The 122,253-nt window shown below is 41.3% G+C and overlaps 3 protein-coding genes and 1 non-coding gene across 34 annotated transcripts; 2 read left to right on the top strand and 2 right to left on the bottom strand.

The window, feature by feature from the left end:
- The first annotated feature begins 23,679 nt into the window (after positions 1 to 23,679).
- Poli (polymerase (DNA directed), iota) lies at positions 23,680 to 49,950 on the top strand. 14 transcript variants are annotated; one of them, XM_006525946.4, is made up of 10 exons: positions 23,680 to 28,879; positions 29,806 to 29,928; positions 31,909 to 32,073; positions 33,102 to 33,254; positions 35,231 to 35,467; positions 35,750 to 35,928; positions 36,689 to 36,780; positions 41,126 to 41,253; positions 41,634 to 41,836; positions 48,886 to 49,945. In XM_006525946.4, exons 2-10 carry the CDS (start codon positions 29,892 to 29,894, stop codon positions 49,714 to 49,716), a joined length of 2,025 nt encoding a protein of 674 aa, XP_006526009.1. In that variant the 5' UTR covers positions 23,680 to 28,879; positions 29,806 to 29,891; the 3' UTR covers positions 49,717 to 49,945. The 14 variants fall into 14 exon arrangements, 13 of the variants coding, with proteins under 13 accessions (XP_006526009.1, XP_011245236.1, XP_017173399.1 ...); XM_011246934.3 differs by having other exon boundaries at positions 29,803 to 29,928; positions 31,909 to 32,108; XM_017317910.2 differs by having other exon boundaries at positions 29,803 to 29,928; positions 33,102 to 33,286; positions 48,886 to 49,941.
- On the bottom strand, positions 41,741 to 41,844 carry Mir6357 (microRNA 6357). Its single transcript, NR_105775.1, has one exon. It is a non-coding gene; the product is annotated as a microRNA 6357 (primary transcript).
- Positions 49,951 to 53,375: 3,425 nt separating the features above from the next.
- Positions 53,376 to 86,176, bottom strand: Stard6 (StAR-related lipid transfer (START) domain containing 6). Of its 5 annotated transcripts, none has more exons than NM_029019.4 (9): positions 86,062 to 86,176; positions 85,276 to 85,428; positions 84,265 to 84,345; positions 82,437 to 82,530; positions 82,199 to 82,248; positions 75,092 to 75,218; positions 62,399 to 62,516; positions 59,989 to 60,082; positions 57,564 to 58,227 (listed from the first exon to the last, which is right to left on the bottom strand). In NM_029019.4, the coding sequence occupies exons 4-9, from the start codon at positions 82,524 to 82,526 to the stop codon at positions 58,005 to 58,007; spliced, it is 702 nt and encodes a 233-aa protein (NP_083295.1). In that variant the 5' UTR covers positions 82,527 to 82,530; positions 84,265 to 84,345; positions 85,276 to 85,428; positions 86,062 to 86,176; the 3' UTR covers positions 57,564 to 58,004. The 5 variants fall into 5 exon arrangements, with proteins under 5 accessions (XP_011245155.1, NP_083295.1, NP_001276577.1 ...); NM_001289648.1 differs by lacking the exon at positions 86,062 to 86,176 and adding an exon at positions 86,013 to 86,058; NM_001289649.1 differs by lacking the exon at positions 86,062 to 86,176 and adding an exon at positions 85,978 to 86,002.
- On the top strand, positions 85,796 to 106,420 carry 4930503L19Rik (RIKEN cDNA 4930503L19 gene). Of its 14 annotated transcripts, none has more exons than XR_385993.4 (9): positions 85,797 to 86,339; positions 86,651 to 86,957; positions 88,853 to 89,181; positions 90,113 to 90,871; positions 91,145 to 91,299; positions 94,566 to 94,668; positions 100,182 to 100,313; positions 102,086 to 102,156; positions 105,242 to 106,420. XR_385993.4 is itself a non-coding variant. In NM_001379430.1 (9 exons), exons 3-9 carry the CDS (start codon positions 88,890 to 88,892, stop codon positions 105,312 to 105,314), a joined length of 1,527 nt encoding a protein of 508 aa, NP_001366359.1. In that variant the 5' UTR covers positions 86,147 to 86,339; positions 86,651 to 86,957; positions 88,853 to 88,889; the 3' UTR covers positions 105,315 to 106,420. The 14 variants fall into 14 exon arrangements, 7 of the variants coding, with proteins under 7 accessions (XP_030106340.1, NP_001366359.1, NP_001366360.1 ...); NR_166658.1 differs by having other exon boundaries at positions 86,147 to 86,339; positions 90,113 to 90,576; positions 91,145 to 91,295; NM_001379430.1 differs by having other exon boundaries at positions 86,147 to 86,339; positions 88,853 to 89,127; positions 91,145 to 91,295.
- Positions 106,421 to 122,253: the final 15,833 nt, after the last annotated feature.

The raw sequence follows: 122,253 nt of genomic DNA, 5'->3' as shown, positions 1-122,253 counted from the left end.
TCTTTCTTTCTTTCTTTCTTTCTTTCTTTCTTTCTTTCTTTCCCTTCCTTCCTCCCTTCCTCCCTTCCTCCCTCCCTCCCTCCCTCCCTCCTTCCCTTCCTCCTCCCCTCTCTTTTTTTCTTTTTTTCTTCCTTCTTTATTGTTTTAGTTTTGGGGTTTTGTTTGTTTGTTTGTTTGTTTTCTAGACATGGCTTCACTGTGTACCTCTGGCTGTCCTAGAACTCACTCTGTAGACCAGGTTCCCAGGTTTGCCTTGAACTCAGAGATCTGCCTGCCTCTGCTTTCTAAGTACTAAGATTAAAGGTATGTACCATCACTGCTGGGTTAAAAAAAAATGTCTTAAGATGGACCTGGCATCACAGGTCTGTGAGCTTAACTACTCAGGAGGCTGTAAGTTCAAAGCCAGCCTGAGCCATTTAGTGAGCCCTTCTCACAAACAGAAAGAAGGCTGGATTATGAAGCAGTGGTAGAGAGCTTGCCTAGTTAACACTAAGGAGAACCTACTTTCAATCCCCAGTACAAGAAACAAAAAAACAATTCTTTAAAGCATATAAACTTAAGGAAATGCCTTTTGAACTATTTATGTTAAAGCACACTAAGAATAATCTACCTTTTGATTATACTAAAGCCAACTATTCAGCAACCTTAATTGTATCTGTGAAAACACATGTAACTATCTTAGCTTGAATAATCACAGATTTAACAGCCTATCGACTTTGCCATATTTCACTAGTTAAAAGTAGCTTAAATGGAGTGGAGGACGGGGAACATGGCCCAGTCAGTAAAAACATCAGGTGCTGTGGACTAGCCTCAGTCAGCCCCTCCGCAGGAGAGTTCAGGGTCCCATTAAAGGTGGGCAGGAGCGGGGGGGGGGGGGGGGGCGGGGAAGTGACAAACAAATACCACACAAGGGAGTGTTGTATCTGAAGGTAATTTTGTCAAAGTTAGCATCAGATTTATATATTACAGAGGAAAACAAAGAGGTTAGGTGTCACAGCAGGCAAGGTACATTGAAGTTATCTGACACAAAACAAAGAAATGCCTTCAAAAAACTGGCAGGAACCAGGCAATGTTTATAATTAAGATAAAAACAGCCCTGCCTAGAGTCAGCTAATGACAGGGGCCAGGTGAGGATTTCATACCCTAGTCACAATTTATGCTAGTTCTCTTAGCCTTGTGAAAGCTTGCACCAGGGGGTTCTGCAGACCTTTTCATGAATAATGCAATACTGTAGTTCCTACTTAAACCACAACCCTCCTTTTTCCTAGGCCATGGTAAATTCTTGCATGTGGGAGTAACTTGGCTGCTCTTTTAAGTATCTGTAGGGAATCGCCATTTGTCAGAAGAACTCACCAACTTTCCTCTAATATGCAATGTAGTCTGCCACACCTGACTGTAATGAAGAGTCTAAGTTTACTTTGCTAAGCTTGCCCTGAGATTTCTAACTCCTATCCAGCAAACTGAGGTGCCTGATTACTAACTGTCAACACTGGGGCATTTCGTCTGGATGAATGACATTCTTACAAAATGCCAAGATCAGGGTCAGCTCAAGGGCTGCCTAGGACATTGGTGGAAGCCAGAGAGTAAAGTTCGACCTGATTTAGGTATTTGTAAAATCACTTCTTGGAACAATACTAAAAGAAAGCACACAGATCCATTCACCCGACTAATGCAGGGACAGGCTTAGAGCATTCTTGCTACGGGAATGCCAAGGTTCCAGGAGACTGAGTTTCTGTGAAACTCTTTGCCTCCAGACTGTGTCCAAGGCCTTTAGGCCTGTCATGCAGTCTTCACTGGAGTGGGTGTGGCAGTCAGGCAAGCATGAAGATCTGAGTTCAGATTCTCAAAACACACATCAAATGTCAGGTGTAATGATGACATATACCTATAACCTCAATACCAAGAAGGAAGATAGAGGAGATCCCTGGGCCTCACTGGATATCCAGCTGCCTTGGTCAAAGTTCTATTGCTGTAAAGAGACACCGGGAACACAGCGACTCTTATAAAGAAAAGCATCTAATCAGGGCTTGTTTGAATTTGTAGGTTTGGTCCATTATTGGTATGGTGATGAAACACTGCAGACAGACATGGTGCTGGAGAGGTAACTGAGACTCCTATGTCAGGACCAGCAGGCAGCAGGAAGAGAGAGACTTGGCCTAGCTTTAGCTTCTAAAACCTCAAAGCCCTTCCATCCCCAGTGGCATACATCCTTCAACAAGGCCACACCTCTTAATAATATCATTTCCTAATGACCAGACATTAAAATCTTTGAGCCTATAATAGACATTCTGCTCAACCCAACACACCAGCCTATCCACATTTGTGAACTCCAAGTTCGGTAAGAACCCCCACCAAAAACGTAGATAGAAAGTAATTGAGGAATACACTTTGAATCTGCTTCTGGCCTATACACACACACAGAGAGAGAGAGACACACACACACATACACACACACTGCACTTGACATCTGAATGTAGAAACTCATCCAACATGTCTGATGTCCTAGGTTTAAGCCACATAAAGAAAACACATAGAACAGCTTTCTTTGTGTGAATTTAGGTTATCTAGAGACTTCAATCAAACAATAACGAGTTGGGCATAGTGGCACATGGCGTTGATCTGAGATCTCAGAAGTCAGAGGCAGGTGGGTCGATGTGAGTTTGATGCCAGCATGATCTACATAGTGAATTCAAGAAAGCCAGAGCTATATAGTGAGACCCTGTCTCATAAAACCAATGACAAAAAATAATGAAATTAGGAAAGGCCATTAAAGCTGATATAGCACCAACCGTCAATGACAGCTCTTATTTGACAAGTCCTGTGGTCAGGCACAGTCACTGCTTTCTCCATTACATCATGTCTTCTTGTTAACAAGGACTAAAACTAAACTGTAAACTGCTAAAATGATTCTGCTTCTATCTACAGCAAAAGTGGTTATCAAGGTGGATATTTTAGGTGAGATTTTGCCTGGCTAAATAATCTATTGCTTTAAAAGCTGTTTGAAAGGCACACACACACACACACACACACACACTAAAAAATGATAGAGTTAAGAAACCCATCTTTGTGGCATGCCACCGTGTCTAGAAAATTCAAGAGTTTCACTGACTAATACTTCAACCTGGTTATTCCTTTGCTGCAACTAAAAGAACTATTTTATAATTATTCAGTTTAACTTTTTCACAGGCTTTCCTGTCTGGTAGATTAATGCTATATCACCTTCCAAACAGACAAGATGCCTACCCAGATTTTGAAGATTATAGGTTGCGAGGCACGATGGTTCTTGTCATTAATTCAAGGAGAGCCTGTACTATACATCTAGACCCCATTTTTTAAAAGGGGAAAACAACAAGAAACAAAAACAACAATTACAGGCCATCGCTCAAGACAAAATACACAGTCAGTGTACATCAAAGGTGCTGTGCTGTCCTATCTGGAAAACGCCCCTAGTAAGGATGCCCAGAAAAGAAAAACATTGCTGTATTTAAGGGAAGATTAGGGGAGTTCTTGTTTCTTCTCTTTCTCTTCAACATACCACGTTTATCACAACCAGCCCTCAATGAGGCAAACATGTCCTTTTCTTAAGGAGATTGTAAACACATAGCAAACGGTTGGCCTTAAAAAAGATTAATGCAGAGAGACTTCAATAAATCACATTAAGCATATTTCCTTGAAATAATGAAAAGAACATTGAACTCCCATATTAACGATGTTTAAAATATTTTTAAGTTTCAAGTTCATGATATGAAACACTGGATAGCCGCTGTTGAGAATTCTAACTACACCACTGATTCAACATACAACATCGGAGTGCTCGATACAATTCAATTTGTAGTCAAGCTAAGGAGACGACACTTAGTAATTCTTCGAATTGACCTAGAAATCTGATATAAATATGTACATGTATTTATACATTATACAAAGATCTCCTTTTAGGGTGACATTAACCACAAAGTCACACCTCTACAAGAATTGGAAGGACAAAGCTGTTTCTCATCATTTTAAGTCTCAGCTAAGCATGAGGAGAAAGGGAAAAAGAAGTAGTAAACAGCTCCCTAGGAGCAGCTTAGCAGAAAAGCAAGTTCACGAGCAGTCTTCCTGCCCCGTGTCCTTCTTGACTACCTGCCTGTGGGGCACTAGCAGTGTTAGCAGCAAGTGAGCCGGGCTCCTTGAGATGCAAACACTTGTATTAACACTTCTTCAAGGAGTCCTTTCCTTTTTGTCGGCTAGAACATTTTGTAGACAGCTGAGCATTTCCAGGGGGTTATCCCTGTGTATCCCTTTTATGAAACAAACTGAGTGTGTTCCACAATGTTCCTGTCTACCACTGGAGCTGTGGGCATGGTTGGTAGGTGTGCTCACTCAAGCACGTGTGTGAGGAGGCCAGAAGCCTACACTCTCTTCCTCTATAGCACTCCTACTTACTTATTTTGACACGGATCCTGGAGCCTGCCATTTAGTATGGCCTGGCTGGCCAGTGGATCTCTGAGTCCACTCGTCTCTGTACCCACTGAAATGTGTTAACCTTGATCTTCAGCTGAGCATGTCCAAAAATGTCTCTACTGTCTTAACTTCTTGAACCTTAAACCAAGCAAGATGATCAGAATGCACTACCTATTTGAGCATGCTTAGAAGGGTCCCTAGTGCTAAACCTTTTCTATGTAAACACATATCCGCTGTCAAGGGGGAGATCCCAATGTGCCTCGTAATTTTAGAAATGACTTCCATGTTCTTTTTTCACCAGCGGCAAGCAATTCATCGTTCTCCAGCCTTTCTCTCCTTGGCCTGTTCCAGTTTTGCACTCGTAAAGATGAGAATCCATCGTGTGTGTTTGGTTACAGTCGCAGCAACCTGAGAGGCCATTTCAAAGGCATCTGCCTTACTGATATTAAAAAGTCCTTGGGGTTCCCCCCCCCCCCGCATACATCTCTTTTGCTGCATCACTGTGCCCTCTACATTAGAAACGGTCTTGGCTGAGTTTCCACAAAGATCACTCCAACTCTCTTGGAAAAGCTCCGACTTCCGTATGATTTCTCTTCTAGATTCTGAATCGCTCTGAATTCCAGGGAGCATCATGGATGGCCATGTTGGGGCTGGACGATTGGGCTTACTCGAGCCAGCGCGTCATGTGGCTGGGTGTTTCTCTCCTGAGTTATCACACAGAAGCCAAGCCCGGGTGCACTTCTGCATTATGACCTTATGATAAAAGGGAAGGCCCTTCGCCTGCCATAAATTTTATCGGGTGCTTTATCTGCCTCCTGTCTGTTATCATCTGAGCAGCACAGTCTATACCACTGTGAGGTCATGCGCCAGCTGAACCCTGAGGCTTGTAAGCTGTAGCAACAAACTGTGTCGCCAGTGATGTACTTGAAGAGCCATTGAGTGCCAGAGCACATGGTCTTCATCCTGCTAATATGTGTGCCCTGCACCCCTCATCCTGGTGTCCCTTGACCCTGAAACTACTTTTATGATTTAGACATCTGGACCAGATCTGAGAACAAGACTGTTGACATCACAGTGTTGAGCTAAGATTTACTGTACCCTCATAAAGCTACCCTGATGTTCCCTTCCGGGGCTATGTGATAACCCAGTGTCAGGCAGTTACTTCCTCTCAGTGTAAACACTCCTTCCTGGAAGGGAAGGTGGGGGAAGAGTCACTGAAACTCAGGAAGCTCATAAAACTTTGAATCAGGCTCAGGAGGCCCAGACAAATTCTAAGATGCGCAAGATCTATCCCCAAGATTATGAGAGTGGGAAGCAATTTCTGGGGCCGCGAAGTCTAGCAGGAGCTGCCTGCAGACTAGGCAGGAAGTCAGCCATGTTTAAGTTTTCCATGTTTTCTTAAGTGACCCCTCCCATGCTCCTTAAGTGACCTCAATAAACTGACTGGTTGATCAAGAGGCACTCCAAGGGAATGCTCTTTGGCCTACAGTTAGTAACCTATCTGGGTGAACAGCTATTTGTTCACAGTTCCCCAGAAGACTCACAACACTCGTCTTCTGCATGCTTGGATCATGTATCTCCCAGACCTGACTCTCTATTTTCTGAGAGTTTCAACCATCAGTCACGGATTTAGTTAACTATAGGCTAACAGATGGCCTAAGCGCCCTTTAAAGGTCGGGCTTCTGATGGACCAACTTCCTCCTGCAAGGCCCTATCTCCTCAAATTTCTATGGCACCCTGATGGCACCTCGGGGTGCTAGAAGCATAGGACCTAAGCCTTCAGCGCACGAGCCTTTTAGGGGGTGACTTCAGATCCAAATGACAGATGACCTTCACCTCTGCATTTGTGTCTTTTCTCCCAGGACATTTATTAGCTGTTAAAAAGAGTCAGCTGCAATTTGATGCCCCGTTTAGAGCTAGCTGTTTCTTTATCCGACTTCTTTATCTGAAGTGGATACTGTTAAGCAGTAGGCCTGGCCCAGCAGCTACTGAAAGCCTTCTTGCAATGGGACAATGGAATATTTCTTGTGTCTTATTTTGCTTTTATGGTTTATTCTTCTAAGGAGTCACTTTAAGGGGAATACCTCTCTCTAAACATATGAACAAGCAAAGGTATATCTGGTGGAAATATGTCTAGAATATATTCATTTTAAAAATGTAAGAGGTAATTTAAAACAATTGACACTTAGCTCAGCCATCTCCAGGACATAGTTTGGCCCCTATGATGGATAGCCACTCATTTTAATTCTTCAATAGCTATTTCTAAGCCGAGGAATAAGGATAATCGACTATCAAAGTCTGCGTCGTTTGATAAAATGAACAAGAAATTGGAGTCACGTTCGATGTACTAGATCTTATTTCTGCTTCAAGCTATGGTGAGAGAAGAGACGAGGCGTTTTTAAGACGTGCTCTTTAATGTTTTAATAATTAAAAGGAATTCTAGTATCCAAAGGCAAGGCATTCCCCTTTCTGTCTCTCCTTCTTGTTCAGGGGTATTTATTTAGAGAAAAGAGGATTTCCCGACAATCAAAGGCTAAGTGGGGTTAATGGCTCAGGGGCACTGCCTTTAGAAGGTTTGCTGAGCTGCCTGTGGGGTTAGCGTGGGCAACTGTGCTTCCAGGTTCTAATCCGTGAACCCAGGCAGGAGCACTCTGTCTCCCACAGACCCCAACAGGCCTGTGTTCTCTCAGAATCGGCTTCTTTCTTGCTCCTGGGTGCAATTGTCCGGTCTATTGATCCTCGGTTCACAGAGGGTAGGGCATGTGAGGGGCGTAGGGAAGGAGTCCTTAGGAGACAGATTCCTCTCTCCTCCATGATGACTCTGGTTGCTTGTAAAGTTGTTAATACAACCCTCTTCTAATTCTTTGGATATATTTCCAAATTAGAAGGATGGGGGAGGGGGGGCGATTTGAACTTTGAGCTTCGAAAGGGAAAATAAAATAAAATAAAACAAAATAAAATAGTAATGATTGATTCACATAACCACATAGCTTGATTCTGCTCTTTTCAAGGCAGCTCAGACCAAAAGCAGATCAGGAGGAACTCTGGCTTTGCCCCTCCCTCTGCAGACTGAATTCCTCTCCCCTCTCCCCTCCCCCTCTCCCCCCCTCTTCCCTGTCCCCTCTCCTCCCATCTCCCCTCTCCCCTATCCACTCTCCCCTCTCCTCCCTCTCTCCCTCCTCCCCTCTCCTCTCTCTCCTCTCCTCCCCTCTCCTCCCCTCTCCTCCCCTCTTCCCTCTCCCTCTGGTGCCTGAGGATTGTCACAAAGGACTGGGAGTTATACAAGCCTTTACTGAGACCTGCAAGAGGCAGGAGAACGTTAACTCAGTAGAATACTACATTTCAAGATTTAAAAAAAAGGGGGAGGGGCTGGCTGGTTCAATGACTCTGAGTAGAGTTACAGTCTGATAACATGATTCTCACTCACTGGAGGGCCTCTAGGAAATACTTTCTGAATAATTCATGAAAGTGGCTCAGGAGAAGGATGGCTTACCCGCGGCATGTATTTAAAACCAACAAATCTGCTTTGCTTGAAGAACTGACGCCTTCTACTTTTATTTATTGAGTTAAAAAAAAAAATGGAGCATCAGTCAGAGAGGTGACTTAGGGGTTAGGAGTGACTGTTGCTCTTACCGAGGACCCCAGTCTACTCGTTAGCATCCACGAGAGGTGGCTCACAACCACCAGTAACTATGGTTCCAAGGGAATCTGACTCTCTCTGGCATTGGAGTGTCTCTGTGTACATGGCATTCACACACTTAAAATCCGAAAACTTAAAGAGAAATCTTTAAAACTACAGAGTAGATCTGTGGCGTGAGTTTTTCTCTTAAGTCTGGATATTTTCTGTGGTCATAATCTTAGCCATGCAAACCACAGTGCTGTCCAAGAACGTAACAGTCAATCAGTGAAGGATCGCCAGACTATGTATGCTCCTATTTAGAGAAAATTCCATTAACCAACATGAAAATACGTAAACAGTCTCATTTAAGATCATATGCTCTTCCATCATATTTATTATTCTCCATTTTCATCAGATGTCTATAAAAAAAAGTCCACTGTGACCTAACACAGACTCTTCATAGTGTAACATCCATGATTAGTCTGAGGCAAACATTAAGAAGAGACTGTCTGGGACCCCGCGGATTTTTGTTTGTTTGGTTGGTTGGTTTTTTGAGATAGGGTTTCTCTGTGTAGCCCTGGCTGTCCTGGAACTCACTTTGTAGACCAGGCTGGCCTCGAACTCAGAAATCCGCCTGTCTCTGCCTCCCAAGGCTAGGCTCACGGCCCCGCGGATTTTGAGCTCACCTATAAATACCGCCATGAGAAATAATCTGGAAACATCCCTCCTGATGCTCACGAAGGACAGCAGAACAACTTTGAGGTACAGGGTCATGAGGGTCTTAGGACAGGAATTCGGGAGGCCTGGTCAATCTTGTGTCCCAAGATGATTGTTCTTATCTTTGTCGATCTTAGCCTTTTTTTAAATTAAAAACTCTGGAATTGAAGGTCAGACAATTCACTCCAACAGCAGCTATTAATTCAATGGGCACACAGTGAGTCAGAACAGTTCAAAAACCAACCCTTCTTTGTCAGCTGAAAGCCTTGCCAACCCTTTGGCCTTCTTACAGTCAGTTACTGAGGATGCATTCGAGTGAGTCAGTTTAACCTACTGTCCAGAGGGATGTTATTTTGATACCTCACACTACACATAGGTTACTTTGTGGCTCTTCATCGAAAGTATCACCTTTGGTAATTGCAAGTCCTCTTAAGATCAGTTTTGAATTGGATTTTAGGTTGGAGAACTCCCTTAGTAACTTGTTACACTTTTTAAAAAATCTTATAATTAAATCAGCTGGAAAAAAAAAAAACCAATACTATCGTTGGCCTTTTATTGACTTTAAAATAGGGGCTTATCTTTAGACTCTCAGATCCTGGATAAGGAGGCATTTGAAAACTTAGCATCCCTGTAGACAAGTGGGATTTCTTGGCATCTTTCAAATAACATCAAGTGTGCCTCACAGCTATCTTTCCTTCCTGTGCATTGTCTCCTCTTTCTCAAGTTTTCTTTTCTTTCTTTCTAAACATTCTAAAGGGAAGCTTACTTACGCTCTGCACGGTTGACTCTTGTGGTTGTGTTTTCATAACACTGAACCATGATACGGGAAGGAAAGCTTAGGCAACCCAAACTATGCACTCTGTCTAGGAAGACAGTTTGCTAAGGTGAAGAAAGCTTTGGTCTAAGAACCAGGAAACCTTGTTCTGCCAAACAGTTCAGTGGGCCTCAACAAGTCACTTCATCTTCCTGGTTTTTAGTTACCCTGTCAGTAAAATTACCCAGTTTGACTGGATAATCCCCATGATCCCTTCCTTGGAATGGATACTTGGTTATCTACTGTTTCAAAACACTTTGACATTTCTTACAAAGCCCTTTCACAAATAGTCTATAATTTTAGCCTCCCGAGAATCCCCGATGGAGACAGGGCAGAACTTCAGTAGACCAAGAGATATATCACTTTAGATGCTTACCAAGGGGCGGTTAGGGGATTAGCAAAAGTGGAACATGACCTCTTCTGCTGAGTTCTATGTCCCCACAGGGAGACACAGAAGAGGAGGCTTGTTTGGAACAGCTACTTACATTCAGGGATCACTTCTGTGAGAAATATTTCCTTTAGTGACTCAAAGCAGACAGAACTCAAAACTCAAAGTGAGTAGCAGAAGCATGAGGGCCCTAGGCACTCCAGTGTAACGTAAGAGAGTAGCTTTGCAGGATTGAAACTAAGAGCCAAGCCCTCCCGCGTAAGTTTGAAGATATGCTGTGCTGCAAGGGTGTCCTGTGCAAGGGGCCCTTGTCTGTGATTTATTTCATTTAGAATTTATTTTATTGCTGTGAAGAGACACCATGACCAAGGCAACTTATAGAAAAAAAAAAAAAAAGAGTTTATTGCACTTAAAGTTTCAGAGGGTGAGTCCATGACGGTCCAGCCAGGGAGTGTGGCTGCTGGCAGGCAGGCCAGGCACTGCAACAGTATCTGAGACCTTACATGTTGAGACAACCACCACAAGGCTGAGCGAAGGGTGGGGGGTGGGGGGTGCAGGGAGGCAGTGCTAACCGAAAACATCCGTCCTGAGCTTTTAATTGTAAATGGCATGGGCTTTTGAGCCCCCATTGACATGTGTGTTACACAAAGGCCACACCTCCTAATCCTTCCCAAACAGTTCCACCACTTGGGGACCAAGCATTGATACATATGAAACAATGGAGTAATTCTCTTTCAAACCACTAGGGGTTCTCTCACCAGAAATGTGGTGATAAGATACAGGGAACTTGGAAGAACAAAGCAATGAGGGAAAAAGGCCTTAGGGGAAAAGATTAAAAGGAAAAAAATGACTTTTAATAGACTAAACAACCTTTAAATAGACTAAAAACATTTGAGGAATCATAGTACATAGATAGAACATTACTATGAATTATACTATAAAAAATGAGACTAGGAAGTGGCAAGCCACCTTGGTATTTAGAGTACAATAAAAGAACTGCATGCTCAAAACAGTGATGTGAAATAGGAAACACTGACTAAAAGATATGATGTGTAAATTCAATTCCTAATTCTTCCATAAAAAAGTTTGTGTGTGTGTGTATGTGTGTGTGCAAAGGATATTTAATAGCTTCTTTTGCTAGTCTTACAGCTTGTCCAGAGGTCTGAATTATCTGAAAAAAAAATTGAATGTAAATTTAAAAGCTCCATCTCAGAGACGCTCACGGGCAAAGGAGAACCGACTCCTGGAGGTTCACCTCGGGTTCATAGGCTTGCCTTGCCATGGAGTGCGCTCCTTCAGAATAGACAGGCAAGCGCACTACAAACCAAATGCACTAGGACGAGGAAAATGGGCTCCAGATACTGCCAGCATGAAGCCCTGGGTTCAATAAGAGAGGGGGCGCAGGATCTTCCTACTTTCTCATAGACATATAAAAAAAATAAAGTGTGGATGTGGATTCGTTTAGCTATATAATAGAAGGTAGTGGTGTTTTGTTGTTTTGTTTGGGTTTTTGGTTTTGTGTTGTTGTTTTAATTTGGTTGTTTTTCTTATGTTTTTGTTTGTTTGGTTTGGGGTTTTGTTGGGGTGTTTTTTGGTGTTGGGATCGAACCCAGGGCCCTTTCCATCTACCACTGAGCTATATCCCAGCCCTTGTGATTTGATTTGGTACTTTTTTGAGGCCCTGTTCCTCCTGACTCTGCCTCCTGATCCTGGAATTACTGGCATGCACCACCACACCCAGCTTCCAGAGACCAGTGTAAATAGGAGCTTTCTCCGGGTGAGTGCCATCCCTCCTTAAGTAGTGTTCAAGGGAAAAATTATATATTTTTTTTTACTGTTTTGTGGATTTGTGTGTGTTCATGTGTCTGCAAGTAGACATGTGATCATGTGTACGCAGGTGCACCCGTGCATGTGCGTGTGTCTGGTACTCCTACTGAGGGAGTTGTTTTCTACCCCTGATCCTGTTAGGTACTGCTAGAAAACAGTACTTTTCTAAACTTAGTTGTTTCAGGTTTCATGTGTGGATCTTTGATCTATTTGAAGTTAGTGTTTATCCAAGGTGATAGATAGTCAGAGGTCTATTTGCCTGCTACTCTTTAGAGACTTTCTGCTTTGTTTTTGTTTGTTTTGTTTGTTTGTCTGTTTTTTGTTTTGTTTTGTTTTGTTTTTTGAGATGAGTTCTTTCATTTGTCTGAGGTTCTCTGAGTTAACACAGAAAGACCCAATGATTTGCCTGTTTCTGTGTCTCCAGACTTGGAATTACAGGCAGGCACCATCTCACACGGCTTTTTCAAATATGGGTTCTGGGGGGTCTCATTCAGGTTTCTGCAATGAGCGTTCACTCTTTACAAGCACTTTACCATCTGAGCTACTACCCCAGTCCCTACAGAATAGTCTTTGTAAGGGACTGCTGGTTCTCAATACATTCTGCTGGGAGCCCAAAGAAACATAGGCCTGGTAGAAGAAGTCACCCTTTCTAAAGCCAACATCTCCGTAGATCTAAGAATCAGCCTATTTACTTGCTTAAAAACATAAAACTAGATTTATTTGCTGTTTTACTAAAGGCACTGCAGAGACGACAAAACGACATTAACTGCAGTAGCAAGCCTTTTCCGTTGTTCTCTAAACACTCCCCAGAGTTTAGAATGCAATCTTCTTGTGTCATGTGTCAGCCTGCACTGTGTCTCTTAATGTGGGCAGGCTCAGAACACGGCTTTGATGTGGTAAGACAGGTTCTACCCAATTCCCTTCTGACACCCCAGGGCTCATGGATAAATTCTGGAGATTAAAAGAAGGAGAAAACTTAGAAGCCGTTTTTTTTAGAAGCCTTCCCTAAATTTCTATTCAAGCAGTGGCCAGTTTAATGATTAGCCTTGGGCCTACCCTCCCCGTGACAATTCGCAAATGATAATGAGAGCCTTCTCAGGGAACTGTCATCGAAGGTACAAATCGTCCTGGAAAAACTAAAACCTGCTTGCTGTGTGCTTCATGCCTGCAGCATGAAGACATGGGAGACAGATCTTCACCTTTGTAGTCACCAGCTCAGCTAGCTGTGCATTGTGAATGGCATCCCGGTGTAAGCACTCCCAGTGTGAGCGCACCCAGTGTACCCACCAGAATTAAATCTACAACTGGCAGTAACAGACACTGAGCCCAGCTAGATCTCAGGCTGAGAAGGAAAGAATCTAGCATTTCCTGCACACATGCCGCGTGAGGTCGTCAGCGCCTCTCCAGCTTCAGGGTGATTTGCCCAGGGAATGGTCTGAAGAAACAAAAGTCCGATTCATAGCCAGGGAAGCGGTCTCAGATTCGGCATTTTTAACGTGTTTTCAGAGTGCGCCGTCTGTTGACCTCCCTGTCACATGTTGTGAAGCAAGAGCCAAGAGGTTTCACGCATAATCGTCACAATGAATTCGAAAGTTACGACTATCATCTTTCGAAACAGAAAACGGTGAGGTTGAATAATTGTTCAGTGGAGAAATATGAAGCTTTTCTAACAGCAAAGTTCACACTCTTTCCGATGCACCAAAAACACCTCCAAAAGTAGCAGAGGCTTTATTCTTAAATTGAGTTTTGAACTATGAGAACAAGGCTTGGGGAGATGGCTCAGCCGGTAAAACACTTACCTTACCGTACAAGTGCAAGGTCTTGAGTTCAAGCCCCCAGAACCCACCAAAAGCGGGACACAGCAGCATCTCTCTAATCCCATAGCTCAAAGGGTAAGATGGGAGTGGGAGCCTGGAATACCAAGAAAGAAGTTCACGGGCCAGCTGGCCTACCACATGCAGTGGTGAACAAGAAATCCAGTCTCAGACACTGACACCGGAAGTTGTTCTCTGACCTCAGACACAAAGACCTGCAGGCTCATACACAAACATAAAAAAATAATTTGAGACCACAGTGTGTCTTATGTGCTTATGTGGCATCTGTCTACGTTTCTGATTCTCAGCCTGGGTGTGAAGCTCAGAGGTAGAACAGATACAACACACTGGTATTCAGTCCCAGGACTGAAATAATTACTACTAAATAAGTCATCAAAGCTCAGGAATTCTTTTTTTTTTTTTTTTTAAACTGGCAATTGTTTGAGCGTTTAAGAGAAGGACCCACCTAAGTCGTACCGTACCGTAGTTTTGCAGACTCGAGTAAGTAATGGCTGTTTTGTGGTTTTATCAAAGAGCTCTGTCCTCTCAGGCAAAGAGTATCTTAGAACCTCCTTTAATGCGCTTCAGCAGCACTAAGTAGAGTTGCTGGGGGCACATGGAACGAAACTCGCTGGTTTCACGATGCCAGGGATAGGTTTAAACCTGCATCTTATAACAGGGTGCTGATGTGCGATGTCTAATTATGGCACTTTTAATTGTAATGTGAAAGCAACAGTAGCCACCTTCCCCATCCTGCCCCTTTACCACGTAAATGATCTTTATCTACCAGTCCAATTATATGGCCCCTGTACAGAAAAAAATCGAAAGCTCAATGGCAAAATATTTCCCATATCTGAAGTCCATAAGCTTTTTAGTAAGAATGCTTCTTGAGACTGCAGTAAAGGCGATTCATCCTTTCTCCAGCCTGAGACCTATACCCATCACTTTCTCACTGTCATTCTGGCTAGTAAATAAAGGCCCATGGGAGCAAATACTCGTGTTCCAGAAAACACGAAGAGTGACTTCTTTTTGATCATCAAAATTTTTCTGACTTTTAAGACGTATACTTTGTGTTCTGTAATAGTTACTTTGCTAAAGAGGTCTCTGGGGCCGGGCAGTGGTGGCACACGCCTTTAATCCCAGCACTTGGGAGGCAGAGGCAGGCGGATTTCTGAGTTCGAGGCCAACCTGGTCTACAAAGTGAGTTCCAGGACAGCCAGGGCTACACAGAGAAACCCTGTCTCGAAAAAACAAAACAAAACAAAACCAAAAATCAAAAACCAAAAACCAAAAAAAAAGAGGTCTCTGGGACGTTGTTGGTATATTTAATATACTGGTAAAATTTGTAATTAGCTGAATATGTTATTTATTAACAGAATCTGAGAATTTACTTAATATATAAAAGACCCAATATTTTCTCCTGTGTATATTTTGAATAAAATATATTCATATATGAATTTTCCAGCAAAATATCACATTTCATACTAAAATTAAGTTGTTAAGTATTTTTATAAAGACTTTATATGCTGAGATATCACTATGATGAAATTCACAAAAGGTGGAACTTGTCATAGCCATGTCACCATCTACAAAGATCCTACCTACACAGACATTTAGAGGCCAATCTGGGTAGGAGAGACAGAGAGCACAGTGGTTAGGAGTGTGTATTGCTCTGACAAAGGCCCCGAGGACCCTTGGTGATTTACACATGCTGATCACTTACTGCCTCCCTCAGTCCCAAGGATATCTGAAGCCTTTGGCCTTCACAGGCACTTGCACTTGTATGCACATACCCACACACACACATACACACACAAGCACACACAATTAAAAAAATAATAAATCTTGAGTATAGGCGTGCATGCACCAGAACGTGCAGGCAGTGGTCAGAGGACAACCTCAGGCACTATTATTTCCCTTCTGCAGAAGGTTTAAGTGTTGTGTTAAAGGGAAATTAATGGGAAGGTAGGTAGTTAATTAAACAACATAGAATCCCTGAACTGCAAAAAGGACTTCCTTTCAAGGATCGTCAGTAGAGTCATTCAGGAAAATGAATCTTCTATTGGTTATTTTGCAAAATAGTGTTTGTTTGTCTCTCTGTTGGATAACAGTCTCACATGACATCAGAATTTACACCCAACTATATTCATTTGACAAGAAAGAAAAAGATACACAGATTTTTTTTTCAGTTTCTTAGGGATAATTATCTTTAGGTTCTTCGGTGTAATTTTCAACCAATGAGCAAATGCTCTGGCATAAATATTAAGCAGGTTTCAGGCTGGGGGAGGGGAGACTACAATTAAGGAGAAATGTGTTTCAAGGTTCTTTGAGCAAGAATATATCTATGAAGTGAGTATAATTATAGTATTTTGAGATGTGTACTTTTTTGTTTTTTGAGACAAGATATCATGTCCCTCTAGGCTAGCCTTGAACTCCTTAGGTAAGCAAGGATGGTCCCGATAGCTGAGGCGCCACATTTACACTTGAAGTTTGTATATTTGTACAATGATTCCTGCAGCCTTTGTCAACCGGTGTACATCTTCTACTGCTCCGTTGAAGAAGCCATGTTTGTTTTCAGAGTTGGGGGCAGGGGTGGGTGGTGGTGGAGGCTTGCTATCTTGGAGCTAGCTTGCAAGTAACAGCGTTCTGAGGAATTTTCCGGGACATGTGTGACTGTCCTTTTATCCCGAAACTATTTTAAACTCATGGAAGGTGCAAATATGACCAAATAGTTCATAAAGTTGTTTGCTAATGTTTGCTGCTGGGTTTTCCCCAGTGTTCCCAAGTTAGCCATAATGTGATGACCAAGACCCAGGAGAGAACTGTGAGGTCTAACTGTGAACGAGACAACATATCTTGTTCTCATCTCCTCGGTTTTTCCCTAAGATAAGTTTTCTGTCCCAAGATCTGATACAGGGTCATGTCTTTCATTAATTCATTACACCTTTAAAAATCTTCTCCAATCTGTGATAATTCTTTCTTCTGGTGCCCGATGTGACTTTGATCTGTGAGCCCGTGAAGGTAAAGAAATTAAATCAACCCAGTGTCCACTTTTTGTCTTCCATATTAATTTCTCAAATATTTCCATGTAAATAACAATCCAGAGTACTTTCTATGGCAGCATAGCTATTAATTTGACATTGCACAAATGAATGTAGCAGAAAATATTACTAGGTGAGCTTTAACTGCCTGAGTTCTCAACAGAAGAGCAAACTACCTGTATTCTTCAATAGGCAGTACCTTCTAGAAGGAACCATTTCAGGGACCCGCAGAATTTCTTGAGAGTACTCAAAATCTAACACCTCGGAGGGATAGGAGTTGTAGCATTTCTAAATTCAAGTCTGGTTACCATTTATTTCCCAAGAGTCTTTCTTTCTTTTTTTTTCTTTTTTTGCAAAAGAAAAACAAGCTAAAGCTTGTAAGTGAGAGTGATTTCATGTTGAAACTTTTACAGTGATTTCAACACCAACAGTTGTTCAGTGTTGATATACTTAAAATTCCCTCAGCTATAAAACATTAAATGCTAGCAAGTTGGAGTGTAACATCTTTGATGGATTTTAAACCATGATGACAGGAATAAGGAAGAACAGTTGAAGGCTAGGGGAAAGGCCGGTGAGGTCTGGTAAAGGGCTCTGTTGGTAAAGCACTTGCTCTGTAAGCAGTAGAGCTGAACTCCCAGCAACCACCTAAAAGCCAGGGGTGAAAGATGCATGACCATAATGGCAGCAATGGGGATGCAGACACCTGAGAATCCCTGGCCAATCAGGATAGCAGAATCCATAAGCCTTAGACTCAATGAGAGGCCTTCAGAAAATAAGGCACAGAACAAGAGAGGAAGACACCCAGTGTCAACCTTGGATCTCAGCAGGTTAATGCATGGGTGAGCACACCTGCATACTCACACACAAACATGAACACGCACACACACACACACACACACACACACACACACACGTGGGGGAGGGGAACAGTTGAAACCTAGGAAGCTTAAATAGTTTTAAATGATGGTTATAATTCTATGCATACGTTGAATAATATAAATAGGCAGAACATTTTCATGCACTTTTGGGTATTACTAGCAGCATATGTGTGGTCTTCTGAGGAGTATTTTTTTTTTAATTTGTAAAGGTAGAATTTCATGGTTTATTTAAGTTATGATTTGTGATTATCATCTCTTAACACAAACTCCTCTCCTTTTTTGGTGGTGGTGGTTGTGCTCTTTTGAGGTAAAAGGCTTCTTTGTAGCCCAGTCAGGCCTGGAGTCCATTATGTAGCCTAGGCTGCTCTCACACCTCTGATCCCTCTGCCTTGGCCTCCTAACAGCTCGATGTACAAGCATACCTAGCAAAAGTATACTTTTATTTTAGAATATGCTTAGAGAAGAGTTACAAGAAAATACAATGATCATAAAACCTAGCCACCCCCTTTCTATTTTGTTAACATCGTTTATTACTGTGATATAAGGCTCAAAACTAAGAACCCAACATAAACACATTTTTTCCTCTAAACCTGAGAGTTCCTTGGGTTTTCCATTAATGTCCTGTGTCTGCTCCAGAATCTAACCCAGAATGCATTCAGTTTCAATGCTCACCTTGGGATGACTGAACATTGGGCTAATTTCCTCTCAGTTTGACTTTATGTGACCTTTTCTTATGATTTGACTGGAACTGGGGATTCTTGTTTAGAATTCCACAGAAGCCATGCTGTGTTGCGCACCCCTGAGTGCTTCCTTTCAGGGTGTGTGATGTTTGAACGATCGATAGTTTGGTGAAGATGCTGCCTGTGGGGTTCCCATTGTACGTTCACTGTCCCTTTAGTTCCAGCCTTTGTTCTTTGATGTCCAATGACTATGCCCAGTCAGCAAAAGGGGGCAGATGGAAGTCAGTTCTGGAAGCAAGACTTAGCTGCCCGCCTTGCTTATGGAAGGAAGATTTGTCTGAGAAAGGCGTTTAAAAGCTAATTCCAGATTATTAGACTACAAAGAGAGACCCTGTCTCAAAAAAAAACCAAAACAACAACAACAACAACAATGAACAAACAAACAAAAATGATCTTCTATTGTCCAGGTATCCTATTTTTTATTGATGTTGGAACAAAACAACCCATTGCCTATGATTTTTGTGGGTTCTAATAATGTACACAGCATATGAGGCATCTGTATAAAATGATTTACTTTCTAATAGAGAAAGAGTTTAAAGAGAAGCCAACAACAAACAGTCGAGGTAATTACATATTAGTGTGAGCATGACAGTAAGAGAGCCTGCAATATGCACGAGAGAGACTATGATAACTCGGGGGTGGGGGGCATCTGAGAGATTACAATACCACAAGGTCAGCCCGAGATGCGGATTTCTTACAGAGTAGTTAGAAAAGAGAACAACCTGATTTGTGAAACTCTACGGTGGTCTAGCTGAATCAGGAAATGGTCCTGGCCATTTCAGAGGTCAACTCAACAGGGCCATGCAGATTTGGTTAAACATTGCTCTGGGCCTATTTTTAGGCTGTGTGTCTAAGTGAGATTAACGTACGAATCAGTAGAGCAAACATACATGGACTACCTACCCCCAGTGTGTCGGGTGTTTTTGGTTATTTTCTTATTGCTGAGACCAAACACCTGACAAGAAGCACCTTTACAAGCTGCTCGTTAAAGTGATTTGTTTGTCACGTGAGGAGATCCAGTCCATTAAGAAGGGGAAGAGGTAGTGACAAGTGTGTTCAGTAGCTGACTGTATCCTGGTGGACAATTCTGGAAGCTGAAGGACTCCAGCTAGAGCCAGGGCCCGACTACAACCCACAGTGTCTGCCCTTCCAGTAACTTGCTTCTGCGAGTGTGGCCCCACTGCCTAACAATTTCATAACTTTTGATACCTTGCCTCCATTTGAGAAACAAGTGAACCTGTGAGGGCATTTCACACTCTGACTGCAGCAAGGGGCATCTTCAAATCTCCTGAAGACCTTCGTGCAACCAAAGGGCCAAGGGTGGGATGTTTGCTACCTTGCTGTCCCTCTGAACTGGCACATTGGTCTTTTACCTTTGTGGATGAAGCTGCAAGTTACATGACCAGCTCTCCTGGTTCGCAGGCTTTCTGGTTCAGACTGGTATAACAATGCAGGTTCTGTTATTTCTGCAGCCTGCTGGCTGAGTGCTAACGCGTGTGCCCATAACACAACAGGAGTTCGTTGTGGTTACTCTTCTTCACCCACATTCATCTATTACTGGAGGCTTGGTCCTTGGGGTGGCAATATTTGGATCTGCTGTGGACTTTGAAGAGGTGGGACCTAGTGGGAGGTTCATTGGTCTACAGGGCGTGCCCTCGGAAGACACTGAGGTATTGGTCTTCGCAGCCCGTTTAGCCTTTGTGAATGAATGGACTCTTCATAAAGGACAAGCCTGGCCTCTCCAGTGCGTCTGACTTCCACACCATCTCTCTCTGGCATGAGGCAGTACAGCCGACGGAATGTTCATCGGATCCAGTACTATGCTGGTTGGACTTTCACCTTCAAAAACTGTGGCCTACACAGATTTCTGTTTCTTTATAAGTAGCCTATGTCGTGTATTTTTATGGTGAGGGCAAATCTACCAATGCTGGGCTGGAGTGGCAGAGAGAGAGAGAGAGAGAGAGCGAGCGAGCGAGAGAGAGAGAGAGAGAGAGAGAGAGAGAGAGAGAGGAATGGGAGAGGAAAAGGGAAAGAGAGAGGGGGAGGGAGAGGAAGAGAGGGGAGGAGAGAGGGGGAGGGAGGGGGAGGGAAACGAAGAGAGGGGAGGGGGAGGAAGAGAGGTGAAGAGGGAGAGGGAGGGAGAGGATGAGGGAGGAAGGGGGAGGGAGGAAGGGAGAGAGGGAGAGAGGGAGAGAGGGAGAGAGGGAGGGAGGGAGAGAGGGAGAGAGGGAGAGAGGGAGAGAGGGAGAGAGGGAGAGAGGGAGAGAGGGAGAGAGGGAGAGAGGGAGAGGGAGAGGGGGGTTGTAGTGAGAATTTTGGTTTCTTTACAAACCCAGCTATGTTATGCGGATATGTTTTTGGTTTAAGCCCGGGTGTGGGACAAGAGGCTGCTCCACAGCGGGTGACAATGGTTCTGCTTAGTGTCTCTGGCACTAGCAGGAGCTTGGTTTTGCCAGCTGCAGATAGTTTACCTTTGGAATTCTGGGGACTTTTGAGAGGGTATTGAGTGGCATAGCAGAGGGCAGGGCACTGTGATGTGGATGCTGCTGCCTCTGCTGCTCCTGGTCGCTGCTGACTGAAGGGAAGAAGAAAGTCGGAGATATCCTGATGACGAAAATTGGACTTGCCCCAAGGAACCCAATGCCCCTAATCAACAGGAAGTAGTCTATGTTGTTGGTTTTAAGGGTCTATGCCTGCCTTTCCTTTCTAACCTTTCTCTCCCACCTAGTGTTGGGGAGGGGGCTGGAAGGGATTAGGGTAGAATAAGGGTTGGAATGGAGGTAGAGTTACAAGAACCCAATAAAATAGTAAAAAAGTGAAAATTTTCTTTAAACTTGTGCTTCTTGGAAAAACTATCTTTGGGCACCAAGTTATAGACTATGACAAATAACTTCCATTTTCTTCTTAGCTCTTATTTATATTTTCCAAATGCTACATAATAATCCTGCCTGGCCTTGACGATCTGAAGGAGTTTCTTTTTAAAGAGAACTATTAGACTGTGTTAATAATAATAGAACTATTAGAAATGTGTTAGAGCTGGGTGGTGGTGGCGCAAGCCTTTAATCCCAGCACTTGGGAGGCAGAGGCAGGTGGATTTCTGAGTTCGAGGCCAGCCTGGTCTACAAAGTGAGTTCCAGGACAGCCAGGGCTATACAGAGAAACCCTGTCTCAAAAAACCAAAAAAAAAAAAAAAAAAAAAAAAAAGAAAAGAAATGTGTTACATATTTAATACAGAATGTCCAATATGTGGCAACTTGATAGCATATCAGACAGTCCTTCCTCAGTGACTCGAACTTGAAGACCGTGTTTAAAAATGAGTTATCAAAGGTTTCGTACAGTGATCACGTTGCTTCCTGCTCTCTTCATCCAAACGGACAACACCAGGCCCATCAAGTATATACCCAAAAGGCAAAAACCGTCCCTAGTGTCTTGTAACTTTTCTGGGCCATGGTATGCAGCAAGCACCTTCAGATCACTCACAGAGAGCCCCAGACTGCAAACCACACCAACAGTGTACAGTGGACATGGGCGGGACATTCTTTATGAGAGCTCCAGGTTGAATCAGTTGGAGAACCCTGGGCTGCAAGCTGCTCAGTAAACACTGCAGGGCGTGCACTTTGTACGACAGCCATCTTAGCAGAATTACAGTGGCTTTTGGTCATTCAGTCTTTGGGGGTTCGGGGTTTGAGCTCCTCCAAGCTTTAAGTTATTCCTGACTTGTCATCCTTTATGCTTGAAGCAGCTCACAAGCTCTGTAAGTGAGTAGCTATTTTTCTTAAATCTTTCTTAGCTGGGAAAAATTACTTTAGCTAAAGTATATTAATTCCCACAGCTTAAAAACAAATACTTGTTCTTTTTATAGTCTCTTGTCTCTAAAAATGGTCTACATATGACTATTGAGTAAATATAACAATATAGACATAATTTATAATTAAAAGCACAGAACTGATATGGCCAACTTGTCCAGGAGGACCCTAATCTGAGGTGGGTGTCAGGGAGTAATGTGGTGTGGATAGCACTAAAGCCCTTGTCTTGGCCTAATGGACACTTGGGGGACTAATTTTATGTGGTACAGCTTGCACTGTGTTTTGGATGTTCAGCACCAATATATATGACCTCCACCCACCAGTAGGGCAGAGGTCCAGCCCCCCAAATATGACCATCGAAAATGTCAAACGAGCTAGAGAAAAGAAAACGACTTCCAGCTGATTAAGTGCGGTGCTGGGCAGAAGAATTGCAAAACCAAGTCCTTTGGGCCTCTGCCAATTCAAATTGTTCATTTGGCTCTGTGGTGAACACGTTGGTTAGGTTTTGCTTTTTTGTTTTTTTTGTCAATGTGACACATACTCATTTAATTTAGATATCAACTCCATCCGATGGGCCGGTGGCCATGTCGGTGGGGCAGGTGGTCCTGGCTTGTTTTAGAGAGTGAGCTAAGAACGCCAGGGAAAGCAAGATGGTGATCATCACCCCTCCCTGGTCTCTGCTTACGTTTCTTCTTGGAGCTCCTGCCCTGGTGTCCCTAGACGATGCACTGTGATATGGAAGTGGGAACCCAATGACCCCCTTTCCTCCCCAAGTGGCTTTTGGTCAGCAATAAAAAGCAAACTAGAGCAACCAGTCTCTACTGACTCACCCGGCAACCACCGTAAAGCACGGACACACAGACGTGTTCTTACATTCCCCATGTAAGAACTTTTTAAAAACATTGTCTTATTTATTTACATTCCAAATGTTGTTCCCCTTGCAGGTATTCCCTCCAGGAGGCCCGAGTGGCCAGCTTAGCAAGCAGGAGAGAATTTGCCCATATAAGGTACCCATGCCCAACAGTTCACTAAAATGAATGCTTATTGCTTTTAATAACCATAAACTCACAATACATTACTGGTACTTAGAAATGTCCCTAACATTATTTAAAAAAACAGACAAGGTCTTATTATGTTGTCAAAACTGATCTCATACTGTTTGGACTGGAGGGATCCCCCTGACTCAAGAAAAGCTGTTTCTAGCAGCTGCAAGGCATTGTGGCTGGCTGCCCTCTTTTTCCATCTACTAGCAATGCTCTCCAATCTCATACACTCCCACAAATATTATCTGAAATATTATTTCATTGTATTTCTCATTTCATACTTAAATAAACAGTCAAATCTCAAGATATTTCCAAACATTACCCTAGATTACAATCTATTAATTAAAACCATGTGGCTTATAGAATAAATAGTTCCTAACAAAGAAACATGTCATTTTACTCGGTTACTTCTCTGTTTCTGTAAAACAAAACCAAAAACAACCCCCCAAAACAAAAAACCAAAAAACCAAAAAACCAACCAACCAACCAACCAACCAACCAACCAAACAAAAACCAGCAAAAACATGACCAAGAGCAACTTGAAAGGAAATGCATTTATTTCAGCTTCCATTCCCAAGTAAGTCCATCACTTAGGGAAGTTAGGGCAGGAGTTCATAGCAGGAACCTGGAGCCAGGAGCTGATGCAGAGGCCCTGGGGAGCATGCTGCTGGCTTATTCTTCGTGGCTTGCTCAGCTTGCTTTATTATAATACGTAGATCAGACCGTCAGTCTAGGGATAGCATTGCTGGGCTGGGCCTTCCCGTATAAATCATTAATTGAGAAAGTGCGCCTCAGGATTGCCCACGGGCCAACCTCATGGGTCCATTTTCTCATCTGAGGTTACCCAAATGACTCTAACTTGTGTCAAGTTGACACAGAACTAGCCAGCACAGCATGCTAAGACATTTCAGAATCAACTCTTCCCTCTCCAAAGGGCTTGTTGTTTGAACAACAATGGAAAATGGTCAGGGGGCATTGATTTCCTCTCTGAAGACAAATTATTTCATTTTTTTTTTCTTGTGGAGAACTCTGAAAAGTGGATCTGCCACTGCGGGATTCATATCTTCAAGCAAGGACCTTTTTATTGCCCCACCCCCTCACCTCCCTCGTTCACCAAGAGGGGATTTCATGGGAGTGCAGCCGGATACACACACATAGGCTGGCCCTCCTGATCCTCCTGCTTCACTTTCCAAATGCCAGGACTGCAAGCTTGAGTCATCCTCCACGCTCCCCCCTCACCCCTTCCATCTTTGGTAAAACGAGAGCGATGACATCTGCACTTGGGAGCTGTTAATGTTACGCTGTGAAATAACCTGGTTAGAGCTATCAGCTGTTTCTGACATTCAGGGTTTTTGTAGGTGTCATTCTGTGGGTGTCACTTTTATTCTTCCCCCTCCCCCCAGCACTGGTTAATTAATATGCAGGGTTCAGTTACAGAACGAAAATGTGCTCCTGTAAAAAAAAAATTATGAAGAGCACTAGTCAACAGCAGAACATTAAAGCAAGCGTAGGTCCCGTGTGACCCACGGAGGAGCTAGGTCTGCATGCTTGCCAGCATCTCCAGGGCTCCACTTGTCCATCTTTCTACTAAATTAAAAGCCACACTTCAAGTCCGACAATTGACAAGGGAAATAAATGCAACTCAGTAATGAGGACTGGACTGTGTGTGTGCGCGTGCGCGAGTGCTTCTTTTCCATGCTGGCTTGTTTAACTCAGGCAACATGCTGAATGTTAGTTAGCCTTCGACTCCTCGGACAGGACTGGATTCCTAGGCCAGGCTGTTTCGGTGGTTTGCATCATTCTCAATCGTGGAGAATTGGAAGAAAGAAAGAATTTAGAAAGAAAAAAAACAAACCCTAGTTGTTTACAAGTAATTGGAGGCTTGATTTATAGTCCAAGAGACACTCATGGCCAAAAAGAAATTTAATTCTAAAGTTCTGTTTCTAGTTTTGCCAAATAGAATTCGCTGAAGAGGCAGCATGTTTTTAAGAAAAATAAAGTCATGACCTGTTTCTTTCTTTATTGTTGTTATACACACATGTATGCATGTATATCTACCCCTAAGTATATAAATACAACCTGCTCTGTCTGTATGATGTTACTGAGATGTGGATGGTTTCAGGGTTGACCACTTGGCTTTGATAAGCAAAGCAGGGTGAGGGGTCTTTCCCGGGGAAGGCTGCTCCCAGCATTCCTTACTTGCCTGTAGCTCTTTGTCTAGAGAGCTGAGGCCCCAGGAGATTATCCCCTTCTGTGCTGGTGTGTCTTTTGGTGTCGTCCTTGCTCATGTCCTGTTTAGGCAGACACTCTTGACATTTCTAGACGAAATCGCCCATGCAACTTCCTGTTCCTGCTGTTCTCACACTCTTACTACTGTCATTTCCGCCATGATCTCTGGGCCTTAGGTGCAAGGACTGTGTTGTAGATAGACCAGTTGGTGCTGGGGGACCACATGGTCATGTGTTCTCAGCATCTGGACTGGTTGTGGTTTTCTGTAAAGGTTTACATCTGTTGGAAGACTTTTTTTTGGGGGGGGGTGAGACCTATGCTTATGTGTAAGGATGAGTATTTAGAATGTCGTTAGGAATTATGGTGATTTTAGTAAACTGTTCTATGTAGGCTCTCCTCCAAAATCCATAACTTCATTAGCCCTGGGTAGTTGGCTAGGTTTTTACTACCAAGCATAATCTTTAGATGAATGGTCATAACCAATTCAATTAGAGAGCTGTCGGTTATAGCTAAGGTATGTGATATAGCTAAGGTATATCCTAAGCTACTGCACCCTTAGGATATCATGAACGCTGGCCATTGATTTCAAAGGCAGCACAGCTGGGTAGGACTAGTAGCTGCTTCCTTCCCTTAGAAACTTACAGGGAACAGTATGGTCCTTAAGATTTGATTTTGATCCTATGTAGACTTTTTTTGGGGGGGGGGGGATTACTCCATATGTCTAAGAATTAAATATGCAATGGTGATTTGTAAAGAAATATATTGGACACACACACACATCATGTCACTTGCTATTACTCTGCATGGCTGCACTGGCACTTTATAACTTTTTTTTTAAGACCCTCACTTCATACTTGATAAGAAACAGAATCACAGTGCCCATGCCTATAATCACAGAAGTGCTTTGGTCAAGGGAAGAAGATGGAGAGTTAGTGCATGGCCAGTCTGAGCAAGGTAGAGGAAGTAGAGAAGATGGGGGGTGGGGGGAGAGAAGGAGGAAGTAGAATCATGTAAAAAAAATTAATGTATTATTCACATGTATGTTAATTGTTCATATTTTATTCTGAGCCAAATGAGAAGAACCATATCTTGTATGGAAATTTCCTTCTACCTTGAGGCATCTTGACAGCTCTGGACTCATCAGCCCTGTTGGGGTGGGGTTTGGATGATCGGGGTGGGGTTTAGATGATGCAGTTGCCTTTGGGCTTCCCATGCTCCTGAAGGGAACCCCTTCACCCACACTCCTGTAAGCAACCTCAGTAAACTCAGTGGTCGAGCAAGGTGATCTACGGTGGTGTCTCTGCTTTGTTCTGTCAGTTTCCTATCCAGGGTGAGCAGACTTGTGTCCCATCTCCCCAGGAAGTTTCACAGGACGCTTCGGTAGAGGGACGTGGATTTTTAAGCTACCCCAGATGACACATTGCAAAATGAAAGTGGCAGTGTGAACATTTTTAGTCAAAGGAATAGAACAGTCGGGACATCTAATAAATACATCGAATCCAGCAAATCTTTCCAGGGGTTTCCAGATGTTACCGCACTTGGTAGAGGTTCTCGATTTGCTGAATTTAACAATACATTCCAGGCAAGGCACAGAGGCTGAAAGTGAGTGGCTATTTCTCTAAAGGGCCTAAAACAGCCGATGAAGGCTGTTTTGTCTTTTGACCTGTGTGCTGATTAGTTTTCCCATAAACTTGAAACCAGGTAGAGTCATCCCGGAAGAAGGAATCGCAAATGGGGAAACGCCTCCATCAGATTGGCTGGTAGGCACTGTCTGTGTGGAGTTTCCCCTGTTAATGATTAATGTGGGAGGGCCCAACCTACTGTAGGCAGTCCTGGCCCTGAGGAGTTGCTTCTGGGCCACTTCTTCTGGAGAAGAAAGCAGGCTGAGTCTAAGCCAAATAAACCCTCTTCTCCCCGTGTTGCTTTTAGTCATGGAGGTTATCAAACCCATAGGAAGCAAAGTGTGACATTTTCTCGCTACAATCAGTATGTTCTACTTCACCAAGGTAGAGAGAAAAGTGTATCAGAAGAAGCACACAGAAACGAGTATCAACACCGCAGCACACATGCACCCCGAGAGGAGGCATGGATGCAGTGAGCTCCTAACGTGCTAGGTGCTTCATAGACATTAAAATATGAAACTGTCTTGTTCTTTCTCCATTTACGTAATCGAGTGTATGCTGTTTTGTTTGTTTTTACAGTACGGGTTCAGAGCAGTTATATAACCTACTCAAAGTCACGTCAGCAAAATCAGAGTCTGGAATGGTGATTTTATGACCCGAAGCTCGTGAGTCAAAGCCCTACTTTTTTTTTTTTTTTTTTTACATAAACCAATCTGGGGTTGAATGCATCAGTTTCTCTAAATAAAACAAATCTCAACAAACCTCCACATCCTTGCTAGTCACATCTTTTACTTGGTCACTCAGGGTTAGGGGTTAGCATTGGAAAGAAAATATATTTAAAAAGTGATTTTTTTTTCTAACATGAGCCGAACACTGAAGCTCATAAACTCAAATCAACAAAAACTGAATCAACAAAAGGAAGGAATAGGGTTGAAGAGATGTCTCAGGGGCGAGAATGCTCGCTGCTCTTCCGTGGAACCCAATAACACTTCCTAGAAACCAGAGTTCCCAGAAACCACCAGGGGCTCACAAACCCCAGTTAATTCCAGTTAACTCCAGTTCCTGGGGATCCAACGCTCTTTTCTGGCTTTTGTGGGCGCTTGCATTCACACAGCATACACTCTCACACACATGTTTAAAAAAAGAAAGAAAGAAAAAAAGATTAAAGAAGAGAGAAGAGGAGGCATCTGGCTGGGTTCTTCCTACTCCACTTACCGACCACAACCAGATCTTTCTCATTCTCCCCGCCTCTGCCACGCTCGGGCTGTTTCGCTTCAGTGCGCAGGCGCCAGGCTGGAGGCTAGGCCGTGGTTTCCTAGGAGACCGTGCAGCAGCTGCGGTGCGGTTGGCCCGAAGGGAAGATGGGGGTGGAGTCGGAGGAGGAAGGCGGCCCCGCGGAGGAAGAAGACGCTCCTCGTGCCATGGAGCCCTTGCACGCGGGGGCGGCGGGCAGCTCGCGGGGTGCGCGCCCTCCGGGTGATGGCGGGAAAGGGAGGGAAAGATGTGAAGGGCGGGAGCCCGGGGCGGTCGTTGGGTCGCGGCCTTCTGGTCCTGCTCGGGCCTGGGGAGTGCCGTGTTGGCTGCTGAAGCCTGGGGGTGACGGCTGCATTCCTGCGCACACCGTCGGGGTGCACCTGTCTCCATGGCGGGCAGGACTTTTCTGACCTCCCGTGGGGACCCCTGATGCTTCTTGCGACTCCAAATCAGAGAATAGGAGGATTTTGTCGCCCCATGTATGCTTAGAGACCTAGCCTCGGCCTAGGGAGGAAAGGCTTGCCCGAACCTAGCAAGCAGGCTGGAGTCCCTAGGTGATCCACTTCCGACCCCAGGCCGTGGTTCAGCCTTGTGGCGCCAGGATCTGCACTGGATTCCCATTCCCTGACACTTCCCACCTCCAGGTAACAGAAAAGTAGTGGCAGAACAAAAGTTGTGTTTCTTTTATATCAACATTTTACATCTCCTGGGTACATATATCAAAATTAAAGTCTGTACACAACCAGTCCTCTTTAATGGAAGACACCCATTCGGTTTTGTCAGTTTCCCCACAAATGCGCTTTTCCTAGCCTAGGGTTGGCATTGAGCCTGCCTTGTAACAAAGGAAGGCAACTGTTCCCTGTTGCTTCCTGTCACACTCATATCATAAACTGTTTACACACTGGCCTGATGGTTTCAGGTGCAGCCGTGACCCCAGTTTTTAAAATTAGATACTCAGTTTTGTTTTGTTTTGTTTTGTTTTAATTGAGTGCTTAAATTATTCGTTTTCTGTTGCACCTCACACTGTTGTAAGCACTGGGGACTTTAAAACAGGAAATCTTAACGCTTGTGGGGACTAAATTTAGTGTCTTGGAACCCACAGGTTGTGTTGGTTTGGTGTTTTTAAATGTAGGAACAGGCCACTTTGACTAGTTCTCCAGTCGGTTGAAAATAATATTGCTACAGTTTCGTTGCCTCTACTGTTTAAAAGCTTCTAAAAAACTTAACATAGTACTAGGTTTTGTGCCATCCATTATTTATCAAGAGTTCCCCCCTCTTAAATTAACTACTCAGAAAAGGAAGTAGCTGAAGAAATTCTAGTTAATTAAAGCAGGACTGAAGACCTTTTTTGTTGATGGCATTTCATGTCTTTATGTTTTGTAGATACTGTGAAGCAGATAAAAAGCTGGCATTGGATACTTCATAAATCCAAGGGGGCTGGGGACAATGTTGAATTGAAGCCACTATATATATGTTCTTTATTAGATGAAATGTTTAAAGGGTCTGTTAGTTGCTCATTGATGATAAGCAGCCTAAATATGTTGGTTTTCTTTTGTGTATTGTGCAGCAGTTTGCAGTCAAGGGCCACCTACACAAATCTCTTCGTCGAGAGTCATAGTCCACGTAGATCTGGATTGCTTTTATGCCCAGGTCGAAATGATCTCCAACCCAGAATTAAAGGACAGACCTTTAGGTAATCCACATTGATGGTGGCTTTGTTGAGTGATGATAAAATTAGCAATTAGCTTCAACCGTTTTTTTTTTTTTTTTTTTTTTTTTTTATACTAACTGTATTAAGACAGTTCCTGGAGTCCGTTTTCAGGTACTTTGGTGGTGGTCGTATTTGCTTTGCAACCGAGAGTAAATGTGCCGAGCCTTTTCCCCTTTAATAAAGCGGACATTAGCATAGGTAACACACGAACAGAAACCAGGATGTGCTCTTAATAGATGCACTAGCTTGCTTCTGTGGGCTCAAGCCTTAAGTAAGGAAAGCAGGTTTATGCTCGCAGAAAGGATCTTTTAGTATTAGCACGAAGGGCAGTCTTTGGGGTCCCTGCTTCCTTCCTTTTCTTCTAGTACCTGGCTTGATGCCATAAGTCGTACTCCAGCCTAGGACTCTGTGAATCACAAAGGGATGCCTGGGTTTCAGTTCTTCAGGGTGACACTAAACCTGTAAGCTTTCCTAAGAGGCCAAGGATTTAAGTTAGGCCATCGGGTTTCTTTTTTTTTTTTTTTTTTCCCCTCTGAAATAATTTCTAATTAGCACAAGATGCCCAGTAGTTATTTCATACTAAAAGTATTTTGTGGTGAAGAAGTAGCTATAAGTGGTTATCATGAAGAGAGAGTGTCAGGCCAGGCATACTGTGGGGAGTCCTTTTAGCTAGGGAGGAGTTTGCCAGTCTGGCCTTTTATAATATAGAGCTTTGGAGTCATGGATAGCTACCTTTGACTCAGTGACTCTCAGATATTGAAAAAAAACTGTATCTGCAACACTGATGTTATATCTGAGGATGTCAGGTTCAATAATATGCAAAAAGGATGGGTTAGGTGGTTTCTATATTGTCATTCTCTGTATTGCAGGTGAATATGACTTACAGTGTTATGAAACAATCAACTTGTGTAAGAAGAAAAAGAGCATATAGGTTTAGCAAGCTTAAATGCTTGGTACATTTTGTTTTAATGTGTTCTATAGGTGATCATAATGTAGGTGGTCATAATGTCAATTTTAAAAAGAAGCCCTAAATAATTCCTCATGGTAGCACTACAAATTATTATGAGCTATAGTTCATTGCTCAGGGTGTTTATTGGCACAAGATTTCTCACGGTTTCTGTAGCTTGGCTCTTAGAATATTGCTTCTATTCACTGGCAGTATGGTCAGAAGATAAATGAGTTTTTAATAACATCAACCAGTATTTAATTGTTTTTTTTTTGTTGTTGTTATTTTCATCGGGCTTATTGTTTGGTGAACATACCCAAGAGTATTACATGACAATATAAAATTAATTGGGCTTTGAGTTGTCTGAAAAGAATCTTAGAAGGATTTAATTTATGTTTTATCACTGAAAAGTCCAAAGAATATATTGGCTCGAGGATAATTTAAATGTGAGAAACACAGCTTCCCTTTGGGAACTGGTATCTGTCCACATTCTTATATGTAACTTCTGCTACAATTTTTCAGTGTTTTCATAGTTAATATATAATTTCTTTTTTCTCTTAATTATTTTATAATGTGTAAGTGGGAAATAGCTTGAAAACCTGATGCTTCTTAGGAATCGGGGTTCTTCTTCTCTCAGTTATCTTTTTGTTCTTGTGAAAAACCCACTCAGCTGGGCAAGGTGGTACAAAATCCTGTAATTTTAGCACGTGTAAAAGGGAGGCAGAGGTGGGAAGGTGAGAGGCCAGCTTGTGCTACATGGTGAGCTCAAGGCCACTGTGAAAGGGAGGGGGAGGGGGAGTGTGTAGCAAAGGCCCCAAGAGCTCTGAACTAGCAGTGCTGAAGCCCTTGACAAGCACGCTCAAGGCTGTGAGTTTGAACCCCATTGCTGCAAACAACCACAGCTGCAAACAGTGGGTTACCACCTACGCTGTTACAGCATGAAGCTAGGAAGCTGTATTTTAAAATGCTCAGGTCCGCAGTTTCCCCAGGTGCTTATTTATTTATTTATTTAATAGGTGTGCAACAGAAATACTTGGTGGTTACCTGCAACTATGAAGCCAGGAAACTGGGTGTGAGGAAGCTTATGAATGTGAGAGATGCGAAGGAAAAGTGTCCTCAGCTGGTCCTCGTGAACGGAGAAGACCTGAGCCGCTACAGAGAGATGTCCTATAAGGTCACAGGTGCAAGCTGGATGCCGGCGACTTAGCATGTTTATGTAGGGTGACTAGTTACTATACAAATATCCATAGAAAAGTGCCATATATGGAGTTTTTTTTTTACCTAACACTTAAAAAAAAAGGGCCTTTCCCACTTTAAAAATCCTTATGGAGTTGGCAGATGGCTCAGTGGAAGGATGCTCTTGATGTTAAACGTGACAGTCGGAGTTCTTCTCGGGGCACCCACTTGGTAGAAGGAAAGAACAGACTTGGACAAGTTGTCCTTTGATCTCCACACATGTTGTCACATGTGCCCCCTTCCTCCATCAACAAATTAAATGTAATACATTTTTCTTAGCTATATAAGATGACTTCATATACTCCCAGATAAATAAATACAAATTTTTAATTATATAAGTAGGCCGCTTTCACTATTGCAGCTGTGAGGAAAAAATGAATAGCCATTTATTCCTTGACATCCGCTTCAAGATTTTAACTACCTCTTAAGCAGGGGTTGTTTTATTTATTTGTTCTTTTAGTGGACTACAGATAAAAAAGTCATGGATGTGGAAAAAGACTGAGTTAGATTTATTCCTGTGAGTCATTGTCCTCGGAATATTATTTTTGGGCTTTTTTTCTTTGAATATAACCGTTACTCAAAAGTCTGTTAACTGAGGACCTTGTCCAAGATGCTGTGCGGAGCTTGGCTGGAGAGATGGCTCAGCTGTTAAGAGCACTGACTGCTCAGGTGATCTGCGTTCAATTTCCAGCATCCACATGGGGTTCACAACCATCTGCAGCTCTCGCTGGCCTCTCTAGGTACCAGGCACACACACACAATACTACACAGACCCACATGTCAACAAAATGCCCATACATATAAAATAAAAGTTTAAGTAAAAAATTCAAGGTGGGAAACTGGTGCATATGGTATCATACATATGATGTGCACATATTTCATATGTCATATTTGCTACCTTAATCATTAAACAGTGAGATCGCTTCTAGTTTGTAACTTAATTATATCTGTGTCCCAATGTTATTTCAATTAGAATTGTTGGAGGAATTTAGTCCAGCTGTTGAGAGACTTGGATTTGATGAAAATTTTGTGGATCTAACAGAAATGGTGGAAAAAAGACTCCAGCAGCTTCCAAGTGAGGAGGTTCCGTCAGTGACTGTGTTCGGCCATGTTTACAATAACCAGTGTGAGTGCTTCCTCCGAGCCCCCTCGGTGACTGTAAGTGCACATATCCCATAGCCAGTGAGCTCACTGACAGATGTGTCACTATGTCATTCGGTGTCTAAGGTGGCCAAAATGAAGTCTTGCCAGTCTCGTCAAGGATTCAGAAAAGTGGAGTGGTGTGTAGGGCGGTGCCCCTCGAGGTGTGGCTTAGCTCTCTGAGGCCATTAACCTCTTGTTCTTTCTGCTCCTTATTTTTAAGAGCTCTACCTCTGTAGGTTATCCTTAACTTACAGATGTTGACTTAGTACTTTTTGCTTTGTCATTTTTTTTTAAGATTTATTTTTATTGTATGTATATGAGTACACCCTCTTCAGACACACCAAAAGAGGGCATCGGATCCCATTCCAGATGGTTGTGAGCCACCATGTGGTTGCTGGGAATTGAACTCAGGACCTCTGGAAGAGCAGTCAGTTCTCTTAGCTGCTGAGCCATCTGTCCAGCCCCTCCTCTGTCATCTTTAATTCTGCATTTTGATAGGCTAAATGTGTTGTCGATTCCTTCTGACCCTCTGAGGACTGAGGTCCCCTGCTGGATCCTGGCCACATCTTGTCCAGGCCTTTTGTCACAGGCCAGTCTGCTATTTGCTGTTGACCTCCCCAGGCTTCAGGTAACCAGTTCAAATGACCATCAGTAACTCGTGGCAAAAAGCGACATGGTTTATCCCCACATATGAAGAAAGTGTGGAAGACAGATGTTTTTCCTGGGGTACTCACAGGTGTAAATAAGTTGTAGTTAATGCCTGGGAATATCTAATTAGGCTCTGACACCCATGACTGCTGGAGAATGCATGTGGAGGACCAGCTTTTCCTGTCAGAGCGGCCTGACATGGTCGGTCCTATGTCTCAGCATGCACCCCCTCTTATGCCCCTCTTTAGAGTGTCCTGTATCATCACCACAGACGACAGGGGCAGAACCTCTCTTCTAGGAGACATGCAGTCTCTCCTATGTAGTTTGTACCTGTGCCCTTTTGTCAGTCCCTAGGGTGAAAAGCCAGAAAGATAACAGATACATCTTTGTGCAGCTTTTAAAGCTAGCGCAGACCTTACTGTTTAGAAAAAAAATGAGTGTAGAGAGAGCTGGATTTCCTATTTCAAATGAAGAATGCCTAATTACTTAGTACTTTTTCTTCCTTTATGTAAGTTATTTAATTGAAACCGGTCTCACTCTGTAGCCTGGCTGGCCTGGAACTTAGGTGTTGACCAGGATAGCTTTAAATTCTGAGATCAGCTTGCCTCTGCCTCCCGAGTGCCTGGCTCCTCATAGATCTAAAGGCAGTTTCTTTCAAACCAGTATATAGACAGGCAGAATCATGGTGTGGACGCTCTGGTCCGTTATAGACAAGCCAGTTATCACTTTGGTACATTTATTTTATCTTGCCTCTATGGACTGTGTGTGCGCTCTCAGCTAGGCTGACTGATGGGCCACGGGGGAGTAAGTCCTGTGACAGACTCCTCGTCTCCATGTCCTTCCAGCATGGGTCCTAGGATGGGTCCACACCAAAGAAAACGTGTTTCTTTATAACCTCCCTATGGTATCATAAGCAGATCTCCTAACCTGTGGGCCAGTCATTATTTCCAGCAGGTTATGTGGTGTGTGACATCCAGATGCCATTCTAAAGCTCTGTCTGTCTCCCTAGTGTGTGTTTCCTTGTGCTCCTTTATTGGTAAAGGTGAATGAAGGGTTCATGCATGTCAGCTAGAATTGCCAGGAGCTGCACTTTCAGTCAGTGAGGGAGCGCTCCCTGCATGCATTCCTTAGCACAGGCCCTTGGGACCTGCTCAGTTTGTGATGACCCAGGGTAAACTAAGGAAGCAGTTAGAGAGTGGTGAGGTGTCGGGGGTTGGAGGAAGAGTGAGTATCAACAGAATCCTGGGCTCTTTTAACCCTATTTGTGAGAGAGAAAATAATGCTTTTGTGGTGATACCATTGTCGTTATAGCTGTGAACCTACACAACATCATGCATCGGAGACTTGTGGTTGGATCGCAGATTGCAGCAGAGATGCGGGAAGCCATGTATAATCAGCTCGGGCTCACAGGCTGCGCCGGAGTGGCTCCTAATAAACTCTTGGCAAAGTTAGTGTCTGGGGTTTTTAAACCAAATCAGCAGACGGTCTTACTACCTGAAAGTTGTCAACATCTCATTCACAGTTTGAACCACATAAAGGAAATTCCTGGTAAGACCAATACATTTGAAGAGTGTATATTGGCTTTGCTGTGATTTCTTTAAATATGCATTTAATTCCTAAGGACATACACTTGGCTTTTGGAGAAAACCAAAAACCTGAAATGTTTTGTGGAATAAATCTGTGTTAAGATATATGTGCAAGTACTTTTTCCATACAAGACTTTGAGTGGTGCCCTGGAGCCATATGGTGGAAACATCTTTAATATTGAGAGTAGCTTGGTTTTGAAAAGCAAAGCTGTCATAACACTGTGTGTGAATTTCTGCTGTTTAGGTATCGGCTATAAAACTGCCAAGCGTCTCGAAGTTCTGGGAATCAATAGTGTTCATGATCTCCAAACCTTTCCAATCAAAACATTAGAAAAAGAATTAGGAATTGCAATTGCTCAGCGTATCCAGCAGCTCAGTTTTGGAGAGGACAAGTCTCCCGTCACACCGTCAGGGCCACCACAGGTGTGTGAGCAGGGGCTGCTTATGATGCTACTTGGGCTGAAGATGTCTGCTTTCCTGTTCACCCCCCTGCTGTGCAGTGCTGTGCTGTGCAGCTTGTGAGTGATCCTTGCCCGGGAGACGCGTATTCTGAAATTGAAACTTGCCCGCTAGTAGTCTTAAATCTAATTATCTGTTCTTTGTTACTACTTCCTTAAGATCTTGATACACACACAAACATATGAAGAAAACCTTTTAACCTTTTAACACATCCTTGTTTCTAGACTAATTCAGTGATTTGGAAAGTGGGGAGGGGATAATTACCCAGTTAGCAAGGGTGTTTTCCTCATGTGCTAGGCCTGTCTGACATCGCTCCACCCACTCATCGCATTGAATTTCACCATAACCTCTGAGCGAGGCAGTGTAGTTTGTTCAGACCTTCCTTCCTGCCCCCGTGCTTCCTCTTTCCCTCTTTAAGATCAGGGCACTGCACTATAAAAAGGTTAAATAACTTCTCCAAGCATAAACTCAGATTAAGGTTCTAGGGCCATGGGAACCTTGCTGTAGTCCTATAGAAGAATTAGAGGTGGCCTTCGTGCGTTACATTGCATGACTCTTGGTGCACAATAACGGTGCACATAATAACTGCACACAACAGGATTTAGCGCAAAAGTGAATCTGGTGTTACTGATTCATAAAGACAGGTAGTAAAGAACATGTTGAGTGTTTGGCATGAACACTGTGTTAGCTTTTCCATTAACCCTTATTTATTCTTCTTTGGTAGTCCTTTAGTGAAGAAGATACGTTTAAAAAGTGTTCCTCAGAAGTGGAAGCTAAAGCTAAGATTGAAGAATTACTTTCCAGCCTTTTGACCAGGTGCGTTTCACCTTGCCTCATCATCTTTTATATTTAGGCTGGATGCAGAACCACCTCATGTTCTATGTTGGGTTTTACAATTAACTGTGAACGAGGCACTGTTATTCAAGATAGGTCATTTGCCATTAGGTTTCTCTTATCTGTGCTCTTAATTAAAATGACCGACTTGCATTGGTTGTCTTTCAGGTAACATGGTGGTTTACCTGATCTTAAGCCACAGTGGTTACCTGAGGGTTCTTGAGTCATCTCATCATAACCTAGACTAGGTGAGAAGGAGGCCCTCAGTCTTCCCTGTAGCTGCTGCAGCCTCTGCTGCAGACAGTAGGACTGGCTTTGCAGTTAAAGGGAGCCACAGAGAAGATTCAGTCTGCCAGAGTCCCCGGTCCTCTGGGTGATGGCTCAGAGTAGGAAGGAGCTGAGGAGCAGGGAGAGGGGCAGCAGCAGAAGCCCCTGCCTCCCTCTCTCAGACGCTTGAACTCGGAGTCAAAGGAAGGGATGGCTAAACAGTGTCTGTGCAATGCAAGTTCATACGAGGGGCTCTGAGCAGACAGCCAACAGTGATGTGCCAACTGGGATCTAAATATACAAAAAAATGTAATGCAAACTGTGCAAGAAATGCTTTCCTAGTGTTCCTTGTTATCTTTCAAATGTGCACTTCTCAATTCCCATAAGAAAGTAGTCATCTCCCATCACGTCATGTCCTTAGAAGTGTCCTAAGTTGGCTTAGAGCCTGTGTGCTTCTGAAGTGCTCCGAGGATGGCTGGCTGTACAGAGATGAGACAGCCTGATGTTTGTTGCACAGATCTGCTGTCACGTGCAGCACGTGCGTTGCTGGCTGCCTGCTCTGAGGTAGAGCGTGACTCAGCTCCAGAGAGATGGCTCACTCTCTTCTGGGGACTCTGCTGCCGAAACTGGGTCATCCACTCCGCCTCAGCTCACGCGTACCCTGAACTCAGGGGCCATGGAGAACGGCCCGGTCCTGTGCATGCAAACACCAGAGGCAATATATGTGGTTACTTTGCGTTCTCCACCTGAAGACTCGATCCGGAAGAGAGCGGGTACTCTAAGCCTCTGAGACGTCAGACGTCTAGAGTCCTCAGCCCGAGTCTCTGTTGCCAGTGCTCCCTAACACCACACTGTTGTGCTGTGACTGAGGTTAATAGAAGTCATGTGACAGGTATAAAATAATTTAATATATCTGTGTGTCTGTATATCCTGTATATCTGAAAATACAGTTTTCTTCTAGAGACTTTACTGACTAATCCTACAGGTAGGAGAGAAAGGTCAGCTGTTTTTTTAAAGAGCCAGGCTCTAGGCACTTGGTTAAACTTGGGGTTAGCCTTTCCCAGTGTCCTGTTGAACAGACCTCAAGTCCGACGAGGTGGTTGGTAGTTCCCACCTAAGTCCAAGTGCTGCTCTTCCACCATTGTTGGAACGTGGCTGGTGCAGTGACTGCTTTTGGTTCGTCGGCTTTGCCAGGTTGCATTGTCCTTTCTGATCCTATGAGCCGCTCCTCACAGATGAGCTTCTCAGTCAGTCCCAGCTCTCGCTCCTACGCCCTGGGTCCAGACTGCACGCTGTCTTCATGAGCAGGCGCTCACTCACCTTACAATTCTAGGAATCGGTCTGGGGCAAGGCAGTAGCTGTGTTGTTTTCAGAGTTGTGCACTGCCCTGCCAGCACTTGGAAGGGGCTTCCTCATGCATGCTGCCCGGGTTTCTGTTCAGCAGTCTCTGGCTCTTGGTAAGGCATTATTACTTCACGGGCTGTAACTTTTTTAAACCACATATAAATATATAAAAGTAAATATTTATATGCAGTTTATGTGTATTATATGATATATATTATAAAATTTACATTGTTTATATACATACATGTATAATTTTAGGTAAGCAGGAAATCTTTATTTTTTCTTTATTATAGCTATTCTACACCTCCCCTGCCAACTCCTCCCATGTCCTCTTCCATACGTCTTTCAGCCCTGTCTTCTACTTCTGCCTCCTCCCTCAGTGGCCGTCTACTGCCTTTAGCTCCTAGCTGGTGGGAGGCTGTGTATCCCTTGCTGGCATCCATGCTGATGTGGACTCCTATCCACCAGAACTGTTGGTGGCTCCTGAGTGCCTCATCCTGGTCAGGTCCAGAAGACAATCTCGTGGCAGTTACCCTGGCTCTTACTGTCTTTGTCTCTCACTTCATCACTGTCCACTAAGCCTTGGGTGTGGTGTTTGTTGTAGATGTCCTATTATTTGGGTTTGGCCACTCCACGGGTGCTATGATTCTCTGCACTTTTGTCCATTTGTGCTTCTCTGTAATTACCTCCATCTGCTACAGAAAGCAGCTTATTTGATGTGGAGGAGAGCTGCTGTCACCCATGGGTATTAGGATAAGTATTTAGAAGGCAAGTAGATGCTATACCTACCGGTTGAGTGAAATGGTAGAGGCAGGTGCTCCTCTAGGGTCTGTGACCTCTCCAGCTAAAGGTTTCTGCTTGTCTTCAGCACCAGGTATGAAGTCCTTCTGTTCAGCAGACTTTAAAGCCAATTCTATGTATGTATGTATGTATATATATATATTGGAGATATATCTATATTTATATCTAGTGAGAGCAAGCAGGCAAAGAGAGCAAGCTTCCTTCTTCTATGTCCTTATATAGGCTGCCAGCAGGTGTGGCCCAAATTAAAGGTGGATCTTCCCACTTTAAAAGATCTGGATTAAAATTGTCTTCCCACTTCAAATGATTGGAAAGAGAAAAGAAAAAAAAAAAAAAAGCCCTCAGCAGCTGTACCCAGCCACTTGGGTTTTAGTTAATTCCAGATGTAGTCAAGTTGGCAACCAAGAATAGCCAGCACAGCTTGTCATTATGGGAGTTCTCCGGACTTCCAGCTGGGTGGGGTTCCTGATAACTCTTTCCTGGTGTCCTGCATAGCACATTCCTGCACTATGACAGCTAGTCAGAGGAGGGGGATGTGGGGAGCTTCAGGCTTAGTACCAGCTTGATTTCTGCAAGCCCAGTGACCAGTGTGTAGTGTCTTTAGTACATCACAAGTTAGGACATTCAATTAAGAGCAGTGACAATTGCATGTATTGTCTTGTAATATTTTTTGGCCCACCCCCACCCCCACCCCGACCCCGACACTGGACTTTTGATAAGTGCATGGGACTTGTGGGGAGCATCGCCTCACTGTAGGAAGGATTCCGTATGGCCTTTTCACCATCGCTAGTGTCACTCCTCCCTCCTGGGCTTCTCTGCAGTCTACCCTCTCATCTCGCTCTCCAGTTAACTCTCCCCCTACCCTTGCCCCCGTTCCCTTCATAGACCAGCGCTCCACTGTCCTCTCTACAGGGCTTCCCGCTGCACAGTCCTTTTCTCCTTGGCTGGATTGCACACCTGCTCCAAGTTAGAAACTCCTAAGTAAGAGAGAACGTGTAGAGTTTGTCTTTCTAGGTCTAGGTGACCTCACTAGGTTTAATATTATCTAGTACCCAGGCCAAAATCTATGGCCAGATTAGAGTTAGAAAACAACTAGCTTTATGTGCTCTTTCATTGCGCATGACCATTACCTGCATTCGTCCGTCCTCGTCCCCATATAGCTAAGCTTTTCTGTCCTCTTTTCTTTATGTTATACTGTACTCCTCATACACACACACACACACACACACACGTACGTACGTACATATGTATGTACATATCTATGTGTGTGTATTGGCTAGATTCTGCATATGAGAACATGTTTCTTTCTGAGACTGTGTGATCTTGCTTAATATTGTGTCACAAGTCAATTGATGGGCCTCTGGGTATCTGCCCAGGAGTACTATAGCTGGGTCCTGTGATAGATTTGTTTTTAGCTTTCTGAGGAAACTCCACACTGGTTTCCATGGCTACCCCAGTTTGTCTTCTCAGCAGAAGTGAACGAGGAGTCTCCTTTGTACGTATTCCTCCGGGCACTTGTTCCCATTTACCTTACTGTGGCCATTGAGGTGCGGTCAGATGAAATGCCAAAGTAATTTTCATTTAATTTTTTCTCCCAACTGCTAAGGCTGTTGAAAATTATTTTTATTTTTATTTTTTGGCAGGTAGTGTTGTTTTCTTGATACATGGTCTTTTTAGTTCTTTATATATTCTGGCTATTAGTCCTTTATTAGATATATAGCTGTCATGGCTTTGCTATGTTGACTTTGAGATACTTATTTGGATATTTTTGAACATTTATTACTTTATTATTTCATTTTCTATGGTGCATTTAGTTGCTATAGTTACAGGATCTGATACTTCAATAAATAAGTATTCCATCATCTTAAAATCATGTTAATTTATCTTATTATTGTGTTTTCCATTTCTATTTTAGAGTATGCCAGGATGGAAGGAAGCCCCATACAGTAAGATTAGTCATCCGTCGGTACTCTGACAAACACTGTAATCGAGAGAGTCGTCAGTGCCCTATCCCATCCCACGTCATTCAGAAGTTAGGGACAGGTATGGGCCAGTTCTCTAAGAAGATATTGAACTCTTTAAAAAGCAAACTTTGAGTTAGAAACATGCCACATTAAAGTGTTTTCATGTATTCTTCAAAACATAGTTATATTTTACCAGGAATTAACATTAGGAAAACTTTTTAATAGATAATAAAAGTAAATTTACTCAATCAACTCAGTAAGTACGTAGTTAAAAATATTTCCTGACTTCAGAGGATACAAATCTAATATAATTATAAAGTACATTTAGTAACTAATCTCAGATGCGTGGGGATCCCAATTTAGATTTTAAGTTCTTAATCCAAGTCATATAAATAATATTGTGCTTTGAATACTAATAAAAGTGCATGTGTTTATTACATCCTTCTACATGTTACTTAGGAAATCATGACTCCATGCCTCCCCTGATTGATATCCTTATGAAACTTTTCCGAAATATGGTGAACGTGAAGATGCCCTTTCACCTGACTCTTATGAGCGTGTGCTTCTGCAACCTGAAAGCCCTGAGCAGTGCTAAGAAAGGGCCTATGGACTGCTACCTAACGTCCCTCTCAACCCCTGCCTACACCGACAAGCGCGCCTTTGTAAGTACACCCTGGCTGCACTGCTGCTAAACCCACCATCTGCATTGTACCTAGTGCAGTTTGGAGATTCCCTGAGGTGCTATTGTTTGGATGATATAGTTGTTTCTAGTTCCTATCACGGGATGCTTGCTGGCCTTAAATATACTGTAATCTAAGAGGAAAATGTAAACACAGAATCAGAGAGACAGCCATTATGGCGCTTCTGTTTTGGGAAGTGTTAACACATTTCCTGGGGGGGGGTGTCTATACAAACACTATGGATTGGCTTATAAATGTAAACATATCTAGAGATTAATTACCACTGCACTAGGATTAGGATACTAGTGGAATAATCGCGGAGCTGTAGTTGAGCGCGTGAGTGTTTATGGCATAGGAACTGGAAGGGAAATTCAGGGGAAATTTATAGAAAAATGGAGTAACTTAGCTTGAGAATGTTTCTAAGTCTTCTATAGATGTAGTAAATATTACAGATTAAACATGATATACTTTCTTTTTTTTTTTTCTTTCCATTTTTTATTAGGTATTTAGCTCATTTACATTTCCAATGCTATACCAAAAGTCCCCCATACCCACCCACCCCCACTCCCCTACCCGCCCACTACCCCTTTTTGGCCCTGGCGTTCCCCTGTTCTGGGGCATATAAAGTTTGCGTGTCCAATGGGCCTCTCTTTCCAGTGATGGCCGACTAGGCCATCTTTTGATACATATGCAGCTAGAGTCAAGAGCTCCGGGGTAATGGTTAGTCCATAATGTTGATCCACCTATAGGGTTGCAGATCCCTTTAGCTCCTTGGGTACTTTCTCTAGCTCCTCCATTGGGAGCCCTGTGATCCATCCATTAGCTGACTGTGAGCATCCACTTCTGTGTTTGCTAGGCCCCGGCATAGTCTCACAAGAGACAGCTACATCTGGGTCCTTTCGATAAAATCTTGCTAGTGTATGCAATGGTGTCAGCGTTTGGATGCTGATTATGGGGTGGATCCCTGGATATGGCAGTCTCTACATGGTCCATCCTTTCATCTCAGCTCCAAACTTTGTCTCTGTAACTCCTTCCAAGGGTGTTTTGTTCCCACTTCTAAGGAGGGGCATAGTGTCCACACTTCAGTCTTCATTTTTCTTGAGTTTCATGTGTTTAGGAAATTGTATCTTATATCTTGGGTATCCTAGGTCTTGGGCTAATATCCACTTATCAGTGAGTACATATTGTGTGAGTTCCTTTGTGAATGTGTTACCTCACTCAGGATGATGCCCTCCAGGTCCATCCATTTGCCTAGGAATTTCATCAATTCATTTTTTTTAATAGCTGAGTAGTACTCCATTGTGTAGATGTACCACATTTTCTGTATCCATTCCTCTGTTGAGGGGCATCTGGGTTCTTTCCAGCTTCTGGCTATTATAAATAAGGCTGCTATGAACATAGTGGAGCATGTGTCCTTCCTACCAGTTGGGGCATCTTCTGGATATATGCCCAGGAGAGGTATTGCTGGATCCTCCGGTAGTACTATGTCCAATTTTCTGAGGAACCGCCAGATGGATTTCCAGAGTGGTTGTACAAGCCTGCAATCCCACCAACAATGGAGGAGTGTTCCTCTTTCTCCACATCCTCGCCAGCATCTGCTGTCACCTGAATTTTTGATCTTAGCCATTCTGACTGGTGTGAGGTGGAATCTCAGGGTTGTTTTGATTTGCATTTCCCTGATGATTAAGGATGTTGAACATTTTTTCAGGTGCTTCTCTGCCATTCGGTATTCCTCAGGTGAGAATTCTTTGTTCAGTTCTGAGCCCCATTTTTTAATGGGGTTATTTGATTTTCTGAAGTCCACCTTCTTGAGTTCTTTATATATGTTGGATATTAGTCCCCTATCTGATTTAGGATAGGTAAAGATCCTTTCCCAATCTGTTGGTGGTCTCTTTGTCTTATTGACGGTGTCTTTTGCCTTGCAGAAACTTTGGAGTTTCATTAGGTCCCATTTGTCAATTCTCGATCTTACAGCACAAGCCATTGCTGTTCTATTCAGGAATTTTTCCCCTGTGCCCATATCTTCAAGGCTTTTCCCCACTTTCTCCTCTATAAGTTTCAGTGTCTCTGGTTTTATGTGAAGTTCTTTGATCCATTTAGATTTGACCTTAGTACAAGGAGATAAGTATGGATCGATTCGCATTCTTCTACATGATAACAACCAGTTGTGCCAGCACCAATTGTTGAAAATGCTGTCTTTCTTCCACTGGATGGTTTTAGCTCCCTTGTCGAAGATCAAGTGACCATAGGTGTGTGGGTTCATTTCTGGGTCTTCAATTCTATTCCATTGGTCTACTTGTCTGTCTCTATACCAGTACCATGCAGTTTTTACCACAATTGCTCTGTAGTAAAGCTTTAGGTCGGGCATGGTGATTCCACCAGAGGTTCTTTTATCCTTGAGAAGAGTTTTTGCTATCCTAGGTTTTTTGTTATTCCAGATGAATTTGCAAATTGCTCCTTCTAATTCGTTGAAGAATTGAGTTGGAATTTTGATGGGGATTGCATTGAATCTGTAGATTGCTTTTGGCAAGATAGCCATTTTTACAATGTTGATCCTGCCAATCCATGAGCATGGGAGATCTTTCCATCTTCTAAGATCTTCTTTAATTTCTTTCTTCAGAGACTTGAAGTTTTTATCATACAGATCTTTCACTTCCTTAGTTAGAGTCACGCCGAGATATTTTATATTATTTGTGACTATTGAGAAGGGTGTTGTTTCCCTAATTTCTTTCTCAGCCTGTTTATTCTTTGTGTAGAGAAAGGCCATTGACTTGTTTGAGTTAATTTTATATCCAGCTACTTCACTGAAGCTGTTTATCAGGTTTAGGAGTTCTCTGGTGGAATTTTTAGGGTCACTTATATATACTATCATATCATCTGCAAAAAGTGATATTTTGACTTCCTCCTTTCCAATTTGTATCCCCTTGATCTCCTTTTGTTGTCGAATTGCTCTGGCTAATACTTCAAGTACTATGTTGAAAAGGTAGGGAGAAAGTGGGCAGCCTTGTCTAGTCCCTGATTTTAGTGGGATTGCTTCCAGCTTCTCTCCATTTACTTTGATGTTGGCTACTGGTTTGCTGTAGATTGCTTTTATCATGTTTAGGTATGGGCCTGGAATTCCTGATCTTTCCAGAACTTTTATCATGAATGGGTGTTGGATCTTGTCAAATGCTTTTTCTGCATCTAACGAGATGATCATGTGGTTTTTGTCTTTGAGTTTGTTTATATAGTGGATTACATTGATGGATTTTCGTATATTAAACCATCCCTGCATCCCTGGAATAAAACCTACTTGGTCAGGATGGATGATTGCTTTAATGTGTTCTTGGATTCGGTTAGCGAGAATTTTATTGAGGATTTTTGCATCGATATTCATAAGAGAAATTGGTCTGAAGTTCTCTATCTTTGTTGGATCTTTCTGTGGTTTAGGTATCAGAGTAATAGTGGCTTCATAAAATGAGTTGGGTAGAGTACCTTCTACTTCTATCTTGTGAAAAAATTTGTGCAGAACTGGAATTAGATCTTCTTTGAAGGTCTGATAGAACTCTGCACTAAACCCGTCTGGTCCTGGGCTTTTTTTGGCTGGGAGACTATTTATAACTGCTTCTATTTCTTTAGGGGATATGGGACTGTTTAGAAGGTCAACTTGATCCTGATTCAACTTTGGTACCTGGTATCTGTCCAGAAATTTGTCCATTTCGTCCAGGTTTTCCAGTTTTGTTGAGTATAGCCTTTTGTAGAAGGATCTGATGGTGTTTTGGATTTCTTCAGGATCTGTTGTTATGTCTCCCTTTTCATTTCTGATTTTGTTAATTAGGATTTTGTCTCTGTGCCCTCTAGTGAGTCTAGCTAAGGGTTTATCTATCTTGTTGATTTTCTCAAAGAACCAACTCCTCCTTTGGTTAATTCTTTGAATAGTTCTTCTTGTTTCCACTTGGTTGATTTCACCCCTGAGTTTGATTATTTCCTGCCGTCTACTCCTCTTGGGTGAATTTGCTTCCTTTTTTTCTAGAGCTTTTAGATGTGTTGTCAAGCTGCTAGTATGTGCTCTCTCCCGTTTCTTCTTGGAGGCACTCAGAGCTATGAGTTTCCCTCTTAGAAATGCTTTCATTGTGTCCCAAAGGTTTGGGTACGTTGTGGCTTCATTTTCATTAAACTCTAAAAAGTCTTTAATTTCTTTCTTTATTCCTTCCTTGACCAAGGTATCATTGAGAAGAGTGTTGTTCAGTTTCCACGTGAGTGTTGGCTTTCTGTTATTTTTTTTGTTATTGAAGATCAGCCTTAGTGCATGGTGATCTGATAGGATACATGGGACAATTTCAATATTTTTGAATCTGTTGAGGCCTGTTTTGTGACCTATTATGTGGTCAATTTTGGAGAAGGTACCATGAGGTGCTGAGAAGAAGGTATATCCTTTTGTTTTAGGATAAAATGTTCTGTAGATATCTGTCAGATCCATTTGTTTCATCACTTCTGTTAGTTTCAGTGTGTCCCTGTTTAGTTTCTGTTTCCATGATCTGTCCATTGGTGAAAGTGGTGTGTTGAAGTCTCCCACTATTATTGTGTGAGGTGCAATGTGTGCTTTGAGCTTTACTAAAGTTTCTTTAATGAATGTGGCTGCCCTTGTATTTGGCGCATAGATATTCAGAATTGAGAGTTCCTCTTGGAGGATTTTACCTTTGATGAGAACAAAGTGCCCCTCCTTGTCTTTTTTGATGACTTTGGGTTGGAAGTCAATCTTATCAGATATTAGGATGGCTACTCCAGCTTGTTTCTTCATACCATTTGCTTGGAAAATTGTTTTCCAGACTTTTATTCTGAGGTAGTGTCTATCTTTTTCTCTGAGATGTGTCTCCTGTAAACAGCAAAATGTTGGGTCTTGTTTGTGTAGCCAGTTTGTTAGTCTATGTCTTTTTATTGGGGAGTTGAGACCATTGATGTTAAGAGATATTAAGGAAAAGTAATTGTTGCTTCCTGTTATTTTTGTTGTTAAAGTTGGCATTCTGTTCTTGTGGCTGTCTTCTTTTAGGTTTGTTGAGGGATTACCTTCTTGTTTTTTCTAGGGCATTGTTCCCGTTCTTGTATTGGTTTTTTTCTGTTATTAACCTTTGAAGGGCTGGATTCGTGGAGAGATAATGTGTGAATTTGGTTTTGTCGTGGAATACTTTGGTTTCTCCATCTATGGTAATTGAGAGTTTGGCTGGGTATAGTAGCCTGGGCTGGAATTTGTGTTCTCTTAGTGTCTGTATAACATCTGTCCAGGCTCTTCTGGCTTTCATAGTCTCTGGTGAAAAATCTGGTGTAATTCTGATAGGCTTGCCTTTGTATGTTACTTGACCTTTTTCCCTTACTGCTTTTAGTATTCTATCTTTATTTAGTGCATTTGTTGCTCTGATTATTATGTGTTGGGAGGAATTTCTTTTCTGGTCCAGTCTATTTGGAGTTCTGTAGGCGTCTTGTATGTTCATAGGTATCTCTTTCTTTATATTTGGAAAGTTTTCTTCAATAATTTTGTTGAAGATGTTTGCTGGTCCTTTGAGTTGAAAATCTTCATTCTCATCTACTCCTATTATCCGTAGGTTTGGTCTTCTCATTGTGTCCTGGATTTCCTGGATATTTTGAGTTAGGATCTTTTTGCATTTTCCATTTTCTTTGATTGTTGTGCCGATGTTCTCTATGGAATCTTCTGCACCTGAGATTCTCTCTTCCATCTCTTGTATTCTGTTGCTGATGCTCAAATCTATGGTTCCAGATTTCTTTCCTAGGGTTTCTATCTCCAGTGTTGCCTCACTTTGAGTTTTCTTTATTGTGTCTACTTCCCTTTTTAGGTCTAGTATGGTTTTGTTCATTTCCATCACCTGTTTGTATGTTTTTTCCTCTTTTTCTGTAAGGACTTCTACCTGTTTGATTGTGTTTTCCTGTTTTTCTTTAAGGACTTGTAACTCTTTAGCAGTGTTCTCCTGTATTTCTTTAAGTGATTTATTAAAGTCCTTCTTGATGTCCTCTACCATCATCATGAGATATGCTTTTAAATCTAGGTCTAGGTTTTCGGGTGTGTTGGGGTGCCCTGGACTGGGCGAAGTGGGAGTGCTGGGTTCTGATGATGGTGAGTGGTCTTGGTTCCTGTTAGTAGGATTCCTACGTTTACCTTTCGCCATCTGGTAATCTCTGGAGTTAGTAGTTATAGTTGACTCTGTTTAGAGATTGTTCTTCTGGTGATTCTGTTACCGTCTCTCAGCAGACCTGGGAGACAGATTCTCTTCTCTGAGTTTCAGTGCTCAGAGCACTCTCTGCTGGCAAGCTCTCTTACAGGGAAGGTGCGCAGATATCTTGTTTTTGGACCTCCTCCTGGTCAAAGAAGAAGGCCCAAAACAGGGCCTCTCTCAGAAGCTGTGTTGTTTTGGCAGTTCCCAGAAGCTGTCAGCTTCTGTGGTACAGACTCTCACCTGTGCAGACTAAGTTCCTAAGTTCCAGGGAGTCCTGGAACCAAGATGGCGATCGCTGCTCCTGAGGCTGAGGCCGCCTCCCAAGCCAGGCGGACACCTGTCCTCTGGTCCGGACGGTGGCCGGCTGTGTGGGGCCCGCCAAGGGTGCTGCCTCAGCGGCTCTGTGCTTCCGCCCGTCCCAGAAGCTGTCTGGTTCTCTCATGATATACTTTCATTGTGCTCTTTTGTTACTGTTAAATGTTACCTTTTAGACAAGCAGTTTTTGGGAAATCATCCCTTCCTGCTTTGTGCTTCTATTTTTACCAGCATTAGATCACATTATCTACTGAGTTAGATGTGCAGCCCATGGTGGCTGGGATCTTTCCTCCTGCGTGTCTTGTCCCCTAGTCTGCTAGCTAGTAGGGACTGCATGAGTATGATGATAGGCCACACAGTAGTGTGAGACACGGGATGGATTGCTCTCTGTCAAGGTCAGAGGTGCCGGGCAGGTTTGCAGGTGTGTGAGACACTAGCTCCAGGAGAACTGCAGCAGTGATGCGCAAGGCGTGCAGACTCCTGAGCTCTGCTCTTCCCCTTGTGTTGTAGAAAGTGAAGGACACCCACACGGAAGACTCTCACAAGGAGAAAGAAGCAAACTGGGATTGTCTACCAAGTAGAAGAATCGAAAGCACAGGAACGGGGGAGTCTCCGTTGGATGCCACCTGTTTTCCTAAAGAAAAAGACACAAGTGACTTGCCCCTCCAGGCACTGCCAGAGGGTGTTGATCAAGAAGTCTTTAAGCAACTTCCAGCAGATATTCAAGAAGAAATCCTTTCTGGAAAATCTAGAGAAAATCTAAAAGGGAAAGGAAGTTTAAGTTGTCCGCTGCATGCCTCTAGAGGAGTATTGTCTTTCTTTTCTACAAAGCAAATGCAAGCCAGTCGCTTAAGCCCCAGAGATACTGCGCTCCCTAGCAAGCGGGTATCAGCTGCATCTCCCTGTGAGCCGGGAACGTCAGGACTGAGCCCCGGGAGCACCTCCCATCCATCGTGCGGAAAGGACTGTTCCTATTACATAGACAGCCAGTTAAAGGATGAGCAAACGAGTCAAGGCCCTACTGAGTCTCAAGGATGCCAGTTTTCCAGCACGAACCCTGCTGTTTCTGGTTTCCATTCCTTTCCTAATCTGCAGACTGAACAGCTCTTCTCCACACATCGCACTGTAGACAGCCACAAGCAGACAGCCACCGCCTCTCACCAGGGACTAGAAAGTCACCAGGGACTAGAAAGCAGAGAGCTGGATTCTGCGGAAGAAAAGCTTCCTTTCCCACCAGACATTGATCCGCAAGTTTTCTATGAGCTTCCAGAAGAGGTCCAAAAGGAACTGATGGCGGAATGGGAGAGAGCTGGAGCTGCGCGCCCCTCGGCGCACAGATAAGTCCAGAAAGCCAGGGAGTATGAGTCCCCAGGTCGCCAGGGCATAACCAAATAGAAATAGTCAGTGGTGTGGAAATCCGATGTAAGATGTAATAGATAAGGCAAAAGTGGGCACAGGAAGGAAATTCTAGTACAAAGGGAAAATAGCCATAATGTGGTAATGTAAAAAATGCTATCTCCCTATTATTTCTGTTTTATATCATTGTCAATAAAAGGAATATCATGGTCAACACTAGGCTCTCACTGTAAGTTGTGAGACAGATGTTTTATGCCTGCATGCAAAATAGGAGCTCATCACAGCATCATTATGCATAGGAAAGAACGGGCTTTGGTTTTGGTTTTCTTTGGGTTGTTTGGTTGTTTGGTGTGTGTGTGTGTGTGTGTGTGTGTGTGTGTGTGTGTGTGTGTGTGAACTGTGCCGTATGGCAAAGTCAGTCCATGACATCCAAATAGGAAATTCTCTTCTCAGCTTCAAAAGGTAAATACTTTAGCTAAATCACTACATACAATTTAACAAGTTGACTTTCTTTTGATTTTGTTTCTGAAATAATATCCTAGTGTGTAACCCAGTCCAGCCACAGTTTTCTGATCTTTCTGCCTTAACCCCCTGAGTTTAGAGACTGCATTGGGGTGCACCAATATGTCAACCTACTAACTGGTTTACTGGTTTATGAAGATTTTGTGTGTTCAAGTGTACCTGTGTGTGTGTGTGTGTGTGTGTGTGTGTGTGTGTGTAAGTGAGAGAGATTGAGAGAGAGAGAGAGGGTCATTCCATAGAAATCAGAAAGGGGCATGTAACCCCTTGAAGATGGAGGCACATGTGTTTGTGGGCCACCAAGTGTGGGTGCTGGGATCTGAACCCCAGTCCTCTGATAGAGCCCCGGACACTCTCAACCACCGGGCCGTCCCCTCTGATAGAACTGTAAGTTCCAGCCACTGGGCCTCCATCCTCACCGCAACCACCGGGCCGTCTCCCTCTAATAGAACTGTAAGTTCCAGCCACTGGGCCTCCATCCTCACCGCTGCCTTTTCAAAGAGCAGTTCCTGATTTCTCTCACAGTTAGAACTTACCATAATGCATTAGTACATATGGAATGAACGAACATTGTGCCTTTACTAATGACTGAGATAGGTGTGTACGTTGTAGAGCAGTGGCTCTCAACCTTCCTAGTGCTGCAACCCTTTAATACAGCGCCTCATGTTGTGCTGATCCCCAACCTAAAATCATTTTTGTTGCTTCTTAACTAATTTTGCTACTGCAATGAATTATAATGCAAATATCTGATTATTTTTCTGATGGGTTTAGGGGACCCCTGTATTGAGAGCTGTTGTAGGGGATGGTGGGAGGAGGAGCATTATTTGAAATTATTATGGGAAACATGGGCACCAGGAGTGTAGAGCGATGGGCCAATAACACTATTAGCACTATTAACAAAGTCCATTTCCGCCTAGACAATCAGTCTGCGGGGTCTAGAAGCCGTGGGTGATGAACAGCTCTGCTGTTTTTTACCTCCTGCGTATTGGACAGGAGCCTAGGATATGTCAGAAACACAAATCATTACTAGGTGGTCCTGTGATTACCTTCCCTTTCCCTTTTTCTGGCTAAAGTATGATTTATGATTGAGGATGTCTCGTTTTGTAAAGAAATTTCTAGAATACCAAAGTATCCCTCAGCGCTAATTTAGAGGGGTCATCTTGTGGCTGTAATTTTTGTAAATACAGTCTAGAGAGTTAAATATAAATGTGGCTTTAGAATACTTTTTTCCAGGTCAGACATTTTGACTGGGCTATAGATTTCTTATGGTTTAACTACTAAATCTGAAATGTGTGTGTTTGTTCGCAGTGTCTCATGTAGTTTGTATTGGTCTAGAACTCACTATTGTACCTGAAGAGGACCGTTAACTAATCTGTTTTCATTTTCTAAATTCAGGCATGTACAAATTTAGTTTGCCCAGTAGTTTGAGATTAACTAAAATTATTTGTGCCCAAGATACCCAGAGTTGTGAACCAAACAACTATTTAGAGCTAATATAGTATTAACTCATAAAAGGAGTATCTTAGTTGCGGTGTTACCACTGTGAACCGACACCACGACCAAGGCAACTCTTATAAAGGAGAACATTAGGGCTGGCATACAGGTTCAGAGGTTCAGTCCATTATCAAGGCAGGAGCATGGCAGCATCCAGGCAGGCATGATGTGGGAAGAGGTGAGAGTTCTACTTCTCATTCCAAAGACAGAGAAGACGGACTTCCAGGCAGCTAGGACAAGGGTCTTAAAGCCCACACCCACAGTCATTTACTTCCATCAACAAGGCCACACCTCCTAATAGTGCCACTCCCTGAGCCAAGCATATTTAAACCACCACAAAGAGTATTTCAGTTTGGCCATTAAAAATTGTTTTGTTAATTTAAAATATTAATATGTTTTTCAGTATGTATGCGTATATATCATGTGCAAACCTAGTGCCCGTTTGGGGCTCAGCATAGGCTGCCAGATCCTCTGGAGCGGGAGTTAAAGATGACAGTATGCTCCAAAAACAAGTGCTGAGGTATCTCTCTAGTCCACCACTTTCATTCCAATTTGGTATACTGGGGTAGATACTGGAGTAACATGTAGTCTAGAGTGATGTCATCCCATATGGTTGGGAGACATGGAGGCAGAGACAGTAGAGCAGAGAATACTGTTACAGAGGGTCAGAGACTAGGGAATCAAGGAGGTTTATTAATAGTATGTGTTTGCAATTCAGATAAATATAAAACAGCAAATAAGGAAATGGAGCATTTAAAAAAATAGCACCGATTCTGTGCTGCTAGCACAGTTCATCCTCTGACCACCTGACTTCATCCATTCCCCACTATGTCCAACCTCAGGCCAGTCTTGCCCAGAACAACTTGCACCGTGGCCTAGCCTGGTGAGTGCCTGATTCCAGGTCTTTCCACGCTTCCCAGCTCCACCCTGAGGGCGTGGGTGCCCTGCCAGCTGCTAAAGGAGGCACCTTCTTGAGTTTTCAGATCTATGTTTTCAGTCATATGGATTATTAAAAATACTTGTGAAATTTGTACACAGAAAGGTGTATATGCATAAAATACAACTAAGTACTTTTTTTCGTTACTCTATTTAAAAATATTAGATGCATGTGAAAGTATAACATGCACACCTGGTAAATTTGAGGATACACAGAAATATAATCTAAGCCATTTCCAGTTATAGAGGTTGTTAAGAGAATGCCTGAGGATTATCCTGAATATTCAGGAATTCAACAGCTCACTTCGTCACTTGAGGGAGGTTCCTGTGACATTGGGTAGAGTGGAGATAGAGTCCTTTCTGGAGTGGTTACAGGAAAAGCCAAGTGATGACGCTTTTCTCTGAGCAACTTGACCTTTTGAAAACACTGAGACTTTACTAAGTACGGGCCCCCTGAAGAACGAAGGTGTAGTTTAGTCATGTGAGGATGAACTATAATTGGGCAACTACGTGCTTATAAGCAACAGGTGTGCAATGAAGCAAGAAATAAGATCCAGAAGTTTTACATTTCCAATTAGCAGTTATAGAGTGTACAAACGTAAAGAGAATGTATCACATTAAGTGTATGCATTAGGATAGATATATATGTATCGAATATGCTACTTATGTAGATAGTACAGAAATTAAAAATGTGGTCATTTTACAATAGCCATTTATTTTAAATTACAAAAGGAACTGGAAGAACATTCAGCATGTGCCCGATTTACCTAAATATCCAGTGGTTGCTTAGTAATAGAGATAAAATATTTGAGATGTTAGTCAGTAGAATACTTTTCCTTAGGTTGGCTAGAATGTAGAGTTCTAGTTTGCCTTCGTTATGGATGGGAACGGCAGTGCTGGGATGTTGCCTAGAGCCTCATGCATGGCAAATAAGTACGCAAGCCCTACGGATCGCTCCAGCCTAGGCTCACTGATGACTACCTATCCTTCACCCGGGTAATGTACCCGTGCAGTATCGGATTTAGTCCTGCTGTTGAGCTAATTCCGTATTTGGTTTTGGGGAGCCGAGTGATCAGACGTCTGCTTCAGACCCTTAGTGGGGTCCCGTGACGCTGTGCACACCCTTGTCACGCAGGCGCGGAAGCTTCCCCTTTATCTGGAGTGATTCCAGCCTCACTGACAGATAGTGTTGTCCGCTTGGATATTTTCATTCCAGAATTTCTAGGCACACGTAAGCAAGCATCTGAACTAGTATGTGGCAATGTTTGGTGAGGATTCACTTCTTGTTAAAGTCCATCGAACTATAAACGTCATTTTCATTGCAAAAAATTGAAATGATGAATGTGAAATTAATTTTATGTAAAAAAAACAGCTTCCAAAGGATTGGCAGTTTATGAAAACGTTCAGAGAATATAGTATATGGGTCATTTTATAATGGAACAGGCTTTTGGGGAGAGGGAGGTCTGAAAGTAATTGCTACAAAAGTTGGTACCTAAAAATGCTGTGGTGCCCCACAGAAATATGGAGTCTGTGGTCTGAGGCCTCTGAGTAACAAGGGGCTGAGGAAACCTAGTAAAAGTTGCAATATTGTGGAGAAAGTTGACCAAGCTGTCTACAAAATGTGGAGAGCGCCACCTGGTGGCATTTGACTACACAGGAGTAAGGTATCAAAGACTTGTTTTGTTTGTTTGTTTTTTGAATTCACTTTACATTCTGCTCACTGCCCTGCTCCTGGTAACCCCTCCCAAAGTCCCTCCCCCATTTCCCCCCCCTTCTCTGAACGAATGGGTGGCCCGTGGGCATCTCCCCACCCTGGCACATCAAGTCTTTGCTAGGCTAGGTGCATCCTCTCCACTGAAGCCAGACAGGGCAGCCCGGCTAGAACATATCCCACAGATAGGCAACAGCTTTTGCGATAGTCCCTGCTCCGGGTGTTGGGGACCCAAGTGAAGACCAAGCCACCCAGCAGCTGACTTGGACAGATGCAGAGACCAACGGCAAAACAGTGGATGAAGCTTGGGGACTCTTACGGAAGAATAGAAGGAAGGATTGCAGGCCAAAGAGTATCCTTGTCAGCGCGACCAACAGAGTCAACTAACCTGCACCCTTGGGGCCCTCAGAGACTGAACCACCAACCGAAGAGCATCCACGGGCTGGACCTTGGCTTGTTTCTTTTAAGAGCTCTGCTTTCCCCAGCTTACAGTGTCATTTATTTTTCTTAATTTTTCTATACCCCTCACTTAAGTCCTCCCAGATCCTCCCCACCCATCCTTAAACTGCAAGTTTTCATTCCATGTGGGTCACATGACTGAAATTGGGTGGAGTCACTGATTTGGCAACAGTAAGAAGTTTCTGGATGTGTAAGCACACACACACACACACACACACACACACACACTCACACACACACACACACACACACACACACAGACACACACACACACACACAAAGTCAGCCATGAAAAGCATCACTGACTGTGTGGCTTGTGTTGAATAGAAGGGCTCATCTACTACACGTGGCTCTGAATACAATAGGAGCATCCTGTTTTCCTCACTCAGCTCTGCTTTTATTCCATTGTGCTCAAAAAACAAGGACTTACTCACTTTCCCTATATGTTAAGATTTGCTCTATGTCTGTGTGTGTGAGAGAGAGGGGGGAGAGAGAGAGAGAGAGAGAGAGGGAGAGGGAGAGGGAGAGGGAGAGGGAGAGAGAGAGAGAGAGAGAGAGAGAGAACTGTTCTGCAGAGATCTTCAAATTCATTTGGTCTATCACGCCATTTCATTCAGGACCCCCCACCCCCACCCCATTTTCTTGCCTGGATGAGAGTGGAGTACTGAAGTCACCAGTGCTGTGCTGGGATTAATCTTATCTCTAAGAATATTTGTTTTATAAAATTAAGTACGCCTATGTTCTATGCCTATCTATTTGGAACTGCCATGTGCTTCCGATGGGTTCTTGGCTAAGTCATTATGAAGTGACTTTTATCGTTTTTGATTATTGTCACTCTTGTCAGCAATTAAAGCAGTGATTATTTCCCAGTGTTCCTAGTCACCTGGAACACGTTGTCCATCCTTTCCCTCTTGGTCAGATGGTTTGAACGAGATGTCACCCCTATATACTCCCAGGCACCTGAATATTCAGTCCCCAGTAGGGACACTGTGTCCCTGAAGAAGTATGTCACTTGGGGTTGGACTTAAGTTTAAAAGCCTGCACCTTTCCCAGCGAGCCCCCTGCTTGCATGCTGTTGGTTCAGGATGTGAGCTCACTGCTGCTGCGCCAGCCAACCATGTTCTGCCTGCTCCACTATTCCCCACTGTGGTGGCGATGGTCTCAGAACGGGAAGCCCAAAGTGAACCCTCCTTTCTATGCGGTGTCTCTGCAGTGCTTTGCTTGTGGTGTCTTCAAGCTGATCCAACAGTGACTAGTGAGGTGGCAGCTCTGCTTTGTGATGTCTCTTAGAACAGAAACGAGACCCTGCACTTGACCCATTACACCAGGGCCTTTTCACTGCAAAACTGGGACCAATGATATTTAGAGCTATTATTGATGTGTATTATTTCCTCTCACTTTGTTGACTTCGGAGTGTTTGTAGTGTTTTCTTATCCTCTCGCTTCCCCAGTAGTTGAGGAGTGGTTTGTTTAATCTCTGTTGAGATGTTTGTCTTTCCTGTTAGCCTGATACCCCTGGTGAGAGGCTGAGAGCTGCCAGTGCTCACTTCTCCAGTGGAGCAGCCTTGAGCTGAGGAAGGCTGAGGGCTGTGGGAACGGGAGTGTTTTTCCCTTCTGCCTGAAATGTGACCCAGTTTCTCTGTGTGACAGCGCTCAATCCTATCACTGTTTTAAAACTTTCTGCCACTCTGGTAAGTGTGCTGACACCTCAGCTCGAATGTTACTTGAATTTACCTAATGGCTAATGCTGCTTTTAATTAGATTCCCTTCCAGTGCATTGGCCTTGGCTACTTTTTAACTGGATTGTTTTTATATTATATGTTTTGAAAGCTCCTTGTATATTTTAGGAAAGTGTTCTTTGTCAGAAATGTCTTGCACATGTTTCCCCACCTGTCTTTTCATCTCCTTCCCAGGGGCTCACCACGCGGACTCACACAGCATGCACACTTAACTTTGTGGTCACTCTCCTTTGTAAGAATCGTGCTCAGCTGTAGCTTATGGGTAGTTTCTAGGATGTCATGTCTGCGCGTTCAAGTTCCATTGTTAGTTCATTATTACAGATGGTTGTTAGGAATGGCACATGACTAGGTGAAGGCCTCTTGCTATCCAAGTGCTCCAATATCATTTGTTGGGCAGGTGTCTGTCCTCTGCTGAAGTGCCTTTGACTCTGTCACTATGAAGTATGATTCCACATGTCTTGCTTTCTGAAGGGCCCCAGATCCTACGTAAGGGTCCCTTTAAGAAGGCAGCGTCACTGTCGGCTGTAACTAGTGTAAGAGCTGCGTGGTGTTATCTCCTTAGAGAGCAGAGCACTGACGGACCCTGCTGGCAGGCGTCTGTGGCAGTTCAGCTCCATGTCTGCCCTTGCTCATCCCTTCCGGGTGGCGGTGGACAAGTGACTTGCAGTGACGGAAGCAGAGTGACACCGGGCCTGTGACTTGCCGCCTTGTTCCTCCTCATTGATACACAGGGGAAGAGGTGTATATTTTCAGATAAACATCACTGGCTGTTCACTGGAGTGGAACTCTTATTGTTTTCTGATGCTAAAGATGGAATCCAGGCTCTTTAAATGTTAGGCAATTATTCTACCACTAAGCTGTACTCTGAGGTCCCTAGTGGAAATCTTTGAATTTTTATGTTCACCTTTTCCATGCTTCTCAATTTAAGCAGTAGATAAAGGAAAATAATTTAAAATGTATACTATAACCCATTTATTTATTTATTTATTTATTTATTTATTTAATTTATTGGCATAGGGTCTCTCTGAGTAGCCCAGGCTAGTGTCATTGTGCTGGTCCTGTTTTAGCTTCTTCACGGCAGGGATTTCAGGTGCTTACCATCACTGCCAGATGAATATTTAATTAAGTTCTAATTAATGCTAACTACTGACGGTATCTCCTTCTTTAGGATCCGAATGCACAGCATGCTCAGATGGTCAAAGTGTATTAACGGCACATTATTTAATGTTATGTTAGCTTAAAAACTGTATTTAATTGACTTTTCTTGTCCAGTGAAGTTCTTACTTTGACAAAATATTTTACGTACTCTGTACAAGGTTAATGCCTAGAGACACTGAACAGGCTTATTCACGTTGACTTAGGAGTACTCTGCAGGAACAAACTCCACTTACTAGTAGGCTGTGCTGTCTGAAATCGCTACGGTTTAATGGCAGAATGTCCTTCTTTCTTTTTGTGCACAGAGGAGTGCGAACTGTGCCGGGCACGTATGGGTGGAATTCTGTACGTCTTTACGCCATCTTTCACATTGAGGAGGAAGCTTACTAAGTTGGAAGGCATAGACTTTTCAATTACCGATGCAGGCAATTTTCCTTTCATCTCTGTCTGGACAAAAATCACTAGCTTGGAATAGGCTGGGTTTCTGTAAGTGAATGAAGAGGTACAAAAGATAAAGCAGCCTTCATCTGATCTTATGAGACGGCAAGTTTATAGAGGGCAAGATTCTTAAATCAAGTCTCTTTGGCACTTTCTACAGTGCATATGACAAGACAGACAGATAACTCAAGGAGGGAAATGGAGAGTGGCCTGAGGTCAATTATAAAACATTAAGTAGTCAGAGTATATATTGAAGTTTTACATCCTTATACAATATTAAGTAGTCACAATGTACATTGAAATTGTAGTTTAAGTACCTCCTCCTTTTGTTATTTGATCCTTTGAGCAGATACACAACCCTCAGAATACAGCAGACCTTTGCTTTTCTCTGGACACCTGATCTGATCATGTTTATGTAGCATTTATGCAGCACTTTTCTATATGTAAATTATGTTCTTAATAAGAAATATAATATTTGCTTCTTAAAATAAATAAACAGGGAAATAAAAAGTTATATATGTTCTTACTATATATGCAGTTTTTAGGGAACTATATTTAATTTTCCCTTTTATTATAAACATAGATCCTTTTTTCATACAATAGGTCCTGATTCTATTTTCCACTCTTTCTACTCCTCCCAGTGCCCCCACCTCCCCTCCCGTTTGAATCTATTCCCTTTTCCATTTCTCACAAGCAAAGAACAGGTTTCTAGGGGACAATGAAATACAAGAAAACAAAATATATTAGGAACACAGGACTAAATCTACAAACACATTTTCTCTCTTACAAATTTATATTTTACCATCCCAAATCTTATGTTCACTTTATATATCAATATTGATTTAATAAGAAATAACAGCATAAATTAAAATTAATAAATATGTGTGGTGATATATATGCATCTATGCATATCCTCCACCTCAATGCATGTGTACTTTTACTGAGCCTATTTATCTCTTGACCACCTGTTGGCAGCACCTCTAATCTGACTTTGGCAGTTTTTATCTGAATATTCCTATTGGATGTTTCGTTTTGTGGATATTTTATAAAGCAGGTGAACCCATGGAAATAATTCTCTCAGGATAAAAATATTCATGGTTTAGAAATGCGGGCTGTATTTTCAGGGAATTTTATTTTATTTTTTAATTACAATTTTTATTTTGTTTTATAACTGTTTATGAAAATAAGGAGTACCATATCTCTATCATTTCTACTTATCATTATCTATCCCTATCTAGCTCCTCTGATGTCCTCCCCGCTTCCACCACTTCTCAAATGCATGGCCTCTTCTTTGATTATTACATGTGCGCACACACACACAGCCTAATTACATTTAGGGCTTCTCATATATGCATGGTTAAAAAATCCTTCACCATGGAGAAATATAAACATTACGGGAGGATTCGTTAGGGGAAAACATTTGAGTGTTTCATTATGCCCAGAAACTTCGAATATATTTCTATTCTTTTTTGTTGTTGTTGTTGTTGTTGTTGTTTTGAGACAGGGTATCTCTGTATAGCCCTGGCTGTCCTGGAACTCACTCTGTAGACTAGGCTGGCCTTGAACTTGGAAATCCACCTGCCTCTGCCTGCCAAGTGCTGGGATTAAAGCCACGCACCACCACTGCTGGGCATATTTTTATTCTTATATTTAAGACAAAAATATAAAAAAGTTATTTTAAAAATTGCTCTTAGGGGCAGTTTTTCTCTTCCAACAAAATATATTGGTATATATTTCTATTGATGAGTGAAGTAAATCATATGTTGAAGTTAAAAATCTTGTTAAAATAAACAAAAATAATACTTACTCCTTCAGAGGTGAACACACATAGCCAGAGGGATGATTAAAGCCACGGATATAAGTCGAAGTTGGAGCATATCCTGGGAAGTCCACACTTTTAGCTGTGATTTAAAAAGTTGAAGTGAGACCCAATCACAAAAAAAAAAAAAAACCTCATTATTTCTAGAAGCATAATTTTAAGATATAAGCTAGCATTTGGTTACTAGTATAAATACTAGCATAAATCTGTACTAGTATTCCTAAAGATGCTTGTATATTTTCATACAAGGAAGCCTCTTTAAAAAAGTTTCATCTCATTGTTTCTGAGATTTGAAACGAGAGCTAAGGATAGAGAGATTGTATTATGAGTCGGGGGCTCACTGACTGTGGTTAGTACTTTTATTCTCCACAAAACAGCTGTCTACTGAGACACATTAAATGCCCTCTTCTCTTAATCCCATGTGCTAATTTCAAAGGGTAATTAAAACTTAGGAGAATTTGCCTTGGTAATTAATTATGCTGCAAGATCTATATGCAGCAGTGAAAAGAGGGAGCTGATTGTGAGCATGGAGATGATAATTATATATTTTCTAAAAACAGTTTGAGAGAATATGTCAGACCAGAGGATATAGATTTTCCTAAAAGCTTGTAGCAAAGTCTAGGCGAAAGGCACAGTGAAGCCCAGGTGCAGAGGGCGATGTGGTTGGATGAATATTTCATTTTTGAACCACTTTCTAAATAGAGACTTGTATACTGGCATGATGGTATTACTTGGAGCACTAATAAGGTAGTTTTCCTTTGAAAACATGGAGGTTATAATTCTCTTTCCTTAAAAAAAAATCTTAACAGTTTACTAAAAATATGACACTTTAGTGTGGCATGACTTTGAAAACCAGAAATACAGGACTTTAAAATCTAGTATCTTATTAGATATGTCAATCAATGTTTTCACGGCTTAATTTCTGGAACATCAGCTTTATTCTCAGTGAGACCACATACAAAGTATCTAGCTCAAAGCGAGGTGCAGAGTGAGCTTTAAAAACACTAAGAAAACTGATTATTCATTGAAAATTTACTCACTGGAAATTTCTTCCAGAAAAGTTATCTTTGTTGCTTAAAAAATGAATGGTTATTTCTAGTTGCTAGTTTAAGCTTATATCATGCTTTATTATTTTTTGAGACAGGATCTCAATATGTAGTCCTGGTTGGTTTGGAACTCATTATGTAGACAACGCTGGCCTCAAGTTCGTAGAGATCCACCTGCCTCTGCCTCCTAAGTGCTGGGATCAAAGCCATGCTTAATCATGCCGGACCTGACATATTCTCATTTCTTTACTTATTTTGCTATTCTGGGATGGAGCCTAGAGTCTCAAGTGACTATAACAGAAGTGTCACGGAGCTAAAACCACAGTTGCTATTTTACCTCCTTTCTGACTTAGCAATAAAAGTCTCAAATGGCTTGCTTTCAAAATATGGAAAATTATAGATCTACAATTCTGGAAAGGCAAAGATGTATACAGTAGGCTCTGAAAGCATTTTATATACTGTAACTCTGAAAACAATGGTTAAGATATGTATACACAGAGAACATCCATCTTTAGTGGTCTGCTGTGAGACCCAGAGAACTGGCTTTGAATTACAGGGCTGAGAAGTTTTGTCCATGAAAGAGAACACTGGCATCATCTCGTATGAAGATATTACATCCCATGGAAGTAATAACACAGCCTCACTGTCTATCCCTGAGTGGCATTCAGGAGAGGAAGCATTCTGATAGAAATTATAAGATTAAATCAAATTCAAGAGGAACACTGGGGTCCTCACCACTACCCTGCCAAAGTACTTTTAACATGATCTTAAGCTTTCAGAGTCTAAACTCTTCTGGTGTGAGCTTTGCGTCAGAAACACAAGTTAGCAAATGATGATCATTTGCATCTCACAGAGTCACATTATTGCAGAGCAGGGCAGGGTGATATCAAAACTTGCATTCCCTAGAAGAGATATAAGCACGCCTAAGGAATGACCCATCCAGCACTATTTATTCAATATTTTTATATTTTGTACTCATTAGTATAAGAATTAATATATATATGCCTATTTTAAATAAGCCAAGTGTAAAGTTATATATAAAAGCTAGCTTTGTTGCATAGAATTACAAATGTACACACTGAAATTTTAGCTCACAGTCATCTTCCTGTATTTCATTCACAGTTCATACTGCAAAAGTATAGCAGGAACTTTTCTAAACAGCACCTCATGGGGTAGGTAAAATACCTGGCCTGTGTATAGGACACAAGTTTTTTGATTGCACTGAACAAACAAACAAACAAACATGAATTGCAATATAGTTTCTTCTAAACTATTAACACTAATTACTAGAGGCATAACATTTTTAACGATACATAGTAATTCTAAAACATGGGCGAAATGCTTCAACTTACTACTGATAATGTCCACGTTCCTTTCATAGTGCTTGATGTGTACTAAGTCGATAAAGTCTCTAGGGGAAATTGAGCCCATGGCAAAACTTTGTGTAATGGTGTGGCATATGAGTGTGTCCTGCAACAAATCAAAACCACAAAGATTGCAAGAATTACTTAATGCGAATGATTTATTGTCCCCCAAAGAACTTCATCATGTATGTTTAGCCTGTCTTGAGAAAATAAAGATAAGGTTTTTAAAAAGTGTTAAGCCAGTATCACCAAGTCAACCTGCATTTTTAGTGGTAAAGAACATTAGAGTCCCAAATATGAGTGCAAAACAGTCTGCAGAGAGCAAAAAGACCGTGCACTCTATTTGTAGATGGCGAAGACAAGCCCCATGAGGTGAGGTCATACGCACAGCTAGAAAGTAGTTAGAACACAGGGTTTCTGATTTTCACACAGCCCTATATTGTCTATGTTAGGTAGGTAAAATAAATCTGAAAAAGACATTGATTTGGAACTTTATAGCATAAGGTCTAAAATTAAAGAGCAGTGTTAAAACCATCTTATGAAACTGGATTTAGTATGGCTTAACTTCAAACTCTTCCAACTCTGTGCCTTCAGGGAAGATCTCCCAGAGTCCAGCAGCCATATACACTAAAAGGACCCAATCTCTTTCAGTGATTTCAGCTTTCTGCTGGCCTGTGTTGCAAGACAGCTTTTTCCTGGGGAGACACCGATACCGGTCTGCTCATCCCAGAAAGGGAGCCCATGGCATTCCAATGTAAGGATACAGCAAAAGTCCAATTTGACAAGCCAATGAGTTTTATCAGGGTTACTTCCAGGAACTGCACTACCAAAGCCACCCCAGCAAGGGCAACAGCTCATAAAGCTGTAAACCTCGAGCTTGCTGCACAGCCTGCAGAGAGCTCAGAGTTTTGAGTGTGCTTTCCAGGTACCTCAGCTTATCTGAGTCTCTTCCAGGCAGCTCAGCTGCTCCTTGTTTCTTCAAAGTAGTTGGGCAGTTCTCTGCATGCTTATCTGAGTGACTCTCAGCAGTCTTCCTAGTCACATACTTAGGAGGAAGGAGGAGCCTAGTGAATCTGCTGAGTTTCAGGGACTTCCTGAAACTATTTTGAGTTGCTTAACTCACTTCCCTCTAGAATATCCTGTTGTTTCACTTCCTTGTAAAGATCTTGCCATAAAATATCACTTCCCTTTATATCCTATGTCTCAAGAAATGTCTCTCCAAGATGGAAGAGTTTAACTTGGAGAAGACTGCTATAAAACACATTAAAACCACAAGCTTGCCTTCCACAGCCTCTGCTTAATCTATTCTCATGTTGCCCTGTGTACTCCATCCTCTTCTAGTCTATGATTCATGATATTTACCTCACTTGCCCACTGTATTATATATATGTCTCTAAGAGTAACAATTCTTCCCTCATCCATGGGCCGCACAACAGGCACATAACACCCTCAGGGTTGACATAAAAATATGAACAGGAAGGTGAAATAATGACCTTCAGAGGTACTATGGAACACTGACTAGAAGGGACAGGAACTGGGGACAAATCCAAGTTCTTCTCACATATTTGCCCTAGGAGTCTTGGGCAAGTCACATGACCCCAGTCTGCTTTTTAAGTCTGTTAATGTCAAATGTAGCATTTTTTTTTCTTCTACTGACTGGCAAGAAGAGCAGGCATTTCTGAAGTGCTAACTGACCCTATGATCGGTGCTACACAACAGTGATAGAAAAAGCCTCATTGAGTGCACAGGGATCCGCCAGCCCGAGAGGAGCGGGAGTCTCCTTGGCTCCAGGACTCCGCGGAGGGCAGGCTGCACGGGTGACGGTGTGGAATACAGAGGCCAGCCGTTTCTGGGAAAGGCGAGAGCCAGAGAGCTTCTGAGGCGGCGCCATCTTCAGCTCCAGACAACCGGCCACCTTCCTGGCGAGAGCCACAGAGCTTCTGAGGCAGCGCCACCTTCGGCTCCAGACAACTGACCACCTTCCTGGTGAGAGCCACAGAGCTTCTGAGGCGGCGCCATCTTCGGCTCCAGACAACCGGCCACCTTCCTGGTGAGTGCACAGGGATCCGCCAGCCTGAGAGGTTTGTGCCTCAGGCCCTGGCGGCGGGAGTCTCCTTGGCTCCAGGACTCCGCTGAGGGCAGGCTGCACGGGTGACGGTGTGGAATACAGAGGCCAGCCGTTTCTGGGACAGGCGAGAGCCACAGAGCTTCTGAGGCGGCGCCATCTTCGGCTCCAGACAACCGGCCACCTTCTTGGCCAAAGCAACACAGCTTCTGGGAAAGATCCTGTTTTGGGCCTTCATCTTCAGCCAGGAGGAGGTCCAAATACCCGATAACTGTGCACCTTCCCTGAAAGAGGAGAGCTTGCCTGCAGAGACTGCTCTAACCACTGAAACTCAGAGGAGAGAGCTAGTCTCCCACGTCTGCTGATAGAGGGTAACAAAAGCAACAGAGGAACAATCTCTAAACAAAGACAACTATAACAACTAACTCCAGAGATTGCCAGATGGCGAAAGGTAAACGTAAGAATCCTACTAACAGGAACCAAGAACACTCACCATCATCAGAACCCAGCACTCCCACTTCGCCCAGTCCAGGACATCCTAACACACCTGAAAAGGTAGACCTGGATTTAAAAGCATTTCTCATGATGATGGTAGAAGACATAAAGAAGGAATTTAATAACTCACTTAAGGAAATACAGGAGAACACTGCTAAAGAGTTACAAGTCCTTAAAGAAAAAACAGGAAAACACAACCAAACAGGTAGAAGTCCTTATAGAAAAACAGGAAAACACATCAAAACAGGTGATAGAAATGAACAAAACCATACTAGACCTAAAGAGGGAAGTAGACACAATAAAGAAAACCCAAAGTGAGGCAACGCTGGAGATAGAAACCCTAGGAAAGAAATCTGGAACCATAGATGCCAGCATCAGCAACAGAATACAAGAGATGGAAGAGAGAATCTCAGATGCAGAAGATTCCATAGAGAACATCGGCACAACAATCAAAGAAAATGGAAAATGCAAAAAGATCCTAACTCAAAACATCCAGAAAATCCAGGACACAATGAGAAGACCAAACCTACGCATAATAGGAGTGGATGAGAATGAAGATTTTCAACTCAAAGGACCAGCAAACATCTTCAACAAAATTATTGAAGAAAACTTCCCAAATCTAAAGAAAGAGATGCCCATGAACATACAAGAAGCCTACAGAACTCCAAATAGACTGGACCAGAAAAGAAATTCCTCCCGACACATAATAATCAGAACATCAAATGCACTAAATAAAGATAGAATACTAAAAGCAGTAAGGGAAAAAGGTCAAGTAACATATAAAGGCAAGCCTATGAGAATTACACCAGATTTTTCACCAGAGACTATGAAAGCCAGAAGAGCCTGGACAGATGTTATACAGATACTAAGAGAACACAAATTCCAGCCCAGGCTACTATACCCAGCCAAACTCTCAATTACCATAGATGGAGAAACCAAAGTATTCCACGACAAAACTAAATTCACCCATTATCTCTCCACGAATCCAGCCCTTCAAAGGATAATAACAGAAAAAAAACCAATACAAGGACGGGAACCATGCCCTAGAAAAAACAAGAAGATAATCCCTCAACAAACCTAAAAGAAGACAGCCACAAGAACAGAATGCCAACTTTAACAACAAAAATAACAGGAAGCAACAATTACTTTTCCTTAATATCTCTTAATATCAATGGTCTCAACTCCCCAATAAAAAGACATAGACTAACAGACTGGCTACAAAAACAGGACCCAACATTTTGCTGCTTACAGGAAACCCATCTCAGGGAAAAAGACAGACACTACCTCAGAGTGAAAGGCTGGAAAACAATTTTCCAAGCAAATGGTCTGAAGAAACAAGCGGGAGTAGCCATTTTAATATCGGATAAAATCGACTTCCAACCCAAAGTTATCAAAAAAGACAAGGAGGGACACTTCATACTCATCAAAGGTAAAATCCTCCAAGAGGAACTCAAAATTCTGAATATCTACGCTCCAAATGCAAGGGCAGCCACATTCATTAAAGACACCTTAGTAAAGCTCAAAGCACACGTTGCACCTCACACAATAATAGTGGGAGACTTCAACACACCACTTTCATCAATGGACAGATTGTGGAAACAGAAACTAAACAGGGACACAGTGAAACTAACAGAAGTTATGAAACAAATGGACCTGACAGATATCTACAGAACATTTTATCCTAAAACAAAAGGATATACCTTCTTCTCAGCACCGCACAGGACCTTCTCCAAAATTGACCATATAATTGGTCACAAAACAGGCCTCAAAAGATACAAAAATATTAAATTGTCCCATGTATCCTATCAGACCACCATGGCCTAAGACTGATCTTCAATAACAACATAAATAACGGAAAGCCAACATTCACGTGGAAACTGAACAACACTCTTGTCAATGATACCTTGGTCAAGGAAGGAATAAAGAAAGAAATTAAAGACTTTTTAGAGTTTAATGAAAATGAAGCCACAACGTACCCAAACCTATGGGACACAATGAAAGCATTTCTAAGAGGGAAACTCATAGCTCTGAGTGCCTCCAAGAAGAAACGGGAGAGAGCACATACTAGCAGCTTGACAACACATCTAAAAGCTCTAGAAAAAAAGGAAGCAAATTCACCCAAGAGGAGTAGATGGCAGGAAATAATCAAACTCAGGGGTGAAATCAACCAAGTGGAAACAAGAAGAACTATTCAAAGAATTAACCAAACGAGGAGTTGGTTCTTTGAGAAAATCAACAAGATAGATAAACCCTTAGCTAGACTCACTAAAGGGCACAGGGACAAAATTCTAATTAACAAAATCAGAAATGAAAAGGGAGACATAACAACAGATCCTGAAGAAATCCAAAACACCATCAGATCCTTCTACAAAAGGCTATACTCAACAAAACTGGAAAACCTGGACGAAATGAACAAATTTCTGGACAGATACCAGGTACCAAAGTTGAATCAGGATCAAGTTGACCATCTAAACAGTCCCATATCACCTAAAGAAATAGAAGTAGTTATTAATAGTCTCCCAGCCAAAAAAAGCCCAGGACCAGACGGGTTTAGTGCAGAGTTCTATCAGACCTTCAAAGAAGATCTAATTCCAGTTCTGCACAAACTATTTCACAAAATAGAAGTAGAAGGTACTCTACCCAACTCATTTTATGAAGCCACTATTACTCTGATACCTAAACCACAGAAAGACCCAACAAAGATAGAGAACTTCAGACCAATTTCTCTTATGAATATCGATGCAAAAATCCTCAATAAAATTCTCGCTAACTGAATCCAAGAACACATTAAAGCAATCATCCATCCTGACCAAGTAGGTTTTATTCCAGGGATGCAGGGATGGTTTAATATACGAAAATCCATCAATGTAATCCATTATATAAACAAACTCAAAGACAAAAACCACATGATCATCTCGTTAGATGCAGAAAAAGCATTTGACAAGATCCAACAGCCATTCATGATAAAAGTTTTGGAAAGATCAGGAATTCAAGGTCCATACCTAAACATGATAAAAGCAATCTACAGCAAAGCAGTAGCCAACATCAAAGTAAATGGAGAGAAGCTGGAAGCAATCCCATCAAAATCAGGGACTAGACAAGGCTGCCCACTTTCTCCCTACCTTTTCAACATAGTACTTGAAGTATTAGCCAGAGCAATTCGACAACAAAAGGAGATCAAGGGGATACAAATTGGAAAAGAGGAAGTCAAAATATCACTTTTTGCAGATGATATGATAGTATATATAAGTGACCCTAAAAATTCTACCAGAGAACTCCTAAACCTGATAAACAGCTTCGGTGAAGTAGCTGGATATAAAATAAACTTAAACAAGTCAATGGCCTTTCTCTATACAAAGAATAAACAGGCTGAGAATGAAATTAGGGAAACAACACCCTTCTCAATAGTCACAAATAATATAAAATACCTTGGCGTGACTCTAACTAAGGAAGTGAAAGATCTGTATGATAAAAACTTCAAATCTCTGAAGAAAGAAATTAAAGAAGATCTCAGAAGATGGAAAGATCTTCCATGCTCATGGATTGGCAGGATCAACATTGTAAAAATGGCTATCTTGCCAAAAGCAATCTACAGATTCAATGCAATCCACATCAAAATTCCAACTCAATTCTTCAACGAATTAGAAGGAGCAATTTGCAAATTCATCTGGAATAACAAAAAACCTAGGATAGCAAAAAGTCTTCTCAAGGATAAAAGAACCTCTGGTGGAATCACCATGCCTGACCTAAAGCTTTACTACAGAGCAATTGTGATAAAAAAACTGCATGGTACTGGTATAGAGACAGACAAGTAGACCAATGGAATAGAATTGAAGACCCAGAAATGAACCCACACACCTATGGTCACTTGATCTTCGACAAGGGAGCTAAAACCATCCAGTGGAAGAAAGACAGCATTTTCAACAATTGGTGCTGGCACAACTGGTTGTTATCGTGTAGAAGGATGCGAATCGATCCATACTTATCTTCTTGTACTAAGGTCAAATCTAAGTGGATCAAGGAACTTCATATAAAACCAGAGACAGTGAAACTTATAGAGGAGAAAGTGGGGAAAAGCCTTGAAGATATGGGCACAGGGGAAAAATTTCTGAACAGAACAGTAATGGCTTGTACTGTAAGATCGAGAATTGACAAATGGGACCTAATGAAACTCCAAAGTTTCTGCAAGGCAAAAGACACTGTCAGTAAGACAAAAGACCACCAACAGATTGGGAAAGGATCATTACCTATCCTAATCAGATAGGGGACTAATATCCAACATATATAAAGAACTCAAGAAGGTGGACTTCAGAAAATCAAATAACCCCATTAAAAAATGGGGCTCAGAACTGAACAAAGAATTCTCACCTGAGGAATACCGAACGGCAGAGAAACACCTGAAAAAATGTTCAACATCCTTAATCATCAGGGAAATGCAAATCAAAACAACCCTGAGATTCCACCTCACACCAGTCAGAATGGCTAAGATCAAAAATTCAGGTGACAGCAGATGCTGGCGTGGATGTGGAGAAAGAGGAACACTCCTCCATTGTTGGTGGGATTGCAGGCTTGTACAACCACTCTGGAAATCAGTCTGGCGGTTCCTCAGAAAATTGGACATAGTACTACCGGAGGATCCAGCAATACCTCTCCTGGGCATATATCCAGAAGATGCCCCAACGGGTAAGCAGGACACATGCTCCACTATGTTCATAGCAGCCTTATTTATAATAGCCAGAAGCTGGAAAGAACCCAGATGCCCCTCAACAGAGGAATGGATACAGAAAATGTGGTACATCTACACAATGGAGTACTACTCAGCTATTAAAAAGAATGAATTTATGAAATTCCTAGCCAAATGGATGGACCTGGAGTGCATCATCCTGAGTGAGGTAACACATTCACAAAGAAACTCACACAATATGTACTCACTGATAAGTGGATATTAGCCCCAAACCTAGGATACCGAAGATATAAGATACAATTTACTAAACACATGAAACTCAAGAAGACTGAAGTGTGGACACTATGCCCCTCCTTAGAATTGGGAACAAAACACCCATGGAAGGAGTTACAGAGACAAAATTTGGAGCTGAGATGAAAGGATGGACCATGTAGAGACTGCCATATCCAGGGATCCACCCCATAATCAGCATCTAAACGCTCACACCATTGCATACACTAGCAAGATTTTATTGAAAGGACCCAGATGTAGCTGTCTCTTGTGAGACTATGCCGGGGCCTAGCAAACACAGAAGTGGATGCTCACAGTCAGCTAATGGATGGATCACAGGGCTCCCAATGGAGGAGCTAGAGAAAGTAGCCAAGGAGCTAAAGAGATCTGCAACGCTATAGGTGGAACAACATTATGAACTAACCAGTATCCCGGAGCTCTTGACTCTAGCTGCATATGTATCAGAAGATGGCCTAGTCGGCCATCATTGGGAAGAGAGGTCCCTTGGTTTTGCAAACTTTATATGCCCCAGTACAGGGAACGCCAGGGCCAAAAAGGGGGAGTGGGTGTGGGTGGGTATGGGGGACTTTTGGTATAGCATTGGAAATGTAAATGAGCTAAATACCTAATAAAAATTGGAAAAAAAGAAAAAAGAAAAAGCCTCACAACTGTGTTTTTATTAGTGAGGCACAGTGTTTCTCAAACTGACTGCTCAAATATTGAAGAGATCACGGTATGATTTAATCTTACTTTGTATTTTGAGAATAGGAACACAAGCACTCTCTACAGATGCTATGGATCTATCTTTCAGGGATTCCCTACAATCTCTTTTTCTCTCTAGGCTTTTTTTTTTTTTTTTTTTTTTTGTAATCATTTGGATTTATATTCCATTGCAGCAAATGTATAAACACAGCATGTGTTTTGACAATGTTGGCCAGAAGAGCCCGGACAGATGTTATACAGACACTAAGAGAACACAAATTCCAGCCCAGGCTACTATACCCAGCTAAACTCTCAATTACTATAGATGGAGAAACCAAAGTATTCCACGACAAAACCAAATTCACCCATTATCTCTCCACGAATCCAGCCCTCCAAAGGATAATTACAGAAAAAAACCAATACAAGGACAGGAACCATGCCCTACAAAAAAACAAGAAGGTAATCCCTCAACAAACCTAAAAGAAGACAGCCACAAGAACAGAATGCCAACTTTAACAACAAAAATAACAGGAAGCAACAATTACTTTTCCTTAATATCTCTTTTTTTAAAAAATTTTTATTAGGTATTTTCCTCGTTTACATTTTCAATGCTATCCCAAAGGTCCCCCATATCCACCCCCCCCAACCCCCTACCCACAAACTCCCCCTTTTTGACCCTGGCGTTCCCCTGTACTGGGGCATCTAAAGTTGGCAAGTCCAATGGGCCTCTCTTTGCAGTGATGGCCGACTAGACCATCTTTTGATGCATATGCAGCTAGAGACAAGAGGTCCGGGGTACTGGTTAGTTCATATTGTTGTTCCACCTATAGGGTTGCAGTTCCCTTTAGTTCCTTGGGTAATATCTCTAGCTCCTGCATTGGGGGCTGTGTGAACCATCCAATAACTGACTGTGATCATCCACTTCCCTTAATATCTCTTAATATCAATGGACTCAACTCCCCAATTAAATGTCATAGACTAACAAACTGGCTACACAAACAAGACCCAACATTTTACTGCTTACAGGAAACTCATCTCAGAGAAAAAGATAGACACTACCTCAGAATGAAAGGCTGGAAAACAATTTTCCAAGCAAATGGTATGAAGAAACAAGCTGGAGTAGCCATTCTAATATCTAACAAAATCGACTTCCAACCCAACATAATCAAAAAAGACAAGGAGGGGCACTTCATACTCATCAAAGGTAAAATCCTCTAAGAGGAACTCTCAATTCTGAATATCTATGCTCCAAATACAAGGGCAGCCACATTCATTAAAGAAACTTTAGTAAAGCTCAAAGCACACATTGCACCTCACACAATAATAGTGGGAGACTTCAACACACCACTTTCACCAATGGACAGATCATGGAAACAGAAACTAAACAGGGGCACAGTGAAACTAACAGAAGTGATGAAACAAACGGACTTAACAGATATCTACAGAACATTTTATCCTAAAACAAAAGGATATACCTTCTTCTCAGCACCCCATGGTACCTTCTCCAAAATCAACCACATAATTGGTCACAAAACAAGCCTCAACATATACAAAACTATTGAAATTGTCCCATGCATCCTCTCTAGGCTTTAAGATAAGTTTAATAAAAACAGGTAAAATTACAGAGGCCTAATTATGTAACATGCACGTAAGGTATTTGCTTTTTTTTTTTTTTTTTTTTTTGCTTATTTTGAAGACTCAAAGATCCAAAGATCCAGTGATCTAGAAGTTTATAAATACTCAGTTATCAAATCATGAAAATTAGTCATACTTCTCCATTGCTTTATACTACTCCTTTTTATGTTAACATTAATTAAAACCTAGCAAAAGTATTTTTCCTCTTTGTTTTGCAATGCCTGGGCCTGATGTATGACAGGCCCGAGCTGTGCTCTGAGCTACATCTCTACCCACCGACCTAGAGCTCATTTTAGGAAAAGTTGCCATATGTAGCTTAGACTGGCCTAGATGCACCATGAACCCCAGGCTAGCCACCAGAGCAATTCCTCAGCCTTCCAGAGCACTCAGTGTTGGTTAGTTTTTTTTTAGTTGACATATGATAAGTTCATCCATTTAAAAATCCATAGTTGTACAGTTTTCTAAAATATGTTTAGTTGTCTAACCTTCACCAAAATCCTGTGAGAACTCATTCTTTCTTCCTCCATAGTCCAGCCTGTTGTCTCCATCTCGAGACTGTGTTTTCAGTTCTATGATTCCTCATGCTTCCCCGAGTGCAAACCACCCAAGACTCATTTAGATTGCTCTCATCGCTCTGTAACCATTCACACCAATTTCATCCTTTTTTCCTCTTCAATTGTGACTGAAAATTTTGTTGCCATTCTAATCTAACTTAGCATCTGAGGTCTTTCAGATTCTGCTCCTCTGGATTTTAATATTTCCACTGAAATGTCAGCTGTTATGCTTATAGAACTACCTTTGCATGTAATTTGAGTTTTCTCTGTGTTGAATACAGTTCTTTCTCTGCCCCCATGTACTTAATGCTTTAATTGTAATACTATAGGGGGTGTTTCTTTTCTGGTTCTACTTAATGTTCTATATGCCTCTTGAATTTGATAGCCATCTCTTTAGTTAGACTTGGGAAATTTTCTTCTATGACTTCACTAAAAGTATTTTCAAGGCCTTTGACATAGAATTCTCCTATTGTGCCCATAATTTGAGGGAGACCTCAAACATCCATTTACACTTAAGTATTATTTTTCAACTGAGTGATTCAACTTTTCTACCTATTCCTCAGGCTATGCTGTTCTGTCTTCTGAATGATACAGTCTAGGTTTTTAATTGAGTCTTCACTTTTAGTCTCATATCTTCACGACTTTGCTTTAATGTTTCTATATCTTTATTGAAATGTTTAAAACCCTGAATTGGCTTTGTCTTAATCAGATGTTTGTTTTGTTTTCTTGAACTTCATTGAAGAGTTGTTTCTGTCTTTAAATCCTTTCTGGCGTTTCTATCCTTACGGAATGCTTTGAATGGACTAATAATTCTCTTACGTTTTGTTGAGATTTTGTTTTTGTTGTTTGCATCGGGAACCTTTACTACAGGATTGGTGATCTTTAGATAATACATGTGATCTTGTTTTTCATTTTGCTTGACTATTTACATTAGGATTGTACATATTTTAAAATACAGAATTCTTAATGAGCTTGCATGTCATGCAAGTCACAAAAATGTCCCCTGTATGGGTTTTAGTATGTGTGCTGCCATAAAATCTTTCATTAGCTCCTACTTTGTCCAGAGTCTTTCAAAAATATTTTGCTTTGTGTATGTGTGTGTGTTGTTTACAACAATGCATGTGTGGAGGCTAAAGGATAACTTTGGCTGTCGACTCTTGAAATCCTCTTTGTTGTGTGTCCCGTATATACAGGCTAGCTGGCCCGTGAGTTCTGGGACTTCTCTTCTCACTTTTCATCTCCTCTGTGGGAGTGCAGGGGTTACCATAGCTACTTTACTCCCCACCCCTGCCTCTCTCTCTCTCTGTAACATGGGTTCTTGGAATTATTTTTCAGATCCTTATAATTGCATGGCTGTCACCCATGAAGCTACCTCTGCAGTCCCTGTCTTTAATTTTTAGCAGTTCTTCTGAAGTCCTGTGGTCCATAGCGACATGTATATGCTTTCTAATGCCATGTTCACAACCTAAACTGCCAGGATACTTGCAGTCACAGTGTCAGGGAGGCAGGAGAATCTTCAGTTGCAGGCCAGTATGGGCAGTGTAGTGAGCACTGGGACCATGTGGACTTCTTAAAATCCAAAATGGCAGCAACGAATCCCCCAAAGCCATGGCTGGAGAGACAGTTCAGTGAGTCATAGCACATACTGCTCCTGCAGCAGACCCAAGTTCTGGTCCCAGAACACTTATCAGACAGCCCACTAACTACAGCTCCATGGGGAGTCTATGCCTCTGGCCTCCTGAGTAGCTGCACTGTGTGCACAACCATTCTCCCAGTATGATTTTGGACTCCTTTCAACACGGCATGTTTACATTTGTTTCCATGTAATACATGTGGAGAGCTAAGTTTAATTCCCCCATGGCGTAAGAACAGATCGACAAGAGCCTAGCATGTTAGGAATATGATACTTATTCACAAATAGAACAAAGCTAATTGGCATCAAACTCATTACTATTAAAAATTGATATTTTAAGGCTTTTATAACATTTTAGCTAGGTGTAGTGGTCCATGCTTAAAATTCGATCACTCAGAAAGCAAAGGTTGACAGCAGCCTGGTCAACTAGGTGAGATCTGGCTTAAACTAAATTTTAATGAAAGCAGAGGTATACATCGTGTGGGGGCATTCAGTGATACAGTGTTTGTTTACCATGGGAATGGTCCTTGGTTCAGTCCCCAACCCTCTCATTAAAAAAGACTATTAATCAGTTTTTAGTAAGCTAAGACATCAAAATATAGTAACATAGTAAACAATTATTTACTATTAAATAGAAAATTACCGAATCAATCTTGTGTATCACATTGAACCCTTTCAATGATTTGTCCCATGAGACTCTGTGATCATGTTTGAAGAGGAAGTCAGAGAGATGAGCTGCTGATTCTGGGATTATTCCTTCAACGCGGTATCTATGGTTATCAAAGTAAAGAAAGTTTAAAATTTTAGCTTAAGCAGAAAATATACTGGTATTGAAATTAAAAATAGCAAAGAACAGTGAAGCAATTGAGTATCCCATATCTAAAACACTTGGGAGGAAAAATGCTTTTTATTTTGGATTCTTTTGAGATTTGCATATATATATATATGTATATACACACACAGACAGACCTTGGTTATGAGATCTAAGTCTAAGCACAAAATTCATTAGTTTGTTTGTTTGTTTGTTTGTTTGTTTGTTTGTTTTTTGAGACAGGGTTTCTCTGTATAGCCCTGGCTGTCCTGGAATTCACTTTGTAGCCCAGGCTGGCCTTGAACTCAGAAATCCGCCTGCCTCTGCCTCCCGAGTGCTGGGGTTAAAGGCGTGTGCCACCACGCCCGGCTCCACAATATTCATGTGTATTTCAAAATCTTTATATGCGTATTCTAATGGGACTTCTTTACAATATTTTACACTTTTATTCAATGCCCTCCATGGAGTGGGAACTAGTGCGGCTTATTTAAGTAAACACTCAGTCACAGTTTCAAAGTTTACCTCTATAGTCAGGCCTGGTGGCACAGGCCTGTGAGCTCAGCTAGTTGGGGCTGAGCAGTAGGGGGAATCAGGATATATAATTTCTGTCTAGGCCAGAAGGCGAGTTCTAGACCAGACTGGGCAATTTAGTGCAATCCTATCTCAAAAAGTATAAAGATAGTTTTGGGATGTAGCTCATTGGTAGAAAACTTTCCCAGCACATGTTAGGCCCGGGTGTGTCTGTGCTGTGATTACATTTTTATAGACAAGAACTTGTAAATTTTGCATGTTGTTATCTACCAAGAAATCAATGTATCAGGAGAAAAATGGACCCAAACCCAATCTTCACTGTTTGCCGGCTGAAAGGGAAATGAGAATAGCATGGCCACACTTTTACTCTGGATTTTTTTTTTTTTCAAAGAAAGAAAATAGATGTTTTGGTTTAAAACTTTTAAGTCTCTAAAAAATTAACATTTCTTCAGAAAGTGTGATTAGAATCAAAATGTCATTATTACATAGAGAAAAGAGTAATCACGTGTGTGGAGAACTATTACCCTCAACTTGGCTCTACAGGGTCAAACTATGTAGCCCAGACTGCAACGTTTTATAGAGCTCAGGATGGTCTCAAATGTAAGCACTCCCTTCTTCAGCCTCCCCAAGTGCTCAAGCTACAAGTACAGGCCTGCACCCTTGCACCTGACTAGCTTCCATGATTTGGTCAGAGAAGGGATTCTTCAGACAACTTCCTGTATATATTAAGTTTTCTTCAGAAGCTTAGTGGGTTCCAGTTCCCTTTATGAGATATTCTGAGATTCCTTGATATAAGGTTAACCTCTTTCATTGTGAAAACACATTTTGAAGGTGGGGGGAAGAGAGAAGGAGGAGGGAGGGAGAGAGGCTGAGGCTGCCTGACTGACTGAGGCTGAGACTGCCTGACTGACTGAGACTGCCTGACTGACTGAGGCTGAGACTGCCTGACTGACTGAGGCTGAGACTGCCTGACTGACTGAGGCTGCCTGACTGACTGAGGCTGCCTGACTGACTGAGGCTGCCTGACTGACTGAGGCTGAGACTGCCTGACTGCCTGACTGACCGAGACTGCCTGACTGACAGAGACTGCCTGACTGACTGAGGCTGCCTGACTGACTGAGGCTGCCTGACTGACTGAGACTGCCTGACTGACTGAGGCTGTTTCTCGGTTTTAAGCTTGGGAAAAATCAATCAAAATAATCACCATGTAGTGCAATAAAACGCAACAAGGTCAGACATGAACCGGTTACAACTGAAGTGCAGAATGTTTGCTCACAAGTTTGTCACACTGCCCCACACTGGCCTTTTTTTACCTCATGTCTCTCCATGGCAAGATCGTGAGCTCTGATGATAGAAACTTAACTTTTTCTGTTTCTAACCTATACCCAATAATACCTAATTATGCCTTTCATAAAGCAGTTTTCTGAAATTAATTACTGATGGTGACTAACAGTCTTTTAATAGTCTTGCCAAGTGATGCCAAATGTAAACTAAGTGTATTTCACAGTATCTATTTTTCTACTCTCATGTCCTTGTGGACAGTGAGCCATAGAATCCAAGCCCTTGCTGGAAGGCGTGGTGAATGTGGGTATATTAGAAAGCACAGGGAAATGAGGGATAACGAGGAGGGACATGTGTCACAGCTCTTTTGGGGAGATCTGGAAGTCTGTTTTATAATTATTTATAATAATATTGAACTGTTAGCATTATTGTTATACTTTTATTTGTGAATTAGAGATAGAAAAAAAAAATCTGTGAAATGTCCTAATTTAAATCCAATTCCAGTTCTGAAAGAGTGCTATACCACTTACCAATGAATAACTTAACTTTTATGCCATAAATTATTTGTAAGGTAGAAGGCAGCACAGCGTAAACGAGAGTTTTCAAGCTGTCTCAAGAATACTGTGTGAGTGGTCCTTTATTGTTTCTATTTATGCATGTGTGCCTGGATGAGTTTATGTGCACCATGCAAATGCCCAGAGACAGAAGACATGTGCTTTCTTAGAAAAGGGACAGAAAGGCCTTTGTGAGCCACCTACCGGATGTGAGTGCTCAGTGCATGTTGGTTCTCTGGAAGAGCAGCAAGTGCTCTTAATGACTGGGGCCATCTCTCCAGCCTTGTCAATGATCCTGATAGGGAGCCTTTTAGGATTTACGGTTTGTGAAGATAGTAAACCAGGATAAATTCTATACTAATGTAGGGCTTTTCATCTGGGTCACAGTAACTTTATCCATTACGTTTGTTGTATGATGCTAAACTCTGAATACTGTTAGTTGTAAAATGTAGTAATATCTCATTTGTCTTCATTAGGGGTTTAAGAAAGAATTAAATGTGCTGATAGTGATCATCAATATAATACACAGAATGGTAATAACTGATAGGGAAAGAAAAGAGCATGGTAAGGAAGCAGGAAATGTTACATCAGAAGAGGTAGACTCTGGTAGATACTTTCTCTGGAATAATTATTCCACTCACATACGGGGTAGTTTTAGGATTTAGAAGAAATAATGACTAAGATAATACAAGTAGCCTTTGATGCAAAGTCCTGGCATCTGAGAGTTTTTATTTCACTACTAAATATGTAGGTACCTTGGAGATCATCAACTATATAGGCCTGTACTCACCTGAAACGGGAAGGGGTAACACTATTTATATTGTATACAGTTGTAAGTAATTGTATGTTGTATATGGGAAGTGAATTAAATTTTGTATGATGTAATGCCTGACGTAACATAGAGGAATGTATTGTTGCGGGCAGAAAGGAAAGGGGTTCCAACCAAAGATGTGCCTTGTGATGCACAAAACCAAGTCCTCATAAACTAATCACCAAAGGTCCTTTATGGGCAGCAAATTAGTAACAAAAAGCACAAATCCTAGTAAAATATATAGGTTACCCTTTTATATTGCAGTTACATTTATATAGCTAAAGCTCATATATTCACTAAATAAATATTTACCATGTGTCTAGGTGACATGTGGGGTTCTGGTGTAGGTATACCACAAAACACAAGGGTGACTTATTTCTAGTCTCGTTCCTATGAAATTCCTGTTCATACCACTTCATATTCTAATGAGACATATATAATGATTTAAAAAAATAAATTCCATATAGTGTCACCTGTGAAGGTTACAAGAGCAGAAGAGTTAAACAGAGACTGGGTGTTCATGGGAGACATTTAGCCTGGTGGGCAGGAAGGTCCTTGTAAAGAGGCCACAGTGAAGCTGGGAACCTGATGAGCAGAGCTGACATTAGCTTTTGAGAGATATGGGGAGATATGCCAAGCAAAAAAAGGATTATGAAGGCTCTGCAGGTTCAGTGCGGGGCATCTGAAGACAGACCGCTTGTGGATATAACACGGGGAGAAAGAGGAGGAAGTGATAGGTATGAGGGCCCGAGAGAGTGACTTAGAGGTCAGGATCAAGTGTTTGGGTCTTATTTTAGATATGAAAGAAAGCCTTACAGGATTTTCACAGGGGAGCGACAAACGTGGAATCATATCTCAGACTTTGCTTTGCAATGCAGCTGAGCAGGAAGAGAGAGCAGGGACCATTCCCACAGTCTAGGGAGAGATGCTGGCGACAGCAGGGTGACCTCAAGGAGCTAGTAAACAGCCACCATTGTCTCTGTGCATGTTTGGTCACAAGGGGCTTCTATATGCATCCAAGCATGTAGATGCCAATGACCGTTCTGTAATCTGCTCTGAAAATTCAGTCTCACTAAAAACAACGTCCGTGAGCCGGCTCTGTCCTTGTGACCACAGAGGAAAGGACAGTAAGCAGTGCGCCCGGCCAGTGCTGCACCTGGCTGATCACATCGGGCAGAACCAGCAGAGCTCAGCGAAGTGGTGGAGCAGGGCATGCTAGTCTGAAGTGGAGGCTCACAATCCTCCTCCCCTGCTACAGTAGACAGTGACCAAACCCAGGCACCACGCACACACCAAGTGCAAGAGGAGACTAGAAGTTACCCCCTGAAATTCACTAGCAAATGTCACCCACTCAGCAGCCCAGGCTCACTGCTCCCAAAAACAATGCAGGCAATTAATCACACAAGTTGGTTGTTTGAAAAGAATAAAATTGACCAACACTTAGCCAAACTAACCCAACGAGCGATAAAATCTAAATTAATAAAATTAGTCAAAACATAAACTTGAAAAAAGATGGCCTTTTAAGTAGATGGCGCTGGAAAGCTGCAAGCAGAATATAGCCTGCAGAAGAATGAGATCCGGTCTATCTCTCTCACTTCGCACACAAATCAATTCAAACTAAATCAAAAACCTTCATGTAAGACATGAAACTCTGCAAGTGGCTGAGGAAAATACTCCAGGACACAGGCACGGGAGACAGACTGCTGACTGGAACTCTAGCAGCAGAGCAAAAGACCCTAAGAGTTGGCATGCAGAGACAATGCATCTCGTCTGCACAGCAATGGAAATGTGCACAGCGGCCCACGGACTGGGAGAATCTTGCCCAGCTACACTTCAAACTGTTAATACCCAGGCTCTATAAGCAATTGCCCAAATTAAACACCAAAACCTTCCCTGCCAGTCAATAACCATGCCAACAAACTGAGCAGACATCTTTGCCAGGAAGAAACACCAATAGACGATAAACCAGGTGTGGAACGAAGCAGTGTTTTGGGTGCCCCCCAGCCACCAGCAGCTCCTAACCGTGAGAACAAGGGTATTCATTGCCCACCAGCCCTTTCAGATAACATCGTGGAACCCCACCCAACCCTATACCCCACTCTGCGGTCCTTAGCTATGTCAGTTCAGTAGGCTGTGTAGCAGGACAATACTGCCACCTACTGTTTGAACCCTTTTCTATCCTTTCCTCTCTCTGTGGTTCTTTTTTTTCTGTTCTCATTCTTCTTATTGTGACTTCTCCTAAAGTGCAGAGCTGGCATGGTTTATGATATCTGGGTACATAGTCTCCATGCTAGACACCATTTCCCCTTTATTTCAACTATTCCCACACCTGTGTGCAGCCATCTACCAACCCACCTAACAACCTGACACCTATCACCAGTCTCGTCGTGATTACTTCTTTTCTCTTTCCCTTCCCAATGATGTTAACATATTATTATACACGGTACTACCAGGGTCCCTAGACTCTACAAATTACTCAATATTTAACAAGGGTTGTTTTTCTAGTCTGTTTTTAGAGTGGTCTAACAATTGGATAGTGACTTGTGCTTCAGGTAATAATGACAAATAAAACTGTCATTAAATGTGAAAGAACAAATTTCTATGACAAAAGCAGGCTTCAGGAAGGGTGCTGCCCACAGCAGCCTGGGTTTCTCTGTACCACGGAATCAGGACAACCCCCACTGACCTTCCTACAGACCAACCTGATCTAGAAAACCCTTCAGTAAGCCTCTCTTCCTAGATCCTAGTTTGTGTCAAGATAATCATTAAGTAGGTTTTATTTCTCTGGTATGCCTGGGCTTAAATATGCTCTGTATACACATGTCTATTTATTGTTTGAAATGCCTATATTAGGGTCATTTCTTGCTTAGACAACAAAAGAAAGAATTTCTTTCTTGGCATGTATTAAAATGAATAAGAGAAACTCATTCTAACATTATGTGTTAATTTTTTTAAAAAGGCTAAAGCAGGAAAGGATTTAATGAGACGATCTCCAAAAAGCAAACAACAACAACAACTACAAAACTTACAAAAACCTAGATACAAACACAGGTAAACTTCAGTAAGATGAAAAACAAACAAAAAACCAACCACCACAAAACCATACAACAGCCAAATGTGCAAAGTATAGGATTTCTAAGGAGCAGTTTCCAAAATCCAATGACCTGAGGGAACAGATATGATGCCAGGAGCTATAAATGAATGCCTAAACACAAAACAAGAAGAAAAGACAGAAAACGCTTACAGTATGTCAGGACTTTAGTTGTGTTTGAAACAGTCTCATCCTCAAAACCACACTTAAAGCTATTTATAGGAGAAAAATCTGCATTCATGAGTAAGAGAAAAAATGGACAGGGAAAATCTTCCTGGTGGTTTGAGAGGAAAGTGAAGGATTCCAAACACCATAAAAATGTTTCTGTGGTAAGAAATGTCAATTTGCTTTTGCAGAACTTGTCTATCCTAGTGGATTAGAAGGGCATTTTTGTGTACATATTCATAATTTTCCGGTATTAGGGATGGGTCTTGTGCTCTGGAGTGAAGTGCTCTACACAGGACGTGAATCTGCAGAGGGATTTACTTTCTGACGGACTTATGTTGCACCACCCACGACTACTCTACTTTATGAAAGCACGTGATCTCACACATCATTTCCTGTTAGTAGTAAACAGTTTGTTCTAGCTAATGAGGCGGTGTTAACTTCCAGATTTGGTAATGGCACTGAATTTAAAACGACGATGGCTGTAAATGGGAAGATGTACTCACAGGTTTCCGTGGAATATTCTAGAGGTCTTGCTGGAAACAGTTACCTTTTTCTCAAAGGGGAAATAAAATCCAGAAATAAATTAACTGTCAGACACAGAAAACAAAACAAACCCAAAACAAAACAAAAGTACAACTATGTTTTTCTGGCTAAAAAAAAAAAAAAACGTATTATTTTAAAACATCTTTACAGTAAACTTTCACTGAAAAATAAACTCTTGAAAAATACTTGTTTTCTTACTGAAGATTTAATGAGTTTCCAGCCAGATAGGTCTTGATTGTAAGCTAAAACTTGTTCAGCAGTTTGTTGGGCAATTGCCTTATAGTCCATCTACCTGTGAAAATTTAACAAGGATAGTAAAATATAATTTTATAAACAAAATAAAAATTCCATGTTGCATAGCTGGTTTTGAACTCATGAACTGAAGCCATCCTTCTGCCCCAGGCTGTCAAGGATTTAGTACTATAGCTGTGCCACATTACACTTTAATCCTATTTTTTACAACCTCTGTCATTTAGCAATACATAATAATTGTCTGATCACTTGCATTCACAAACCTCTGTCTTCAAATGTGCAAGCATGTAAAAAAACAGATTTTGAAATCAGGGACCAGGGTGAAGTCTAATCCCTGCCACGTGTGAAGCATGACATGCAATATTTATACTTTCTTCTTGATGTAAAATTAGAATATACCTAACACCCTGTAGAGTCAACGTGTTAAATAAAGCCTTCAGTGCGTTGACTAAGGTCCCAGAGCATGGCAGGTTATAGTTTTTCAAAAGCCATATTTTTAACAAGTTTTATTTTTCCTTGTGATGTGTCACACTCTTTCGTCATGTGCTCCTGGTATTAACCTTGCGTGACTGAGGCCATGTGTGGTTTCCTCTCTAAGCATGTTCCTGTCAGCTATCTTCTTGTCCACTTAGGCACAATCATATCAGTCTCCTGGATTTTCCTCAAGTGCAACCAAGGCTGCCCTGTCTCAAGGCTTTGTCCTTACTGTTCGTTTCCTTGGAAAATCCATGATAGATTATGCTTCGCTGAATCCTTTGCTTAAATGTCAGCCTTTCAGACAAGATCATATTCAAAGCAATTCAGTTTCAAGACATTCACTAAATCTTTACTTGCTGCTGAGTACTGCAAATGACTGTTTTCCTTCCTCCACATTCATAGCCGGAAACTGGGTCGTGATTAGGTCACAAGGGCAGAGACCTCATGGATGAGATTGGTGACTTTATAAGAGACTGAAGGCAGCTTATGTGTCTCCTATGTCCTGAGAACACAGCCGTAAAAGCAGTTTACATTCCAGAAAAGTACCCTGACCAGAAACCAAACATTAAGGCATGCGGGACAGACTTATAGCCCCCACAAGTGTGAAAAAAGAAACTCTGGCTCTTTATAAACCACCCAGTCTATGGCAATATGCAGCAGTAACCCAAGGACTGAGAACTGCAGCAAGTATAGAAAAAAAAAAAAAGCCTGTGTCTGTAATGAATAAGTTCAGACAGAGGCTGGGATATCATGGCTCTTCAGCCCATCACCCACTTCTCAGTTATGGGAAGCTGAATAAGTGGTACAAAGACCAGGGTAACATCTGGATTCAAATCTGGACTCTGACACTGCAAGTGGGTAAGCTCTGAACTTCAACTTAGGCTCTGAACTTGAACTTCCTACATTTATGGGAATTTACATGAGTATGGGGGAGGGTGTCCATAAAACTTACAACCGTTATTATATGCAAAAATGCTTGAAACAGTGACTGGTTTTGTTCAAGGTGGTCAATAAGGTTAGTTTCTTATAATTAACTGTTATAAACATCACTAAAATGTTCTTCAAATAACTGCCCCCTAAGCACCTTAGCACTTCTTAATGCATAAATATCATAACATTTGGAAATCCTTAGCTCTCTCCTAGCACTCTTCAGATTGGGTCATAAATTTATATTCTCTTCCTGGACTTCTCAGGAAGGCACAATAGCTAGGCGATACCTTTTATATTGGGAAAAAAAAAAAACCCACAGTACAATACTATAGACTCCTCCTTCCTATAAAAGTCCTGGTAGCTTTACCTTTATCTAATTTAGTCCAGAGTTTTAGTGCCCATTGATACTACTCTCCAAATCCTGGAGGAGATCTCCATCTCTGTTAACCTGTAAGGGAATAAAGTGAAAGTCGAATTATTTTGATCTATGACTTAGGTCAACATATTTTATCAATTGTTTTCCATTCCCTCCACTAACACTTTATATTTTTATTAAAAAAAAAAAAACAACAACACAAGTCTAAGGTGGAAGTAACAGGTATATCTTACTGTTCTATTGCTCTGATAATACACCACGACCAAGGCCACTTAGCAAAGGAACCATTTAATTTGGGATTTATGGTTTCAGGGGATTAAGAGTCCATCATTGAAGAGCAAAGGCATGGTAGCAAGAACTGAGAGCTTACATCTTGATTTGCAAGTTGGAAGCAGACACACACACATAGGAAAGGATACAAGCCTTTTCATGCCTTGAAACTCACTCCTCAGTGACACACCATCAAGGTCACACCTTCTAATACTTCCCAAATAGTTCTATCAGCTGGAGACCAACTATTCAAACACCTGAGCCTATGGGGCCATTCTTCTTCTAAGCATTACTGGGTACTTGCTACATCCCAAAGCCAAGAAACTTTAAAAGTATAGGTTAAAAAGATACCTAGATGGAACTTAGGCTTAAAACAAAATCTAGGGTTTTTGTTTTGTTTTGTTTTGAAGGTCATGCCATAAACATTGTTTGGCTGGTCTCCAACATGGGCCTCTCCTGGCCTAAAACACAGGGTTTTACAACACGGACTTACCTAATATTGATCTAGAAATTTCACACTTACTGGCATTTACCACTAGCTCTAAGTTTCTGCGTGGGTTGTACAAGTATTTCAGAATCATTTCACATCCCATAATAGATGTGTGTTTAATGAACCACTGAACGGTGTTTTATAGCATCTGCCAATTTTGCTAAGGGCAACAGGAAGGTAAAGTTTAGAAAGCTAGAGAGAGTACAAAGATACAGGACACAGCAAAGCTGTAGTTCTATTACCTGATGATGTAACATTGCATGAACTAGAATGCATGTATTCAGATGAAAAGCAAGGGTGTCTTCAGAAAAACAGACCATTGTTGAGATAGCATCTTTTTTGAAAATTGCACTTGGTTGCAACTTGATTCTTCCCACTTCATATCCTGTCCCAGCCTGGTAGACAGGGTCACACACAAGTTAGTGATCTTTATGTTTGTATAATTTCCTACTTCCTGTACTGCCTGCCTGGGTCCCTGATGCGCGTTGGCTCACTGCCATTTTTTCCCCCCCTGGGAATCAAGGGTCCCAAAGAGTTTGTTAAATCTCATCACAGGTCAGTTTGACTTCCTTCCCAAGTCCTAAATCTGCAGTTGTGTGAGATGGGTGGAAACCCAGGAGGGTCAGGGCTCTGGGGCGGGATGGAGATGGTACAGAGGTGAGCAGAGTGACCCTGGCTGAATTGGTACTTATGTGGGATGGTGGGCGGAGGGGCGGGGGGCGGCAGGGGGATTGCTCTGAAGCCACGCAAAGCTCCCTGGGAAAGACTGGGGCTGTGGATGTGACTCTCAAGATAAGGGCCCGGCATCTGAGGGCGCCTCCAACTCTCCTATCGCACAGTTCCCCACCCCAGCCCGGGAAGCCCAGCCTGCCCATTGCGCCGGGAAGAGCAGTGGCCTGGATGAGGACAGCATGGGTCACGGATAGAGTCTAGAACCTTCCTACCCGACCCAGAGAAAAAGCCAAGAAAGAAACCCCACCTCCCCCTCCCGGAGGACGGCGACCTAACGCCCCTCAACGCCCTTTGACCTCTGAACTCTTCGCCGGGCTCTCGAGACCCTCCTCCCCCATCCCTCCCGGCGCCTGGTACTACACATGCGCCCTGCGGCCCGGCGCCATGTTGGGTCGGTTTGAAAGCGAGCGCGGGCGTCCGGCCTTCCTGCGGTGGCGGAGGAAATAGCGGTCCCGAGGAAGGCGGTGACGCGCTCCGGGATGCTTTGTCGCGTCGTCCGGTTTGGGCAGGGCTTGGGCTGTCCGCCGCCCGGAGTCTGGAAGTGCGCGCTTTAAAAAAAAAAAAAAGTGTCCCGGTGAGTCCTCTGCGGGGAGCGCAGCATCCTTCCCGCAGCAGGAGGGAGACGCGGGTGCTGGGATAGAGGGACGGAGGGACAGAGGGACAGAGGGACGGGGGTGGGGTGGGGGGGAAATCCTTCTATGGGAGGGCACGGTATGGAGGAAGAGTAGGGGTGTCCCGGGGTGCGGTGACTCGAGGGGCCCCAGGAAGCTTGCGGGTGCAGGGGCTTGAGGTTCGGGGATCGTTGTCACTCAGCATCCCCTGCGGCCCCGGGTGCGGAGGGATGAAGGTCCTCACCCAAGGCCATGTCTGTGTCCGCACGCAAAGGGACGCTGCCACCCTGGAGCCAGCCCGACAGCCACACCCAGCGCACAGGGATGGTCCCAGTCTCTGCAGCCCAAGGCCTGCCATAACCGGTGTTCCAGACCCGTTGCCTTGGCAGGCTAACCAGAGAGCAGCGGTTTCCAAGAGTTGTGCTCCGCTTCCAGAGCGTCCATCTCCCTGGCACTTTTTTGACGCGGTCGGGTCGTCTGTGTTTTGAATCGAGGTAGTTGACATTTCTTGCCCTAACTTTTATTCTGCACCGCGATGGATTTAATTCGGGAGATTGAAACCGGCGCTTTTGAAGGGAATGGTAAGATATATGGTATTTACTTAAATTATGTGTATTTGTGACCGAAATGGGAGGGCGGGGATCACAAACAATTAAATTTTGTTGATAGTTGTTAGCAGCAGAGCTGTTAGGTGTCCCGGGGTCTCTTAAACTATTTTACTTCGGTATGGACTTGAAACTTTCCATAAGAATTGCGGGTTTTCTTTCTTGCCATGTAAATGGAGATAACTCTGATAACTCTCTTAAGAACTAAATCCAACTAACATCTCTCCCTTTAAGCAACAAGATGTTGCTTGTTCTTAAGGTTTTGTGACATAAAATTGGCATCCTGATTTGTGACAAACATCAGGGCGAATTAAGTTGAGCTAATTTAAAATTTGTAAGAAGGATAAAGAAAGCACAAAATTGACTTTGTTCCGTTATTCTTTAGAGAAAAACAAATAGCAGAGCGTTCAGGAATGGAGAAGAGCATTGTCTTACATCCTGCTATCACTACCCAGTGCTACTTTCTCCCTCAGCCTGGGAGTGCTAGGAAGATAGGCTAGAGCTACTACAGCCCTGTCCCACCTTAATTAGAACATTTGTTATATTTTAAAGTCAAATTTGACATTGCTAATACTACATCAAACAAAACATTTACAAACTTACAGCCAGAATTGAACTATTGACATTGCAACATTGTAGCGTGCATCACAACCTATGTGTGAAGGTTTTTAGTATAGAGGATCCTTCAGTTCTCAGTGACCACAATGTCTTGAATTAATACATGTCTATCCCATCATTTCTTGTTTACAAAAGTAGATGTTACTACTGTGCTAAAAGCTCTCTCAATTTTACTAGAAAAACATAAAGCTGATTACATTGAATGAATTTCCAAACCAGTTAAGCTTTCTTTCTTTTTGGGGGGGGGGGGTTCGAGACAGGGTTTCTCTGTATAGCTGTGGCTGTCCTGGAATTTACTCTTTAGACCAGGCTGGCCTTGAAGTCAGAAATTCACCTGCCTCTGCCTCCCAAGTGCTGGGATTAAAGTTGTGTGCCACCACCCCGGGCTCTCCAGTTAAACTTTCTTAAGAAGGTGAAACTTTTTAAGAATTAAAACTATAGGAGCTGGAGAAATGCAGTGGGTAAGAGCACTGGCTGCTTTTCCAGAGGACTCAGGTTCAATTCCTGGCACCCACATGTTGACTCACAATTGTCTGTAACAGCAGTTCCATGGGATATGCAGCCCTTTTCTGACCTCCCTGGGTGACAGGCATCCATAAAGTACACAGTCATAAATGTAGGCACAATACCCATATGCATAACATTTTAAAAAATTAAGATGTACTGAGGATATGAAAAATGAAGGCGATTCTTAACATTTCTTTTAATAAAAGGCTTATAGCTAGCTCATTCTGAAATAATTTAAATTTAATTTTTTGTAAATATTATTTTGTTTTCTAAAGTTATTTACTTTTGGCTAAAGTTTCATATTGATGCTTATTTCTAATGCTTTATTTAATGGCTTAAAAATTGATTGCCAGCTGTCTGTAATGCATGGCAGTAGGCTTATAAAAAAATAGTACCTATTGGAAATTGTTAGGTATTATGATGTCATAAACTATATCACCATAATAAAGACTGTCTATAGTAGCTTTTAGGACTTTTAAAGAAGTACTGTTTCCTTGGTATTCCATGTATATTGGCAGATAATTTTTATCTGCATATTTCCAAGCACATAGTGGGCTCTCAGACTTTCTCCTAAATCATCCATGAAATGACTGACAGTGAAGACAACAGGGAACTTCCAGTGCTTATGTCGGATTATCTATTATCAATAAGTAATTTTAATCAAGAAAACCTTTGCATATTTAATAATTGTTATTGCCTATCATCACTATTCATTGGCACTGTCCCATTTTGTTTCTGTATTGTAGTATTTAATGGAAATGAATAACTCCTTTTGAGAAAGCCATGGCGAAGTTAAACACAAAGCTCAGGGGTTGTTCTCAAGAGTCTTCAGTATCTTCTCTCCTGGCAAGCGGCAGCCTGAGTGGCAGCCGCTCCGACAGCGCCCACAGCGCCCACAGCTCGTTTGTGTATAAGGACCAGCTGTACAGCTCGGCTTCCGAGGCCCTGCAGGCCTATATTGATGATTTTGACCTGAGCAGAGAACATCCTGGTGCAAACGCTGTCAAAGTGAACACTGACGGTGAGATTGGTAATGGGCTGCAATTTTCCAGCTACGTACATATACCCGACAATGGTACGCCTTAGTCTTTATGCTTGCTTAAACTCTTATGTCCAGTGATTTAACATATTTGAGAAATGGGCCTTAGAAAGTTGGACCTTTTTGTTATTTTGAAAAAAAAAAAAAACCACAAACAAACCATATTGCTGAAGTTTTGATAGTTTGTAAAATGGATTGTCTACTTGTCATGATCCCAGGAGGTTTTTGCTAAGATCTTTTGTCCTTGGAGAAGACACAGGTACCTATAATTTACAGTAGAAAGTAGCTGATTCTAAACTGCAGCCATTTCCTGTGGCATGATAGAGGATAGGCAGTGTTGTTTAACAAGCTCTTACATAATCCCAATCTTAATGAGTTTATATTTGCTCAATTTCAGCTGGTGAAGGAGGAATATTATTTTTTATCGTCTGCATTCTGTGGAATAATAGCCATAATATACTAAAAGTTTATCCTTAAGAAAGCCTTCATGAAGACAGGCCTGGAAAAATGAATTCATAAACTCTACTGAACACTGGCAGAGAAGTGTAGTGTGGGAAGAGTATGGGTGATTTATTCGTGAAGAGAACCAGATAGCATTCTCTGAGGCTCTGCCACTGTAGGGTTGGTGGCAGACAAAGCAAATTGTCTTCCCATCGACTTTAATAGTATTCTGTTCTCTGCTGCTTACTGTGATTGTATTAATGTAAGAGGTGTATCGTCTGGGTGGAGGAAGTTGAAGGAACAGTGAGAGAACACACAGGTTTATCTGATTGATGCTACATATAGAAATTAATTACTGAAGAGATATGAAGAAGCTTGTGTTCTGTGTATCAGTTTATGTGATTAAGATTTGTATTCACAGCTAATGACGAAGGGGGACCAAAACTATTTCTAAGTTTCTAATCTGCATTTCCTGTTGACTATGATATATGATTAAAAATAAACACAACTATGTTTTGTTTTTCAGCTTTTGTCAATCTTGATCCCAAGCAGCACTTTAACCCCTTATACTATAGAAGAGAGACTGTTAATGACATGGACGCCATTAGCCTGACAACTGATGATTTGTTAAGACTTCCAGCGGATGGATGCTTTTCCTTCCCTTGTGTTCCACCTGATCACCGACCAAACAAGAAATACAGTGGAAGACAGGATTCATCAGACATTAAGAATAGTCCAAGTTTTTATGTAGACGCTACTTCCAAGAGCAAGAATAATATAGTTCCTCCTTATGTATATACAAATATAAATGGAAAGAAATGTGGTAGGCCCAGAACCCCAAAACCTATTAACAGAGAAAATAAATGTGTTTCGGAATCATCTTTATCTTTTCCTAAAGAATCATCCTTCACGGAGGACAGTGCAGAGCGCAGGCTCGAGAACTATCCAAGATGGCTGACTAGCCAGAAGTCTGACCTCAGTGTCTCAGGGGTAACTAGTATACCTGACGTTAAGTATCCAATTTGGCTCCATAATCAAGACTTGCTACCTGAGGCAAATACTCCAAGGGGTTATAAATTACTTAACGAAGATGAATATCGCCCTATACATAGTTACCAAACACAAAGAGCAAATCAGCTGTTAAATAAAATAGATTGTTTTGAATATACTTTTAAACCTTCAAACTTAACAGACTCCTTCAGTGAGTATGAAGGATTAGGTAATGAATTTAAATGTCAGTGTGACAATCCACTTCTCCCAGGACAATCCCAAAAGCCATTCTGTGGTAATATTTTGTTTTTAGTTTTTTATTTTAAAGCAAAGGATATGTTAAAATGTGATATACTCTGTAGAAGTTTTATGATGTAATAACACTTGTAGAATGCATATGATCTTTAGTATTTTAAAGCTGTTAAGGTCTTTATCTCTGTGTCCTTGCTTACATTATCCCACTGTCCTGATTTGATAGAGACGTGTACTTTCCCAGTGTTTTACTTCCTGTTGACTGAGGTATTTTGAGATTTCTATTTTTTTTCTTAAAGAGTGTTTTTGAAATTAGGTGACAAAATTGAGTTGCTTATCCTGAAGGCTAAGAAGAATCTCAAACAATCTGCTAAAGACTTACCAAAACCCGTGGAAAAGGATGACAGTCCTTGCTCCTTAGATAAACTTGAAGCAGAACGAACGTGGGAAAATGTCCCTGTGGCTTTGTAAGTAAGTGACATTGTTTAGTGTGCCAAATGATAAAGCATTATGTCAACATCAGATGTGCTTTCCACCACATAACTTAATAATTAATGGTGGTGTGATCTAGCTTTCATATTGCTTAAGAGGCATTTTTCATTTGTTACTCTAAGATGATACAGTGTTTCATGTGCTTTTATAAAATACATGCTGCATGTTCATTTTGCTTTGGTGTTAAATTATCTAGAACTTGCATAAACATTTCTTTTGCAAGTGGAATAGTGATATTGAATTCCTTACTTTTTAGATGTTGCCTTCCCAACACCTGCTATTCATGTCTTATTTACATTTTGATTTTTCTCTTTTTCCTGCTTTCCTGAAATGGCGGTACATTTTGAGATATGGTCTGTTGTAGTTCCTAGGGTTCTTCTAATTTGTATGCTCAATCTCCCTATGGTACTGTTGCTTGGAGTAATTAAAAAGGCACCTGCACACCTAAGATGAGTATGGTACTGACTGGAGCTTATATAGAAAGAGTTGTTTTCATTAGTAACACCACATTTGCACTTAGCAGAAATGCAGTTTTGGTGAGCGGCATGTGTGTCTCAGGCTCTAATGGTTGATTATATTTCATAATTCCCGTATCCTGTTTTCTTTCTTGAGACAGTGTCATGCTCTGTAGCCTAGGCTGGCCCTCTGCTCTCAGTCCTCCTCCGTCAGCCTGCCAAGTACGTGGCCTCCTTCCGCTTGTTTCTCAGTCGGATACTTTGGGTGCCAACACTGACCGTTGTCCTCATGTCTTCCCTTCTTGCTTTGATAGTTCTGTAAGTTCTCTATATTTTAAAGATAGAGAACTAATAGTTACATACAGTTGTTGAGAGGACTCAATTTGAAAATGAAGTACTGAGGCTAGTTTCTGATTGGGGCAAACTGTCTATGAAGTCAGTGTAGTGTTCCTGCAGTGTTGATGATTGCTCATAAAACTTGATTTTCTAGTTTTTGTTTTATTTTTCATGCTACATCAGTATGCTTTTAAAAAAGATTTATAATTAGCTCACTTATTTAACGTCCTTTAAAAATTTTTTCATTTCCTAATCAGTTAGTCTTTGCGTGAATAAAAGAATAGCTGCAGTGTTTACTTTACAGTCATGATCAAATGAGGAGAAAAGTTGGAGCGGAGCTGAGCAGGCGTGGACTTTCCAAAGCACTTACTGTATATGTTTGCAATTAGACGATAAGACTTGCAGTTTATAGAGTAATAGCAGTGATTGGACCCAGGAGCTCGCACCCAGCACTTCAGTCTTGGAGCATCAGTTCACAAGTATTGTGCTTGTAGAAAAAGAAAAGATGGGTTGCCAAGAAGAGTAAATGGATCTTAGCTGATGCTGGCAAGGCGGTCCAGGATCAGACAGAATAAAAAAGGAAGCCATAAAGTTAGTGTTGGAAAGGAAGAATGTGAATCCTGGGCAGCCATCTCCATGGCTAAGGGGCTGGCACTCAGACTAGAGGCTGGATCTCCAGCCCCCAAGGAAAGCTACAGGTGGTGGTGTGCACTGTAATCCCAGTGCTTGCGAAGGTTTGTTTGTTTATAGCAAATTAGTCTTGCTTAATTGGAAAGCCAAAGGTTCAGTGAAAGACTTTCAGAAATTAAGATGGGTAACAATAGAGGAAGACATGTGACATTGACTGTGGCCCAGACATGTATGTACACGTACATACCACACACACATACCTATACACACATGCCACACACAGACACACACAGACACACATGCCCCCCCATACACACAAACATACACGTGCCACACACCTCACACATGCCCCCACATATACATACATACCACACACACACATATATATACCACAGACACACACACTAAAATGTAGCATTTAATTAAAGTCAACAAAAGATTCTTTAAACAAATTTTTGTTGTGAAAATGTTAAAAATAAAAATAGGATAGGGTAATGAGCATGTCTGTTCTGCATCTATCTTCAATATGGATATATAAAAGCATATTGTTGAGTTGTGAGTAAAAAGACTACCCAGACTAAGAAATAGCTCATGGCAAGTTATAAGTAAAATATTTCAACTGAGAAGTGCTTCTTGAAATAATTACCATGCAATGTTTAAGTGTTTTGTTTACTAGGTATTGTGTTTTTAAGTTATAAATATGTTATAATGATATATAAAGTACTAGGGTAATTTCGTTTATTTTTGTGATAAATACAGTTTAATTCAGAAAATTATTATTTTTGACATTAGTATTCCTTACTACTCAGAACATCAAGGAAGAAGTGATTATTGAATGACTACTAAATATGTAAGGTGCATAGAGAATTATTTCACAATTTTCTCTGAAATAAAGATAATAAATGTAGATTCTCTGAATTAGGTAAATTACTGAAGGCCATATAGAGTTGGGACTGGGATTAGAATTTTCAGTTTGGAGTTTAGATTTTAAAAATTAAATCTGACCTTAGTTCCCCCCCCATTAATAATAGTTCTGAGGTGGGTTTGTCCTGTTGTCTCATGGAAGAACATAAAACTACCACCTAGGTAAAGTCTCTCTGGAGTTTCAAGCTTTCTATATCTTTAGGTAAATAATTTGTTTGGTATGTATGCATGGCACGAAGGAATTAACCTAGAGTCCCCTGCATGCTTGGCTGGGACACTCCCAGCTCTCACTGTATTTACTTGGGAAAGTGTACTGTGTCAAACAGATGAGCTTTTGAAGTTATTCCATAGTTGAGGAATCCAGTCAAGGAAAAGTCGTTTACTTTATATAATTATCGTCTTTAGAGCTGAAGTTATTCCATATTTGGACTATTTAGTTGATGAATAGAAGTTTCCTTTATATAAGGATCGTCTTTAAAATTGGAAAGGACAAGCAGAGTGTATAGAAGGACTGATTGTGGTATCAGCTTAGGGACAAGGTAGAGGACTTAATACACGGCTTTAATATGAGTTGTATCCGTGACATTTATTTTTTGGTCACTAGTAAAATATTTTGAAGTGCACGCACTCACGTGTGTGTTGTGTGTACATGGGTTGTGTGTGTGTGCCTTTGCAGTGTCGAGGAAACCAGAAGAGCTGGTTGTGTCTCCTGGAGCTGGAGTTGCACGTGGCTATGAGCCACAAGATGTGGCTGCTGGAGAAGGATGGAGTCCTGTGCAATAGCACAAGTACTCCTGCCTCAGCTAGCTCTACAGCCTCACTTGTCGTTAACAGAAAACATTTGAACTATATAATGCCTACTTTTAAGATTACTGCCTGTATCCTTTAAATCCTGTGTAGCAAATCTCCTGTCCCTGTTAAAGCTGATGACAGTCCTCAACAAAGTTCCAGGACACAATGTGTGAATGCGTTTCTTGAGGACTTTTTAAACGGTGAGAATCAGGTGAGTAAGGTTAATGTTTATATTAAAAGGAGTCTGTAGTTAAATTATGCAGAGTGATTTCTCGTAGTTAACATTCTAAAACAACACAAAGTTCACACATTCATTTTTCCCCAATGTATCCACCAAAATTCAACCATTTTCAGGATATTTAGTATTTTAAAGTACAAGAATTTAGTACTTTGAGGACTTTAGTATTGTAAAGTATAAGAAACTGAGTTGATTTATACATGTACTTAAATTGTCATTTTTTTTTCTTTCTGGAAAACATAAAGGAGACCATTGAGGGGGAAATGATCTTTCTTTGTAGGCCAGTTGGTCATTGAGGCTTGTGTTTCTCAGTAGTAATACACATCATCGTTTAAATTATTACCTTGTTTTACAAAGTCAGTTTATATGTCTTACAAGGACAAATTATATACATGCATTGAAGAAATGATACATGATTTGAGCTAAAAGTGTGAATATGCCTGACATGTTCAAGGATTATCAGAGTGAGTCAGATTAGCTCTGTCAGAAGAAGCAAACAGTAGAATGGTGAGGAGGTGGTGACATGGCCAGGAAATCTGGGAAGCAGAAGATGCCGTGTGAGGAGCACGTTAGGAGACCCTAGAGAGCTGCAGTCTCCAGAAGAGTGGGGCAGTGGATTTGGTAGGGTAGGCACATGGGAGGTACTCAGCAGTTGCCAGACGTGAGCTGTGTCTTGAAGGAATCCGAGATGCTTTAGCCAAGCAGCGAGGGGATGGCATCAGTTAAGGAACATTGGTGGAAGAACACATTTTAGAAGAAATTTGAAGGTCTGGCATAGGTCCTAGGTAGTACGCCCTGTCCATACTCTGCCTCTCTACTCTGTTTTCTCTTTCTTTTGCCGTAGAGATGTTCTTGTACTCACATTTATCTTGGACTTGCATCTAGTTCTGTCTCTCTACATGTGTGACCTTTTCTTTTAAACTTGAGTCTCATGAGTCTAACTCTCCGTTCTGGAGAAATATTTCAATTTCAAGGAAACCTCCATCCCTCAGCAGTAACAGTGAGAAAAGAGGACACCCCATTATAACATCAACAATACTAAGTCATCAGAGATAGAGAAATAGAGGTTAGCTCGACTAAAGCCCATTAGTATGTCACCAGCAACCACAGGATGTGGAAGTGCTAACAGGTCAGAAATTACTCACAGATAGATAGGTTTAGAGGCTGCAAAAGAGTGTGTGTGTGTGTGTGTGTGTGTGTATGTGTCACAGTGAGGTAACATAAAGGCAGAAAAAGAAGAGGTATCTGGGGGAGATTGGAGAGAAGGAAAGAGAAAAGACCCAGAAACTAACAAATATTAAAATGGAAGAAAAATGCAAATAGTTCCCAAATAATGAAAAAAATTCATAAGTAAAATTAGATAAAACAACAAAAATATTAAAGAATTTTTTAAATAAGACAAAGTCAGAACAGTACTAAATATAAAGAAAGGGAGGCAAAACAAAAGAGAAAAGAAAAATTGTCTCATACTGAAAAAATATATGAAACTAGATAAGTATTTTGAGAGTAAAAAATCGAGACATAAAACCAGAGCTAAAGAATAGTTAAAAAAAAAAAAAGAAGAAGAAGAAGCATGCAGCAAAAAAGGAAAAGAGCGAAGTTCAGACTGGACGTTAGAATTGCTTTCTGGGCTGTCAGATATTGGAGACTCTTACCTCTGTACATGGGGTAGAGGTCAGTTGGGTTGTGGACTCTTGGTGTTTTTCCTATGATTGGTGCTGATGCTGACCTTGTGTTGGATAAGGGCTGGATGTCTACTAGAGTTGTCTGCATTTTCTTATCTTCCCTGTGCTGTGTGCACCAGGACCCTCTGCTTCCCTCTGCTGCCTATGCTTAGTTGCTCACTCTAGCCACTCTAAGTTCTTCTTTCTCAAAGTGGTCAATATTCTAGCTGGGAGGCATCTATCAAATATTTTTGGAGTACAGAGAGAAGGCAGAGAGTAGTTATTTGTGTAGGCTGATGTCTTTCTAAATTCTTAACCACTGATCATTCTATTGGAGAGCTGTGACTGTGGGTACTGAAGAGCGTGCTGGAGCTTCAGAGTTCTTGACCTGTGCAGCAGGAAGTCTCAGCACTTGAGAGTTTTATTTAATTGCTCACCTCAGACTCTGAACTATCAGACGCCAAGGTTTTTCTCGGTTGATGAAGCTACTAAGGGAGGTTTCCTTCTTCCTCCCTATACCATTTATTACCTGGGATAAATCAACTTATGTCTGATACATATAAAATTATCAGCATATTGGACCTCCTATTCTCCATAAAATTCTGGCATCTGTTTCAGCAGCAGGTTGAATTTAGGGTCCCTTACTTGTGATGGTTTTCTGTTCTCAGGCTCCCAGGGTATCTTAATTTAGGTACTCTGGTAGCTTGAATGAGAATGGTCCCGTATTTTCATGTTTGAATACGTGGTCCTCAGTTGAGGGAACTGTTTGGGAAGGATTGGGACATCTGGCCTTGTTAGAGGAGGTGTGTTATCTCCACTCCTGGGGGTTGGGTTTTAAGATTTCAAAAGACGTAGTGTGTTTCTTCCCTGCCTCCTACTTGTAGATTATGACATGTGTTCTCAGCTGATCCTGCTTCTGTTACAGGCTCTCACTCTCTGAAACTGTAAGCTCAAATAAATGCCTTGGTCATGGTATTTTATCATAGCAATAGGAAAGTAACTAAGACTAGTACAGTCCTCTGTCAAGATCCAGTACAGGAGGGGTGCTCTTTATTGTTCACGTAGCTTGAAGGAGAAGTCACAAAAGAAGTCAACAAACTTTCAACCATTTTTGAAGTTTGAGAGAGCTAATCTTGTCTGGAGGGTATGACTGCTTGTGTTTACACCAGGAGTGATGAAGGGCATGTTGGCCTACTCCTGCCCGAGGGCTGTCTGGTTTGGCTTACTGCTTTCAGCTCTGAGCTACCCTTTGATTCTCTGCACTGCTCAGTTCCCACAGGCCAGTCTCGGCTCTTCTCTTTGAAATAGGGTCTATTTCTAGCCCTGATACTTCTCCATAACCAGCTTACATGGAAGCAGACTTTAGGCTGTTAGAGGTTTAAATAGTTTTTTTTTGTACGTATGAAACATTACTGAGTCACGAACAGAATAATTTCCCCAAACATTCACTATTAAATTTCAGTGATAAGTCTCAGAAAATTGAATGATATGTACAGATTTTAAGCATACCTGGACCTTTACACTGCTGCCTTTTTCTCTGAGCTTTTATTTTATGTAGTAAAGAATACACGCTATAAATTTGCATGTTGATTTGTTTTAAGCATATGTTTCAGTGGCATAATAGTAACGTGATATTATTTTAAAGATCACCAACAACTGTCTCCAGAGCTTTTTCATCTCAAGCTAAGCCATTTAAGCACTAACTTCTCATTCTCCCCCCCCATCCCCCACCTCCTAAGAAAAGAAGTATCTTGGGTTTTGTGCCTATGAAGTAGCTACTTTAGGAACTTCATAAGAAATGGCATGAGCCTGTGGTGCTCCGAAGGTGGAAGTAGGATTTTAAGTTGCAGGCCAGCATGAGTTATAAATTCCCAAATAGACAAATAAATTAAAACCTCTGTAGACTCTGCAAACACTCTTCATCACCCTGTTGTATAGTTAATATTGTTACCTTCTTCAATACATGGAAAGTTAGTATGATGGTTGTTAGGTCTTAAAGTGGAAGGATCTAAAGAGGCAAAAAGACGACATCTCTGTGTGAGAACACATGACTTAGAACATAGTTTTAAATCTAGTATCTATCAGAGGAAAGGTAGTAGTTTGGAGTTTAGCTTATTTAACATGATTTCCAGTTTCATCCATTTTCTTGGCAAGTGTAATGATTTTACTTTTCTTTATGTCTGCATAAAACTTTGTTGTGTTTATATACCATATCTTTTTAAAATATCCAGCTTTTTCTGGACATCAAGTTGGTTCTGTTTCCTGGCCATTAAGTATAGTGCAGCAGTAAACATGACGGCTGGGGTATTTCTGTGGCGTGGTGGTGCAGGTCTTTGGGTATATAACCGAGAGTCATACAGCCGGGTTAAATGGCACTTCTTTTTTTCAGTTTCCGAGGCCTAATCATTTCATTTCCACGGTGACTGCAAAATTTGACATTTTCACAAGCCAGTGACTAAGACTTTCTCTTTCCCTTGTCCCAACCGTGAATGCATACTTGAAATTTAATTGAGATCTGCTTGAAATCTAGTTCTCACTCACTTGATAAATAACTTTCTTAAGATATTGGAAAAGAACATCAAAAGCTTGGATTTAGAGGCATTATGTAAATGTGTAATATTCATTTTAAAGAATCAGGAACTAAGAGGAATATGCTAAACTCTTTATTAAGTAATTTTACCTGAAGACAGAGTGTGGAGAAGTGATGAGTTAGTAGTTTGGTTTTTAAAAAATTTCCTCTAGTGGAGTGATACTGGGTGTATCAACAGCACTCCAAGTGAGGCCCATGTCTACGATAGTTAATCAGCATGTGTGTGCATGCACACACCCACATGTCTCCCCCTTTTTATTTGAGAATTTTATACATATATGCAATTATATATGTTAGTATATGCCCCCATTTTCACCCTCTTCTCCCATATGCTCCCAACATGTCCCTCTCTCAGCTTCAGGTCTTGTTTTCTTTATTTTGTTTGTTTGTTTTTGTAGCACACTAAGTCTGGTTAGTGCTGCCTATTTGTGATGAATGTGGTGTCATCCACTGGAGCAGAGAAACCTGCCAGTGGCCACATCCCTTTCCCAGCAACTATCGACTTCTAGTCACTCCTCAGGAATGGATGGGGCCTCCAGACCATTTACCCCGTCTGTGCTGGCCTGTTGCCTGGTTCATCTTCTGTAGGTCCCGTCCAGGTAACCAGAGCTGTTGTAAGCCCCAGAGGACACCACAGCACTTCTCCCTCTCGTCCACCGCTTTCTTCTGTTTCCTCGTCATTGATGCTGCCGTACCTTTGATGTTCCTAGTATAGGTGTCTGGATTATGGCTGAGTATATCTTGTTTTCCATCACTTTATCCAGTTATGCATCTCTCCCTTGACTACTGTCAGTGTCCACTGCTAAAAGAAGCTTCCTGAGAGCAGCTCGGGTCTGTGGTTATAACTAGAAATGTTTAGGAAGCAGTTGGACAGCTTGGCCTCTTAGCAGAGTAACAGTAGTAAAGCCGTGTCCTAGACCGTAGGCTGTTGGCTAGACGTCATGAAAGTCCCTTCTAGGGAGCATGCCTCAGATTCAATCAGAGAGCACGATTTCATAACAGTCATGCAACTTCTACACCAGTAGGCACATCTCTTCTGGTAAGTTGGTATTACAGCTTGCAGGCTCTGATGCTAGGTAAGACCACAGATGTAGAAGATTTGATTTCTAAAAACAAATTTCAATACATTGTTGTCTTGACTTTTGCATTAATTTATTTTGAGGATATTGTGCAATATACCATTTTCCTTTTATATTTGAATGGTTAATTTTCCTCATTTCATTTAACTTTAGAGCTCTACTCTATCTGGAGGCAAACATCATGGTCCTGTTGAAGCTTTGAAACAAATGTTATTTAACCTTCAGACAGTACAGGAAAGTTTTAATAAGAATAAAACTACAGAGCCTGAAGAAGAGATTAAGCAAGTAAGCACACACTTGGGACTGAGACGTATGCGATTATCTGCAGTTGTGCTAGTCACGCGAGTGGCAGGAAGGATCTGTGACAGAGCATGGTTTATCTTGGTTGTGGTTTCACAGGTTTCAGCCATAGTCTTTGGCTCTTCTGACTCTGGGCCCACGGTGAGGCAGACCATGAAGGCAGCAGGAGCAGTGTTGTCTGGGAGTAGAATTAGGAGAGGCTGGGCATCTCAGGAGCCTACTGAGACTAAAAGAGTGAGGGAGGGGCTGGAGACCAGTGTGACCTTCAGGCCTGTGATCAACTTCTTCCACTCCATTTCTACAGTCTTCCAAAGAGTTCCACCATTGGAGGACCAACACTTGAGCTGTAGGATCATTCTACATTCAAAGTTTCATCAGACTTCACCAGAATCTGTTTTAGAATTACCTGTAGTTGTCTATAAATGAGCATACTAACACAGTCCATGCCAGAGAATTGTATTCTAATTATATGCTTTTTAGGAATTATTCCACTCACACCTAGTATTATTACAATTACACTCCTAAAGTGTTACTTTTTCTGCTCCCAAGCTATCTTTTCTTTTTATTTCATGCTTATGCCCATCATCGTAGAGATGCTGCTGCTACAGTTACAGTATAGACGGGCATCAATGCCATCTTTACACATCCTACAGAATTCATCTCTATGGCTTCTCACAAACACAGAATCTGTGAAACCTAGAAGATGTTCTTAATGTTAGACTTCTCCACCTGTGTATCTCAGAATAGCAGATTTAGTTTTGCTTTTATGTGTTTATTGGCATTTGTGAGGATAATGTATTTTTATAAAAATTGTGTATTTCTAGAAATTTTGAAAAATGTGTTTCTGCTTCGTGTAGCAGATGAATTTTCAAAATACAGAACCATAGAATTTAAATTCTCTTATATGTACTTGTGAATTCTAATTGCCACTGATCATAAGTGATAAAAGGATATTTTTGGTGTAATATGATATATTAAATAGTTATAGATTATTGAATGGCTAAATCAAGCCAATTGGTATATATCCACCTTATAACATTTTTTTATGGTGAGAATATGTAAAATCTGTTACAAATAGCTATCTTGGACTTACCCTCTTCTGCATGTGATATCATATATTTACTAATATTTCATTTGTCATCACCCAGCCAGCCTCTAAGTTTATTCTGTGATCCAGTGACTTTAGAAGTAGCTCAGTGGTTAAGAAGGCATTCTCTTTCAGACGGCCCACATGAGCTTCCCAGCGCCCATGGAGGCTGGCTCCCAACTGTCTAACTTCAGCTCCGGGGCTTTAAGAGTGGTACTTTTCAGATTCCATATGTAAATGAGATCTTTCATTGTTTGATTTTCTGAGCCTGGCTTATTTTCCCAATCAGTTTTACTGCCATTCAGTAGAGCATTACAATAATCAAGAGCATTACATATGAGTGAATCAGCCTGGGTATTACACAGTCTGTGTCATTTCTCCTCTGACACTCCAGTCATAGCTTTAAGATACAGTGTAATCAGTCCTTCAGTTATTCTCTTAAACATCAGTGACACTTAACCTTGTCTGTTAAGATGTAATTTCAAGCAGTGTGATTCTGGAATGGGCATTCGCTTAGACACATATTTTAGGAGCATTGAACAGAAAGTCAAAGTAGTTGTAATTTCCAAATGAAGGAACAATGAAAGTATTAATTGCTCTTCAAAAAAATCGTTTGGTGCAATGAATTGAGTATTTCAAATGTTTTTGTTTCTTTTGGGTTAAATAATAGGTGTCAGAGGATGATTTGGCTAAATTACAGATGAAGGAAAATATGATGCCTATTACTAGGTCTCTTCACAAGTAAGTATTGTTTACTAATGTGGACACAAATCCATTTTAGTCATTCCTTTGACAGAAATTAGGGTGAAATTTAGTAGTTCCCAGGTAAATGTTTGGAAGGCACACTTAAGGTTTTTGTAGCACATGTTATATGTGGTGTGTGTACTTATGTATTGTGTGTGTGTGTTTTTTTGCATGTAGAGGCCAGAGGTCAACATTGTCTTCCTTAGTCATGGAATGCACTACTTTTTAAGAATATTCCTTGCTCTTAAACCTGTGTAACTTCCTAGTTAAACAGTCTTAAGGGCTAAAAAGATGCACTTGGACATACAAAACATAATGGATATGAGTGGGTCCGATTCTTTATTTCAGAATAAAGCAGACATTTGAGATACTTAGTACTGATGTGGATATCCTATAACAATAATATGTCATGAAATGAGTTCATCTAGTCGTAAATGCATCATTACTTAACGTATCTGAGGCTGCCACGATGGCTCGGTAGGTAGGAGCACTTACTGCCAGCCTTGTGATATGCTTTCAGTTCTTGGAACCTGGTTAGTGGAAGGGCAAAACCAGTCCTTACAAGTTGTTCTCCGACTTGTACACAAATGCAGTGTGTGTGCACTTTCATAGAAAGATACACGCTTATCTTCCTTAGTTGTCCTAAATAAAAATGTAGTGAAGACTACAAGTTGTTTCTGTTGTCAGGCAGTAAGGCTCTTTATGTTTGCATTTGGTTATAAAGATGTGAGGTGAGATGATCTCTGAGCCCTGGGAGGAGTGGCTGTGATATAGAAGCCTCATTTAGGTTTTTAGAAAAATAAAAGACTCCCCAGACTTCTATTTTCTTCATGTTGGCCAGATGCGCACCTCTATGCTAATCACCATCTCCTACTGAAGGAATCTGGTGATGGAGCTTGTGAGATGGGTCATTAGGAGTCACTGTAATACCATGCACATTTAGAAGAACAATAGTAGTAGGTTCTCCCCGAGGGCCTATGGCCACCTAGCCAGGAGGTCTTGGACATAATGGGCAAAATACGAGTTATGTCTTATGCAGCTGACCTTAAATCCAAGCAGAAAGTGCCTGGTTACTCCCAAAACATTCATGCCACTGTCATACGAGAGGCACATCTTATCAGACCGCTAGTTATTGTAGCTTGTAGGGTTCACAACTAGGTAGAATTGGTAACTACTTTTCTCCTTCAGTCACATACATAGTATATTTCTACTGCGAAAACGAGGCAGTAGAGGTGCAGCTTTCGTCTTGGCACCAGCTTGACTTCTCTGTGTTCTAGATTTAAGTGTGTGGTGTTTTCAGCAGGAGGGTTTTACCATCAAATATTGGAGGGTGGCCAAGAACAGTGGTCATAGCCTATAATATTTGGGGGAGGTTGTGGGACTGCACTGGCAACCGTTTTGGGAAGTGAGAACTTGTATCTGACAGTGGGCTTTCTACTTGATAGCCTATGGTGTCTAGGAAAGGCATTGTCACACTGTAATAGGGTAATTCCACTTAAGTTTGTAATATGTGTATGCATATACTTTCGGATTCCACAGGTCTAGATTTCCACACAGGTTTTCAGGATCTTTAGTGTTACTCCTCATACTCCTTTTGCTTGTATTTCTTCTTTTGGGAATTTTTAATTACCTGCTTCAATTAACCTGTTTAATTGCCTGCTTCAACTAAAGCTATTTTTGGACTAATTTTTATTGTATATGTATGAATGTTTAGCCTGCTTGTGTATATGTGTAGCACATGTGTGCCTGGACCCTTGTAGAGGTCAGGAGAGGGCACTGAGTTCCCTGAGTTATGAGTGGCTGTGAGCCATCGTTTGTGCACAGTTGTGCTCTTTAACCACTGAGCCTTCTCCCAGTGCTGCTCCTGCCCCAATGTTAATTTGGTGCTGGGCTTTTTTCTCCTCCCTCCCTTCCTCCCTTTTTCTCTCCTCTCCTCCCTCCCTCCCTCCCTCCCTCCCTCCCTCCCTCCCTCCCTCCCTCTTTCTTTCTTTTTTTCTGTTTTTGATGTTGTTGGTTTTGGTTTTTAGGTTTTCTAGAGACCTTCCTATATTCTGGACACTAAATCTGTGTCTGCTATATAGATGGTATGGATTTTTTCCTCTTGGTAGGCTGCCTCTTTACTTTCGTCTTAATGCCTGTGCTACTGGGTTTTCCTGTTCGGAAACTTTCTTCCTGTGCCTATAAGTTTAAGCACATTTCCTAATTCCCCTCTGTCAGACTCGGGCTATTGCATCTGATATTGGGCCTGAGGTCCTCGATGCATTTGCAGCTGTTCTGTGAAGAGAGAGATAAGGATGGAGTTCCGGCTTTTACATGTAGTTAATAGAGTTTGAAGTTGATGGTGCGGGCTTTATATAATGTGCATTGTGAAAGTGTGTGCATAGTCATCCTTACTGGAGCAGTTGCTTGTTTTTCTTCTCAACAAAAATGAGTTTTACTGGGCTGCAGAGATGGCAGAGAGGTTCAGAGCACTGACTGCTCTTCCAGAGGTCCTGAGTTCAATTCTCAGCAATACATGGTGGTGTCTCACAACCATCTGTAATGGGATTTGATGTCCTCTTCTGGTGTGTCTGGAGACAGCTACAGTGTACTCATGTACACTAAAATAAATAAAATACATCTTTGAAAAAAGATGAATTTTACTGAGAATTTTTTTATTGACTTTAAGCTATATCTTTACATTTTAAACCATCTTCACCGTTAACATTAAATGAATTACATGCCTTGTTTCTAGATGATACATATAGTATGACAAAAATTATTTTTGCACAGCTATTAGGGAAAGTATATGAAAAATATTTTATTAAATATGATGCCTGTGATACTATTGTTTATTAGGCTCCGGCAGATTATCTAAAAACTGAATATTAAAGCAAATGTTTATATAACATTAACTTATTTTAGTTATTATTTGTTCAGATGTTAGTTTATAAAAAAGGAGTTCTCAAAGTTTTTTTCTGTAACTTAATTTCTAACAGTAACTTTGAAGTTTAAATAATAAGATCATCATTTCTTGCTTCACATATTGGCTATTCACTTCTCAATATTCATTTATAATGTATTTTTTATTTTTTTAATGAAGGGCCTTACAACATTTATCCCGCCTGAGAGACCTGGTCGATGATACCAGTGGGAGACAGTCACCAAAGAAGTGAAGAGGAAAATAAGCCTTCACCGCAATAAACAGTCACCACACAATGAGTTATGTACTCTCTGCTGTTACTTACACCGAGAAGGTGAACATTAGCCATACGTTATTCTGTGGCCAGTTCAAGTGGATTTACTTCTAAGAATCTGAACTTGGAAATATTCATAGGCCCGATTTTATATGAAAACAAAAGGGGAAGACACTAAGATATATCCTGAAGTAGTACGTGGATCCTCAGACCAGAAAAATTTTTAACATTCAGAAGTGGATAATTTCCTTTCTTGCTGTTTATCTGGACTCAGTTTTTATCGACAGTCTTATCATTTGCCATTTAATTCTTGGTTGTAAAATCTTTTAGCTTCTTCCCAAATCATCTAAATGTTATCTTTGAATGTGTGTGTACTGAGTATTTTCAAGCACCTACAGGAGTACCACCTATAACTACTCAACAATGAGTACCTACATTGTTGTGTCCTAGGGGTCATTTTGCTACTTCTAAAGTTTCATACATTGGATATTTAAGATGTTCTGTTTATAAATGACATTTAAATAGTTTGTGACTCAGTGTTAATGGAATGTTCTTTTATTATGACACCATAGAATCTTTTTTTACTTAATTCAATTAATTGATTCTTTGTAAGATAATCTTGATAATACTTAACAGTTGACAAATAATTTGAGACTATATTTGTGAATTTAATATTTGATATGTAATTCCCCAGATTTTAGATTTGGGTTAACCTCACTCTATTAAAAGCTATGACATTATGAAAAATCTGAAACTGAACAAAAAAATGAGTGTAGAAAATCCCAAAACAATTATAACTTAAAGTATCTACTATAGTGTTCCAAATTTATCTCCAGATAGGACTGAACAGAGTTGTGTTTTGCAGTTTCTACTAAGCAAATATTAATATTTGTAATAAGTAGAAAACATCTTCATCAAGAACGAGAATTATGTAATAAAGCATACAGAATGCATTTACAAGCCTGATGAAATTAGTGTATGGTCAAAGACTACAAATTAACATTTTACCCAAAGTTGTTTTTGTAGAACATGATTTTAATATTTTCAACTGTTAATATTCAATAAACAATAATTATTTTATGATATATGTTGTTACGTCTCCTTTTTGATTTCTGATTTTATTAATTAGGATACTGTCTATGTGCCCTCTCGTTAGTCTGGCTAAGGATTTATCTATCTTGTTGATTTTCTCAAAGAACCAGCTCCTGGTTTTGTTGATTCTTTGTATAGTTTTTGTTTGTTTGTTTGTTTCTATTTGGTTGATTTCAGCCCTGAGTTTGATTATTTCCTGTTGTCTACTTCTCTTGGATATATTTGCTCCTTTTTGTTCTAGAGCTTTCAGGTTTGCTATCAAGCTGCTAGAGTAAGCTCTCTCCAGTTTCTTTTTGGAGGCACTTAGCGCTATGAGTTTTCCTCTTACCACTGTTTACCCACATTTCTGATGAATAAATTTGTTATGTAGAATTTCTAAGTACATATGGTCAAATAATTTTTTTCATACTAATAAGGCACTATTAACATCAAATGCAACTGAGTAGGTGTTCCCTAGCCAGAGAGGTGCCACTGATCTCTCTGCTGCTGACATCCTGTTTTGTGATAAGTTCTCCTGCCTAATGTTAAAAGGGAAGATTGTAACAGGATAAGCATCGGGTGTGACTAGGAGAGTCATTTTAAAATATACTATAGACAGTTTCTAAAGAGAGATCTAGGTTATAAATGCCAATATGTTTGTCACCCATAATATATACTATTCCTGAACAGCATCAGAAAAGACATGGTGCTGTAATGACTGATAAACATTCCTTTGGTTAGTGCTTCCTTTTGTAAGAGCATATCTCCAACAGTAAATATAACCAGCTCACTCTAAAATTATGTTACAGCCTATATTTAAAGCAGTTTATTTGATCAAATGAGCATTACTTTTTCTCTTTTATACATGAAGAAATTTAGCATTTACCTAAATAAAGAAATTGATTTAATAAGTTATTAATCCCAACTTATACATATATATATACACATATATATTATATATAAGTTATATATATTATTGTCTCATATATTTGTATAATATATATATGAGAGACAACTAAAAATCAAATGTAAATGTTCATAAAGTTCTGCAAAGAAGTAGTTTAGTTCCATGTATAGTCAATATTTTAAAGTTTTTTCTTTAGAGTTTTGGAGGAAAAAGTCAACATGGCAATTACTGAATTGAGAATTTAAGTAAATGATGAGAAATTAGATTTTAAAGATGTATTATAAATGTAATCAGTACATTGCTCTTATCTTACTTTGTTTTGTTTTGTTTTGTTTTGTTTTGTTTTTCGAGACAGAGTTTCTCTGTGTAGCCCTGGCTGTCCTGGAACTCACTCTGTAGACCAGTCTGGCCTTGGATCCAGATATCTTCTGCCTGCTGGGATTAAAGGTGTGCCTCACCATTGCCTGACTCTTATATTACTTTTAAGGTATATTGGAAAGATGTTAAATTGGAAAAAGGAAGAAACTTCAATTTTGAGTACAAAATTGTTTTAATCAAAGGACTTGGTATGGCTAGGTGGTGCACATCTTTAATGCCCACACTCAGGTGGCAGAGGCAGGTGGCTCTCTTGAGTTTGAGGCCAGCCTGGTCTACAGAGGGAGTTCCAGCACACCTAGACTACATAGTGAAACCATGTCTCTTAAAGCAAAAAAAAAAAATAAGAAAGCAAAGGGCATAGAGAGATGAGTCTATGAATAATGTGCTTGCTACTTATGCTTAACTGATGTTAAAATGAAAACAGAAAACAAACCAAGCAAATAAACAAACAAAAAAGCCAAGCATAATAGTGCATGCTATGATTCCAGCCTCAGAATGGCGGAGAAAAGAGTTTCCTACGGCTTGCTGGCCAGCTTGTATAGCCTGAGTGAGGTCAATGTCAGAGATACTTTCTCAAAAACAAGGGAGAGAAGCATTCCCGAGGCATGACACCTAAAGTGGTCCCCTTCTCTCTATCCGCATGCACTCACACTCCATGTGATTTAATGCTGAGGTCAGGAATTAAAGACAGGAACAAATGAGCCAAGACTGAACTGTACTGTCTGTGTACTCAAGGTGAATTCTCCATTCAGCGCCATAGAGACTCCTCAGGAAAGTGAAGATCTGGTTCCTAGAATTTGCTTTGGTCTGTATTTCTGTAGTTAGGTTATTTCTTGTCAAACTTTTATAAGCTGGGACTTTCTTGTACTTAATATTTGTTATTTTGTGTTTAATAGGTTAGGCTAATATCTTATGTACCATTATAAAATAAAATTCTCAAGTATTAGAGCAGTGACTTCACAGTTAAGAGCACATACTGCTCTTCCAGAGGACCTCAGTTTCGTTCCCAGCATCCAAGTGGGGCGGCTCACAACTATCTGTAATTACAGTGCCGAAGAATCCAGTGCCCTGTTTTGGTCTCTGAGGGAGTACACCTGCACACGTGGCATTACTCATGCTGTCAAACACACTTGAATAAAAATATAAATCTAAAATATCCTGAAGGAAAAATCATAATTTTTTCCTGTGTTTTGAATAAATGGATTTTCTCTAAATCAATTGATTTTATTTTTTTGATTTTATTCTTCACTCTATATTTCAAACCTGTATAGTGGAAGGAGTGCCAGGGAGCACAGGGTTGACTCTTGGTGTTGTAATTCTGACTTTGGACAGTTGTGTGATATGGAGCCACCATGATGTAAGCATCATGGTGTTTTGTTTTGTTTGTAAAATCTGCTTTGCCTCCTATTTATCTCACCCCCACTCATGCAAAGCCATCTTAAAATGAGGTAAATCATACCTACTTGAAACTTCCTTCCTTCTTGATATTTCTGCTGCTGTTCTCAAACAGGAAAAGAAGTCTTATAATACCTGGACAGAACCATAAGCTTTCTGAGTTCATTAGCTCTGAACACTTGGGATTTAACAATTTTTGATAATTTCCACTTTACCAGGTACTCAGCTCCTTTAGATGTAGAACTAAATCAGTGACCATCTTCAGTATCTGAGCATGTTGATTGCTTTGTGCTGCTGTGATGGGGTATCTGAGACTAGGTGATTGATTAATAAAGTCTGTTTCTTTGTTCTGGAGGATGAGCGGTCATCTCAGAAGGCTGCCATCTCTGTTGTCCCTGTTGAGGGCTGCTCTGCTTCTGAGATGGTGCCTTGTTGCATTCTCCAAAGAAGACTGTTTCTGCATGTCGCAAAAGGATGGAAAGCAAAGGGAGCCACATTGACTGTCAAGTGAGCCCTTAAGAACACATGCTCCACTATGTCCATAGCAGCCTTATTTATAATAGCCAGAAGCTGGAAAGAACCCGGATGTCCCGCAACAGAAGAATGGATACAGAAAATGTGGGACATTTACACAATGGAGTACTACTCAGCTATTAAAAACAATGAATTTATGAAATTCTTGGACAAATGGATGTATCTGGAGGATATCCTTAGTTAGGTAACCCAATCACAAAAGAAGTCATTAGATATGCACTCACTGATAAGTGGGTATTAGCCCACAAACATAGAACACCCAAGATACAATTTGCAAAACACAAGAAAATCAAGAAGAGGGAAGACCAATGGGTGGATACTTCATTCCTCCTTAGAATAGGGAACAAAATACCCATGAAAGGAGTGACAGAGACAAAGTTTGGAGCTAAGATGAAAAGATGGACTATCCAAAGAATATCCCACCCAGGGATCCTTACCATAATCACCTACCAAACTCAGACACTATTGCATATGCCAGAAAGATTTTGCTGAAGGGACCCTGTTATAGCTGTCTCGTATGAGGCTATGCCAGTGCCTGGCAGATACAGAAGATGGAACACAGAGCCCCCAATGGAGAAGCTAGAGAAAGCACCCAAGGAGCTGAAGGGGTCTACAACCCTATAGGTGGAACAACAATATGAACAAACCAGTACCCCCAGAGCTTGTATCTAGCTGCATATGTAGCAGAGGATGGCCTAGTTGGCCATCACTGGGAAGAGAGGCCCCTTGGTATTGCAAACTTTATATGCCCCAATTCAAGGAATGCCAGGGCCAAGAAGCGGGAGTGGGTGGTTAGGGGAGCAGGGTGGAGGGAGGGTATAGGGAACTTTTAGGATAACATTTGAAATGTATATAGAGAAAATATCTTTAAAAAATAAAAGGACATTAATCCATTCATTCACAAGGGTGAATCCTTATGACTTAAAATGCTTTCCTGAAGTCCTCTTTGCTAGTGCTGTTGAGCTGGGTATCTGTAGTGCATGGATTTGAGGGGACTCAAGTAAACCAGAACACTACTCTTTAAAGCTTTACTTGGTAAGCTAGAACTGAAGAAAGAGGCTTTGGCTGAAGTGTGAATTAAGATCTTACTGAAGAGGTGTCTGGAGTCCACCAGATGGCAGATGGAGGTAACTGTCGAGGCCGCGCCAGATCTCATCTTTAGTCACTAGGCAAACAACCATCTCTAAGGTGTAGGAAAGTGGTTGATGTTTGTCTTGGTGGTTGTTATTGTTATTGTTTTTTTTGTCTGTTGTAATAATATATTCTGATGAAGGAAGGGTTATGTTAGTTCAGAGTTCAAGAACATTCCATCGTGGCCGGAAAGTCAAGGCAGCAGGAAGCTAAAGCAGCCAGTCATATTGTTCCCCACATTCAAAAAGGCCGAGAGCCATCAGTGTCTGCTGCTAATGCTTAGTTTTCTTTTATTCAGTCCAGCATTCTCTGCTTAGTTGGCGTCTTTGTACACCAATTAAGATACTCTCTCAGAGACATGCTCAGAAATGCACTTGTCAGATTCTAGATCCTGCTGAGTGGACCACACTAACTAACCATCACAGTGAGTGTGTGGGCGTACCGAGAAAAACATGGAGAGTGAACAGGAGCTGGACTCTGAGTTTCTGCGTGAAACTTCAAGCCAGCACTGGAAGCTGGTAAGGGCTGCATGTCCTGGGAGAGAGATTGGCACAGAATGCTTCCGGACATCTTTATACCAGGCTTCCTTAACCATGAGTTCAGTTGGCAGAAATCAATAGGGAAAAAGCCCTCCAGGATCCCTTTTTACTGGAGGCCTTGAAACTGTTCACCAGTACAGTTAATTGTTGACCAGGTTTCCTTGTTTTGCAGCATATTCTAACATCGACGAATAGGTAATAATAAAAACATCAGGTTACTTAGAAACACTGAAATTCAGGGACCAAATTTGAGCCAGTATTCCTAAACTCCAGTGAGTCTGACCACTTCATAAAAGGAAGTCATTCATGAGATAGAAGTCTGGAGCTATCATAAGAATCCTGGAGTTGTTGGTGATTTGGGGCCTGGACTGTGGGTTTCCATGCTCTTTTCTTCTTATTCAAATAATTGAAAATGCAGGGCTCACAGAGAGTTTCTTTGGGAGTAAGTGAGAGACAAAAAGAGGGATGCACTGTAAAGATGGACAGTAAGCCACATGAGTGAATGAATGAATGAATGAATGAATGAATGCTCAAGAGTCCCAGCTACCAGTCAGGGCTTTGTTTTGCCAGCTCAAGAGGAAGAGTTGCTTACGAAGAGGCCCAGTTTGCTGGGTTCTCTATTTAGATTAGGTTATAGAATCATTTCTGTACTATGTATGTCCCTTCTAATAACGCATCTGATTTTAACCACGCGTATGCCCAGTTTATGCATAGGCATATTGGAATAAATAGGGGATTTTCCTACATTTCCTAAAACGTTTTCCTACAATGGTACTAATGGTTTTGCTTTTTACTGCTCATGTACCCCAAAACAGTTGAGGTTGAAGTGGCTCTCCTAGCCTAAGGAATACACTGGAATGTTCTGAATTTGATTATTATTGGGACAGCAAAGTTACCATTGTTCAAAGATGGTAGTGTGTAGCCCTGCCTGATACAGGATTGGGGTATTGGGGTTCTAAAGTTGCTAGGTGCACTGCCTGGAGAGGACTGTGCATGCATATGCCTGCAGGGAAAGGAACATGGCTTTTAAGTGTATTCTAAGCGGAGGGTTGTGACTAACCCAAAGCCAAATGGAGGTCTCACAGTATCAAACTATCTCCTCTGCTGGCCTACCTAGGAATTACACAATCGTTTGCCTCTAACAAAGCATCAGGTATAAAGAAAGAGCATTGCTTCCATTAAGGTGACCATTTAACTTTTCTGTAAATATGTCCAGAAATAGAAAACTATAATTGAAGTTCTTTGTTCCTTAGCATATTCTTGCTTTAGTTAAGCTGTGATTGACGTTTCTGTACCGACTACAGATCATGCTTAATTATTTTTTTCTTTCAAGGTGGAACCTTAGGAATATTTCAGTGTTCCTTGTATTCAAAAGTAATGTTCAGGCTTAATATTTAGTTTCTATATTGTTTCAAAGAGTGCATTTTCCTATTGTATCACTTTTTTTTTTGTTGTTGCTCTCTAGCCTTCAATGTTGTGGGGTTTGTTTGACATGAAACTCCAGGAATCTGAGAAGGAGTAGAACTGATTTTGAGTCTTAACTAATTTGTTGCTCTGTCAGATGGGAGGTGTCTGAGGAGTGGGGGAAGTGTAGGGTCAGGCGTGACAACAAAAAAGAAGGTACATGATGAGCTCAGGGCTAACTTGGCTACATAGCTAGGCTCGGTATTTAACGGTAAAGAAGATGCAAGAGCAAGCAAACAAGTCAGCTGGGAAAAATTCCATCCAGGATGAGATGTGTGAGTTGACCTAGGTAGCTGAAACTTCAGGTTTCCATAAAGGAATTGGGTGGACGGGCATTTATTCTTGATAAAGGTAATATCTGCAAAGACCTGAACAGAGTCTGATACAAATGCAGTAGGTAGGAAGGGAATATTCTGAGTTATATTTGAAGGAATCTGGACTTTGCAATAAAGGTAGGTTTCTGTTATGATTCTGTCATTTAAAAATCTCTGAATTGTACACAAGGGAAGCTGCTCTTTCTTGAGCTTTTTCTTTTGGTGGTGATGGGGAGAATGAATCCGGGACCTCATTTGTGGTTAAGCAGGCTCTGTACTACTGAGCTATTCCAATACCCGACTTCCTCACTTCTGTAGCTTTAAGGGTTAAAGGGGAGAAGGTACAGCTGGCGCTCATGATCTCAGTAAACACCAGCTGCTATGGTATTGACACATTAGTTAAGGGAGGCTAGGAGCTTTGAGGCAAGGCAGCTTCCGCTCTTGAGCCTCCTGTTCTATTCTCCAAGAGCACATTCATTAACCAGAGTAGATGACAGTGCATATCTTCTCGGAGATTCCTGCCTTCCTATCACAGTAAAGTAGACGTTCTTAACTTAGAGCATCACTTCTTTGAGACAAGGCAACAACTCTGCTTCTCAACTCCCCAAACTGAACATTTTCCTACATTCAATTTGCTCCGTGACTTAACAGCTTGGTCTTAACTCTTAAATAACTACAAATATGCTCTCACCTCCAGACCTTTATATTGTCCATCCATCCAGACTGAGCTCTAATACTCTGTTTGCTTCCAGACATCTGCTAAGGGCATACTGTGTCCAAACAGCCTTATGTTATAGTCATTTGTCCTCTATCCTTTACTTGTAAAGAGACCAGGGGCTTGAGAGAGAAATATCAGGATGTAGAACTTGGGAGGGGTTGGAGGAAGCAAAGGGAAGGAGGAAAATGACAGTATGTTTTAACTAGGTAGGAAATAGTAACAAGGAACAGAATCCAACTGGGGTGATGGGGAACAGGTCAATAGGAGAAGAAGGAGGAGGGAAGGGGCAAATAACATCAAGGTTGTTAGATAAGTCCTCAGGGAGTCAGTTCATACTTTTCTAAAATTATATAGTATCTCTCTCTCTCTCTCTCTCTCTCTCTCTCTCTCACACACACACACACACACACACACACACACACACTACTGGTTCTCACTTGGGCTAACCTCACAACAGTTCCAATACATTTGAGTAGGTGGTCAGGGGAGTTCACGAGTCTCTCAAAACATACAGGCTATTGCTGCTATTCTCAATTGCCTCCCAAAGTTTGAAGGCAAGACCTATTGAAGACACTGCACCCGCACGCTTAGGACACAGGTGGGCTGGATCTAACCTTAAAGCCTCTTCCTTGTCATCTAATTCCTTAGTACCAGAACATACTATGCAAGCTGCCAAGGAGGAAACACTCAGTTGTCTATTCAGCTGTGATGTCTACAAGCCACAATACTGGCCACCATGACAAGCCACCCCCAAAGATACAATAGTGACCTTTACAAATAGTGAGCAAGCTGGGTGTGGTGGCATACGCCTTTAATCCCAGCACTCGGGAAGCAGAGGCAGGCAGATTTCTGAGTTTGAGGCCAGCCTGGTCTACAAAGTGAGTTCCAGGATAGCCAGGGCTATACAGAGAAACCCTGTCTCGAACCCTCCCCCCCAAAAAAACCCAAAAAACAAAAAACAAATAGTGAGCAATACAGTACACAAGTTGTCACTAACCACTTAAAGCCTGCTCAATAGGAGGGAAATCATCCCTTGTACTAGGAAGGCATCCAATTTCCCAGGGCAAGTGAGGTCTTGGATTTTAGAAGAAAACCTACTACTGCCTTTTTATTAGATCAGCGTAGTTCCTAACTGCTGTCTAAACCTTTTTATCCTTGTGCCACAGGTAAGGTTAGCTGTCACCCCTTGTCAAAGAAGCCTCTCTTTACAGCAAACGGAGACAATTACAGAAAACCACAACTGGACATAATGCAGAGATCAGTGGATCATTGTATGTAGTCCAGCCCAAAGGAATACATCAACGACACAACGCCAGCACGTATGGTTCAGGAAAGAGGAAGAGGGAGCAGAAAGTGTGGGAACCAGAGAACCAGAAGTGTGCTGTGAGACTGTGTCTCCTAGAAATGGCTGCCTAAGCCATACCTGAACGATGTCAATATCAAGAGACATGCTGATGTGGCAATGGAAAATCTCACGGGGTTCACCCTACATAAAGGCTCTTCTAGGCAACTTATGATAGCTGAGAGAGAAAGAGTTAAATTTCTCCCAGGGATGACGTCCTTAATTGGCTACCTAACATGAAGTGGTCAACTCTGAAACAAAATACCCACAAACAACAAAAATGGACTTTGTATTTATGCATACACATTACATATATGTGCATGTACCTACTAATAAAAGAGGCCATCAACTTCTCTATCTTCTCTGGATAATCTAGTGCTACCTTTCGAGTTCCACATAGTTGTAACAGAAGCCATACTTTATGTTGTTGACCCTGAACTGCGGCTGAAGACGGCAAATGACAAGGCTGTGTCTAACTATGTTGATAAATTTTTAGTTCTCTTCCCAGGTATGTGTGACGACTCAGACAATTCATCCTTCCTAGGTGGGTAGAGTATCATCTCTTTAGGATAACTCGGCTCATTCACAATTCTCTTACGCATGCTTACTGTGGTCACACAAAAATGTCTAATTGATTCATCATTAACAGAAGCCCTGTGTATTAATTACTCTGTGTTTTAATGTGACATGTATTCTACTTTTTATGTTACTGCTGAAGGTATCTATATCTTGTATATTATGGTATTTTGGATTTATGATCTTTTAATGTTTTCAGCTTATTCAGCTAGCTACAAAGTAAGCAATATTCAGAGCTCCAGTGGTCAAAATCTGGCTTATGGGAGCTCTCTGGAAGGACTCATGGAGAGTGATGGAAGCTATATATGTTAGTGTGGAATTGCAAAGATTATGTAAGATCCAATCATTTATTCGCTTAAGCCTACTGAGTGCCATCACCATGGTGTTTCCTCTGTGCAATCTGGTCTAACAGTGGAGACATGTAAGGTTTTTTGTTTTGTTTTGTTTTTATGAATAGTCAACTAAAATGAGTCCTTCAGGTGAAGCAGGCAGAGTGTAGTACAGATGAGTTGTAGGGACACTTAATCTATCTCAATGCAATGTAACTATAGTGTAAAGTGCTTTGAAAGATAGAAGCAGAAACATGGCGTCTGGGCCATTTGGCAGGTAGGTGATAAAAAAAAAAACAAAACAAAGCAGAAAACCTAATTGAGAATGGACTTGTAGTATTGGAGGCATCAAGGGGTCCCCATAAGACATTTGACCACAGCCACCGAAGACTTGTTCTTTAAACAGTAATTTCTTGAGTTGAGGGTACAGCTCAGTCAGTAGGATGCTTGTCTAGCACACACAGAACCTCATAAAACCAGGCCTGGTCATGCATACTGCTAATCCCAGCATTTTGGGGCTGAAGCAGTAGGGTCCAAAGTTCAACACCATCCTTGACAGCATTGAGCTAAGTCTGGGCTACATATGACTCTCAATATCTCCCTCTCCCTCTCCCTTTCCAACTGCTCTCTCCTCTCACCCTCTCCACTCTCTCTGACATATACAAACAAAGGAAAGAAAAGATAGAAAAATAAAACAAAAATCCAAAATGAAACAAATAATTGTTTTCTTTAAAAGTTTGTAAAATTTACAAGCACCAAAAAAAAAAAAAATCCCACAAAACAACCTTATATACATTTACAGAATAAACTCATCGAAATGAGAGTTTGTAGCATCATGGTGATTGACAGTCATTGAGAGACATTAAAGGAAGATGGTTGCAGGTGTGTGGAACTGTATGAAGTGTCAATGTGATATGCTGCATCTAGAAATGACTTCTAGTGAAGAGAACATCTGTGAGAAGGTCTACCTAAAGCCCCCAACTTCTAACTGGAAGGAATTGATTCTAGGGGAGATCTTAACACCGTTTGAATGGATTCAAAGTAGATAAGGTAGGTGAAGATTTGAAGAAAGCATGATATGGAAAGCATTATCAGAAGTGTGAGAAATATAAATGGATTTTTTTTTCTAAAGGGAAGGAACCAAGTAAAATGACTAAATAATCCAATGGACTACTGAAAGAATGAGAATCTTGGAAAGTTAGCAGTTTATTTCTCAAAGTATTACTATTAAAGTTGTAGAACTATGAGTTTATTGTAGTCTGCGTGGTTTGCTATAACAAAGTAACTGAGGCTGGGAAATTTATGAAGGAAGCAAGTCTATATGGCTTATGACTCTGGTGACTGGAAAGCCCAAACAACATGGTAGAATGGTGGAAAGGGAGTTATTTCATGTGTAAAATGGTGCCCAGTGGAAAATATAGATCTCAAGATATCTGAACTTGTTTTCTTACAACCCATTCTCAGCAGAATAAAATTTGGTCACAGGGGAGCTGACACGGTGCTTTAAGCAACACTAGTCCATTTGTGAGATAACTACTTTTCACTAAGCACATCCTCTCAAGAGTTTTTGCCACCTCAGCATCCCACCCTGGAAAGCACACGTCTTTCACATGAATGGTCACTTGATAATATGTAGTCACAACACAGGAAAGCCGTTTATTTTATCTTTAATAATTCATACACATGAGGAAAGTGTCTTAGCCAGGATACTTAACAGCTAAATCAGTAACTTTTTAAATACTAACTTTAGAAGATCAAGGCTGTTCTGACATTCTTAATATTCATTTTAGGAGTTGATTCCTGGTTAATACTTGTTAGCTCTTCATAAGAGCAAGGGCATTTCTTGAATGGGTATTCGTGGGTGTGGAAGCATTGAGAATTATGTATTGATCTTTCCCCACAGACAGGTAAATCCAATGTCTGTCACTAGTTTTCCTTGGGTCCACTAAGGTACCTTCTCTGTCTTGTTATCAGAATGTTATAAAATATATTTCTAAATGTTTATTTTTCCTTGTGCATTCATTATCTTGATTGAATTATTACATTGTACCTCAAATATATTTGAGGTAGAGGTCTGTTTTGCTTCTTAACCTCGTAACTTTTATCATTGTCTGGTACACAGCATCATTTCATATATTTCTGACAGCCACTCATCCGTTGAGCACTAAACAGCAGGTAAGAACTATTTTCATAATGAGAACATTAATGAATCTTGTTACTGCTAGATATCCCATGCCTGCTATTTCCATGTCAACGACTCCACGGTCATTTGGCTGCTGTGAATAATTGCTCCAGAGTTTAGATTCTCAACCACTTCAGTATAAACTTGGCAGGCTAAAGTCATACAATTGGATTCTGATTGGTCAGTGCCTGTATCTTTTACATTGTTAAGTATTTGGGGGGAAAGTCATGCTACGAGTAAATAAAGTATTTCCCGTTGGGTTTAGCAAGGCAGGTAACAGAAGTAGGGGTAACTGACTAGACTTCCGAACCACAGCCTTTCTCTGTCAGGGTGGCAAACCAAAGGATCTACTTGGCTCAGATTTTCAAAGGAAAACATTGTTCTCTTGTGAATTGATGTGTTCTTGGAAGATAAACTGAGTTCTTGTAAACCCATCCCACCCAGCCCATAATCTCTTCCTCTCCTTCATGGTCTCCCTTCTGGCATCATGGCCTGCATGTGCACACTCAAGACTCATGAAACGAATTATAATATATCTCCAGATTATCTGTTTGCCAGATAATGTAGTTAGCAGCTCTTACGTTTGCCATATTTATTATTAGTATACCCTACCCCTTGAGATAAAGTCCCCAAAGAATTAAGTTTGTCACATATTCCAGTAGGAACTAAGGACAGAGAAGTTGGGAATGTATTTTTGGTTGATGGTTAAAAAAAATCACACGGGGCGAGTGTGAGACAGTGGGATACAATGGAGGCTCAGGGCTTACAGATATGGGAGCTGAGGTGAGGTTTGTGTACCTGACGGTGTGTTTACACAGATCCACATTGCATTTTCTTCCCAAAGCTGCTACCCAGGCATCACTGCATCTAGATGGCAAAGGAGTAAGGTAGCTTGGTTCTCAAAACAACAACAAAAGCAAAACAAGAACAATGACAACAAAAAAGTCTTAGCTTGTGAGTGGCCGGCCCACAATGCTGTTGTTAATACTCTATTTAATGTAATCTGAAGGCACCGCCTGTAAGAAGCAGTGGGGAGTATATGGTAGTTGTTTACCTAAGCGGGTGGAGAATAGATTTTTAAAATAATGTTTTTCTCATCCACGCTTCCTTCTCTTCCTCCCTCACTTTAACCTTCTTTTGGGAATGATTGGAGAGCACAGACTTGCAAAGATAAGCCCTGAGCATCTCTCAGCTCCTTCTATAACATCTACATAGCCATAGGTTAACTTTCAGTTGTTCTGAAACTAAACTGTGGAGTCCGTGCCCAGCTTCGCTGATTTTTCTTGTTCTAATGTTTGTCCCTTAGAGGAGCCATTTCATTTAACGGCATATGTTTCCTAATCATTACCTCCTTTTGTAAGAGTGACAGTTAAGACTTTGCCACCTTTACAATGTACTTTTCAAGGTAAAATGTAATTTTGAAGTTCTTCTCTGAAGTAATGAATTTCCTTGTACTGTTTTCATGCATTATTCTAACTTTCCCCTGCCGACTACTGCTTTTTGTCACCATTGTGCTTCTGTGTCACATATATTTCATTATCGACCCTTCCGTCCATCCAGTCTCTCTTAGGGTCTTTCTTCTGTCATAATCTCTCTACATTTCTAGTCTGTCTGTCTGTCTGTCTGTCTGTCTTGTCTGTTTTGTCTGTCTGTCTGTCTGTCTGTCTGCCTGTCTGTCTGCCTCTGTCTCACAAACACACACATAGGATACAAAACACACATGTGCACACACAGAGATGCAAATATTTCCTTTTTCTTTATAGCTGAATAAAATTCCATCCTGCAGACATAGCACAGCATTCTTTCTTTCTTTTTTTTTTTTTTTTTTGTTTTTGTTTTTGAGACAAGGTTTTCTTAAGTTTTTCAGGCCGACCATGAACTCACTGTGTACTGGAGGCGGTACTTGAACTTGTGGTCCTCCTATTCTATTTAACCCAATAGCTGCAATAATAGGCTTATACCCTCATTCTGGAAAAAATGTAAAAGATAGCCTTAATGGGGGTAACTTCTTTGAGAGTTCAATATGGGTCTCAAATATGTCCTTCATGACTTTCTGATTTTAAGGTTACCAGTGAGAAATTTTGTAATAATGTTTGCCTTTGCTGTTAGGTAGGCATTTTCTTTTACTGCTTTTAATACTATAGTTTTTGTCTTGAGGGTTTTTTTTTTTTTTTTTTTTGTCTGTAGCATATAATCTAAGCATGGTTGTTATACCTGGCATTAGGTGTTTTACAAAGAAATAGAAAAGGAGTCACAGGTTCCCTATTCCTTATATTGCTTGGTGGTATGGCTTCATTTATTTTATTTTATTTTATCTTATTTTATTTTATTTTATTTTTGTTGTTGTTGTTCTACTTTGAGACAAGTTATCATCCTGTGTCCCTGCTTGGCCTGGGCCTTGCTTTGCTTAGAAGGCTAGTTGTGAACTTGCAACAATCCCACTGCTTCTTATGACCACCGTGTCCCTGTCTTAGCCAGGTTTATTAATTGTCAACTATCTAATGTATGCGAAGGAGCAAAGAGCAATGGGAAGGAGTCAGGTTAGCAGTGGGGAGCTGGACTTTTGGTTTTGTGTTGCTAGTGGCCTACTCTGGTAGCGTGGAAAAAAATAACTTGGCCTATTTGAACCTTTTTCTTTTTAGTCTGCAAAGATCAAAGGGACCTTATCTAGCTGCAGTGCTTGGTTGGGTTTATTAGTGAATTTTAATATACGCTGGTTGATGATTTACTTGTTCAGCCGTTTCAATACCGCTAAGCATAGACTCTAAATAATGCTGGTGTCAGAGGTCAGTTTTTTTTCCCTATTACTCAATAGAGAAGAGGAACACACAAACCATGTCACATGCACTCTGATGATCCTAATATTACAATTCTGTGATAAATGGTAATGTAAAGCATCTATACTATGTTTCGGAGAATCTAAAAGACTACTCGTCTTAAACATCTCCCTTTAACAGTGGTGTCAGATTGATAAATCATGCACCTTAGATTCCAAAAATATAGAAGGAAAGGTGCAAAGTCAGCTCGTTGGCAGTTTAGATGTATATGCACTTGGTTGGTGCAGGCAGAGCTTGCATTCCCCCCCCCCCCGCCCCCCCAGTCTATGCTAGATCTGCGTGTGGATGAGCCAGGACTCTAGGATCTACTGGAATTGACTGAATGTGTCTCTCAGTGAGTCTGTATTGGAACTTGAGAGTTCAGTTCCAGATGGCATTTCAGGGAACACATGTCTTCTCTTGCCTTCTCAGACACTGAGGACCGTGCACAGACTCTAACACTCAGAGCATAAAGCTTAACACTTTTATTTTTGGTAAAAATTTTCTTTTCTAAGGTAGATTTAAAGCTACTAAGGCTTCTTCCTGCCCTAAAGTTATTAATGTCATAGCGTCTGGAATGAAGTAAACATTTGGTGATGTTTATAGGAAGAATAAAGACAGGAGAATGAGTAGAAGCAAGACCTAGTGTTGCTTTTTTGGATCACAGGCACTGTTTCAGAGCAGTCATGTTTCACTCATAACCAAGAAAAATGACTCAAAGTGAATTTTATGAGACTTAACAAGTTTATTATATATATATGAAAATGTCACTGTGAAAGCTATTATTTAGATAATTAATAGATGCTAATAGAAACAGAAAAAAATCAACTGTCAAGCTACAAGATTATTTCGTAAGCATTAGAAGAATAACTCTCAAGATTCGGAGGCACAGCTGATTTGCATATGAAGAGATTTTACTCAATTACATGTCCATCATCAATACCCTAGAGACCTGATGTCACAGGAGAATGTTAGGTGCTGAAATTTTCCAGCACTGAAATTGGCTTGGAATTTGGGTGGCGTCTTTCTTTGACTTAATTTTCCAATTTGAAAACTGAGATATAACTAGAGAGAGCAACAGTATTACTGTAAGAATGAAGTCACCCTCTACTTGTGAAATACTTGGCTTGTGACACATAGTTCTAGGAGGAAGTAAAGATTGTCTGTGGTTGTCACAGTTGGAGCATATGTCATCAGTTGCCAAGGAGTCAGGGACTATTGC

The sequence above is a fragment of the Mus musculus genome, chromosome 18 (assembly GCF_000001635.26).
Source record: "Mus musculus strain C57BL/6J chromosome 18, GRCm38.p6 C57BL/6J".
Classification (NCBI taxonomy): domain Eukaryota; kingdom Metazoa; phylum Chordata; class Mammalia; order Rodentia; family Muridae; genus Mus; species Mus musculus.
This window is presented reverse-complemented; position numbering and strand designations above follow the sequence as displayed.

Coding starts and splice junctions, on each gene's coding strand:
- Poli (NM_011972.2), top strand. CDS start 28,343: ATGGGGGTGGAGTCGGAGGAGGAAGGCGGCCCCGCGGAGGAAGAAGAC. Junction 35,929..36,688: donor CACCGTCAGGGCCACCACAG/GTGTGTGAGCAG, acceptor CTTCTTTGGTAG/TCCTTTAGTGAAGAAGATAC. Junction 41,254..41,633: donor CATTCAGAAGTTAGGGACAG/GTATGGGCCAGT, acceptor CATGTTACTTAG/GAAATCATGACTCCATGCCT.
- Stard6 (NM_029019.4), bottom strand. CDS start 82,526: ATGGACTATAAGGCAATTGCCCAACAAACTGCTGAACAAGTTTTAGCT. Junction 60,083..62,398: donor GAACGTGGACATTATCAGTA/GTAAGTTGAAGC, acceptor TTTAAATCACAG/CTAAAAGTGTGGACTTCCCA. Junction 58,228..59,988: donor GTGTGTTCACCTCTGAAGGA/GTAAGTATTATT, acceptor ATTCACTTACAG/AAACCCAGCCTATTCCAAGC.
- 4930503L19Rik (NM_172967.2), top strand. CDS start 88,890: ATGGCGAAGTTAAACACAAAGCTCAGGGGTTGTTCTCAAGAGTCTTCA. Junction 89,182..90,112: donor CGTACATATACCCGACAATG/GTACGCCTTAGT, acceptor TTTGTTTTTCAG/CTTTTGTCAATCTTGATCCC. Junction 100,314..102,085: donor CTGAAGAAGAGATTAAGCAA/GTAAGCACACAC, acceptor GTTAAATAATAG/GTGTCAGAGGATGATTTGGC.